Below are 140,798 nucleotides of genomic sequence, written 5' to 3' on the forward strand. Positions count from 1 at the left end.
CAGAGCAGGGCTGCTCTGATCCAGTTTGGATCATTTTGCGTGGCTGGGCAGCAGCTCTGTGGAAATGGCCCTGCGGCTCCTTGAGTTTTATCAGGCCAAACAAGAGCCAGCAGCAAAGGCCGCCAACAGCATCTGAGGCTGTATGAGCAGGAGCACAGCCAGAAGTGATTGTCCTGCTCTGCTCAGCACCTTTTACACCACACCCTGCCCAGTGACAGTGAGACAATGGCAAACAGGAGCCAGCTCACTGGGGGGCCACTAAGGTGGTAGCCCTTCCATTGTCCTTCAAGTGTTTGTGTGATTTCCCTAACAACAGCAGCATATACCACAACAAAAAAACATTAAAGCAACAACATCATTGATCGGCCTAAATATAAATACCTGCCCTGGAGCAGTCTACATCTGTGGTAGCCCCTCTGGGCAATGACAATGGAATCAAAGAATCAGCATCGCAGAACAGTAGGGGTTGGAAGGTTTGAAGAGGTAAGGTCTGTTCAGAGGATGTTTAGACTTCTGTGACACTGACTGTGAAAACATTCATGAGAGGCCTTTACCCTATTTACAACCACTAACCTGAAGCCCTACCACCACCTCTAAGTGAAGGTAGTAGGGTAGCAAACACCGAGGGAAATGGGCAAGACAAATTGTAGCAGGGCTGAGTAGAGAGGAAGGACCACCTCCACCGACCTGCTGGCAGTGCTCTTCCTAGTGCAGCCCAGAAAGCCATTGGCCACCTTTGCTGCAGAGGTGCAAAGCCTGGAGAAGAGAAGGCTTTGGGGAGACCTAATATCAGCCTTTCCACATCTTCTTGGCTAGCATCAAGAAAATGCATCCAGGCTCTTCACTGTTGTGCATGATGGGAGGATGAGGGCCAATGGCATCAGCTGAAACAAATGAGCAAAACATCCTCCGTGTCAAGACAGGCAAACACTGGAGGAGATTTCCCAGAGAGCTTGTGTCATCTCCATCCTTGGAGCTTTGCAAGCCCAGAGCTTTTCAAGCCCAAAATGAAGGAAGCCCTGAGCAACCTGGTCTGACCCCATAGCTGACCCTGCTGTGAGCAGGAGGGTGGCCTAGAGATCTCCTCAGCTTCCTTCCAGCATGAACGATTCTGCATTTCACTCCACTATGGATCTTTCCTTCATGAGGGGAGGGAAATCAGTCAGGTTCCTGGTGACCTCGGAAGTCAACCAGAAAGTCTGGTCAGACTTTCTTCTCCCACTCTGGGCATAGTTGCTCAGATGCAGGGCTGCTTGGCAGGTCTCCCCAGACAGCCCTGATCTTTTCCATTGCTTCACCATTTCTTTTTCCCTCTTTTCCCACTCCCAGGTTCCTCCCTTTGACCATCCCTGTACCCTCCCATGGGCAAATAGACCATCTCTATTTCCTCTTTCCTCCATGGTCCTAGTTTGGCTTCCTTTGTACTTTCATTTCATGTTTCCGAGCTTCTCACCATGGGAATGTGTACCTTGGTGAACAATGGCATTGATCAAGTGCCTCCTTTGATTATCTGTAGTGTCCTGCGATTCCTCATGCTGTTATCTTGTCAGAGGCAGCACATGTCAGGGAGAGCCATCTGCAGGCACACATGAACGACTGGCCCAATGGAGCTTCATTCCTGGGGGACCCTGATAAACTCTGGGATTCAGCAAATGGAAAACTCACACAGTTTTACAAGGAGAAGTGGTCAGACCTTTCCTGGGGGCAGGATCACCCCACAGGTGAGGGCATGCTGTGGCCTGACTGGCCGAGGACTGACCCTGAGGAGAAGGGCCTGGGCATTACGAGGGATGCAACTTTAGCCAGTGGTACATGCGGACCGTGAACTGGACTAGCTGCACACAGGGCTGCATGAGGGGGCACGTGGCCACCAAGACAAGGCATTTATCTGGTCTGAGGGCAATAAAGAAAGATTTCAGGGCCTTGGGATGGCTTGTCAAGGGTTCAGGAGTACAAATTGCGTTCTCCTCTGCCCTTCCAGTTTTGTGGAGTGATGAATGTGTAAACAAGAAAATCAGACAGATCAACACCTGGCTCCAAAACTGGTGCTACGAGTAAGATTTTGGGTTCAGTGATCATAGTTTAACCTACAGGACACCGGGCTTGCTTGCTAAGAATGGGAAAACCCTGTCCCAAAAGGGGCAAAGGGGACTAGGCCAAGAGTTAGCAAGGCTCATGGACAGGGCTTTAAACTCGTATCGAGGGGGGAAGGGGATAATACCAGCCCCACTAGTAATGAGCCTAGGGATAAAGGGCCAAGGATAGGGGTGAAATTGGTAGTCCAGCGGAAGTGCATCTACACGAATGCACGCAGCATGGGCAACAAACGGGATGAGCTAAGCCATTGTGCAGCAGGACAGCTCTGATGTAGTCGCCATCACGGAAACGTGGTGGGATGACTGTCACGACTGGAATGCTGCAATGAATGGCTATAAGCTCTTCATAAGGGATTGGCAAGGAAGGAGAGGCAGGGGTGTGGCTCTGTACACCAGGGAATGTTTTGATTGTATAGAGCTAGATTCCAGTGATGGTAAAGTCGAGTGTTTATGGGTAAGGATGAAGGGGAAGGCAAATAAGGGAGATCTTGTGCTGGGAGTATGCTATAGACCACCCAACCAGGATGAGGAGACGGATGAGGTATTCTATAAGCGGCTGGCTGATGTCCCGCAATCGCCAGCTCTTGTTCTGGTCGGGGACTTCAACCTGCCAGGTATCTGCTGGAAATATAACACAGCAGAGAGCAGGCAGGCTAGGAGGTTCCTCGAGTGCGTGGAAGAGAACTTCCTGACACAACTGGTAGGTGATTGGGTTTGGGGTTTTTACCCCTGGGTGGGCGTGTCAGGCAGCCATTGTGACATGAGGGCGGCAGGGCCAGCGCTGAGTGTCTGGCGGTGGTGGCATGGCAACCGCTGATGTGCTGCCCGCAGTGGTGGGGCTGCCATCGGCAGGGACATCTTCAAGCAGATCAGGTTCCTCCAACCCCATCCAAGCTGGCCTTGACCCCAGGGATTTTGGGTGGGTTGGGTTGGATTTTGGGGTGGATTTTGTTTTGTTGGGTTGGATTTTGGACTGGATTTTGGATTTTTTTGGGTTGGATATTTTGGGCTTGGATTTTTTGGGGTGGATTTGGTTTTTTTTTTTCAGTTAGATTTTGGGTTGGATTTGGCGTTTTTTGGGTTGGATTTTTTGGGTTAAAAATTTCGAGTTGGTTGGGTTGAATCCTGCCCAGCCCCATCCTTGGCTATTGAGCCATGAAGGAAGATGGAAAAGGGTCAGCAAGCGTGAACATCGTACGGCTGGGGCTGCTCGGCACTATGACCAGCCCGGCCAGTGCAGGGTCACGCCATGGCCACAGGGCACCGCAGCCCCCTCCCTCTACAGAGCAGCACCGCCAGCTCGGGGCCCTGCAGGGCGCATGCGGAGGGAACCATGAACGGCCAGCCAGGCCAGCAGAGACACACTCACCTGGGGAAAGGCTCTCTGGGGAGAAGGGGTGTCTCTGGAGAAGAGCAAGGGAGCATTTGTTTGCCTGCAGGGAGGAATCCGTGAGAAAGAGAAACTCTTTCTGCAGGCACACGCCTGGGGCAGGCTGCTCTGTCGCTGGGCCAGGGTGCTTGATCTGGCCTGGGGAGAGGGGCTGGAACTGGCGGAGCTCAGGCAGCCTGTGGTGGGGATCTCCTGGACTTGAGACCAGGGGTCACGAAGTTTCACTAACCTCCTTTTCCTCCTGCTGTGTTCAGCCTCCAGCCCAGGGGCTCATGGGGAAGCAGAGACCCCTCTCTGCCCCCCAGCAGCTGCTGAGCCCTGTAGAGGGGCTGTGGGGTGAGCTCCCCAAGTGTTGCTTCACCCTGTGGTGGGCTCTGCCATGGGGACAGCCCAGAATGGGCTGCTCTGCTGGTCTGGGTTCAGCTGGGTGAGGGCGAGGGAGGTGAGGAGAGCTGGCCTGGACTGCAAAGTGACCAGGAGAGAAAAAAACCAAAGAGCATTAGCTGGGCGGTGTGACCATGCAGGGTGAGGACACGCTCCCGTGGGTGTGCAGTGCAGAGCCAGGTGTCCATGAAGGGAGCAGAGACACGTAGGTGCAGGAGAAAGGAGGCTGCTGTGTGCCCTTGGTGGCATGAACAGACCAGGAAGGTGTCCGGGACATTCATCACCCCAGCATGTCCCATAGGCCATTGCCAGCACCTGCCACTCACCCCAGGTAATGGGTGAGGTTTGCTGGTCTCAGCGCCTTTGTCGGGGGAACACCCCACCGTGCCCAGCCTCTCTACTTGCCCAGACCTTGGTTGACCCCACAGCAGGACTGTCTGCGACCCTCCGTGTGGGACACGGCTGGGGCTGGGAAGCGGTCAGGCACTGAGGGTGCTGTCAGTGCAGGAGGGCAGACATGGACTGAGCACTGAGGGCTCTCAGGGCATTTTGCCCTGGTGATCTCTCCCCACCCCTGAACCGATGCATCCCACGGGGCTCCTGCACAGTGGGACCGAGCGTGGGGCTGGGGCTGTGTATGGAGAGGGCACTGGTGTGGGCCACAAAGCAGGTGTCCAGGAGGTGAAAGTAAGGACAGGTTACAGAAAAGTACTTGGCATTTATTGTCTGTGTTGCACAAGAATGTTTTTAGGAAAGGCAAAGCTCACCTGGAGCTGACGGTTGCAAGGCAGTCTTGATGCCCTCCCCTCTGCCCCTAATTTTGCTCTGGTCACCCCCAGAGTAGAGAGTACTGGCCACTCTTCTTCTTCAGCAGTCTCTAGGGCCAGTTGGATGGCTTTCACTTCTGCAAACTGCCTTGACACCCTTTCTCCTTCCGTGGCTTCAGCAACTTTTCATGTGGGACTCCACACCACAGCTTCCGATGGTTTCCTACAACACAACAGGATCTTCAGTGAACAGAGCATAACACCTTTCATCAGTAGATGACAACTCATCATATGAGGGTGCCACCTGGGCATGAGCCACCTCCTCATGAGATGCTCCAAAATCTATGCCCTCTGGACAGTCCATAATCTCTTCAAGGATTCCTGGAGGTTTGGTTTCCCTGGTCGAGCTCACTGTGTGATCAGCACTACCCGCTTAGTCCATGTAGCGTCAGTCGCGTGATGTGTGGAGAGGATATCCAGTGTAGCACAGGCAACTGCTGTGCCAGGAGGAGCCGTGCTTGCCCATCAACAACTTCTGAAGTGGCTCAAACCCCCTCATACACTGTCAGGATCTCTTTTTCGGTTGGGGTGTTGAGGGCTTCAATCCTCAATACCCTCATCTCCAAAGCCTAGAGGTTGACCTCAGGTTTCTCCCGATGATTTCTGCCAGAGGCTCCAGGTGAGACCACGTGCCCCAGCTGCACTGTAGAGACCATTACGCACGGCTGGTCCTGTCTGGACAGACCCAAGAGCTACCACACGAGCTATCTCCTGTTTGATCTGCTCAAAGGGTTGCTGTTGCTCAAGGCCGCACTCAGAATAGATCTTCTTTCAGGTTACTCCATAGAGAGGGCTCACAAGCTGATTACAATCTGGAATATGCATTCTCCAGCATCCCACAAGGCCTAAGAAAGCTTGTGCTTCCATCTTCTTAGCTGGTGGAGACATAGTTGCAATCTTGTTGACCGCATCCCTAGGGACATGATGGCATCCATCCTGCCATTTTATTCTCAAGAACTGAATCTTCTCTGCAAGTCCCTTGACCTTGCTTCTTTTATGGCAAAACCAGCTTTCAGAAGAATCTCAATTGCTCTTTTTCCCTTCTCAAACACTTCTGCTTTGTTGCCCCACATGATGAGATCATGGATGTATTGTAGGTGTTCAGGGGTATCAGGCTGTTCCAGTGCAGTTTGGATTAGTCCATGGCAAACTGTAGGACAGTCGATTACAGAATCACAGAATGGTAGGGGTTGGAAGGGACCTCTGGAGATCACGTAGTTCAACCCCCCTGCCAGAGCAGGTTCATCTAGAGCACGTTGCACAGGAATGCGTCCAGGCGGGTTTTGAATGTCTCCAGAGAAGGAGAGTCCACCACGTCTCTGGGCAGCCTGTTCCAGTGCTCTGCCACCCTCAAAGTCAAGAAGTTCCTCCTCATGTTTAGATGGAACTTCTTATGTTCAAGTACCTCTTGTCCTGTCCCTGGGGGCATTCCAGGTGCATTGGACACCACGTGAAAGCAAACTGTGGCCTGCACCCTGCTGCCAAAGGGATTGAAAAAGAAGAATGCATTGGCAATGTCAGATGTAGCACACCACTTGGCTGCCTTTGGCACCAGTTCATATTGGAACTTCCACCAGAAGGTTCAAGCAAGTCGGGGGGCTAAGGCATCTCCTGTGCGAGGGGAACATTATCAGGGCTTTGGAAGAAGGTGGGTGAACTGTTGGAATCTCACAGGCTCTGGCAAATCCCCAAGGGACAGGGGACAGGGCGTGGCTGTCCCCATTGATGAAATGCATCAAAGGTTTTCAGAGCCACCTCCACATTTGATTTTCCACCTATAACCAGTGCTTCTCACTTTCTGCTTCACCGGTCCCCAGGGACAGGAATCTTGTCCGGTCATTCCCTCCATGGTGTCTCCAGTGATGGGCACCAGCGGGGCCTGGTAACACCCTCACCATCTTGGGGTTTTGCTGCTGAGTTTTACTTCTCTAGAGGCTTGCCCAGTGTTTGAGGGTCTACAGGATCTTGGCCGGAGAGGACTCATTTCCATACCAAATGCCATAACCAGCCAAGTCTCTGTGCATAGTCTTCCTGGATTCCTCAGTTCTTCTGTGCTTAATTAGAGAGTTCTCAGATGAATACATTTCAATACTAAACAACCATAAGAAAGAATTGCTTCCTTCTTATTTTTTTCTTTATTTTTTCTTCTCACACAATAAATGATGCCAGCAATATTCAGTTCATATTGATCCTGAATTTCTGCTAATGGAGCCTCAAGACCCTTTAAGGCAAGACCCTTTATTGCAAACACTCCATGGACAGGCTTTGTCCCAATCTCACCATGTCTCTCATCTGGCAACCAGGACTTACAGCAGCCTGTTCAAACCTGAGCTTTCTCCACTCCAGTCCGTAGCTGCGTGTTTCCACTCCTTGGCACCGGTTCCCACCCGCTTTACCTTGAAAACGAGCTGACACAGAACGGTGTTTCCTAATGGCCAACAAAGGAGATCAAAGGCAGGCAGAGTTCAATACAGAGAAGACATGTCTCAGCTGTATGTCACGTCCCCATTCCCTGCCCTGAAGTTCACTTTCCATTCTGGATGGCCTTAGACCAATAGAAAACACATTTTCCTGTCAGGCACAGATCCCAGACTGTGTTCCGAGGACATGTTTATTTTAATATATTTCACATCTGTATCTCCTATCTAAAAGAGGCTGGGCGCAATGAAGGTTGGATACGTTGGGTAGATCCTGCCTTTATCTCTTTGCAGTCAAGCAATGGTCCCACCTGCCAGCACTTCCCTCCTACCGTCCCTTTTTTTGAGGTGGCCAAATCTTTATGGGGCGTACAATGGCATAACACCATGGCCCTCCAAGTGCCAAACCGTAACCGGTGTACCTGTTCCCTGAGTTCATCCAGGCACCGTCTCCTTCAGGCACCCAGAAATGCAGTGCGAGAGAACATGCTTTGGGACATGTTCCTCATCTCAAGGGAAGCTAAGCAGCCTTTAGCTCCCCACCTCCTTCTCTGGACCCTTTTGAAAGATGCATGCAGCATTTACTTTTTGCCAGATGTCAGGGAGTCCCGCCAGTCTCCAGGACCTTTCCAAGATGAGGGAGAGTGGCCTCACTGTGACATTCTCTTACTTTCCAGCACCTCTGGATGTACCCCGTCCATTCCCATGTACTGGTAGTGGTTGAGTTTGCTCCAGTAGATCCTGATTTCATTCCTATCCGCCATTGGCTGTTCTTGTCCAGAGTCTTGCCTCGAGGCACAAAGCCCTGAGAGACCCTGCTGGGGAAGTCTGAGGCAAAAAAGACATGGAGTATCTCGGAACTCTCTCTCCCTACTCTAACTCAATACAGCAGTGTCCAACTAATATCTTTGTTGTCTTCTGTAAGAATTCCTGAAGTTGGAAATCTCGTTATGATTCCCCTGAATTTACTTTCAGGTTTCAAACTGAGTTTTGATACAGACCAATGTTCTTCTTGGAGGATGCTGTCCTTGAAGACCAGCTGTACAGAGCTTTGCGCCACCTTCAGTGCTCCTGACCATTGGATCCCCACGAAAACTCCTCAGCGTAGGCCAAAGGCAAAAGGACCTCTGAGGTCCAGCGTCTGCAGTCTTCTGTTCTGCTTCCTCACTCCCCTGGAGTGCTGGGACCCCACTACTTCAGGGTCACGACAGCCAATCTTCACGTCTCTGACCAGCTCTTCCTGCATTGCAAGTATCACATCAAGGTTGGCATTATTTTTGTTGGCCCATCTGGCAGCTGTGCTAAGACGTTGTCCTAAGACACTCCAGAAACCACCTGGACTGTACATGCTGCTGTGCTCCTCTTTCAGAAGCTGCCAGTATCATGGCAGTCCCCAGCGAGACCCAGGCTCGTACAGCCAGACGCTTCCTTGGGATCCTTCAGAAAGACTATGCCCTCTTCCTCATCCTGACTGTGGGTTCCTTATCTCCCACCATGACAGGACACTTCTACTGGCCTCTCCTCTCACCCTCCCCCACAAAGGCTCACCAAACTCTTCACCTGCCCCAAGGAGTTGAGCCATACATCCAGTTAACGGCTTCACTTTCAGGAAACCCCACTCCTGATCCTTCCAGCCTGTCTCTCCTGAAAAGCCTGTAGCCATCCATTGCAGCACCCCAAGCTGTGTGCCTTGTCCCACCACGCCTTGGCAGTTCCTCTGTCAAAGTCAAAAAGCACAGGCTCTCTCTCAACTTGTCTCTTCCCCTGGCTGAGAGTTTTGGTGCACATCTGGGCTGTGGCACCTCAGGTGTAGCTCCAGGCCAAGCTCGGACGTCTCTTAAAGGAAACCTGGTGCCAAGCATTGAAGACCTTCTGTGTGCAAAGGCTTTGCTTCACGGCAGACACACGGTCAAGTGGACGACACCTGGAAGCTTAAAGCTGAAATTGGATGTTGATGGTGAGCAAATCCTGCTGTCTGCAAGAACAGAGAGAAACAGGGCTGGGAAGAGCGACCCTGGCAAAAAAGAGGGGTTTTGTCAGTGGTGTCTCTGCAGCCCTCAAGGGCCTTTGACAAAGGTGAAGGTGATCTCCATGAATGACAAGGTGCTGCTGACAGGTCCCCCACGAGATTTTTTGGCCTGTTCCTTGACTGTATTATGAAGAGGGCGAGTAAATGTTGGGCAAGAGAAAAAACAGCAGTTTGAGAGTGCAACACATGAGTGGAGACCCTGGTGTGATGTGTAAAACTGCACAAAGTAGCTATATCTCTTGCAGCTCCATCAGCCATCAGCCTTCTCACTCCTTGTCTATTGATCCAGACATCCCCGGAGTTGGTCTATTGCTAATTACTTGTCTGTGATGCTGGACACTGGGAGAGTTTCAAAGGTCTGTAAGAGGGACGAGGATACTGGCATTATCTCGGTTCTCCAGGGGTATCTTTTATCCTTCATGGACAGCTGATTGATTCTGAGAAGTCCTTATTTTGAGGGCAGGGCTGTTCTTCTGGTCCTTGTGATGAGCTCACCTCCTTTAACTCACTTACCCAAGCATGATAAATCAGTACACAATGGGAGCTAGCTAGATATATATCTTAAGAAAGTCAATTCATTTTCATACGATAAAGACTGATGGGCATAAGAGTTAGGGAGGTAGAGTTTGATAACCTTGGATCAGAGGATGTCTGTGGCCAGGTGGGTCCTGCAGAGAGCTTTTTGGTGGTCAAGGATCACCTCTTCGTCATCCAGAACGGTCCATGCCAACATGCAGGAAGTCATGCCAAGGTGGCAGGAGGCTGGCATGCATGAGAAAGGAGCTCTGAGTAACATCAAGCCTGAAGAGGAAGCACAGAGAAGGTGGAAGCTGGCTGCCTTCCAGCCTCCAGGGTTCCGTGGTTCTGTGCTGGAGAGGGCCATTTGTTTGTGTGTGTGTGTGCTTGTCTGTGCATGGGGGAACTGGAGGGATGAGGGAATCCTGAGGCCAGCTTCTAGAGAGATGGAGGGTCTGAGACCAGCTCCTGGCGGGATCCGTGCTGTCTGTGTATCTATAGAGGTATACATCTAACACTAACGCTAACTAGCATGCAAACAGCCCCATCCTCATTGCCCTTTCTCCACAGACTGTGGATTGTCTTGGTCTGGAGTCTTCCCAAGGTCCCTTCCAGAATGAGAGACTGTGCATTTCTTTCCGCCGTGGGTCTTCCCTTCATGATGAGGGGGAGAGCGCTCACGTTGCCCATGACCACAGAAGTAAGCAGACATAACTTTGGTCCACTCCGCTGTGGGTTTTTTGTCCCACTCAAGGCATTGACTCAATGCTGCTCATCGGGTATCTCCAAACCGCTTTCATCATATCCTGAGTTGAACTTTTGCTTTTCCTTTTTCCTCTTTCCCCTTCCCAAGTTCTTTTCTTTAACCATTGCCGTAGACTCCTCTACAAGCATCCCAGCTTCTCTTTCCCCACAGGCCCTACATTTGCTTGCTTTGTGCCCTCTCTACGGGGCACAAAGATGTTTCTAACATAGCTGTCCTGACAATTCCTCTGTTGGACAGTACAAAATTAGGAATGTCTTTAATTCCCTGTAGTGCCCTGCAACTCCTCGTGCTGTTATCTTGTGCTGATGTATCACCACAACCATGGTGAGCTGCCTGCACGCAAACATGAAGAACGAACAAAATGGGATCTTCAGTCCAGGAGGACCTTGGGAAATTCTGGGAGTCAGCCAGAAGAAACTGCTTAAGTTTTACAAAGAGAAGTGGCCAGTCCTGCATCAGGGGGAAGAAAAACACCGTATTACAGTGCCAGGTGGGACGTGACAGGATGAGCAGTGACCCTGAGGAGAAGGGCCCACGCATTATGAGGGACACCACATGAGCCAGTGGCGCAGGCTGACCATGAACAAGGCCAGCTGCACACAGGGTGGATTAGGAGGAGAGGGCTACCCAGACAGCTTGACTTTTCATGCCCTTTCAGTGAGCCGTGGTGTGGCCACACCTGGACGTGTCTGTCCCTCTGTGGGAATTCCTGCTGTAGACAGGTGGGGAGGAACGGGAGAGTGCCCAGAGGAGGTCTGCACATGGCCTCTGCTTGAGGCCCCACACCCCATCCTTCTGACCTCTGCCATCCCAGCACAACCCCAGGAACATGCTGTCCCTGGAGAAACACCAGCCTCTCCAGACAGCTCCAGATCCCCCTCCCACAGGATGGGTGGCCTTTATGTCATCTGTGTGAAGGGCTGGGGTACGTCCCTCAGTTAAACCCACGATCTTACCTCTCACCAGACACCGACTGGTGACTCCTAAATCCAGTCCAATATCTCTAAAATGTTACAAACGGACAGTCAGCTTTTTAGTCCTGGACACATGGAGGAAGAAGAACTTCAGGGGTGAATTTCCTCAGGCATGTTTGGAGAAAGACCCCAGCATTAAAGCACTGCACCAGGGAGATCTTGCTTTGTTAACAGAGACTCTGTGAAAGAGGCCAGCTCTGAGCCACTGTGAAATACATTTTTAGAAGGGAACCAGGTGAAACTAAGACGTAAATGTCTCAGGTGTAGTGACACAAGTGAAACCTTTGTGTAGGAGCATAAAAACCATAAATGACAATATCAACAGCAATGATGAGAAATGTAATCATTAAAAACACAAAACCAATAACAAAACACACAAAAAAGCAGATGGAATCAAATAGTGCGGGAGTCATTTGTGGAGAGAGGTGGAACATTTCTCCCTCTTGAAAAAAATCCATGAAATCAGATACCTAATGGCCTCCTTGAGCTCCTGGTTCCTCATGCTGTAGATGAGGGGGTTCAGTGCTGGAGGCAACACTGAGTACAGCACAGCCACCACCAGGTCGAGAACTGGGGAGGAGATGGAGGGGGGCTTCAGGTAGGCAAATGCGGCAGTGCTGACAAACAGGGAGACCACGGCCAGGTGAGGGAGGCACGTGGAAAAGGCTTTGTGCCGTCCCTGCTCAGAGGGGATCCTCAGCACGGCCCTGAAGATCTGCACATAGGACAGCACGATGAAAACAAAGCACCCGAAGATTAAACAGGCACTGACCACAAGAAGCCCAACTTCCCTGAGGTAGGAGTGTGAGCAGGAGAGCTTGAGGATCTGGGGGATTTCACAGAAGAACTGGTCCAGGGCATTGCCCTGGCAGAGGGGTAGGGAAAATGTATTGGCCGTGTGCAGGAGAGCATAGAGAAACCCACTGCCCCAGGCAGCTGCTGCCATGTGGACACAAGCTCTGCTGCCCAGGAGTGTCCCGTAGTGCAGGGGTTTGCAGATGGCAACGTAGCAGTCATAGGCCATGACAGTGAGAAGAAAATATTCTAATGACATCAAAAAGAGAAAAAAAAAAAACAACTGGGCAGCACACCTCGGGTAGGAGATGGCCCTGGTGTCCCACAGGGAATTCACCATGGCTTTGGGAACAGTGGTGGAGATGGAGCCCAGGTCAAGAACAGAGAGGTTGAGGAGGAAGAAGTACATGGGGGTGTGGAGGCGGTGGTCACAGGCGATGGCGGTGATGATGAGGCCATTGGCCAGGAGGGCAGCCAGGTAGATGCCCAGGAAGAGCCCGAAGTGCAAGAGCTGCAGCTCCCGTGTGTCTGCGAATGCCAGGAGGAGGAACTGGGTGATGGAGCTGCTGTTTCCCTATGTCAGAAAGTCCTAAGAAGCAGGTGAGATAGATGCCGAGATCACAGAAATGATGATGCTTTCTGTAGAGAAAGGAATGGGTAAAGGCACTTTTTCAGGTTCCTCACAGACCCACCGGTTTCCCGTTGTAACGCTGTAGGAGTTGCAGTCTCTTGTGCAAGCATCACAGCTCCATTGCTGTGATTGCAAACACCACAGCTCCCCAAGTACAGGTCCTCCTTTCTATCCTTTTTAAAAATGGGTGCAATGTTTGCCTTTTTCCAGTCCCTGGGGACTTCACCTGACTGCCATGGCTTTTCAGATATCATGGAGAGCAGCTTGGGAACTCCATCAGCCAGTTCCCTCAGGACTCTGGGATGCATCTTGTCAGCCGCCATAGACTCCTCAATGCTCAGGTTCCTCAGGTGGTCACAAACCTGATCCTTTGCCACACTGGGGGGGACTTGGCCCCTCAAGTCCCTACCTTGAGGTCCACCCACTCGAGAGGTGTGGGAAGAGAGGTTGGCAGGGAAGACTGAGGCAAAACTGTTGTTGAGTACCTCAGCCTTCTCCTCGACCATTGTTACCAGTTTGCCAGTCTTGCTCATCAGGAGGGGTACGCTTTCTTTGACCTTCCTTTTCTGGCTGATGTATCTATAGAAGCCCTTCTTATTATTCCTTGCCTCCCTTGCCAAGTTCATCTCCAGCTGTGCCTTGGCCTTCCTGCCCCATCCCTACGCTCTTCCCAGGATACCTGTCCCTGCTTCCACTGCCTGTGCATTTCCTTCTTGCCCTTTAGTTTGACCAGCAGGTCTCTGCTCAGCCATGCACATTGCTCAAGGCTTTATCCATGGGGATTGTCTCCACCCCAGCCACACCCAGTGCACTGAATCTCCCCTTCCATGTCATTCCTGGTCGCATCTCTGTCTCATTCCCTGTCCATTGCAGACCAACCATCTGCAATATAAATGTGGGCACCAGATGAACTCCTCCTGGGGCCTTTGACAAGCACTTGGACCTCAAAGAGCAGAGAGGTGCCTCTAGGAGGTCCCCCTCTTCCCAAGATATGCTTCCTCAACTGGTGTCTTTAGGATGCATGAGTGGTAAATGGAGAAACATGGTCATCCCCTGAGAGCTTCTTAACGTTTCAGTTAGTGTTAGGCAGTGATTGGTAGTGGGTAGGGATGCCAGAGAGGGCAGAGGAACCTGACAAACAAGTCTTATGAGGAGCGGCGGAGGGAACTGGGATTGTTTAGTCTGGAGAAAAGGAGGCTGAGGGGAGACCTTATCGCTCTCTCCAGCCACCTGAAAGGAGACTGTAGAGAGGTGGGGGTGGGTCTCTTCTCCCAAGTAACAGGCAAGAGGAAAAGAGGAAACAGCCTCAAGTTGCACCAGGGGGGGTTTAGACTGGATATTCTGAAAAAATTTTTACTCTGAAAGGGTTATTAAGCATTGGACGAGGCTGCCCAGGGAAGTGCAACCATCCCTGGAGGTATTCAGAAGACGGGTAGACATAGTGCTTAGAGATATGCTTTAGTGATGGGTTTTGTCAGAGTTAGGTTGGTGGTTGGACTCGATGATCTGAAAGGTCTCTTCCAACTTAGGCAAGGCTATGATTCTTTGCACCCCAGAATGCAGGTTGCCCTCTTGGCTGCCAGGGCACTCTCCTGACTCACATTAACCCAGCTGCCAACCAGCGCCCCCAGATCCCTTTCTGCAGGGCTGCTTTCCAGCCACTCCTCTTCCAGCCTATACTTGTGGCCACCATTATTTCATCCCAGGTGTAGAATGCACCATTTCTTCTTGTTAAACATGCTGAGAGTTGCCTTCTCTGGGTCACAGACACAGGTGCTAAACCGAACAGGGCCCAGGAGCCAGCATCCCTGTGCTGCCCCACAATGCCCCAGTATGCCCCAGCACGTACCCTCAGTAAGTCCATGCTGACTGCATTGGAAGACAATTTTTTCTTTTTGGTGCCAAGAAATGTCACCCAAGAGGACACTAACTGGTGGCACACTCCTCACCAACGTGAGCTTGTACAGCCAGGGAGTTGTTCCCTGAGTTGCATTTTTGGCCTCGTTCAGAGCTGGGTGCAACACTTGCTTGTCCTCTCTCACAAGAGACCTCTGCTAACCCAATGACTTTTCAAAAGGGATATCCCAAAGAAATGTCAATCTTGTTCTGTAACTTCACTACCACTATTTTGCCTGTAATCCTACGTACATAATTTCTCTAATCTTTCATACATTTTCACCTGTCCAGATACAATGACCATTTCTAAAGTCATCTTTCCAGGTGCAGACTGTCTAGACAGGGGCCTTTTCTATTATATTCCCCTTTTCTCCTTCCCTTACTCTTTGTTCTTTCAGGTTCCTGTCACCCATCCAGCTGCTGCTTTGAGCTTCACATGGTTAAAGGTTTCCCCGTCTTTCAGTAGTCTAATTATCTCCTGTAGCCAACTCTTTAACTATGTTTATATCAACCTTTCTGTACCTACCTATCTAAAGCATTTCTCATAAGATTACAACCTGGCTTCTGTTGTCAAGGACAACAAAAAAAGTTTCTATAAATATATTAGCAATAAGAAGAGGACTAAGGATTATCTCTGTCCTCTAGTAGATGGGGCCGGCAACATAGTGACCAAGGATGAGGAAAAGGCTGAGGTACTTAATGAAGTCTTTGCCTCAGTCTTCAGCAGTAGGACCAGTTGTTCCCTGAGTACCCAGAGCCCTGAGCTAGAAGACAGGGATGGGGAGCAGAATGAAGCCCCTGTAATCCAAAGGGAAACGGTGAGGGACCTGCTTCAGCACCTGGAGGTGCACAAATCTATGGGGCCGGATGGGATCCACCCAAGGGTATTGAAAGAGCTGGCAGAAGTGCTCGCCAGGCCACTTTGCATCATTTATGAGCAGTCCTGGACAACCGGGGAGGTCCCAGCTGACTGGAGGTTGGCAAATGTGACACCCATCCACAAGAAGGGCCGGAAGGAGGATCCGGGGAACTACAGGCCAGTCAGTCTGACCTCGGTGCCTGGGAAGGTCATGGAACAGATCCTCCTCAGTGCCATTACATGGCATGTGCAGGAGAACAGGGTGATCAGGCCCAGTCAGCATGGGTTTGTGAAGGGCAGGTCATGCCTATCAAACCTAATATCCTTCTATGATAAGGTGACCCACTTAGTGGATGAGGGAAAGGCTGTGGATGTTGTCTACTGGGATTTTTGCAAAGCTTTTGACACCGTTTCCCAGAGCATTCTCCTGAAGAAACTGGCTGCTCATGGCCTGGACAGGTGTACTCTTTGCTGGGTAAAAAACTGGCTGGATGGCCGTGCCCAGAGAGTGGTGGTAAATGGAGTTAAATCCAGTTGGTGTCTGGTCACAAGTGGTGTCCACCAGGGCTCGGTGCTGGGGCCGGTTCTCTTTAATATCTTTATCAATGATCTGGATGAAGGGGTCGAATGCACCCTCAGTAAGTTCACAGATGACACTAAACTGGGCGGGCGTGTTGATCTGCTGGAGGGAAGGTTGGCTCTGCAGAGGGATGTGGACAGGCTGGACCGATGGGCTGAGACCAATGGTATGAGGTTCAACAAGGCCAAGTGCTGGGTCCTGCACTTGGGTCACAACAACCCCATGCAGCGCTACAGGATTGGGGCAGAGTGGCTCAAAAGCAGCCCGGCAGAAAAGGACCTGGGGGTGTTGGTGGACAGCCGGCTGAATATGAGCCAGCAGTGTGCCCAGGTGGCCAAGAAGGCCAACAGCATCCTAGCCTGTATCAGGAATAGTGTGGTGAGCCGGACTAGGGAAGCGATCATCCCCCTGTACTCGGCACTGGTGAGGCCCCACCTCGAGTACTGCGTTCAGTTTTGGGCCCCTCGCTACAAGAGGGACATTGAGGTGTTGGAGCGTGTCCAGAGAAGGGCTACAAAGCTGGCGAGGGGTCTGGAGGACAAACCTTCTGAAGAACGACTGAGGGAGCTGGGGTTGTTTAGCCTGGAGAAGAGGAGGCTGAGGGGAGACCTTATCACCCTCTACAACTACCTGAAAGGAGGTTGTAGAGAGATGGGGGCTGACCTCTTCTCCCTGGTGACAAGTGATAGGACGAGAGGAAACGGGTTCAAGTTACGTCAGGGGAGGTTTAGATTGGATATTAGGAAACACTTTTTCACTGAAAGGGTTATTAAACATTGGAATAGGCTGCCCAGGGAGGTGGTGGATTCACCATCCCTGGAGGTGTTTAAAAAAAGGGTAGATGGGGCACTGAGGGACATGGTTTAGAAGTGGCTTTTGTCAGGGTAGGTTAAAGGTTGGACTTGATGATTTTAAAGGTCCCTTCCAACCTCAGCAATTCTATGATTCTATGATTCTATGATATTAGTTACTCCTGTCACACCTTCAACTGACTGGGTACCGAAATGGATCCTCACAATTCTACTATATCTCTCCTAAAGACCTTTTCAGTCATTCAAGCGTTGAAAATCCTCCTTTTCACACTGCTGCTGGTGGTTGATCTGCTCACTGTCATGGGGAATGCAGTCACCATTGCCATCATTTGGCTCCACCACCAATAACACGCCCCCAGGTATCCCATCCTCAGCACCTTGTCCTTTTTGCATAGTTGGTTCACTTTGGTCATCGCCCCTAACGTGTTTGGCAGTCCCATGTTGGAGGTTAAGGTGCTTCTGGGGCTGCTTAGAAGTCCTAGACCTTCTGCTCTGACTTCCTGGGCACAGATGAGTTTAACCTTTGTATTGTGATGCGTTTCATTTGCTGCAGGGTCATTTGTAACCCCTCATACTGCGCTGTCCTTATGAACTCCTGGTTGTGCTCCATCGTCATCTTTAGCTGCTGGGGAATGATAACTCTACTTGTGCTCAGCCCCACCATCTCGTATGCCATTAGACCCTCTGTGCCCAAAGTAGTGACTCCTTCTCCTGCGGCATCATCCTTGGCTGAGAGCAGCCTGCGTGGGCACCAGCTACTATGGAACAGGAGTGTTGCTCTCTCCTCCGCTGTGTTGTTGAGCTCATTCACCCTGACTACTGTGGTTTATGCCTACATCACATGCACCACCCTGAGGACAACCTGTGTGCCAAGCCACAATAAGCCCTTCTTCCCCTGGATACGCTTCACCTGCTTATCTTCTATTTCTTCACTCACTATCGCATACGCTAGCTGCAGGTTTGATGATGCAGGGCCTGAGGAGAAGCTGCTTTGCTCTAAGCTGTCTGCAAATTTGCAGGTTCCCCTAAGAAAGAGTTTTCAGAAGAACTAAGTCTTTATACCTATCTGTTTGTACCTATTTCTCATAAGATTATCCCTCGTAGAAAAGCAACCTCATTAGAGGCAGCTTGTACTTAGCATATGGCTGCAGAGGGTGTTTTAGTGTTTCTCAAACATGATTATTCTTTACTTTGCTTTGCTTGCAAAGGGGAAAAATCCTTCTGTGCCTGGGCGCAGCCAGGTCTCCAAGGAGCTCGGGTAGGAGCTGGTGCAATGGAGCTGTAACATCCAGCTGCAGAGATGAGTGGAGAAGTCTGATGGAAGGAAACTGATGTAAATCCCAGTTGGCCAATGACAGAGATGGGGGGGTTGTGGGGGTGAGGAGCAAGGATGTCCATACAATGTCACCTCAAGGGACTGCTTTTCCTAAACATCCAGACCTCCTGAGGAGACCCTCTGGACCAATATCAATTGCAGAAAACTACTATCACCTCTTCTGTAAACTGAAAGGTAAATTAAAAAAACCCCTTTAAAATAATAATAATAATAAGAAGAAGAAGAAATATTAGGTTCTCTTTGAAATCTTCCTTCTTAACTACACTATGAAAAAACTCCAATTCACTGTAGATGTCTTGAAGACTTGAAGGAAATTGAAGGAAGAGAAATAGCTTGTTAGGGCTTTCTGTACTTTAATGAGCCCCGTGGCGTATTTAGCTCTGTGTCCATGAACCTCAGATACTGAGAGAAGATTGAAAAAACTGTTCAAGAAGTCAGAAGAAAAACTCAAAGTACCTGGAAGCATTAATGGGCCCCACTGAGGGCCACCACTGACAAAGTCTCCCCATGGACTCGTTAGAGGAGATAGCTGGAGGCTGTGATAGCAGGAAGGCAAAGGCACAGTGCAGGTGGCTGTAATGTGGAGAAAACTGTTGCTTTGTTTGATGAAGCAGAAGGGCCAAACCTGACCCTCAGGCCCTGGGAAGGCAGATCCTGCCCCTCAGGTGTGGCTCAGGGCTCTTCCTGGGGGCAGTGGGGTGTGAGGGTGAGCAAGGACAAGGGTAGGGAGACTGTGCAACACCTCCCTCCTTCCCCATGCAACCGTGAAGCAGAAACCAAGCCCAGAGCCTCAAAATAAAGTTTCTTCTGGTGGGCCTTGGTGGCAGAGGCAACTGCCATAGCCAAGGGGACAAAGACCTTGGTGCTGTTGGGCTTTTTAGCCTGGCCAGAGCCCTACACCATCTCCGCTGCAGGCTGACCATCACTGTCCCATGCCTGTGCCTCTTTCCTTGTAGGCTGCAGGCACCCGTCGTGCTTTCCCACATCGCTCTCGACCCGGCATTTCCATATCTTTTCTGATATCTCTCCACTCTCACCGGCTGTTCCTTGAAACACAAAGCCATGGGCTGATCAAGACTCCCTCTGGGTGACCTCTTGCACCACAGTGCAACCCTTTGGGTGAGATTTCTTTTTCTTCACATGCGGTCCAAACCTTCCAAGCTGCAGTTTCTTGAGGTTTCCTTCTCTTCCTACTACCAAGAAAAGCTCCACCGCCTCTGAAGCCACCCTTCAAGCAGGTGCAGGCTACTCCTAGAGAGCCCTGGGCCTCCACTTCAAAAGGTACAGAAGCCCAGCTCCCTCAGCTTCTCCACAAAGGCCTCAAACGCCATCCTGGCCAATGTCCTTTGGAGCTTCTCCACTTCCTCCTCCTTCCTTCAGAACAGAGAGCCCCACACACAGACACACTAGACCAGATGTGGCCACAACAGTGCTGGGCCAAGGGGGATGATAAGTGCCTTGTCTGGGTCGCCGTGTGCCCCCTAATGCAGCCCTGTGTGCAGCTAGTCCAGTTCACGGTCCGCATGTACCACTGGCTAAAGTTGCATCCCTCGTAATGCCCAGGCCCTTCTCCTCGGGGTCAGTCCTTGGCCAGTCAGGCCACAGCATGCGCTCATCTCTGGGGTGATCCTGCCCCCAGTCAAGGCCTGGCCACTTCTCCTTGTAAAACTGTGTGAGTTTTCCATTTGCTGAGTCCCAGAGTTTATCAGGGTCCCCCAGGAATGAAGCTCCATTGGGCCAGTCGTTCATGTGTGCCTGCAGATGGCTCTCCCTGACATGTGCTGCCTCTGACAAGATAACAGCATGAGGAATCGCAGGACACTACAGATAATCAAAGGAGGCACTTGATCAATGCCATTGTTCACCAAGGTACACATTCCCATGGTGAGAAGCTCGGAAACATGAAATGAAAGTACAAAGGAAGCCAAACTAGGACCATGGAGGAAAGGGTAAATAGAGGTGGGCTATTTGCATGAGAGGGTACAGGGATGGTCAAGGGGAAAAACTTTTGAGTGGGAAAAGAGGGAAAAAGAAACGGTGAAACAATGGAAAGGATCAGGGCTGTTTGTGGGGACCTGCCAAGCAGCCCTGCATCTGAGCAACCATGCCTGGAGTGCGACAAGAAAGTCCCTGGTCGTCTGACCACACTTTCTGGTTGACTTCCACGGTCACCAGGAACCTGACTGATTTCCCTCCCCTCATGAAGGAAAGATGGTGGATTGAAACACAGAATCATTCATGCTGGAAGGAAGCTGAGGAGATCTCTAGACCACCCTCCTGCCCACAGCAGGGTCAGCTATGGGGTCAGACCAGGTTGCTCAGGGCTTCCTTCATTTTGGGCTTGAAAAGCTCCAAGGATGGAGATGACACAAGCTCTCTGGGAAATCTTCTCCAGTGTTTGACTGTCTTGACAGGGAGGAAGTTTTGCTCATTTGTTTCAGCTGATGCCATTGGCCCTCATGCTCCCATCACGCACAACAGTGAAGCTCCTTTTTCATGGTGACAGCCAAGAAGATGTGGGAAGGCTGATATTAGGTCTCCCCAAAGCCTTCTCTTCTCCAGGCTTTGCACCTCTGCAGCAAAGGTGGCCAATGGCTTTCTGGGCTGCACTAGGAAGAGCACTGCCAGCAGGTCGGTGGAGGTGATCCTTCCTCTCTACTCAGCCCTGCTACAATTTGTCTTGCCCATTTCCCTCGGTGTTTGCTACCCTACTACCTTCACTTAGAGGTGGTGGTAGGGCTTCAGGTTAGTGGCTGTAAATAGGTAAAGGCCTCTCATGAATGTTTTCACAGTCAGTGTCACAGAAGTCTAAACATCCTCTGAACAGACCTTACCTCTTCAAACCTTCCAACCCCTACTGTTCTGCGATGCTGATTCTTTGATTCCATTGTCATTGCCCAGAGGGGCTACCACAGATGTAGACTGCTCCAGGGCAGGTATTTATATTTAGGCCGATCAATGATGTTGTTGCTTTAATGTTTTTTTGTTGTGGTATATGCTGCTGTTGTTAGGGAAATCACACAAACACTTGAAGGACAATGGAAGGGCTACCACCTTAGTGGCCCTCCAGTGAGCTGGCTCCTGTTTGCCATTGGCTCACTGTCACTGGTCAGGGTGTGGTGTAAAAGGTGCTGAGCAGAGCAGGACAATCACTTCTCCTGGCTGTGCTCCTGCTCATACAGCCTCAGATGCTGTTGGCCGCCTTTGCTGCTGGCTCTTGTTTGGCCTGATAAAACTCAAGGAGCCCCTGGGCCATTTCCACAGAGCTGCTGCCCAGCCACGCAAAATGATCCAAAACGGATCACCCCCAGCTCTTCTTATAACAGCTCTGCTTGTTGTCCTGACAATGGGTATGACCGCACTCTCGCACTTGAAAGATGCTGTCCTTGCAGACCACTGTACTGCAGACCCTCTGCTGCCCTTCTGTGCTGCTCACATGGGCTCCCCCGCAAAAAAGTCAGAAGACTAGGCCAAAGTCTGCTCCTCTGAGGTCTGTCATCTGCATTCTATTCTCCTTCTCCTTGGGAGGTGAGACCCCACTATTTCATGGTCGCGACAGCCAAGGCTGGCACTGGTTTTCATAAAACTTGTGGATACCAGTGCTGATGGAGTGAAAGACGGAGCTACAGACTGCAGTGGAGAAAACTCGGACTTGAACAAGGCTGCTGTAGTCCCAGGTGGCTGAAGAGAGAAATGTGGGTTGGGACAAGGACTGCCCATAGAGTGTCTGACATTTGGGGTCTTTACTTGTCTGTATTTTCAGCCTCCATTGGAGATGTCGGCTTTCAATACCATTTGGAGATTGCCGCTATCACTTAATGTGTAAGAAAAGAAATGAAGAAAACTGGAGCAAAAGGAAAAACCTTTCTTATTGTTTTCTATTACTGAAATATTTTAACTTCTGAAATTTCTCTGATTAACCAGAAAAGAACTAAAGAGTTAAGAAAATCATGCCTACAGGCTTGGCTTGTGGGTGAGTTTTGCATGTTAATGAGCCCTCTGGTGCCAAGTTCCTGAACTGCAGATCCTGAAAGCCCAAGCCTCTGGAGAAGTAGAAGTCAGCAGCAAATCTCCAAGTTTCTGAGGGTGCTACTGGGCCCCAGCGAGGCTAATCAGTGGAGAGAGACCATGGAGGGAATGACCAGGAAAGGGAACCTCGCTGGGAAGGGAACCTGTGGCTGGTGACGCAGGAAGTCAGGGGCATTGGTTACAGGTTGAAAATCAAATCTGGAGGTTCTTGTGAAAGCCCCTGATGTGTTCCATCAAGCAGGATGTTCATCGCTGATGGCCATCCCCCAGCAATGGGGATCCTTTCCCTCATGGGATGCTCAGGGCTGCTCCTGGGGACAGGGAGACATGGGGGTGTGCGATGCCGAGTGCAGGACAGCGGTAGGAGTCCTCCTAGGCTCTAGGCAGTGAGTGGGTGGGTGAAGAGGCAAGAAAGCCCTGGAGCTGTAGCGACCTGGTGTCTTCTCAGGCACCTCAATTGAAGATAAGTTACCCACAGTAAAATACACAAGGATCTGGGCAATCCCAGCCCCCACAAAGGGCCCCCCAAAGCCCCACCCCCCGAAAGGAGAGTGGGATCCCACCAGAGGCTGCCCTACACTGTCCTATGCCGGTGACTATTCCCCTGTACCCTTAAACTCCTTTGCAAGTGTTCTAGCTCTGTGTGAGCTCTGGCTTTCCTAAATCCAACTCTATTTCTGAATTCCTCCCTTTTTTTGGTGTTGTGTTGTGTTGGTTTTGGTTTTTTTAAATCCTTGCTTCCACGTCTTGCATGTTTCCTTTCTTCTATGGAGCTTCCCCGTGACTTTCCTGTTTCCCCAAGCTTCTCTCCTGATAGCTCTGCCTGTTGCCCTGATGATGGTTCTGCACACTCTCATACTTGAAGAACTGCTGTACCAGGCTCTGCTGCCCTTCTGTGCTGCTCACACGGGCTCCCCCCTAAAAAGTCGCAAGACTAGGCCAAAGTCTGATCCTGTGAGGTCTGGCACCTGGCAGGAGAATAAACTTTCTCCTTCCCTTTGGGAGGTGACCTAACAAGGTCATGATCACAAGAGCTAGGGCTGGTTGCTGATGGTTTTCACATCCATGTCCAGCTCTTAGAATGATAGAATCATAGAATCTGTTAGGTTGGAAGGGACCTTGAAAGGTTATCCAGTCCAACCCCCTTGCAGTAAGCAGGGATATCTTCAACCAGAGCAGGTTGCTTAGAGCCTCATCAAGCCTAGGCCTTGAATGTCTCCAGGGATGGGGCCTCCACCCCGTCTCTGGGCAACCTGGGCCAGTGTCTCACCACCCTCAGTGGAAAGAACTTCTTCCTAATGTCTAATCTAAACCTACCCTGCTCTAGCTTAAAACCATTGTCCCTCATCCTATCGCTACATACCCTTGCAAACAGCATTGCAACAGCTTTCTGATAGGCCTCCTTCAGGTTCTGGAAAGCTGCTATAAGGTCTCCCTGGAGCCTTCTCTTCTCCAGGCTGAACAACCCCAACTCTCTCAGCCTCTCTTCGTAGGAGAGGTGCTCCAGCCCTCGGATCATCTTCGTGGCCTTTCTCTGGACCCGCTCCAAGAAGTCCATGTCCCTCTTGTGCTGGGGGCTACACAGCTGGACACGATACTCCAGGTGGGGTCTCATGAGAGCAGAGTAGAGGGGGAGAATCCCCTCTCTGGATCTGCTGGCCACGGTTCTTTCGATGCAGCCCAGGATGCGATTGGCCGTCTGGGCTGCAAGCACACATTGTTGGCTCATGTCCAGCTTTTCATCCACCAGGACCCCCAAGTCCTTTTCCACAGGGCTGCTCTCTATCAAGTCATCCCCCAGCCTGTATTGATAATGAGGGTTGTCCCGACCCAAATGCAGGACTTTGCACTTGGCGTTGTTGAACTTCGTAAGTTTGCTCAGGCCCACCACTCTAGCTCGCCAGGTCCCTCTGGATGATATCCTGTCCCCCTGGCATGCCAACCGCACCACTCAGCTTGGTGTCATCAGCAAACCTGCTGAGGATGCACTTGATCCCACTGTCTATGCCATTGATGAAGATGTTGAACAGCACCGGTCCCAGTACGGATCCCTGAGGGACACTGCTTGCCACCCCTCTCCATCTGGACATCGAGCCATTGACCACTCTACCCTCTGGATGCGACCATCCAGCCAGTTCCTTATCCACTGAACAGTCCACCCATCAAATCCATATCTCTCCAACTTAGAGAGAAGGATGTTGTGTGGGACCGTGTCAAAGGCCTTGCAGAAGTCCAGAGAGATGATATCCATAGCTCCCCCCTTGTCCACTCATGCGGTCACGCCGTTGTAGAAAGCCACTAGGTTGGTCAGGCAGGACATGAGCCTGGTGAAGCCATACTGGCTCTCTCGAATCACCTCCATGTCTTCCATGTGCCTTAGCATAGCTTCTAGGAGGATCTGTTCCATGATCTTCCCAGACTTTTCATTCTGAAGACTGAGTCAGCCTCATGTCCATGGTACAAGACACAAAGACAAGAGGCAATGGGATGACAAAGAGAGGGTCAGGGCAGATACAGGGAGAAACTTTTCCAGCATAAGGATAGTCAAGTGCTGGAAGCTGTTTCCCAGGGAGCGTGCACTGGATCTCTTCACGCAAGTGACCAGGATGTGTTTGGAGAAAGCCCTCGGTAATCTCATCTGGCCCTGCAGGAGGCTGCTCGAGACACCTCCCAACGTCCCTTCCAGCCTAAATATGACTGTCCTTTCTTCCCCTTCATTTCTTCAAATTAGGGAACGCTCTTAGGTTGTCTCTGACCACAGAAGTAATTCACATCAGGTGCCAGGGTGCTTCAGAGGTGCCCCCAAACAGTCCTGACCTTTTCATTCCTTGAAACGACAATTGCTTCTCTTTTTTTATCCAACTACCCTCCAAAATGAACGGTTTCCCTGTCCATCCATTCCCCCTTGGCCATGCTTTTCATTTTGTTACAACCTTGGGGTATATCTGAGATGGTTGGTGTGCTGATTTTCAAACTTGGGTGGCAAATCCATAAAGCAAATCATTCTCTTTCATGACCTGTAGCATCCTGCAATTCCCCATATGCTTATCTGGTTTGAGGCACTGCCCATCAAACCTTAAATGCTGATGATTTGGCCTTTCAGTCCAGAGGGACCTTGACGCACTTGGGGACTTGGCCAAATGAAACCTCCTGAAGTGAAGTTTCATAAGGCAAAGGGGGCAAGGTGTGCACTGGGGGCAGAACAAAGCCCGTGCACTGGGACAGGCTGTGACCCGACTGGCTGAGGAGTGTCCTGGGGAGAAGGGTGTGGGAGTTTTGGTGGATGCCATATATGGATCCCATTGGGAAAGGAGGATGGAGAAACTGGAGAAAGTCCAGAGGAAGTCTGTGAGGATGGGGTTAGGGGCCTGAAGCACATGAGCTGTGTGGAGAGGCTGAGACAACTGGGCCTCTTCAGTCTGCTGAAGGGGAGGCACAGGGCAGTCTAAGAGCAGGTGACATCTTCCTGGAGAGATGAAGGTGGAGACAATCCACCTCCAGGATGTTTGGCAGAGACAACAGCGGCAAGCATCCTCCATGGAGATTTATACTGAGCATTAGGAAACACGGACTAGGCGGACGTTGCCCTGCAGCAGGACACCCATCGACTCTCTGTTATCTCCATCTTTGGAGGTTTTCAGCTCCCCAGAATGTCACCCAACCTGACCCGGGGATTGACAACCCTACCTTTTGGTGAGAGGCTGGACCAGAGGCTTCCCCATCAACCCCTTTCCCAAAAACCCTTCCATGAGCCTGTGCCTTGCAGTGTTCCTTGGGAGAGGAGAGTCAGCTACAGGTGAGGGTTTCTTCAGCTCCTGGGACAATTCAGGGTGGCATTGTCCTGTGCTCTGTAGGTGTCTCATCCTACCTTTGATTATTTACATTTCCTGGCCAGTCTCCTTACCGATGCGGTGCGGTGCTTTAGGCTGTGAAGAAGCTCAAAACCAACTCTTTGACTCGGTTACTTTCATTTGACGTGCTGAAACGCAGGGCAGACGAAGGCAGTTCAGAGCTTCTAGGATCTCTGCTGCACAGTTCGGACTCAGCAGACTGGAAATGCAGGTCACGGTGTTGTGTCAGGGTACTCCAGGGGTCAGGAGAAGTGGGTACCGGTCACACCACCACATGAAAAATTTGCCTGCCTTTGTGCCTTTCCAGAAATCTGGGATCTGTACCTTGGCCTGGACCAACTTCCCTATTCCCACCCTCCACCTCTTACTGGAACCAGGGAGAAAATACACGAAGCGGGCATGAATTCAGGGCAATTCTGTCTACGAGGTGTCATCTTTAAATGGTGACAAAGAGATAGCAGCGAGAGCAAAACCACTGTTCTAGGAACTTCGTGCCAGAGGCTAATTACTGAAAATTACAGCTACCTTGACAAGTAATAGTAAGTGTTGGGAAGGAAATAAAAGAGCTTTAGTGCATCATCATGAAGAATAAGAGTTGCCTTGCAGCAATGTCCTCTCTGTTGTTAGTGACAGTACCACGAATTCCAAAACATTCTTGAGAGTTTCTCTCTTTTCCCTTGTCTCTGAAACTCAGCCTCTCAGACCTGGACAGGACTACTTCAAATCTCTGCAACCCAAATCTCTCCCGTTGTTTCTCACGCTTTTACCCCAAGACCTTTCTTCCCATCACTTCCGCACACTGTGGAGTCTCTTGTTTATCTGGTCCTCTCTCACACAGCCTTGCTGAAAAATTTTCTCTAAGTCGTGATCCCACTTGTATCACCTCATGTTATGTACAGCTCCAGCCCCCTTCTGCAGAGCTCTATGGACTGGGCAGGTTTCCTTTTTTTCCTGCTTATTCACCTTCACTCTCTATTTCTGCTGTATTCATACCAGTTGTTGTCTGAAGCAACACATTTATCTCCTCACAACTTCACCTATTTCCAGTTGCAGGCTGAGACATTTCCCTCATCCATCATGAGATATCAGGCATGACTCATCTATGTCTTTAAAAAGCGGAGAAACTGAAAAATGAGATTTAGCTGCTCAAAGGGAAACTGCTAAACTCATGGAAGGGGAATAAAAAACAAACCCCAAAAAACCCAGGGAAGCAGAAAAGAAACCTGTTCAATCTGGGTTTACCTCAACGGCGCAGCAACAGAAAAGGCTTCTCCGCACCTCCACCTCTCTGCGTTCAAACCTGGGCCTGTGCCCCACGTTATCCCCATGTTAGACAAAGTTTGCCCCGAGAGGCTGAGCTCACACTGTTTCTGCTGTCTGCATGACGGTTCACATCCAGAAGGGGCCTGGAGACAAAGCTTGTATTTGAGCTGCGTGCATGAGAAGGAAAAAAGGACGGGGTCACGTCACTACACTGCAAATCTCTGTATTTGTGCAGATTCATTTCACCCCAATGCCTAAAACCTGGTTGAGTGATTCTTACCCCAGCTGCCTTGGGTGGCTGTGTGGCCAATAGCACAAATAACCCCTTCCAGCGGGAAGTATCTCCTGCCCTTGCGTGAGGTTAATGCACTCCCTGATTTCTCTGAAGCCCTACATGTAACCCAACAGCCTCCAGTCTCTCCTTTTGGGTTCAGGATTAAGACAATAATATCATCTCCCACCAGGACGGAAAGACCAAAGTCAGAAAGGCTGTGAGGAATCAGTGCTATGGCTTGGAGTAGCCATGGCCAGGGCCAGGCGCTGCAGGGTGATTTCCTCCTCTCAAAGCTGTAGAATGGCAAATATGGAGAGAGGTCAGTAGAGCTACTCCAAGCGGTCACTGCATGAGAAATATGCCGTCCACAGCCTGGATATCTGGGTAACTCGGCTCTTGTCAGAGTCGATGGAGAAATAATGAGTATATTCCATGAGAACTGAAAAAAGGTTCATGTGACCCAAGGGTCTGACTTGGGTGACACACAGTAGTGCCTCCAGATGATGAGGAAGCAGAAGGCAGCTGCTCAGTCCCTGAGGGTGATATCAGTGTGCTAGTCTGTCCATCCCAGTTGTGCTCCCACGATGTTCAAATTTGTGTTGTTTTTTTTTTTCTGTTTTGTTTTGATTGGATTTTTTTTTTTCTGATGCTGTTACCATGAGATCCATTTTTAAAAAGGGTAGAAAGGAGGACCCTGGGAACTACGGCCCTGTCAGCCTCACCTCTGTGCCTGGCAAGATCATGGAACAGATCCTCCTAGAGGCTATGCTAAGGCACATGGAGGACAGCAAGGTGATTCGAGACAGCCAGCATGGCGTCACCAAGGGCAAGTCCTGCCTGACCAATCTAGTGGCCTTCTACAATGGAGTGACCACATCAGTCGACAGCGGAAGAGCTACAGATGTTGTATATCGGGGCTTCGTAGGGCCTTTGAAACGGTCCCCCACAACATCCTTCTCTCTAAATTGGAGAGATATGGATTGAATGGATGGACTGTTCAGTGGATGTGGAATTGGTTGGATGATGGCATCCAGAGGGTAGTGGTCAATGGCTCGACATTTGCAAGGGCATGTAGCCTTAGGACGAGGGACAATGGTTTTAAGCTAGCGCAGGGTAGGTTTAGATTAGACACTAGGAAGAAGTTCTTTCCACTGAGGGTGGTGAGGCACTGGCCCAGGTTGCCCAGAGAGGTAGTAGAGACCCCATCCCTGGAGACATTCAAGGCCAGGCTTGATGAGGCTCTGAGCAACCTGATCTAGTTGAAGATGTCCCTGCTCACTGCAGGGGGCTTGGACTAGATAACCTTTCAAGGTCCCTTCCAACCCAATACATTCTATCATTCTATGAGTCTGTGATTCTATGAGTCCATACCCACACATCACCCTCCTTGTGGCCCAGTCCCTGAGCAGTTAAAAAGGGTGCTTCTTTCATCAAATTTATCTCGCAGATTTCCTACCAATATTTTGAGGAGAGAAATGTTCCTCAGAGGAACTTCTATATTTAGAATGGTGCATTTTGCATCTCTACTTCTGCCGCTCTCTTTCTTCTTCTTCCTCTCTCTATTCTGTCTTCAAAGAGCTCTCCAAGGAGAGATCCATTGAACCCTGGAATGGTTCAGGTTGGAAGAGACCCCTGAACACCCTTGTACCGGGTCTGGCTGGGATGGAGTTAACTTTCCCCATAGCAGCCATACCCTGCTGTGCTTCCTACTCGTGCCTAGAATGGTGTTGATCCCGCACCAGTGTTTTGGCTATCGCTGAGCAGTGCTCGCACTGCATGAAGGCTGTCTCTCCAACCTCCTCTAAAGGCAGTACACTCGGGGTGGGCAAGTGGTTGGGATGGGCCATAGATGGGACAGCTTTACTGAATTGACCAATGGGATATTCTGCTGCGATTGAGAGAATGTTTTGGCTATCGCTGAGCAGTGCTCGCACTGCATGAAGGCCTGCAGCAGACTCCATGGCCTCCTGTTGCCACTCCCAGAGGCCGGCAGCACCTCAGCCCCGCGCTGTGTCTCCCTGCTCGGCACCTCTCTGAGATGCCCCACGGCGTGAGGAATGGACACAGGGACCTGGGCTCAAGGAAGCCCATCCCAGTGCTGCATTCAGGGGGTTTCCCAGGGGACGTTACTCTCCAAGTGAAGTGACCTCCAGACACTGTCTGCCCCACAGGCCTTCATTGAACCCCTGGGAATAGCTGATGGTGTTTGGGCTTACTCGGGTTCATCTCACCCCACGCACACGACGTGCATGCTTGCATCTGGTTCCTACAATACAAACATGGACTTCTTCAGAAGACCAACCAACCTCCCCAGGCTGGGACGAGAGGCCAGTGGTGGTTGTTAGGGGATAAGTTGTAAGCATTACCCTAGGGCATCTTACCCCTAGTGTCCATCACAGCCAGGGACAGAGAAGAACCTGCTCTGCTGGTCCTTCATGCCTTTCCCAGGAGCCCTGGCTGGGCGAGGGACCTGCTGCTTGTCCCAGCCTGCACACTCACACAGTTAAGCTGCACACAGGTGTTTTCGATTGCGGGGCACTTTCCTGGGCATTTCCTTGAGAGCAACTTTGGAAGAAGGCCTGAGCCTTCAGGCACCGCCCTGCGGCAATGCCACGGTGTGACGGTGACGGAGGAGCTGTTGCGGAGGCCAGCTCTGCCAGAGAAGCGCCCAGTGCCTGTCCCTGCCTGTGGGGACAGGACAGCACACAGCAGGAGTATGAGCTGCCAGAGCACTCGGTCCTTACAGCAACACCTGCGCTCAGCAGGAGAGTGTGGAAACAGAAAGAGAATAAGTCTGAAAAGAGCACGGCTGGTGCTCCCTGACAGTGCTGCTGTGCTGAGACCCTTTCCCCTCCACCTCTGCTCACAGGCACAGCCCTGCAGCTCCAGAGCAGGTCCCAAAGGAAGGATCTGGGGCAAACAAGTCGCTAGAAGATTCTTTCTTTTGTTTAAAGAGACAGAGAGCACTGGTCCTCTTTTACAATGTCTGTGGGATTCACAAATTAAGGTAGATGCATAATTACAAACAGCAAAAGCGATGACACTTCTTTGTGGACAGCATTATACAAAGAAAACCAATGCCAAAATCACAAACTCAAACCAAAACTAACAAAAGCTACAGAAGATGGGCTTGCCCTGTAACAAGTTACATTCTGAGTGGTTTCCAAAAAAAGACCGAAGAGGTTTATTGCTTCTGAAAATCATCTGGTCATCAGTTTCCACAGGGCATCCTTGAGCTCCTGGTTCCTCATGCTGTAGATGAGGGGGTTCACTGCTGGAGGCACCACTGAGTACAGCACAGCCACCACCAGGTCGAGAACTGGGGAGGAGATGGAGGGGGGCTTCAGGTAGGCAAACACGCCAGTGCTGACAAACAGGGAGACCACGGCCAGGTGAGGGAGGCACGTGGAAAAGGCTTTGTGCCGTCCCTGCTCAGAGGGGATCCTCAGCACGGCCCTGAAGATCTGCACATAGGACAGCACGATGAACACAAAACAACCAAATGCTAAACAGACACTAACAACAAGAAGCCCAACTTCCCTGAGGGAGTCGGAGTGTGAGCAGGAGAGCTTGAGGATCTGGGGGATTTCACAGAAGAACTGGTCCAGGGCATTGCCCTGGCAGAGGGGTAGGGAAAATGTATTGGTCGTGTGCAGGAGAGCATGGAGAAACCCACTGCCCCAGGCAGCTGCTGCCATGTGGACACAAGCTCTGCTGCCCAGGAGGGTCCCGTAGTGCAGGGGTTTGCAGATGGCAACGTAGCGGTCATAGGACATGACAGTGAGAAGGGAAAACTCTGCTGCAGCACTGAATAAGAAAGAAAAAACCTGTGGAGCACATCCTGCATAGGAGATGTCCCTGGTGTCCCACAGGGAATTGGCCATGGATTTGGGAACAGTGGTGGAGATGGAGCCCAGGTCCAGAACAGAGAGGTTGAGGAGGAAGAAGTACATGGGGGTGTGGAGGCAGTGGTCACAGGCGATGGCGGTGATGATGAGGCCGTTGGCCAGGAGGGCAGCCAGGTAGATGCCCAGGAAGGTCCAGAAGTGCAAGAGCTGCAGCTCCCGCGTGTCTGCGAATGCCAGGAGGAGGAACTGGGTGATGGAGCTGCTGTTGGACATCTGCTCTTTCTTGGCATGGGGGCCTTGTCCAAAGGAGGGAAAAAAGAGAAAAAAAATTAGGACAGACGCCTTATAGCAAAGACAGTTTCCTTTTCTGTGTGTTTTTGATTTTCTACCATCACGTCTGGTAACTGTTCTTTTTAGGGGAAGAAATCCTCATTTTTATGACTGAAAATGTGGAAAAGGTGGAGTCTTAAGACAGGACAGGACACAGGGCTCTAATCTCTGTGGTTTAGTGCAAAGCCAGGAGAGCTGCAGTGTCCATCAGTCTTTTTTCCCATCTGCCCTGTGCTTCTGCTTGTGCTGCCTTGAAGATGACTTCACACACAAATTCCTCTTAAAAAACAAACCCAAACAAATAACTGAACTCATATGGGAACAGCGGAGCACTGTTTGAACGGACAAATATACAAATTCTTCTCTTTCCCAAACCACAGTTAGAGCTGTGATGGAGAGAGCAGGACACAACCCCTCACAGAGACAATCAAAGGACTCTGCGAGGACAGTGCCCGACCCCCAGGGAAAGGCTCAGCCCTCCCTAGGATCCCACAGGAGAGCTCTGCCTTTCTGGGGGCAGCTGGCAAGCCCAGCAGGACAGGCAAAGCAGAGAGTCTGGGGTCCAAGAAATGAGATGTTCTGAGGAGAGAGTCAGCTCATTGCCCACCAAAGAACACCCAGAAGACATCTCCAGTGAAGGACCAGCAGAGAGATGCCTGAACGCCCCCTCCCCAGTGCGTGTTGGCAGTTTCCCCCAGCCCTTGCCCATGTCTCTGCTGCCTGGAGCTGCCCCTGCCAGGAGCTGCTGCTCTGTGCCCACGTCTCCTCCCTGTCCCTGCTCCCACAGCCCATCCCACCCGCTGGGGGCTCAGCTCTGCCCTGCAGACCCCTCCTGGCAGCAGGGCACTGCCCAGGGCCATCTCCCTCTTTGTGGCTCCTCAGGAGGAGAGGAGAGAAAGCCTGATGCTGGAAGCAAAGGTGCTGCTGGTGCTGTGTGTAGGGAGAGGAGGGGCTGAAGGCACTTTGTGAGCTTTCTGGCAGATCTGCTGATCCCTCAGTGGACCAGTGACAGCTCCTTTCCCTCAGGAGACAGCTGAGAGCACAGACCCTGCAATGTCTTCATCTTCCAGGCAGCCCCTGCCTTGTCTTTCCTCTGTAAATGCTGCCTCTGCCAGTGCTCTGGGGGAGATCTGCAGCTGTGGGCAGCCCTGACCCACACAGCACACGCTCGAAAAAGAGCCAAAGCACCCTGCCCTGAGGGGAGTCTCTCCTTTTCCCCACAGCTTCTCCCCACAGACGCTCGGGGGGGAACTCCTTGGGCAGGCTGAGAGCTGACCCTGGCAAGCAGCAGAGTCCCTGCCCCGGCACACAGAGCCCTGGGCTGCAGGGACCCTGCTCTCAAGGACAGCCCTGGGCACCCCTGCCTGCACACCCACCTGTCTTCAAAACCCTGCCACAGTCCCTCGCAGAAGGCAGCCCTCCTTCCTTGTCGCTGCCATGGTGCAGCAGGGCATCCCTGCTCGGAAGCACGGCCTCCTTCTCCACACCAGAGAAGCCAGGAGAGCCATCCTGACAGCTCCTCTCAGCCAGCCCTAGAACATCCCTCCAGGAGACCCCCCTGCATTGCCCCACAGCCAGAGACTGACTGTGTCAACAGGCGTGAAGATTTCCCCGAGAACGAGCTCAGAACTCTCCTCCCACTCCCAGCTGCCTTTATCCTCTCTGTGCCTGGCTCCTCTCGGGTGCCTGCAGGCAGTGCCCTCAGCCCTGCTGCGCTTGGCAGAGGAGCTGCTCCTGGGCAGAGCTGTCTCTCTGCAGCGCTGCCCGCTTGCCATCAGCTCCCTCCATGCCAGGAGCCCAGCCCAGCTCAGCAGCAGAGGACCAGCCCAAGGCAGCCCTTTCTCTGCCCCCTCGGGGCTCCCTCCAGCTGTCCCTGGGGCTCCAGGGGAACCTGCTGGGAAACAGGATGAAGTCACCACTCATGTTCCCTCCCTCAGCTGGGCAGAGACACTTCTTTCCTGCAGTTGCATTTCTCAATTAGACAGATAGAAGTCCAAGAATACCTTTTTTGTTTCATTCTTTAATAGGACACCCAGACAGTGCTGGGGAAGAATCTGCTTTAACTGTTCTGAGAAAAGCGATTCAGCCAAGTCAATGGAGGGTCCTCATCCTGGGCTTGGAGGCCTCTGGGCTAAAAGAGGAGCACGCCACAAACCCAGTGGAGGTGGGATTCCTCTTGTCTCACTTCAGATGTGCCCCAAATAGGCTCCTGTATGTGAGCTCCTTGTCTCAGCTCCCTTGCTAAGGAATGGAGATGGAGGGCAGGAGTCAGATGTGCTGACACAGACACCTGGGGACACATTTGGTGCCAGAGGTGACCAAGATGCATGCTGGTCACCGCAAGCTCTAATGCAACAGTTCATAGAGACAGGGCAGTATCTGGGGGCATCTTCTTGGAGGCTGGTCAGAAAATATTTTGGCCAGCTTCGATGAGAGGAGACGACCACACATAGGACAAGTGAACCTGTAACTCTTCCTTATGTCCAGGGCAGCCCATGGAGGGATTCAGCTGACCAAATGGAGTCATGTGGCACAGGGAAAGACAAGTCTCTCTCATTGTGGTAATTGTCTTATGTGCCTAACTTTATTCAGGGCAGCTGAATCTTACTTAATTGACACATTCAGGCCTGTGGTGCTGTGGGAGGTGCCAGGGCTCTCCAGCACAACTGCACGCAGCTGACATGGACAGCACAGGTCCTGTACAGGAGCCCCGTCCCCATCCAGACTAGCTGTGGGACAGGCATCCCCCAGGGCATCTCAGAGAGAGACGCTGCCTTTGGGCCACTGACTGAATCCCACCACTGCAGTGACGCAAGGGCTGTCCCTTCTCTTTAGGGTAGATGCCGGGCAGGGCATGAATACCAAGCACATCACACCAGGGTCTCCACACGTGTTCCTTCACTCTCACACTCTGCTGGTTCTTCTCTCCTCCAGAGTTTAACCATCCCCTTGATGATACAGTCATGGATCAGGCCAATGATTTTCACCGTGGACCTCAATCACAGGATTTCCACACTCAAGGACATTGTCAACATCATCTCTTCCTTCCTGAGATCAGCTTCCCCCCCAGCACAGGCCCTCAGGGCTGCAGAGACACAACAGACAGCAAAGCCCTCTCCTGCTCAGACTGACTGCTGAGCTCTGTTTCTCTCTGGCCCGTCGGAAAGCAGGGTTTGTTCTCTTTGAGAGAACCTCATTTCTTCTTCACACGACTATCTCCCATCCACTCCAGCATGTCTCTGCTCTGAAGCAAAGCCTTTGCACAACTGAGGTCTTGAGGTCTTGGAAGCAGGTTTCCCTTTGGCAAATCTACTCTCACCCCAAATGTGCCACAGCTGAGGTGCTGCAGCCCAGCCATGCCCCTGATGCCTTCAGCCTGGGGCACAGAGAGGAGGAGCTGGAGCTGTGTGTGCAACCTCTTCCTTCCACTTGGAGGGAAGAACAGCTGAGGGGTGTTGGGACAGCTCACATGCCTGGGCTGCTGTGATGGGTGGGCTCAGGAGATCAGGAGGCCAGGAAGGTCAGGAGGGGTTTGCCCTCAGTGTGAAGGATCTGCTGAGATGTGTGGAGCTCCTCTATGGAATGAATGAGTTGGGTGAGCCCCTGTGGGTGAGTGTCAGAGGAGAGACTAATAAGGGTGACATTGTGGTGGGAGACAAAGAACCTATTGAAGTCCCCTTGTAGACTTTAATTGTCCTGGCTTTCAGTGGAGGGGGACCACAGCAGCATGCAAACAGTCCTGGATGTTTCTGGAAGGTCTTGGTCAAGGCACAGCTTGGGACACAACTCTTTATAGCACAGCTGCCAGTGTGGTCTACAATGGTGACACCCATCTGCAGCTGTTCCTCTCAAAGAAGGAAGAGCTGGACATGGATGTGAAAACCAGTGTCAGCCTTGTTTTTCATGACCATGAACTCGTGGGGTCTCACCTGGGAAATAGTGGCGTCTCCCCATGGGGAAGCTCCACAGGAAAAGGAAGCATATGAGAGGTCGATGAAGAATTAAAGGAGGAATTGAGAAATAAGGGAGGTTTTAGAAAAGCCAGAGCTCCCCTGGACTTCAAGGGCACAAGGATGGGGAGTTACAGAACAGTTAATGAAGTTGAGGAACAGTTAAGGAAGTAAATGAAAATTATTGACCACCACAGAAGTGCGTCACCAGTGTTGAGTAGAGAGGAAGGATCTCTTCCCGCGACCTGCTGGCACCGCTCTCCCTAACGCACCCAGGAGGCTGTCGGCCTGCTTTGCTGCAAGGGCACACTGCTGGCTCTCGGTCAGCTGCTTGTCTATCAGAACACAAAGGTCCTTCTATGCCAAAGTGTTGAGAAGCTCTCAGTCACTCAGCCCCCAACCTGTACTGGTGCAGGGGACTATCTCTCCCTGGGTCCAGGGCTTGCTTTTCCCTTTGCTGAACTTCGTGAGGACCTTCTCTGTCCAGTTTTGGGCATGCCAATAATTATCACAGTCTGCCTGAATCAAAGGATGTGACACGGACATTTTCAACTAATGGAAATGTTTTTTCATATGAAAACCAGTGCCAGCCTTGGCTGTTGTGACCATGAAATACTGGGGTCTCACCTCCCAAGGAGAAGGAGAATAGAAGAATGCAGATGACAGACCTCAGAGGAGCAGACTTTGGCCTAGTCTTCTGACTTTTTTGGGCGGAGCCCATGTGAGCAGCACAGAAGGGCAGCAGAGGGTCTGCAGTACAGTGGTCTGCAAGGACAGCGTCTTTCAAGTACGAGTGTGTGGTCATACCCATAGTGAGGACAACAAGCAGAGCTACCAGAAGAAGAGCTGGGGGAAACCAGACACTCATGGGGAAGCCCCACAGAAAAAAAGGAAGCATGAAGAGGTGGATACAAGGATGAAAACAAAGGAGGAATTGAGGAATATGGTTGGTTTTAGAAAAGCCAAAGCTCCCGTAGAGTTGACACTTGCAAGGGTTTTGAAGGGCACAACAATGAGCAGTTACTCCTTCAGGAACACCTAAAGAATAAACAAAGATAATGTGTGGTCACGGCTGAATGTGCAGAGAGTAGGTGTAGATAGGTACGAGGTACTCTTGGCCTGCGTCTTCACCAGCAAGGTCTCCCAGTTCCGTGTGCCTAAGAGGCAGAACCCCATGCGAAATCCAGCAGTGGAGGCAGATCAAGTCAGGGGCTACATAGGTAAGGTCAACCTTTGGTCGTCCATTGGACCAGACAGGATGAATCCAAGGATGTTGAGAGACCAGGCTGATGTCAGAGCAGGGCTGCTCTGATCCATTTTGGATCACTTTGCGTGGCTGGGCAGCAGCTCTGTGGAAATGGCCCTGTGGCTCCTTGTGTTTTATCAGGCCAAACAAGAGCCAGCAGCAAAGGCGGCCAACAGCATCTGAGGCTGTATGAGCAGGAGCACAGCCAGGAGAAGTGATTGTCCTGCTCTGCTCAGCACCTTTTACACCACACCCTGCCCAGTGACAGTGAGACAATGGCAAACAGGAGCCAGCTCACTGGAGGGCCACTAAGGTGGTAGCCCTTCCATTGTCCTTCAAGTGTTTGTGTGATTTCCCTAACAACAGCAGCATATACCACAACAAAAAAACATTAAAGCAACAACATCATTGATCGGCCTAAATATAAATACCTGCCCTGGAGCAGTCTACATCTGTGGTAGCCCCTCTGGGCAATGACAGTGGAATCAAAGAATCAGCATCGCAGAACAGTAGGGGTTGGAAGGTTTGAAGAGGTAAGGTCTGTTCAGAGGATGTTTAGACTTCTGTGACACTGACTGTGAAAACATTCATGAGAGGCCTTTACCCTATTTACAACCACTAACCTGAAGCCCTACCACCACCTCTAAGTGAAGGTGTAGGGTAGCAAACACCGAGGGAAATGGGCAAGACAAATTGTAGCAGGGCTGAGTAGAGAGGAAGGATCACCTCCACCGACCTGCTGGCAGTGCTCTTCCCAGGGCAGCCCAGAAAGCCATTGGCCACCTTTGCTGCAGAGGTGCAAAGCCTGGAGAAGAGAAGGCTTTGGGGAGACCTAATATCAGCCTTTCCACATCTTCTTGGCTGTCACCATGACAAAGGCTCTTCACTGTTTTGTGTGATGGGAGGATGAGGGCCAATGGCATCAGCTGAAACAAATGAGCAAAACTTCCTCCCTGCCAAGACAGGCAAACACTGGAGGAGATTTCCCAGAGAGCTTGTGTCATCTCCATCCTTGGAGCTTTGCAAGCCCAGAGCTTTTCAAGCCCAAAATGAAGGAAGCCCTGAGCAACCTGGGCTGACCCCATAGCTTACCCTACTGTGAGCAGGAGGGTGGTCTAGAGATCTCCTCTGCTTCCTTCCAGCATGAACGATTCTGCATTTCACTCCACCATGGAGCTTTCCTTCATGAGGGGAGGGAAACCAGTCAGGTTCCTGGTGACCTCGGAAGTCAACCAGAAAGTCTGGTCAGACTTTCTTCTCCCACTCTGGGCATAGTTGCTCAGATGCAGGGCTGCTTGGCAGGTCCCCCCAGACAGACCTGATCTTTTCCATTGCTTCACCATTTCTTTTTCCCTCTTTTCCCACTCACAGGTTCCTCCCTTTGACCATCCCTGTACCCTCCCATGGGCAAATAGACCATCTCTATTTACCCTTTCCTCCATGGTCCTAGTTTGGCTTCCTTTGTACTTTCATTTCATGTTTCTGAGCTTCTCACCATGGGAATGTGTACCTTGGTGAACAATGGCATTGATCAAGTGCCTCCTTTGATTATCTGTAGTGTCCTGCGATTCCTCATGCTGTTATCTTGTCAGAGGCAGCACATGTCAGGGAGAGCCATCTGCAGGCACACATGAACGACTGGCCCAATGGAGCTTCATTCCTGGGGGACCCTGATAAACTCTGGGATTCAGCAAATGGAAAACTCACACAGTTTTACAAGGAGAAGTGGTCAGACCTTTCCTGGGGGCAGGATCACCCCACAGGTGAGGGCGTGCTGTGGCCTGACTGGCCAAGGACTGACCCCGAGGAGAAGGGCCTGGGCATTACGAGGGATGCAACTTTAGCCAGTGGTACATGCGGACCGTGAACTGGACTAGCTGCACACAGGGCTGCATTAGGGGGCACACGGCCACCCAGACAAGGCATTTATCTGGTCAGAGGGCAATAAAGAAAGATTGCAGGGCCTTGGGATGGCTTGTCAAGGGTTCAGGAGTACAAATTGCGTTCTCCTCTGCCCTTCCAGTTTTGGGGACTGGTGAATGCGTAAACAAGAAAATCAGACAGATCAACACCTGGCTCCAAAACTGGTGCTACGAGTAAGGTTTTGGGTTCAGTGATCATAGTTTAATCTACAGGACACCGGGCTTGCTTGCTAAGAATGGGAAAACCCTGTCCCAAAAGGGGCAAAGGGGACGAGGCCAAGAGTTAGCAAGGCTCATGGACAGGGCTTTAAACTCGTATCGAAGGGGGAAGGGGATAATACCAGGCCCACTAGTAATGAGCCTAGGGATAAAGGGCCAAGGATAGGGGTGAAATTGGTAGTCCAGCGGAAGTGCATCTACACGAATGCACGCAGCATGGGCAACAAACGGGATGAGCTAAGCCATTGTGCAGCAGGACAGCTCTGATGTAGTCGCCATCACGGAAACGTGGTGGGATGACTGTCACGACTGGAATGCTGCAATGAATGGCTATAAGCTCTTCATAAGGGATTGGCAAGGAAGGAGAGGCAGGGGTGTGGCTCTGTACACCAGGGAATGTTTTGATTGTATAGAGCTAGATTCCAGTGATGGTAAAGTCGAGTGTTTATGGGTAAGGATGAAGGGGAAGGCAAATAAGGGAGATCTTGTGCTGGGAGTATGCTATAGACCACCCAACCAGGATGAGGAGACGGATGAGGTATTCTATAAGCGGCTGGCTGATGTCCCGCAATCGCCAGCTCTTGTTCTGGTCGGGGACTTCAACCTGCCAGGTATCTGCTGGAAATATAACACAGCAGAGAGCAGGCAGGCTAGGAGGTTCCTCGAGTGCGTGGAAGAGAACTTCCTGACACAACTGGTAGGTGATTGGGTTTGGGGTTTTTACCCCTGGGTGGGCGTGTCAGGCAGCCATTGTGACATGAGGGCGGCAGGGCCAGCGCTGAGTGTCTGGCGGTGGTGGCATGGCAACCGCTGATGTGCTGCCCGCAGTGGTGGGGCTGCCATCGGCAGGGACATCTTCAAGCAGATCAGGTTCCTCCAACCCCATCCAAGCTGGCCTTGACCCCAGGGATTTTGGGTGGGTTGGGTTGGATTTTGGGGTGGATTTTGTTTTGTTGGGTTGGATTTTGGACTGGATTTTGGATTTTTTTGGGTTGGATATTTTGGGCTTGGATTTTTTGGGGTGGATTTGGTTTTTTTTTTTCAGTTAGATTTTGGGTTGGATTTGGCGTTTTTTGGGTTGGATTTTTTGGGTTAAAAATTTCGAGTTGGTTGGGTTGAATCCTGCCCAGCCCCATCCTTGGCTATTGAGCCATGAAGGAAGATGGAAAAGGGTCAGCAAGCGTGAACATCGTACGGCTGGGGCTGCTCGGCACTATGACCAGCCCGGCCAGTGCAGGGTCACGCCATGGCCACAGGGCACCGCAGCCCCCTCCCTCTACAGAGCAGCACCGCCAGCTCGGGGCCCTGCAGGGCGCATGCGGAGGGAACCATGAACGGCCAGCCAGGCCAGCAGAGACACACTCACCTGGGGAAAGGCTCTCTGGGGAGAAGGGGTGTCTCTGGAGAAGAGCAAGGGAGCATTTGTTTGCCTGCAGGGAGGAATCCGTGAGAAAGAGAAACTCTTTCTGCAGGCACACGCCTGGGGCAGGCTGCTCTGTCGCTGGGCCAGGGTGCTTGATCTGGCCTGGGGAGAGGGGCTGGAACTGGCGGAGCTCAGGCAGCCTGTGGTGGGGATCTCCTGGACTTGAGACCAGGGGTCACGAAGTTTCACTAACCTCCTTTTCCTCCTGCTGTGTTCAGCCTCCAGCCCAGGGGCTCATGGGGAAGCAGAGACCCCTCTCTGCCCCCCAGCAGCTGCTGAGCCCTGTAGAGGGGCTGTGGGGTGAGCTCCCCAAGTGTTGCTTCACCCTGTGGTGGGCTCTGCCATGGGGACAGCCCAGAATGGGCTGCTCTGCTGGTCTGGGTTCAGCTGGGTGAGGGCAAGGGAGGTGAGGAGAGCTGGCCTGGACTGCAAAGTGACCAGGAGAGAAAAAAACCAAAGAGCATTAGCTGGGCGGTGTGACCATGCAGGGTGAGGACACGCTCCCGTGGGTGTGCAGTGCAGAGCCAGGTGTCCATGAAGGGAGCAGAGACACGTAGGTGCAGGAGAAAGGAGGCTGCTGTGTGCCCTTGGTGGCATGAACAGACCAGGAAGGTGTCCGGGACATTCATCACCCCAGCATGTCCCATAGGCCATTGCCAGCACCTGCCACTCACCCCAGGTAATGGGTGAGGTTTGCTGGTCTCAGCGCCTTTGTCGGGGGAACACCCCACCGTGCCCAGCCTCTCTACTTGCCCAGACCTTGGTTGACCCCACAGCAGGACTGTCTGCGACCCTCCGTGTGGGACACGGCTGGGGCTGGGAAGCGGTCAGGCACTGAGGGTGCTGTCAGTGCAGGAGGGCAGACATGGACTGAGCACTGAGGGCTCTCAGGGCATTTTGCCCTGGTGATCTCTCCCCACCCCTGAACCGATGCATCCCACGGGGCTCCTGCACAGTGGGACCGAGCGTGGGGCTGGGGCTGTGTATGGAGAGGGCACTGGTGTGGGCCACAAAGCAGGTGTCCAGGAGGTGAAAGTAAGGACAGGTTACAGAAAAGTACTTGGCATTTATTGTCTGTGTTGCACAAGAATGTTTTTAGGAAAGGCAAAGCTCACCTGGAGCTGACGGTTGCAAGGCAGTCTTGATGCCCTCCCCTCTGCCCCTAATTTTGCTCTGGTCACCCCCAGAGTAGAGAGTACTGGCCACTCTTCTTCTTCAGCAGTCTCTAGGGCCAGTTGGATGGCTTTCACTTCTGCAAACTGCCTTGACACCCTTTCTCCTTCCGTGGCTTCAGCAACTTTTCATGTGGGACTCCACACCACAGCTTCCGATGGTTTCCTACAACACAACAGGATCTTCAGTGAACAGAGCATAACACCTTTCATCAGTAGATGACAACTCATCATATGAGGGTGCCACCTGGGCATGAGCCACCTCCTCATGAGATGCTCCAAAATCTATGCCCTCTGGACAGTCCATAATCTCTTCAAGGATTCCTGGAGGTTTGGTTTCCCTGGTCGAGCTCACTGTGTGATCAGCACTACCCGCTTAGTCCATGTAGCGTCAGTCGCGTGATGTGTGGAGAGGATATCCAGTGTAGCACAGGCAACTGCTGTGCCAGGAGGAGCCGTGCTTGCCCATCAACAACTTCTGAAGTGGCTCAAACCCCCTCATACACTGTCAGGATCTCTTTTTCGGTTGGGGTGTTGAGGGCTTCAATCCTCAATACCCTCATCTCCAAAGCCTAGAGGTTGACCTCAGGTTTCTCCCGATGATTTCTGCCAGAGGCTCCAGGTGAGACCACGTGCCCCAGCTGCACTGTAGAGACCATTACGCACGGCTGGTCCTGTCTGGACAGACCCAAGAGCTACCACACGAGCTATCTCCACACGCACTCAGAATAGATCTTCTTTCAGGTTACTCCATAGAGAGGGCTCACAAGCTGATTACAATCTGGAATATGCATTCTCCAGCATCCCACAAGGCCTAAGAAAGCTTGTGCTTCCATCTTCTTAGCTGGTGGAGACATAGTTGCTCTCTTGTTGACCGCATCCCTAGGGACATGATGGCATCCATCCTGCCATTTTATTCTCAAGAACTGAATCTTCTCTGCAAGTCCCTTGACCTTGCTTCTTTTATGGCAAAAACAGCTTTCAGAAGAATCTCAATTGCTCTTTTTCCCTTCTCAAACACTTCTGCTTTGTTGCCCCACATGATGAGATCATGGATGTATTGTAGATGTTCAGGGGTATCAGGCTGTTCCAGTGCAGTTTGGATTAGTCCATGGCAAACTGTAGGATAGTCGATTACAGAATCACAGAATGGTAGGGGTTGGAAGGGACCTCTGGAGATCACGTAGTTCAACCCCCCTGCCAGAGCAGGTTCATCTAGAGCACGTTGCACAGGAATGCGTCCAGGCGGGTTTTGAATGTCTCCAGAGAAGGAGAGTCCACCACGTCTCTGGGCAGCCTGTTCCAGTGCTCTGCCACCCTCAAAGTCAAGAAGTTCCTCCTCATGTTTAGATGGAACTTCTTATGTTCAAGTACCTCTTGTCCTGTCCCTGGGGGCATTCCAGGTGCATTGGACACCACGTGAAAGCAAACTGTGGCCTGCACCCTGCTGCCAAAGGGATTGAAAAAGAAGAATGCATTGGCAATGTCAGATGTAGCACACCACTTGGCTGCCTTTGGCACCAGTTCATATTGGAACTTCCACCAGAAGGTTCAAGCAAGTCGGGGGGCTAAGGCATCTCCTGTGCGAGGGGAACATTATCAGGGCTTTGGAAGAAGGTGGGTGAACTGTTGGAATCTCACAGGCTCTGGCAAATCCCCAAGGGACAGGGGACAGGGCGTGGCTGTCCCCATTGATGAAATGCATCAAAGGTTTTCAGAGCCACCTCCACATTTGATTTTCCACCTATAACCAGTGCTTCTGACTTTCTGCTTCACCGGTCCCCGGGGACAGGAATCTTGTCCGGTCATTCCCTCCATGGTGTCTCCAGTGATGGGCACCAGCGGGGCCTGGTAACACCCTCACCATCTTGGGGTTTTGCTGCTGAGTTTTACTTCTCTAGAGGCTTGCCCAGTGTTTGAGGGTCTACAGGATCTTGGCCGGAGAGGACTCATTTCCATACCAAATGCCATAACCAGCCAAGTGTCTGTGCATAGTCTTCCTGGATTCCTCAGTTCTTCTGTGCTTAATTAGAGAGTTCTCAGATGAATACATTTCAATACTAAACAACCATAAGGAAGGATTGCTTCCTTCTTATTTTTTTCTTTATTTTTTCTTCTCACACAATAAATGATGCCAGCAATCTCCAGTTCATATTGATCCTGAATTTCTGCTAATGGAGCCTCAAGACCCTTTAAGGCAAGACCCTTTATTGCAAACACTCCATGGACAGGCTTTGTCTCAATCTCACCATGTCTCTCATCTGGCAACCAGGACTTACAGCAGCCTGTTCAAACCTGAGCTTTCTCCACTCCAGTCCGTAGCTGCGTGTTTCCACTCCTTGGCACCGGTTCCCACCCGCTTTACCTTGAAAACGAGCTGACACAGAACGGTGTTTCCTAATGGCCAACAAAGGAGATCAAAGGCAGGCAGAGTTCAATACAGAGAAGACATGTCTCAGCTGTATGTCACGTCCCCATTCCCTGCCCTGAAGTTCACTTTCCATTCTGGATGGCCTTAGACCAATAGAAAACACATTTTCCTGTCAGGCACAGATCCCAGACTGTGTTCCGAGGACATGTTTATTTTAATACATTTCACATCTATATCTCCTATCTAAAAGAGGCTGGGCGCAATGAAGGTTGGATACGTTGGATAGATCCTGCCTTTATCTCTTTGCAGTCAAGCAATGGTCCCACCTGCTAGCACTTCCCTCCTATCGTCCCTTTTTTTGAGATGGCCAAATCTTTATGGGGCGTACAATGGCATAACACCATGGCCCTCCAAGTGCCAAACCGTAACCGGTGTACATGTTCCCTGAGTTCATCCAGGCACCGTCTCCTTCAGGCACCCAGAAATGCAGTGCGAGAGAACATGCTTTGGGACATGTTCCTCATCTCAAGGGAAGCTAAGCAGCCTTTAGCTCCCCACCTCCTTCTCTGGACCCTTTTGAAAGATGCATGCAGCATTTACTTTTTGCCAGATGTCAGGGAGTCCCGCCAGTCTCCAGGACCTTTCCAAGATGAGGGAGAGTGGCCTCACTGTGACATTCTCTTACTTTCCAGCACCTCTGGATGTACCCCGTCCATTCCCATGTACTGGTAGTGGTTGAGTTTGCTCCAGTAGATCCTGATTTCATTCCTATCCGCCATTGGCTGTTCTTGTCCAGAGTCTTGCCTCGAGGCACAAAGCCCTGAGAGACCTTGCTGGGGAAGTCTGAGGCAAAAAAGACATAGAGTATCTCGGAACTCTCTCTCCCTACTCTAACTCAATACAGCAGTGTCCAACTAATATCTTTGTTTTCTTCTGGAAGAATTCCTGAAGTTGGAAATCTCGTTATGATTCCCCTGAATTTACTTTCAGGTTTCAAACTGAGTTTTGATACAGACCAATGTTCTTCTTGGAGGATGCTGTCCTTGAAGACCAGCTGTACAGAGCTTTGCGCCACCTTCAGTGCTCCTGACCATTGGATCCCCACGAAAACTCCTCAGCGTAGGCCAAAGGCAAAAGGACCTCTGAGGTCCAGCGTCTGCAGTCTTCTGTTCTGCTTCCTCACTCCCCTGGAGTGCTGGGACCCCACTACTTCAGGGTCACGACAGCCAATCTTCACGTCTCTGACCAGCTCTTCCTGCATTGCAAGTATCACATCAAGGTTGGCATTATTTTTGTTGGCCCATCTGGCAGCTGTGCTAAGACGTTGTCCTAAGACACTCCAGAAACCACCTGGACTGTACATGCTGCTGTGCTCCTCTTTCAGAAGCTGCCAGTATCATGGCAGTCCCCAGCGAGACCCAGGCTTGTACAGCCAGACGCTTCCTTGGGATCCTTCAGAAAGACTATGCCCTCTTCCTCATCCTGACTGTGGGTTCCTTATCTCCCACCATGACAGGACACTGCTACTGTCCTCTCCTCTCACCCTCCCCCACAAAGGCTCACCAAACTCTTCACCTGCCCCAAGGAGTTGCGCCATACATCCAGTTAACGGCTTCACTTTCAGGAAACCCCACTCCTGATCCTTCCAGCCTGTCTCTCCTGAAAAGCCTGTAGCCATCCATTGCAGCACCCCAAGCTGTGTGCCTTGTCCCACCACGCCTTGGCAGTTCCTCTGTCAAAGTCAAAAAGCACAGGCTCTCTCTCAACTTGTCTCTTCCCCTGGCTGAGAGTTTTGGTGCACGTCTGGGCTGTGGCACCTCAGGTGTAGCTCCAGGCCAAGCTCGGACGTCTCTTAAAGGAAACCTGGTACCAAGCATTGAAGACCTTCTGTGTGCAAAGGCTTTGCTTCACGGCAGACACACGGTCAGGTGGACGGCACCTGGAAGCTTAAAGCTGAAATTGGATGTTGATGGTGAGCAAATCCTGCTGTCTGCAAGAACAGAGAGAAACAGGGCTGGGAAGAGCGACCCTGGCAAAAAAGAGGGGTTTTGTCAGTGGTGTCTCTGCAGCCCTCAAGGGCCTTTGACAAAGGTGAAGGTGATCTCCATGAATGACAAGGTGCTGCTGACAGGTCCCCCATGAGATTTTTTGGCCTGTTCCTTGACTGTATTATGAAGAGGGCGAGTAAATGTTGGGCAAGAGAAAAAACAGCAGTTTGAGAGTGCAACACATGAGTGGAGACCCTGGTGTGGTGTGTCTTGTGTTCTAAACTGCCTCACATCTACTGCATGGAGAAGGGAGAGACCTTGCCCCACTGCAGTGGCAATCAGTCACTTGTGTTATGAAAATTTGCAAGTGGCCCGTGCTGACCGAGCAGAGAGGCTAGGACACAAAGTACAGAGGTGCACGCGTAAATATTTAGTCATGTGCATGAGGTGTCCGAGCTCAATTGGGGTACCTCAAATGTGGTTAAACACAGGGTTCTTATGCCATTCAAGCATTCAGGTACCTTATTATTTGACTAATGACTAACTAACACACACACATGGAGTACCAATTACTAATCACAGTAAAACTGCACAAAGTAGCTATATCTCTGCAGCTCCATCAGCCATCAGCCTTCTCGCGGCTTGTCTATTGATCCAGACGTCCCCGGCGTTGGTCTATTGCTCATTACTTGTCTGTGATGCTGGACACTGGGAGCGTTTCAAAGGTGTGTAAGAGGGACGAGGATACTGGCATTATCTCGGTTCTCCAGGGGTATCTTTTATCCTTCATGGACAGCTGACTGATTCTGAGAAGTCCTTATTTTGAGGGCAGGGCTGTTCTTCTGGTCCTTGTGATGAGCTGACCTCCTTTAACTCACTTACCCAAGCATGATAAATCAGTACACAATGGGAGCTAGCTAGATATATATCTTAAGAAAGTCAATTCATTTTCATACGATAAAGACTGATGGGCATAAGAGTTAGGGAGGTAGATTTTGATAACCTTGGATCAGAGGATGTCTGTGGCCAGGTGGGTCCTGCAGAGAGCTTTTTGGTGGTCAAGGATCACCTCTTCGTCATCCAGAACGGTCCATGCCAACATGCAGGAAGTCATGCCAAGGTGGCAGGAGGCTGGCATGCATGAGAAAGGAGCTCTGAGTAACATCAAGCCTGAAGAGGAAGCACAGAGAAGGTGGAAGCTGGCTGCCTTCCAGCCTCCAGGGTTCCGTGGTTCTGTGCTGGAGAGGGCCATTTGTTTGTGTGTGTGTGTGCTTGTCTGTGCATGGGGGAACTGGAGGGATGAGGGAATGCCGAGGCCAGCTTCTAGAGAGATGGAGGGTCTGAGACCAGCTCCTGGCGGGATCCGTGCTGTCTGTGTATCTATAGAGGTATACATCTAACACTAACGCTAACTAGCATGCAAACAGCCCCATCCTCATTGCCCTTTCTCCACAGACTGTGGATTGTCTTGGTCTGGAGTCTTCCCAAGGTCCCTTCCAGGATGAGAGACTGTGCATTTCTTTCCACCATGGGTCTTCCCTTCATGATGAGGGGGAGAGCGCTCACGTTGCCCATGACCACAGAAGTAAGCAGACATAACTTTGGTCCACTCCGCTGTGGGTTTTTTGTCCCACTCAAGGCATTGACTCAATGCTGCTCACCGGGTATCTCCAAACCGCTTTCATCATATCCTGAGTTGTACTTTCGGTTTTCCTTTTTCCTCTTTCCCCTTCCCAAGTTCTTTTCTTTAATCATTGCCGTAGATTCCTCTACATGCCGCCCAGCTTCTCTTTCCCCACAGGCCCTACATTTGCTTGCTTTGTGCCCTCTCTACGGGGCACAAAGATGTTTCTAACATAGCTGTCGTGACAATTCCTCTGTTGGACAGTACAAAATTAGGAATGTCTTTAATTCCCTGTAGTGCCCTGCAACTCCTCGTGCTGTTATCTTGTGCTGATGCATCACCACAACCATGGTGAGCTGCCTGCACGCAAACATGAAGAATGAACAAAATGGGTCTTCAGTCCAGGGGGACCTTGGGAAATTCTGGGAGTCAGCCAGAAGAAACTGCTTAAGTTTTACCAAGAGAAGTGGCCAGTCCTGCATCAGGGGGAAGAAAAACACCGTATTACAGTGCCAGGTGGGACGTGACAGGATGAGCAGTGACCCTGAGGAGACGGGCCCACGCATTATGAGGGACACCACATGAGCCAGTGGCGCAGGCTGACCATGAACAAGGCCAGCTGCACACAGGGTGGATTAGGAGGAGAGGGCTACCCAGACAGCTTGACTTTTCATGCCCTTTCAGTGAGCCGTGGTGTGGCCACACCTGGACGTGTCTGTCCCTCTGTGGGAATTCCTGCTGTAGACAGGTGGGGAGGAACGGGAGAGTGCCCAGAGGAGGCCTGCACATGGCCTCTGCTTGAGGCCCCACACCCCATCCTTCTGACCTCTGCCATCCCAGCACAACCCCAGGAACATGCTGTCCCTGGAGAAACACCAGCCTCTCCAGACAGCTCCAGATCCCCCTCCCACAGGATGGGTGGCCTTTATGTCATCTGTGTGAAGGGCTGGGGTACGTCCCTCAGTTAAACCCACGATCTTACCTCTCACCAGACACCGACTGGTGACTCCTAAATCCAGTCCAATATCTCTAAAATGTTACAAACGGACAGTCAGCTTTTTATTCCTGGACACATGGAGGAGGAAGAAGACCTTCAGGGGTGAATTTCCTCAGGCATGTTTGGAGAAAGACCCCAGCATTAAAGCACTGCACCAGGGAGATCTTGCTTTGTTAACAGAGACTCTGTGAAAGAGGCCAGCTCTGAGCCACTGCTAAATACATTTTTAGAAGGGAACCAGGTGAAACTAAGACGTAAATGTCTCAGGTGTAGTGACACAAGTGAAACCTTTGTGTAGGAGCATAAAAACCATAAATGACAATATCAACAGCAATGATGAGAAATGTAATAATTAAAAACACAAAACCAATAAAAAACCACACAAAAAAGCAGATGGAATCAAATACTGTGGGAGTCATTCGTGGAGAGAGGTGGAACATTTCTCCCTCTTGAAAAAAATCCATGAAATCAGATACCTAATGGCCTCCTTGAGCTCCCGGTTCCTCATGCTGTAGATGAGGGGGTTCACTGCTGGAGGCAACAATGAGTACAGCACAGCCACCACCAGGTCGAGAACTGGGGAGGAGATGGAGGGGGGCTTCAGGTAGGCAAATGCGGCAGTGCTGACAAACAGGGAGACCACGGCCAGGTGAGGGAGGCACGTGGAAAAGGCTTTGTGCCGTCCCTGCTCAGAGGGGATCCTCAGCACGGCCCTGAAGATCTGCACATAGGACAGCACGATGAAAACAAAGCACCCGAAGGTTAAACAGGCACTGACCACAAGAAGCCCAACTTCCCTGAGGTAGGAGTGTGAGCAGGAGAGCTTGAGGATCTGGGGGATTTCACAGAAGAACTGGTCCAGGGCATTGCCCTGGCAGAGGGGTAGGGAAAATGTATTGGCCGTGTGCAGGAGAGCATAGAGAAACCCACTGCCCCAGGCAGCTGCTGCCATGTGGACACAAGCTCTGCTGCCCAGGAGGGACCCGTAGTGCAGGGGTTTGCAGATGGCCACGTAGCGGTCATAGGCCATAATGGTGAGAAGACAGAACTCTGCTGCAAGAAAGAAGACGAAGAACAAGAGCTGTGCAGCACATCCTCCATAGGAAATGTCCCTGGTGTCCCAGAGGGAATTGGCCATGGCTTTGGGAAGAGTGGTGGAGATGGAGCCCAGGTCAAGGAGGGAGAGGTTGAGGAGGAAGAAGTACATGGGGGTGTGGAGGTGGTGGTCACAGGCGATGGTGGTGATGATGAGGCCGTTGGCCAGGAGGGCAGCCAGGTAGATGCCCAGGAAGGTCCAGAAGTGGAAGAGCTGCAGCTCCCGCATGTCTGTAAATGCCAGGAGGAGGAACTGGGTGATGGAGCTGCCATTCGACATTTTCTTCCCCTGGGCTTGGAGACCTGTTAATGGAAAGAAAAGCAGTGAGAAGTTAGGGAAGATTTCTCTCAAACTAAAGTATTCAACTGGTCTTAGAAACCCACCAAACTGGCTCTCCCCTGTCAGGAAGACCTTTTGCAGGTCCTTTTTGTACACTCTGGTTGGTGCTGGCTGATAGTCCACCAGAGAGCTGAGATCTCTGCAGGGTTCAGTCCTGCCCTACAGCCATGGGTAAAAAGGAACACGGGGTGATCTCAGATTAAATCCACTCCTGGCATCAAAGGGCTTTTCAGCATTGTCACCCGACTGCAGGGCAGAGCTCAGGGCACCTTGTTGTTGGTGTTGTTCTGTTGTAGTTTCCCCACCACACCTGAGGAGTGTTTTTAAGGCAGAAATCCCTGGCATTTCTGCTGTGCTGCAAGTGAAACCTTGTGGGTCCTACGAGCCAAGGGGACTGTCCCTCAGTGCAGAGCGAGGACAGCGAGTTTGTCCATCGGAATTGCTCTCAGCTGCCCTGTGCTGCTGCCTCTTTGAGCTGGAGGACGATCCCAAGCAGACATTCCCCTGAGAAGAACCTGGACACTGCTGAGAGCAGAGGAGTCCCATTTACAAGCGCAGTTCTCCCAGCCCCTCACCTGAGCTCATTGGACCCCAGGAGGATCTCAGCTCTCCCCTCCCAGCCAGGGACACAGGGGGCTCACTGCAGCTGCCTACGTTCAGCCCTCCAGCTGGATTTACACGGCCTTGGCACTGACATGTCTACTCCGTGGGGCTGCTAGACGACACAGGGATGCCACGGGAGAGCTGAGCCCTTCTGGAGGGCAGCGTGCAGCCAAGCAGGACACTCCTGGGAAAGAGCCAACTTGCCTAAAGATGGGGTGGCTTACTCTCGGCCCCACACACTGCAGTCCCCAGAGCCCAAAACATAAGTGGATTTGGATGCTTTTCCTCCCTGGATACACCGGCATGACTGGACATGCAGCATCAGTGTCTGAGCTGCACCCGAAACCTCACGCCCCACCACAGTGAAAAGAAGGGAAAGAAAAAGGGCAGAAGGGGCAAAAGGGGAACATGCCAAAGTTCTCCTGCCAAGAGAGTCAGGACAGGGAGACACAGTCAGACACTCAAGGATTTCTCCTCTTTGGTGGTTGGGCTGCTGGGAAGGACACTCAGGACTTCATACCCGGGATAGTCAGGGGTGGAGGACTCTACTGTGTGGGCAGAGGAGACCACGGAGTGTCTCCAGGGAAGGCACCTGCGCTGCAGGGGATGGCAGGGAGGGCCTGGAATCCCCTCTCCCATGACCTTTCCTGCAGTAGCTCCCTTTCACTCTCTGCCCATGTCTCTGCCACCCGGAGCTGTCTCTGCCTGGGGCTGTGTCATTGTCCCCAGGTCTCCTCCCTTTCAGTGCTCAGAGAACCCACCACACCTGCTGTGTGCTCAGCTCTGCCCTCAGGGCAAGTGCCTGCAAGCGCTAACAAGCAGCTTAGAAAAGTTCCTGCTAGAACCAGGGTATCATTGCCTTCTCCAGAACGGAGAAGTAAAATCCTATCTCTCACAACCCATCCAGCAAAGAAGGAGTGGAAAACTCCAAGCAGGGACCCTGTTTCTTTCAGGTAAATGCTGCCTTGAAGTCCTTCTCCAAAAGGACCCTCTGCAAATGTCCTGGGGGTGATCTGGAGCTGGGAGGAAACACGACCCACGCAGCACCCTCACGACTGCAGAAGGACCCTGCCGTGACACGACTGGGGTCACTCCTTCCACCCACAGCTTCTCCCCGCAGCGCCATGGGGAGCTCCCCGGGCAGGCTGAGAGCTGACCCTGGCAGGCAGCAGAGTCCCTGGCCCAGCACACAGTTCCCTGGGACACGGGGACCCTGCTCTGAAGGACAGCCCTGAGCACCCCTGCACGCACACCCACCTTCACAGCCCGGCAGCCGTCCCTGGGAGAAGGCAGCCGACATGCCCTGTGCCTTTGGTGATGTGGTAGGGGTGCCCTGCTCTCGAGCACATCCTTCTCAACACCGACGGAGCCTTGAGAGCCTTCCTGACAGGTCACATTAGCCATGGGCTATGCCAGCTTTAGGAGACTGCTCCAGGGAGCCTCTCTGCATTATACTGCAGCAGAGACACAGCATGCCCTGTCCCTCTGACGGTGCAGCAGGGAAGCCCTGCTCCACACGTTGTCCTTCTCCTCGAAACTAGAGAAACTGTGAGAGTGGTACTTGCAGATCCCGTAGGCTGGGGGTTGTTCCAGCTTCTGGAGATCCCTCCAGCAGCTGCAGATTCAATGCCCTGCAGCCAGAGACTGTGCAAAGGCTGTGAGGATTTCTCCCAGTGAGCTCTCAGCACCCTCCCACCCCAGGCTGCCTTTAAGATCCGCTGGCCTCACACGTCTCCCCTCGTTACCTGCAGGCAGTGCCCTCAGCCCTGCTGCCCTTTGCAGAGGAGCTGCTCCTGGGCAGAGCCGTCTCTCTGCAGCGCTGCCCGCTTGCCACGAGCTCCCTCCATGCCAGGAGCCCAGCCCAGCTCAGACGCAGAGGACCAGCCCGAGACGTCACTTTCTCTGCCTCCTCGGGGCTCCCTGGAGGTGTCCCTGTGCCTCCAGGGGAACCTGCTGGGAAAGAGACTGAAGTAATACTGCGTGGTCTCTCTTGCACCTCTGGAGAGACGCTTCTTTCCAGCCGGGTAATTTCTGCTATCAGAGAGAGCTGCGCACGAGAAAGGTCTTGTTCCTTCTGGTATGAGACAGGAAACCTGGACAGTGCCAGATCTCCTTTGCCCCCGCTGAGCGAAGGCAGTCGGCTTCGTCAATTGAGGCATCTCCTCCTTGGTTTGTAGTCCTGGGTGTGAAGTGGACTCAGCTCTCACTTAGGGCTGCCACAATCCCACAGGAGGGGGGATTCCTCTTGCCTCTCTTCAGGTGGGCACAAAATAGGCACCTGCTGCATGGGAGCTGCTGGTCTCAGCTCCCAGCGTCATTCCTGGAGATGGAGGCCAGCAGTGAGCTCTTCAGACTCAAACACCTACTGACATTTCAGGTCTCAGACGTGGTCCAAGATACGTGCCGGTAACTGCAAGATCTAACGGAGCAGTTCATAGAGACAGGGCAGTATCTGCTGCCACCATCTTTGAGATTCACGAGGAATTCCTTTGGCCACCAGCACGTGCCCACATTTCGGACAACTGAACTTTTCCCTACTCTTTCAACCCAGGGCAGCCTTCTGAGGTAGTCAGGGGACCAGATGGACTCATTGCCATTGACCTCATCCATCTTCTCCATCAGCCGTGTATACCAGATCCCCACTGACTGTAACGGCAGATGTCTCATGGACATCCCCACATCACCTAACCTAATTCAGGGCAGCTACTCAATGGCCATGGACAGGCCTGTTGTGCTACAGGAGGTGCCAGGGCTCTCCAGCACAACTGCAGGTGGCCGGCAGGGACTGCACAGGACCTACGGGAAAGGCATCGCCTTCAGAGTGGGTGCGAGACACACACTCCAGATGCCATGTCTCATAGATTCAGTTTCTGTTGGCCGGCAACTGAATCCCACGAGGGCAATGAGGCAGGGTCTGACCCACCTCCATCCAGTCGATGCAGAGCAGTTCAGGAACAGGAAGCACATCACACTGGGATCTCCACTCATTTGCCTATTTAAGCAACACAAGGAAGTCTCCAGAATAATGACCCCAGGTCTTATTGGAGACATTAATGACCCTGACACCACTGGAAGGGGAACACAGCAGCATGCATACTGTCCAGCAGGTTTCTGGGTCTCTTGGGACAACATCTTTGCACAGGCGCAAGGTAGGCCAAAAAAGGTGTTGCCGAGTCCAGTCAATTCAGAGGGAATTCTGATCAGGGGTGTGAAAATGTCAGCCTGGGCTGTAGCGACCATGAAATAGTGGGGTCTCAGCTCCCAGGGGGAGTGAGAAAAGACGGAAGCCAGACTACAGATGCTGGGTCTCTAGAGGAGAAATGGGGATGGCTTTAGGTAAGCTAGAGCTTCCCAAGTGTAGACCCTTGCAAGGCAAGCGTTCGAGGGCACCAAGAGGAGAGGCTGCTGCTTCAGGAACAGTTGAAGAAGAAACAAAGAGAATGAGTGGCCACTGCTATAATTTAGTAACAGCGGGTGTAGATGAATCTGAGATTCCCTGTGTCCTTCTTGCCTTGGTCTCCTCCAGCAAGCTCTCCCAGGCCTTTGTGCCTTGAGGCAGGACTCTGGAGGGAAAAAAAAACGTGGTGAATTTGGAGAGAGTCAGGAGTTACTTGAGCAAACACAATCCTTAGCAGTCTATGGGACTGGAGGGGTGGCATCCGAGGGAGCTGAGAGGGCAGGACGATGCCACAGTAAAGCCACTCTCCATCATCATTGAAAGCATCTGGAGTTTGCGGGAACTCCCTAACAACTGGCAGCACCCAAATGCTGCAGGCACTTTCTGCTGTGACCCTGCTTTGCGTAGAATGTTGGTCTATAGAAATCTTGCAAGGTCACTTCCAGCCTGAACGGAAAGTTCCCAGAACAGGCCAATGTCTGCCACCCTGAGACCTGGAATCTGCACTCTGCTCTTCGTCCTCGCTCCCTCGGGAGCTGAGACTCCACTCTTTCTTTGCTACTAGAGCCAAGGCTGACAAGGATGACACAGGTTTTCTGATCCAGGTGAGCATCGCCTTGCTTGGCCCATCTGGCAGCTGTGCTAAAAAGCTGAGGCAAAGAGCCTCCAGACACCTAAAGGAGCATTTGCACCGTGCTCTCCTGGGAATGTCAGGGGGTGCTGGGCTGACTTTTGGCTGCCAGGTGCCCACCCAGCTTCACTCCCGCTCCCCCTCCTTCTCCACTCGCCTTGCTGTCTGCAGGGCTGTTTCTCTCCATGTGTCTCACTCCTCTCTCTTACGGTGACTGCACGCTGCTGTTTAGCCTTGCTTCAATATGCTATCACAGAGGTGCCACGAGAATTGCTTACTGGCTCAGCTTTGGGCAGTGGCATGTCCCGTTTGGAGCCAGCTGAAAGTGGCTCTCTCTCACATGGAGTCACCTCTTGATCCCTTTTCTCCTAAGCCACCTCTGCAGCCCCCTCACCGCTACCAAAACCTAGCCATGTCAACGCAATACACAGGGTCATTGATGTCCCCGGTAACAAGTTAAGTCACTGATGAGCCCAAGACTTCCTCAGGTTGGTTAAATAAGAGTTGGTCCCCTTCCTCTCCTTCATTATAGGTTCTTTGTGTCAGAGCAGAGATGTGCTGGACCTCAGTCGTGGCACCAGGGCCAAGCTCAGGCGTGCAACAAAGCCAGCTGTTACCAAGTGCCCAAGTACCGTGCAGGCAAAAGGTTTGCGTCAGAGCATGCTGGGGGGGATGGCAGATGGCAATGTAAAGGGGAAAGGAGGAGATCAATCCCTCCTCTCCTCAGGACGAGAGAGAAGCAGGGCTGGACTCTGCAGCCCCAGCAGGAGAGGGCTTTGCTGTCTGCGGGGTCTCTGCAGCCCCAGAGGGCCTGTGGTGCAGGTGAAGCTGATCTCCAGGCAGGACAAGGGGCTTTTGCAAGTGTCCTTGGCTATGGGTATCCTGAGATCCAGGAACACTGTGCAAATCATTGCTCTGTTCCTTGACTGCATCATCAAAGGGATGACTGAGGGATGTGGGAGAAGCACTCCCTGCATCTACTGGATTGAGATGGGACAGCACTTGCCTCACTGCAGTTGCTTGAAGGAAAGCACTGAACGCCTCAGAAGGTCTCTTGGGGTCTCTTACACGGCTGCTCTGAATGGGGATGATGTTCGCGCAAGTCCTGTGCTGTCCCTGCCGGCTGCACGCAGTTGTGCTGGAGAGCCCTGGCACCTCAGGCAGCTCCACAGGATGGAGTTAACCTTGAAATTGGGCAGCTGCCCTGAATTAGGTTGGGCATTGTAGGGGTGCCAGTGAGAACCCAGCCCTAACTGCCAATGGAGATCTGGTAAAGACAGCTGGTGGAGAAGAGAGAGAGACGTAGCTCTTCAGATGGCAATGACTCCATTTGCTCAGAGGAATAGCTCTATAGGCTGCCCTGTACATAGTGAGCAGGAACAGCCTTCATTGTCCTAAAGGTGGCCATCTGCTGTCACTTCAGCTGCCCAAAGCAATGCCCCAAGAGCCTCCAAAATGATGGCCCCAGACGCTGCCCTGTCCCTCTGAACTGCTCCATCAAAGTTTAGAGATACCTGCACATGCCTTGGGCCACCTCTGGCACTTCAAATGTGCACTGTGGTTTGCAGGGGTACAGGAGATTCCTCCCTTTCATTGTCTGGGTGTCCTGTCTCATAGGTGGAAAAGAAGAGGTCGTTCTGGGACCTAACTCTGCCTCTGATAGGGGAAATGATACTGCCGGAAAGGAATGTCCCCCCCAACAGCTGAGGGAGGAAACATCAGTCATGACTTCAGCTTGTTTCACAGCAGGTTCCCCTGGAGCCTCAGGGACATCTTTGATGGAGCCACAGCGAGCCGAGAAAGTGCCACCTGATGAGGTCAGAAGTCCTTGATTGCGTTGCATGGAGGAGACTCAAGCATGCACATCATGTGCATGTGGGGAGAGGAACCCGAGTTGAGCACAAGTGCCACCAGCTATTCCCAGAGCGTCCACGAAGGCCTGTGGGACACACTCTGTCTTCGAGTAACTTGACTTTGAGAGGAACATCCTCTGGGAAACCACCTGGATGCCGCACTGGGATGTGCTTCCGTGAACCAGGGTCCCTATGTCCATACCTCATGCCATGAGGCATCTCAGATGGGCACCACACCACAGGGCTGAGGTGCCTCCCAGCATCTGGGAGTGGCAGCAGGAGGCCAGAGAGTCCCTACGCCTCTGCACGTGGAAGGGAAGGGCTCGCGGCTTTGAACACCCCTGTCAGAGCCCTGACAATTCTGCGTGTGACTTCAGGAACAACCCCACCGGCCCAATGAGATTTCTCTCACCTGCCTTTTCCGGTTCATCGCAAGTGCCTCTGTGTGCTGCCTCACCCTCCCCTGTCCTTATGGCCCATCCCTTGTTTCACACAGTCTGAAAGCAGCATGTCCACAGAGCATTTCGCCCGCGCATTCCAAAAGAGTCCTGCAAGCAGGAGTGTCGCTGCCCTCCAGAAGATGGCTTTTCTCACCCTTCACACAGAACAGAGCACGTCTAGGGACTATGATGCACTCAGAAGCACAGACACCTCCGTGTTTCACCTCTCTGAACTTCCTTCCCAATGTCCTTAGGCACCTAACAGAGAAACAAATGTTGTCACTCGAAGGCGTACCCACAAGGAGAGAGGGGACAGGAAGACCTAAAATTTTCCATGGCAAAAGGGGATTAGGACAATTTGTCATCATCAATGGTGTTTCCCCTAATGGGAATGGGGAACGTCCCCAACCTTAGGAAAAATCTCTTCCTCCTCCCTCCCATGACCTGCCCCATAATTGCAGTTGGGAACAGCCTCAGCATGGGGCTGCTGGTGGAAAACCTGGAAACCTGCTACAGCTCCGCCACCCGGACTGTCCTCCCACTGGGCACAGCACCATCTCTGCTCACAGCGCTCTTAGGGCTATTTCCTGCACCTTTGGCAGGTACAGAGTGGCTCCTGCTGGTGGCCACATGCTATGACCAGTACTTGGCTCTGTGCCACCCCCTGCTCTCTGCAAGACTCCGGAACTGGAAGGGTTGTCGCTAGAAGACAGCTGCACCTTGGCCGGGGGGATTTCTGTCATCTGCAGTAATCATTTCCTTCTTGTCCCAGACACATTTGCTGGCCCTGATGTACTAGACCACTTTTGTGATTTTGCCCCAGGGCTGGAGCTCTCCTGCAGTGAAACCATGACGCTCATGCTCTCAGCTTTGGAAACGTGCTGTTTAGATCCAGTCTTCCCCTTCCTGGTCACACCGGCATCTTGTGTGTGCATCAGAGCTTCCATGGCCACCGAATTAATTCGCATCAGGTGCAGGGATGCTTTACATGTGCCCTTATACAGCCCTGACCATATCAAGAATCCTTCAATACTCCTTCAGGAGTTTGTTTGATTTCCCAAGGAGTATCAGTACCTATTAAATAAAATATAAGTATACACATGTCCAATGCAGCAGTCTGCATCTCTGTTAGAAGCCTTGAAGCAGTGTCCGGGGGAGCAGGGCTTGAGGTGTGAGCATCCCGTGAGTTGACGGATCCCCTTTCCCAGCAGGTGGGGTCAGGGCTTGGCTGTCCTGCTTGGTGACACACATCAAGGGCTTTCACAACCACATTCCACGTTTGATTTTCCACCTCGAAGCAGCACCTCTGACTTCCTGCTTCACCAGCCTCCAAGGACTCTCGGAAACTCTTGGAGGTTTGCTGCTGACTTTTACTTGTCTTGAGGCTTGTTCAGTCTTTCAGGATCTGCAGTTCAGGCACTTGGCACCAGAGGGCTCATTAACATGCAAAACGCCCTAACAAGTCAACTCTCTCTGGGCATAGTTTTCCTTAAAGTCTTCAATTCTCATGTGCTGAATTAGAGAAGTTTCAGGAATGTAATCAAAGTGAAATAATATGATTACTAAACAACAAGAAGAAAGGGTTTCTTTTTTCTTTTTCCTACTTTATTTTTCTGCTTATACATGAATGGAAATCAGCAGTCTCTACATGATACTGATCCTGAGCGTCTGCTAATGCAGTCTGAACAGATATGAAAATCAAGACCCTTTGTGTTCCACAACCTATGGCCAGTCTTCATCCTGCCCCCAACCCAGCACTTCTCTCATCAGCCCCCGGGGACTTACAGCAGCCCTGTTCAAATCTGAGCTTCCTCCACTGAAGCTGCGCGGTTCAGCCCATTGGCACCGGTTCCCACCTGGGTTACTTGGAGAACGAGCAGCACACGGACACAGAAGGGTGTTTGTCACTTGGCAACAAATGGAAACAAAGGAATGCATAGTTCAGTAAAAAAATGAGACATTCCTCAGCTACGTGTAAAGTCCACATTACCCCCACCGAAATCTGCTTCCTACAGTGGCTAACCTTAGACCAACAGAAAACATAATTTTTGTTAAATCACAGATCCCAAGACTTCCCAAAAGATTCCCTGTCCTGGACTTTCTTTCTTTGTCCATAATTGTTCTTTGCACGCAGTGAGGCTTACACTCACGTCACGAGCTCCCTCGATTCGCAGAGAGAAGCAAAGAGACAAAGTAAATCAAATGGTCTTTTGAATACACAAATCTGCCTAAAGGGGGCCCTGAGCAGCAACAAGCTTTTGGACAAATCATGGAATAAGAGAATGATGGAATGTGTGGGGTGGGAAGGGACCTTGAAAGGTCATCTAGTCCAACCCCCCTGCAGTAAGCAGGGACACCGACAACTAGATCAGGTTGCTCAGAGGCTCATCCAGCCTGGCCTTGAATGTCTCCAGGGATGGGGCCTCCACCCCGTCTCTGGGCAACCTGTGCCACTGTCTCACCACCCTCAGTGGAAAGAACTTCTTCCTAAACTCTAATCTAAACCTGCCCTGCTCTAGTTTAAAACCATTGTCCCTCGTCCTAAGGCTACATGCCCTTGCAAACAGCCTTGCAACAGCTTTCTGACAGGGCCCCTTCAGGTACGGGAAGGCCGCTATAAGGTCTCCCCGGAGCCTTCTCTTCTCCAGGCTGAACAAACCCAACCTCTCTCAGCCTGTCTTCTCAGGAGAGGTGCTCCAGCCCTTTGATCATCTTCGTGGCCCTCCTCTGGACCCGCTCCAGCAGGTCCATGTCCTTCTTGTGCTGAGGGCTCCACAGCTGGACACAGTACTCCAGGTGGGGTCTCACGAGAGCAGAGTAGAGGGGGAGAATCCCCTCTCTGGGTCTGCTGGCCATGCTTCTTTTGATGCAGCCCAGGACACGATTGGCCTTCTGGGCTGCAAGCACACATTGTTGGCTCATGTCCAGCTTTTCATCCACCAGGACCCCCAAGTCCTTTTCCACAGGGCTGCTCTCTATCAAGTCATCCCCCAGCCTGTATTGGTAACGAGGGTTGTCCCGACCCAAGTGTAGGACCTTGCACTTGGCCCACCCTGATTGCCGTGTCCAGTTTTGCACCCCCCACCACAAAAAAGACACTGAGGGGCTGGAGCAGGTCCAGAGAAGAGCAATGAAGCTGGTGAGGAGTCTGGAGAACAAGTCTGATGAGGAGCAGCTGAGGGAGCTGGGGCTGTTTAGCCTGGAGAAAAGGAGGCTGAGGGGAGACCTTCTCGCTCTCTGCAACTCCCTGAAAGGAGGGTGTACAGAGGTGGGGGTCGGTCTCTTCTCCCAAGAAACAAGGAACAGGAGAAGAGGAAACGGCCGCAAGTTGCCCCAGCAGAGGTTTAGACTGGATATTAGGAACAATCTTTCCCCTGAAAGGTTTTTCAGGCATTGGAACAGGCTGCACAGGGAAGTGGCTGAGGCACCATCCCTGGAGGTAATTAAAAGACGGGTAGACAGAGCGATGGCACCTCTCGCTCCAGAGGCACCCAGCTGCGGCCACCACAGCCAGTCTCCCAGCAAGCGGCTCTAGAGAGCAGACGCATATTGTTGCATCGTCACGTTGCCGCGACACCGCGCTGCACATCGTCATGTTGCCACGCCGTTGCCCGGCTGCTGCCCAGCCACCCCGGGGCCCACCTGGAGGCCCATCTGGACACGCGTGTGGGCCACTCGCTCTCGCTTTGGACAGTCAAGATGTGGCTTGGACTCTAAAAATGACTGGCTGGATCCTAAAAATGCTTGTTTAGAGCTTGACAATGGGTCTTTGAATCTTAAAATGGGTGTTGGAACTTGTAAATGAGGGTTTGTACCTAAAAATGAAGCTTTGGGTTCAAATGCATGATGATTTGGTCCGTAAAAGAGGGATTTAAACCATGAAAATTAAGGTTTTGACATCCAAGATGCATCTTGGACCCTAAAACTGACTGGCTTAATCTTAAAAATGCCTTTTTGGAGCCTGAAATAGAAGCTTTGGAAAGAAAAAATGTGGTTTTGTGCTCTTGAAAGGAGACTTTACAAAACACAACTGAGCCTGGGGGCCCCTCTCCAGCCCCCAGTGGGATCGCTAGTGTCCCCTGGTGTCACTGTGACACGGAGGTGGACAAAACTGATGCTGCCATGGAACCAGCCCAGCAGGCGGCCGCTGTCCCCACAGCCCTGGGCATAGGGCACCTGTGGGGACAGGGAGGGGGACGAGAGACCTGGAGGGACAGAGACAGGGCTGGGGACAGTGGTGTGGCCAGGACACCTGTGGGGACAGCGATGGGGACATGGCACCTACAGGGATGACACTGGGGTCAGGGATAGGGTCAGCTGCAGGTTGTACACCTGCCCCTCCTCTGCGCTCCCACACGGGGAAGTCAGGGGGCTGAGTCTGGCACGTGTGTCCCCCTCCCCGCAGTGTCCCCACAGCCCAAGGTGCTCTCCCCATCTCCTCAGTGTCCCCCCCAAACCTGTGAGCAGCAGAAGGCTCCACGTCACCTCCGTGCTGGTGACGACCGCCTGTCTGACGTGGATGGAGGAGGGGAAGCTGATGCAGAAGATGTGCTGGACGTCGGCTGGGTCGAACACCTCCAGGGTGTCGCTCTGCTTCTGCTCCGTCAGCATGCAGGCGTGGGGGGGCTCCCCACGGGGATCCACTGTCACTGTGGGGAGGAGGGGACGGCCACCCAGCATGGCGGTGGCAGGGGGGGAAGGGGGAGTGAGGGGTCGGCATACATCCCTGACGCCGTGGGAGAGGGCCTGGCAGGAGCAGGCGTGACGGCCAGAGTCACGGAGCAAGAGGTGGGTCCTGCTGTAACCCAGGAGGAAGAGGTGCTGCTGGGCAAGCGCCAGCTTGTGGTAGCCATGAGAGGGGGGAGACAGGATGGAGGCCATCAGTGCTCGCTGCCAGCCGCGGCCCAGGCTCTGCAGGTACGGCCCCTTGGCGTCTGGAGGGGGGGATGCCGTGACATTGTCACTGGTTGTGGGACAAAGTGCCACCACCCCCACGCCCCCGTGGCAATGGCCGACTCCCAGTTGAGGATGGCGGCCCTCTTGCAGGGCCAGGCACTGGCGGGGGAGAGGAGTGCGGAGGGGAGGCAGCGGCACGTCGGGTCCAGGCTCAGCAGGTCGGGCAGCGTCAGGAAGGAGATGATGTGCAGCAGCTGTGGGGAGAGAGGGGCGGAGAGCATCAACCCTGGGCACCCCCGGCTTTGAGGGGGAGGCCCCAGCACCCCCATCTCCCCCTGCTCAACGCACCGTCTCGGGGATGTGTCCTCCCCCTCCTCACAAGCCTTCAGGCTGCTGCGGCGTCGCTTGGGCTGGCGGGAGGGGAGTGGGTGAGGTGATGGTGGGCGGCCCCACAGCCAGCATCCCCCTCCTCCTCCTGGGTGCTCAGGCTGCACAGCAGCAGCACCCGCCCTTCCCCTGAGGTGATGCTGCCTCCGATTGGTCCCCTCGGCTGTCACTCTGCCCTGGGTTGGGGCCTGCCCTTTCTGGAGGCGGCTGCTGATTGGCTCCCAGGTGGTCAGGCTGCCCAGGCGCAGGTCACCTGAGGTGATGCCCTCTCTGATTGGCTGCCTGGGCTGTCACACTAATAAGGATGTTTCCTCTCATTGGCTGCCTGGCATTTCCCCCTTGCTCCTCCCATCAACTGATGGGTCAGACGCTTATCAATCATCTGTGTGCTGCTCGAACTCCAGCTGTGATTGGTGGAGCCCACATGCCCCGCCCCCACATGGTGCCAAGTGTTGTTTTTGACTCCTGCCACCTTCCCTGCAGGTCTTGAAGCTTGATTGGTTGGGTACACATCAATCGTGTACCTTGCCCCCGCCTCCTCAAAGCCGATTGGCTGTTCAAGGCCCATAGGCGGGACAGAGAGGGGAGGGCGGACGTTGCCAGGCGACAAGCTGCGCCTTTGGGTTCAGACCCTCAGGTTGGAACTGTGGGCCCTGAAGAAATGTTCTGCGTCGGAAAAGATGGCTTTGAGTCCCAAAACTGAGGATTTCAGCCTTAAACATGGGGCGTTGGAAATGAAGTGGAAGCTTTGAACCCTGAAATCAGGTTTTGTGCCCTCAAATGACACATTGGTACCAAAACCTGAGGCTTTACACCCTAAAAGTGGGGCTTGGGAGGCCCAAAATGAGGTTTTCGGCTTTCCACATTGTGGACTGAATCCTAAAAAGGGGGCTTTCCTCCCTGAAAATGAGGTATTGGAAGCTAAAAATGAGGATTTGGTCCTGGAAGTGAAATTTGGATTCTGAAAATGAGGCTTTGGCCCTCCAAAATCAGACTTTGAGCCTTAAAAATGGTGCTCTCGGCCCTTCAGATGAGTCATCGGACCTAAAAGTGGGGTTTAGAACGTATAATGAGGTCTTGGACCCTAAAAGTGAGGGTTTGGACCCAAACAAGGAGCTTTTCAGCCCTAGAATGAAGGTGTTGGACTCTGAAAATGACGCTTTAGGGGCTAAAAAATGTGGCTTTGATCTTTAAGGAAGGGGTTTGGCCCATAAAGATGAGGGTTTAGACACTTACAGTGCAACTTGGACCCTAAAAACGACTGGCTGGATCGTCAAGACCATGCTTTGGAGCCTGAAAATGAGGCTTTGGACACTTAAGATGCAGCTTTGGACTCTGAAAAGGAGCTTTTGCAAACTGAAACGGAGCCTTTGGACCATGAAAATGGTGCTTTAGAGCCTACCATGAGGCTTTGGAAGCCCAAACGAAGGCTTTAGAAGCCCAAACTAAGACTTTGGAAAATAAAAATGAGGCTTTGGACACTGTAAGTGTAGCTTTGGAGCCTAAACCCTCTCCCCTGCTCCTTTTGCTCTGGCAGGGCTCCAGCCAGGCTGGAGGGGACAAGAGGATAAAAGGAGTTCCCCGGGCATAGAGAAAGGCAGCGGGAGGGCTCTGGGTGGCACCCAAGGGCACACGGAGGGCCGTGGTGGGTACCCAGAGGCACGCCAAGGGCTCGGGGTGGGCATCGAGAGGCAGCCAGAGGGCTCTGGGCTGCGGCAAAGGGCACATCTAGAGCCCAGGGCCGCACCAAGGGGCAAGCAGAGGGCCTTAGGAAGCACACAAAGAGAAATGGAGGTCCTTGGGAGGCAGCCAAAGGCCATTTGGTGGCCCCTCAGCTGCCCCAAAAGGCCCACACACTGGTCCCGGGGGGACAGGGGAAGGCAAACAGGCCTTGAGAAGACAAGAGGAGGGGTCCCGTGGCAAAGACAACAAGCTGAAGCCCATCCATTGGCAGGACACCAAAAGGCCCAGCGAGGGCCCTGGGTGGGAACCCAAAGGCCCATCAGGGCTCTTGAGGGGACCAGAGGAGAAAGGCACAGAAGAAGGCGCAGCCTTCAGCAGCACCTGCAGATGGGACTCGCCTACGGCATGAGTAGAGCTTTGCAGGGCTGGACCAGCCCCTCAGAGAGCCCAGCCGCAAAGCTTCCTACACAAGGCTAAAACCTTGGCTGCTTTTCTCTTCCCTACTTCACATTCCCTGTAAAACTGGGTCTTAGCCTGACCAGGGCTGTAGGAGGGAGGAAGACGAGGGAAAACATTGCAGGGAAAATGCCCAGACACGGTGTGGCCTGGCGTGACTCCTGTAGGTACAAGCAAGCCCTTGGGAGCGTCCTGGTTTGAGGTGAAGCAGAACCAATTTTGTGTTCAGTAATTTTACTCTGCAGCCAAGCCTCTTCTAACCAACTGAACTCTCTGACATTAACAGCGTATTGTCCAGACGCTGTTCGCTCCCAGAGTGATAAGACCTGGTTGTTTCTAGTTTATGCCAAGGAACGGTGTGCAGAGAGGCTCCTGCTCATCCTTATTGCTGTCACAGCCAAGCTCAGCTCACTGTGTTATTTGCCCCGTTGGAGGGGGGGAAGCGGAGAAGCGTAGAGGGGCGGCACCTGCGGGGAGGAGGGGACAGGACGGGGGATCCCAAACTGACCCACGGGGTATTCCATCCCACCTGCCCCACGCTCAGTATAAAAGCTGAGGGATCACATGGGGCAGTCTCTTCTTTCGACGGCCGACGTCCCAGGAGGACTCTGTCAGTTCACCTGACTTTAATCCTGAACCGTGCATTCCCAAACCCAGATCGGGAATCCAGCTCCCGTCCATCGCTGAGTCCAGTCTGGGACTTTCCCAGTGCCTGCCGGTGACGTGATCGTCATCCTGGGAGTCTGGTACAGTTTTGTGCATATCGTATAGATTTCAATACTTTCTTTTTATTTTATTATTCATATTTTATTAAAGTAGGTAGTTGCTTCTGTGACTCCAGAGGTGTAATGCCGGGACTGCTGAAGGCCTTCTGTTGGCCGGCGAGCATCTCGCTCAGCGCCTCAGGGGAGGGCTGGGAGGAGAGTCCGTGAGCTCTCCTCTTTGATTTCTCCTGCTTCCTCTGAAGGTGGGACGGTTGCAGGGAGGCTGAGAGGTGGCAAGACCTTCCTTGGTTGAAGCTTCTCTCATTTCTGCTCTGACATCCTTTCTTCCTCTGACTTCCTCTTCAAGGTTTCCACAACTTCAGGGTCAATGGTTTTGGCATACCCGACCGATTCTGCACGCAGTTGCTGAATTCTGGAGATGGCTTTTTGCGTGCTCTCCTTGGCAGTCTGGCGACTCACTCGAGAGACATCAGCAGCCTTTTGCAGCGGCTGCAAGATGAGCAACTTTGCCCTCTTGCTTGCTTCTGGGATCTGCCATTCCGATGCTCTGGGTGATCCTGGTCCTTCCACCATGCCCCGAAGCTTCAGGGTCTCAGGAAACTGCCAGACAAAGTCCTGCTGAAACTGAGAAGCTACAAAGGATGACAAGGTGGAGCTAACGCTTCCAACAGCCTCTTTGGTCGCTTTGTCAATAGAAGAGTGCGAAGAAGCTCTGTTGGAAGCTGCTTGTTGCGCCTCCCTCCATCTCTCTTCTCCAGATCTTCCTGCTTGGGTGGCTCTGCCGGCAACGAGCTCTGACAGCTTCTGCCTGGCTGCTGGCCCTGGCTCAGCTGCACCAGACGTGCTGGATACCGACTGCTCCCCAAAGCTCTCCAACACACTGGCCACAATCTCTCGAGCCACCAGTCTAATTTCACCTCGGCAATCTGTAGAAGTGTCCAAAGGATCTGCCCCTCTGGCACTGGCAACCGAGCTTCTGCTGACCTCATCGGGAGCCCTCCTTAAGACGTGGACGGACTGGTCCAGCGCCTTCACCTGTTCCAGCACTTCCTCGACCATGGTCTCGGCCTTCTCTTTAGCCTCCTGGTCTTCGGCCAGCGTAGCCTGCAGCAGCGTAGGCTGGATGCTTTTAGGCGCTTCTTCTTCTTTGGCACACTTTGGAGACTAGAATGAGGAGCAGATGATGAGGGACTGTGTTCCTTCACCTCGGTTTGCCTTCCTCTTCCTCCTCACAAGACCCCTGCCCAGAGGAGTCCCTAGCAGTCCAGCTTGAAATCCTCTGGTTTCTCTGTAGGCTAGCGGGCACAGGGAGGTTTCTGGCTTCCTGTGGCCACGAGCCAAGTGTTGTGGGCACTTCTTGGCATCCAGCAGGTGCCACGTTGCTTAGAGCAAAGGGCACTGTACCTGCCCTGGACCTCAGCACGGTGAACCAGGTGCCACGGGCCGGCCCTCCACTGCAAGCTAGTGGCTGCCTGAGTACCGCAGATCGTGTCTGGAGGACAGGCCCCAGGGCACAGCGAGCCCCCGCACGGGCTGGTACTTCCAGCGGGCTCATTGGCTCCAGCCGCGGGAGGCGCTGGGCAGCGTTGCAGAGCGGAGGGAAAGTGGTGGAAGGTACTGGACCAGGCTCCTTGCTCCAGTCTCTTCTGCCACAGGTCCCAGCCGCTCACGGGGCACTGCTGCCCTGTATCAGGGGACCAGTTTGCCCCTTTTCAAGGCCCAATGCCAAGAAGAGTTTTTTTGAGAGCAGAAAAGGAAACAATCCCTTTTCTTTTGGCACCTGGCTGTTGTCTGACAGCCCAAGGAAATGTCCTTGGGACAGGAGGCAGTCTGAAAGTCCAGAAAGTCCAAAAAACCCTATGTTTTTGGGTTGCATTTTAGGGGGTTTTTTTTTGATTTATTTTTTGGCCTTGTTTTTTCCCTTTGCGTGGGCGTGTCAGGCAGCCATTGTGACATGAGGGCGGCAGGGCCAGCGCTGAGTGTCTGGCGGTGGTGGCATGGCAACCGCTGATGTGCTGCCCACAGTGGTGGGTCTGCCATCGGGAGGGACATGTTCAAGCAGGTCAGGTTCCTCCAATGCCGTCCAACTGGGCCTTGAGCCCTTGGATTTTGGGTCGGTTGGGTTGGATTTGGGTTGGTTTTAGTTGCTTTTTTAGGGTTGGATTTTTTGGGTTTGGATTTTTTGGTTGAATTTTTCGGTTGTGTTTTTGGGCTTTGTGGGGTTGTATTTCTGGGATTGGATTGTTTGGATTGGATTTTTTGTAGGTGTTTTTTTTTGGTTTTGGTTGGATTTTGGATCAGATTTTGGGGTTTTCGCATTGGATTTATAAAGTTAGATGTTTTGTGTTGATTGGGTTGAATTTTGGGTTGGGTTTTTTGAGGTTGGGTTTGTTGGGGTTGGGTGTTTCAGTTTGGTTGGGTTGAATTTTGGGTCGGGTTTTTTGGGATTGGGTTTTTTGGAGTTGGCTTTTGGATTTTTTTGGGTTCAGTTTTTGGGGTTGGATTTTGGGGTGGTTTTTTTGGATTTAGTTTTTGGCCCTGATTTTTGCCTTTGCGTGGGCGTGTCAGGCAGCCATTGTGACATTGCGGCGGCAGGGCCAGCGCTGAGTGTCTGGCGGTGGTGGCATGGCAACCGCTGATGTGCTGCCCGCAGTGGTGGGGCTGCCATCGGCAGGGACATGTTCAAGCAGGTCAGGTTCCTCCAACGCCATCCAAGCTGGCCTTGAGCCCTGGGATTTTGGGTCATTTAGGTTGGATTTGGGGTTTTTTGTGGTTTTTTTTAGGGTTGGATTTTTTGTGTTGGATTTTTTGGTTGAGTTTTCCATTGAGTTTTTGGGGTTTTGGGGGTTGGATTTTTTAGATTGGATTTTTTATGTTTTTTTTTTTGTTGTTGTTGTTGTATTTTGGGTTGTATTTGGGGTTTTTCGGGTTGGATTTTTAAGGTTGGATTTTTTCTATTAACCGAGCTGAATTTCGGGTTAGATTTTGGGTTGGGTTTTTCATTTCCTTCGGGTTGGATTTTTCAGGTTAGAAATTTTGGGTTGGATTTTTAAGGTTGGATTTTTTGGGGTGGATTGTTGGTTTTTTCCAGTTAGATGTTGGCTCATATTTTGGGTTTTTTGGGTTTGATTTTTTGGGTTAGAAATTTCAAGTGGGTTGGGTTGAATTTAGTGTTGGGTTTTTTGGGGTTGGATTTTTCTGGGTTCAGGGTTTGGATTTTTTTGGGTTTGAATTTTTGTGTTGGATTTTGGGTTGGATTTTTGATTGTATTTCTTGGGTTGGATTTTTGGGGTTAGATTTTCACCCCTGCACGGGCGTGTCAGGCAGCCATTGTGACATGAGGGTGGCAGGGCCAGCGCTGAGTGTCTGGCGGTGGTGGCATGGCAACCGCTGATGTGCTGCCCGCAGTGGTGGGGCTGCCATCGGCAGGGACATCTTCAAGCAGGTCAGGTTCCTCCAACGCCATCCAAGCTGGCCTTGAGCCCTGGGATTTTGGGTCGGTTGCGTTGGATGTTGGGGTGGATTTTGTTTTGATGGGTTGGATTTTGGATTGGATTTTGGATTTTTTTGGGTTGGATGTTTGGGCGTGGGTTTTTTGGGCTTGGATATTTTGGGGTGGATTTGGGTTTTTTTCAGTTAGATTTTGGGTTGGATTTTGGTTTTTTGGGTTGGATTTTTGGGGTTAGATTTTTGCAGTTGTTTGGGTTGAATTTTGGGTTGGGTTTTTTGGGGATTGGGTTGTTTGGAGTTGGGTTTTGGACTTTTTTGGGTTCAAATTTTTGGGTTGGATTTTGGATTGGATTATTGGGTTTGGATTTTCACCCCTGTGCGGGCGTGTCAGGCAGCCATTGTGACATGAGGGCGGCAGGGCCAGCGCTGAGTGTCTGGCGGTGGTGGCATGGCAACCGCTGATGTGCTGCCCGCAGTGGTGGGGCTGCCATCGGCAGGGACATGTTCAAGCAGGTCAGGTTCCTCCAACGCCGTCCAAGCTGGCCTTGACCCCTGGGATTTTGGGTGGGTTGGGTTTGAAGTTGGAGTGGGGTTTTTTTTAATGGTTGGATTTTGGCTTGGATTTTGGAATTTTGGGGCTTTACTTTTTTTGGCTTGGATTTTTTGGGCTTGGATGTTTTGGGGTGGATTTTATGTTTTTTGAGTGATATTTTGGGTTGGATTTTGGGTTTTTCAGGTTGGATTTTTGGGGTTTGATTTTTGGGGTTTGATTTTTTGGGTTGGATTTTTCGGGTTGGATTTTTCGGGTTGTTTGGGTTGAATTTTGCGTTGGGTTTTTTTGTTTGGGTTTTTTGGGATTGGGGTTTTTGGGGGTTCGGTTTATGGTTTTTTGATTAGATTTTGGGTTTTGGGGACTCGATTTTTCGGGTTGGGTTTTTGAACCCTGGGATTTCTAGTTGTTTGGAGTGAATTTTGGGGTGGTTTTGGTTGGGTTTTTTTTGTGTTGGGGGGGTTTGGGTTGGGTTTTTCTTTTTGGGCTAGATTTGTTGGGGTTGGATTTTTGGACTGGGCTGTCCCCAGGGCCCTCCATCCCCCATGCGTTTAAACTTGGCTGTCTGATACCAACCAAGTCCCTTTGATTTGACTGAAAATAAAAGTATTCCAGTGCTTGACAAACCTTTCAGTGAAGAAATGTTTTTCCTACTATCCAATCTAAACCTTCCCTGGCACAACTCCTGGCCATTTCCTCTTGTCATGTAACTCGTTACGTGGGAGAAGACACCAACAGCCACCTCGCCACTTCCAAGCCTGTAGTGCTGCATTGGGTTTTCGTGACCCAAGTGTAGGACCCGGCACTTGGCTGTGTTGAACCTCAGACCACTGGCCTCTGCCCATCGATCCAGCCTGTCCAGATCCCTCTGCAAAGCCTTTCTTCCCTCAAGCAGGTCGACACTGCCAACCAACTTGGTGTCGACTGCAAACTTATTGAGGGTTCACTCGATCCCCTCATCCAGATCATTGATAAAGACATTAAAAGGAACTGGCCCATATTGTAGGCCCTGGGGAAAACCACTTGTGACCAGCTGCCACCTGCATTAAACTTTGTTCACCACCACTTTGGCCACTCTTTGGCTCAGCCATCCAGCCAGCTTTTCACCTGGCATAGAGTACTCCCGTCCAAGCCACGGGCAGCCAGTTTCTCAGGGAGAATGCTTTGGGAAATGCTGTCAAAGGCGTTTCTAAAGTCCAGGTAAAGAACATCCACAGCCTTTCCCTCATCCACTAAGTGGGTCACCTTCTCATAGAAGGAGATCGGGTTTGTCAAGCAGGACCTGACTTTCATGAACCCATGCTGACTGGGCCTGATCACCTGGTTGTCCTCATGTGCCACATGATGGCACTCAGGATGATCTGTTCCATGACCTTCCCCACACCGAGGTCAGACTGACAGGGCGGTAGTTCCCAGGATCCTCCTTCTAGCCGTTTTATGTTGATGGGCGTCACCTTTACTAACCTCCACTTAACTGGCACCTCCCCGCTTTGCCAGGACTGCTGAAAAATGATGGAAAGCGGCTTGGTGAGCATCTCCGACAGCTCCCTCAGTACCTGTGGGTGGAACCCATCTGGCCCCATAGATTTGTGTATGTCTAAGTGCTGTAGCAGGTCCCTCACTATTCCCTTTGGATTATGGGGGCTTCATGCTGCTCCCCATCCCTGTCTTCCCGCTCAGGGGCTGAGTACCCAGAGAACTGCTGGTCTTACTAGTAAAGACGGAGGCAAAGAAGGTATTAAGTACCTCAGCCTTTTCCTCATCCTTTGTCACTATGTTTTCCGCCATATCCAATAAAGGATGGGGATTCTCCTTAGCTCTCTTTGTGTTTCTAATGTAATCATAGAAACATGTTTTAGTGTCTGTTATGACATTAGCCAGACAAAGACCTAGTTGGGCATTGGCCTGTCTAATTTTTTCCCTGCATAACCTCACAACATCCTTGTAGTTCTCCTGAGTTGCCTCCCCCTTCTTCAAAATGTCATAATCTCCTTTTTTCCCCTGAGTTTGAAACAAAGCTCTCTGTTCGGCCAGGCCAGTCTTCTTTGTCAGCTTGGTTTTAGGCACATGGGGATGGCCTGATCCTGCGCCTTTAAAAGTTCCTTCTTGAAAGATGTCCTGCCTTCCTGGACTTCTTTTGCCCTTCAGGACTGCCTCCCAGGGGACTCTGTCAACCAGGCCTCTCAAAAGGGCAAACTAAGATAACCAGGTCCAAAGCCCAGAGAGTTATTGCCATTAGGCACCTCCAGATGGTGGAGGGAGGGTGCAAACCAGGGATGAGAACAGCTGTTTCCAGCTTGTGTGCATGCCTCAGCCTGGCAAATGGGGAATGCCCACGGCTTGGGGTAGCCGTGCCCAAGGAGCTGACCTTGCTTGCCCAGGGAGAGAGCAGTGTAGGGGCAGCAGTGAGGGACTTAAAGGCAGAAAGAAGAAAGGAAATATCAGGGGGTGTCATGCAACAGTGAGCTAAGTTGAGTTTTGATCCTGAGGCAGAAGAAGAAGGGGGATGTGCTGTTTGGTGCTGGGATGTGGAGCTACATACGGGATTCCAGGAACTCTGGGGCTTGGAAATCTTGCGCAATAAGTGAGCATTAGCAAGGCTTTGGAAGAAACGGGATGGGTTGTGGGGAGCTCACAGGCACTGGCAAATCCTCAGAAACCCACAGCTTGGTGTTGGAAGCAAGGGAGCAGACCCAGGCACAGGAGAGTGTAGCTGTGTTTTGGGGATGGCCAAGGGCCTTGGTGGGGCTTTGACACCCCAAGAGAACGGAGACCCTTGTCTGCTCAGCTGTGGCTTCTGTCTCATCCACTGAGCTCAATGAGAGGACACCAAGTCCTTACAGCTCCAGCGCCTTGTTGCCTCCTCACCCACCCTCCCCAGAGCCTGGGAGGTTCCTACTGCTGACCTGCACCTGGCACCTCATCACTGCCACATCACCCAAACAGAGCCCAGAGCATCTCAAGAGGCAACGGACATCCCTCCCCAGGGGATGGGCGTCCAGGCTTGGCCGTCCTGTTTGGTGAAGCACATCAAGGCCTTTCACAGTGATTTCCACATTTAAATTTCTTCCCGGCCCATGTGTCTCCGACTTCCTGCTTCACCACACCACAGGGACAGGAACTTTGTCTGCTCCTTCCCTCCATGGTCTCTGCAGTGAGGGACTTCAGCAGGGTCTGATAACACCCTCAGAAACCTGGAGGTTAGCTGCTTTTACTTCTCGAGAGGACTAGTCAATCTTTCAGGATCTGCACTTCAGGAACTCGGCACCAGAGCGCTCATTACCACAAAAAACACACGAAGGCGCCAAGTCTGGGCATAAGTTTCCTTTAGTCTTCAGCTCTTCTCTGGCTCATTAGAGAGATTTCAGGAGTGCAGTCAAAATGAAAAGATGTCCAAGCAAAGAGGCCAAGTCAATTTAACGCTTGATTTTGAAGAGCCAGTTCTGCATCAATCCCAACACATTTGGGTAACAGAAATGTCTTCGGGAAGAGTCTGCCCCATCTAGACCCATGTGGATGGACTGGCACAGCCACCCCCAGCAGGCGGAATCCCCATCTCCTAGGCTGAGGCACGCAGTCAACATGCAAACCTCTGCAGTGCCCACTTGTTACAGGCCTCCAGGCAGAGTGTGACTCATTCCACATGACCCTCTGAGCCTCTGTCAGCTCATTGTGCTTCCTCTCCGCATCCCTGCAACTCTCAAGCCTCTGGGAGCTTTGGCTTTGGCATCCTCCCGACATCCTGGGGCCAGGTTTCTAAATGCCTCCTCTGCAGCTTCCCCTCTTCCACCTCCTGTGTGCTGCCTTTTTGCCCTGCAGCCCAGTCCGTTCATACCAGCAGCCTCCTGAGATGAGTGTTTCTCTTCATGGTATTCCAAGACATCATTCCTGTGCTTGGAGGAGGCCGTCCTGTAATGCCTATATGATTTCCCGAGCTCCTTCACCCTTCAAAGCTGCTTGCCATGGCACCGCTTGTATCAGTCCCCCGAGTACACCAAAGTCTTCTCCTCTGGAGCCACCCACGTGTGTTCCTCTGCTGGCCTTCCTCACTCCTCTTTGGCCTCTGGGACCCCGCTATTTCCTGGTCACTCCAGCAAGGCTGACACTAATTGTCACATCCCTGACCAGCTCTTCCTTGTTGGCCAGGACCAGGTCTAGGTGAGCATCGCCCTTCCTGGCCCACCAGGCAGCTCTGCTAAGAAGTCGTCTCATGATGCTCCAGGCTGCTGGCACCTTGTTTCTCTGCCTGGCCAGTGAGTGCCTGGGCAATGACTGTTCCCCACAGGAATCTCCTCATTTACCTGGAGACTTCTTCGCGTTCCTGTTTAAGACTTGTTCTGCCTACTGTGCCTGATCAAGTAGTTTATAACTGCCAAGACAGGGTCACCCTTACTGGCTTCTCCTCCCATCCTCACTCACACAAGCTACTCACCCTATTGCCCATCTCATAGAGGAGCTCCATAGATCTGAGCTGCTCCTTCACACAGGCGGCATCCCCCCATCCTCATCCTCCCTGCCGCTTATTCCAGCAGAGCCCGTGTCCTTCCATTGCAGCACCACAGCTCAGCAAGCTGTGCCACCACATCTCATTGAATCCAAAATCATCACAGGGCTGGGACAAGACACGGGGATCCTCCTGGAAGGGCACAATTGGGCGGCAGCAGCTCAGCTGTGGCACCAGGGTGGAGCGCAGACTCCTCACAGGGAAACCTGAGCACCGATCCTGACCAGAACAACCATTGTCCACCGAGCAGTTTGTGCTGGGCTGGGCTGTGCTGCACGTACAGCGTGGCCTTCACACCCGTGCTGTGCTGCACAGGTCCCTTGGCTGCAGGACAACCTCAGCAGCATGTTGTCACGCAAGAGCCCGCAGACAGGTCCCACTCTCTGCCGGACATTACGCCTCCTGCGAGGCCTTGCCTGTATGCGACCCTGCAGCAGGAGGTTCTCATGGAAACTTCCTTTCTGTTTGAGTGTAGAGATGGTGAATAGTGTTGTTCCCTGTAAGAAAATCCTACAGTAGCTTGAAAGAGAAAAACAGGAGACTGTCTTCTGTGGATGGGGTCTGCATGGTGTGCTGTGTTCAGTTCAAAGGCCCATTTAATGCACACATCCTGGAGTTCCCACCATCTAAAAAGACATAGGATTGCCCCTGGGATACTCTCCTTACAGTGCTAGACCACATGAACAGCGTTTCAAAACATACATTATGAAGTGGGAGTGCCTTTCTTACTGGGATCATAACAGACCAACACTTCCTAGTGAAAAATCACTCTCTCAGCACCCCTGGATGCAAACCTCTGGACCCGTGGACTGGTAAGGGTGTAGTTTGCTCCAGTAACCCTTGGCTTGATCCCCATCCACTGCTGGTTGTTCTTCTCCAGAGTCCTGCCTCAAAGCACCAAGGCCTGGGAGACCTCGCTGCTGGTAACTGAGGCAAAGAGGACATTGAATATCTCAGATCTAGTCCTACTCCTACTAAATTTGACAGTGGTCCTACATTATTCCCTTTTCTTCGTTTAACTGTTCCTGAATTACCTAAAGCTCATCTCGGTGCCCTGGAATTCCTATTTGAGTTTCAGTTGAGTTTTGATATGGACCACTGCTGGATCTGGAGGATGCTGCCCTTGAGGACAAGATGTATGCAGGCACACTGTGAAATCTATTGGTCTTTTCATTGATTGTATCATCAGGGCAGTGAGTAAAGACCCCCGTGTGACGTCCTCCATGTCCATGCAATGCCTGCAGCTGTTGTGTGGAGAAGGGACAGCCCTCGCCTCTCTGATGACTGGTGACTGAATGCATCAGTCAACGGCACAAAAGCAGCAAATAGAACGCTCTAGCATGCCATGTGGGGCATCTGTGATGCATCCGCACTGAAAGGGAATTGGTTTCCTGTAGGTCCTGTGTGGTCCATGCCAGCCCTGACACCTCATGTAGCTCTGTGGGCCTGGATTTGAACATTATATTGAGTTGCTGCCCTGAATTCTGTTAGGCAAAGTGGGGCTGAACATGGCACAAATGCCATTAGAGTCACTGGAGATCTGGAAAATTGAGCTGATGGAGAAGAGAGAGACCAAGCTCTCCCTGTGTCCCAGGACTGCGGTTGTTCATATGAATACCCCTAAAGACTGCCATGAACATACAAGTAGGAGAAGATTCTTTTGGCCTTTATTTGGGCCTCAGCTGTCATTTCACTTGGCCAAAGGAATTTCCCACAAGGCTCATTCGGGGTCCCTGAGACATTGCCCTGTCTCTATGAACAGCTCCAGCACAGCTTGCAGTTATCAGCACACACCTTTGACCACCCCTGACACCTTCAATGTCACCAGGCATTGCGTCCTGCTCTCCATCTCCTTTGATGAGCACAGGAGCTGGACAAGGAGCTCACGTGCATGTGTGTATTTTATGCACACCTGAACACCTACGGCAAGAGGAATCCCACCTCCTGTGGGTTGTGGCAGGCATGGAAGGCAGTTGTGTCTCCTTCAAATGCCAGGAATTGAAACGCAGGATGAGATGAAGCACAGATTCAGCTGAATCCCTTCCCTCAGCAGGGGTAAGGGAGATGACTGCCTGTCACTGTCTGGGAACACTTTCTAATAATAAGAGCAAAAAAGGTGATATTTTGATGTAACTTTGAGAGGAGAAGTAAAAGTTCTGGAAAGAAGTGTCTCTGCCCAGCTGAGGGAGGGAACATGAGTGGTGACTTCATCCTGTTTCCCAGCAGGTTCCCCTGGAGCCCCAGGGACACCTGGAGGGAGCCCCGAGGGGGCAGAGAAAGGGCTGCCTTGGGCTGGTCCTCTGCTGCTGAGCTGGGCTGGGCTCCTGGCATGGAGGGAGCTGATGGCAAGCGGGCAGCGCTGCAGAGAGACAGCTCTGCCCAGGAGCAGCTCCTCTGCCAAGCGCAGCAGGGCTGAGGGCACTGCCTGCAGGCACCCGAGAGGAGCCAGGCACAGAGAGGATAAAGGCAGCTGGGAGTGGGAGGAGAGTTCTGAGCTCGTTCTCTCCTGGCTTCTCTGGTGTGGAGAAGGAGGCCGTGCTTCCGAGCAGGGATGCCCTGCTGCACCATGGCAGCGACAAGGAAGGAGGGCTGCCTTCTGCGAGGGACTGTGGCAGGGTTTTGAAGACAGGTGGGTGTGCAGGCAGGGGTGCCCAGGGCTGTCCTTGAGAGCAGGGTCCCTGCAGCCCAGGGCTCTGTGTGCCGGGGCAGGGACTCTGCTGCTTGCCAGGGTCAGCTCTCAGCCTGCCCAAGGAGTTCCCCCCCGAGCGTCTGTGGGGAGAAGCTGTGGGGAAAAGGAGAGACTCCCCTCAGGGCAGGGTCCTTTGGCTCTTTTTCGAGTGTGTGCTGTGTGGGTCAGGGCTGCCCACAGCTGCAGATCTCCCCCAGAGCACTGGCAGAGGCAGCATTTACAGAGGAAAGACAAGGCAGGGGCTGCCTGGAAGATGAAGACATTGCAGGGTCTGTGCTCTCAGCTGTCTCCTGAGGGAAAGGAGCTGTCACTGGTCTACTGAGGGATCAGCAGATCTGCCAGAAAGCTCACAAAGTGCCTTCAGCCCCTCCTCTCCCTACACACAGCACCAGCAGCACCTTTGCTTCCAGCATCAGGCTTTCTCTCCTCTCCTCCTGAGGAGCCACAAAGAGGGAGATGGCCCTGGGCAGTGCCCTGCTGCCAGGAGGGGTCTGCAGGGCAGAGCTGAGCCCCCAGTGGGTGGGATGGGCTGTGGGAGCAGGGACAGGGAGGAGACGTGGGCACAGAGCAGCAGCTCCTGGCAGGGGCAGCTCCAGGCAGCAGAGACATGGGCAAGGGCTGGGGGAAACTGCCAACACGCACTGGGGAGGGGGCGTTCAGGCATCTCTCTGATGGTCCTTCACTGGAGACGTCTTCTGGGCATTCTCTGCTGGGCAATGAGCTGACTCTCCCCTCAGAACACCTCGTCTCCGGGACCCCAGACTCTCTGCTTTGCCTGTCCTGCTGGGCTTGCCAGCTGCCCCCAGAAAGGCAGAGCTCTCCTGTGGGATCCTAGGGAGGGCTGAGCCTTTCCCTGGGGGTCGGGCACTGTCCTCGCAGAGTCCTTTGATTGTCTCTGTGAGGGGTTGTGTCCTGCTCTCTCCATCACAGCTCTAACTGTGGTTTGGGAAAGAGAAGAATTTGTATATTTGTCCTTTCAAACAGTGCTCCGCTGTTCCCATATGAGTTCAGTTATTTGTTTGGGTTTGTTTTTTAAGAGGAATTTGTGTGTGAAGTCATCTTCAAGGCAGCACAAGCAGAAGCACGGGGCAGATGGAAAAAAGACTGATGGACACTGCAGCTCTCCTGGCTTTGCACTAAACCACAGAGAACGGAGCCTTGTGTCCTGTCCCGTCTCAAGACTCCACATTTTCAGTCATAAACATGAGGATTTCTACCCCTCAATACAACAATCGCCAGATGTGATAGTAGAAAATTAAAACCACAATCTCTGAAAAGCAGACTGTCTTTGCTATAAGGCGTCTGTCCTAATTTTTTTGCCGTTTTTTTCCTCCTTTGGACAGAGCCCCCATGCCAAGAAACAGCAGATGTCCAACAGCAGCTCCATCACCCAGTTCCTCCTCCTGGCGTTCGCAGACACACGGGAGCTGCAGCTCTTGCACTTCGGGCTCTTCCTGGGCATCTACCTGGCTGCCCTCCTGGCCAACGGCCTCATCATCACCACCATCGCCTGTGACCACCACCTCCACACCCCCATGTACTTCTTCCTCCTCAACCTCTCCCTCCTCGACCTGGGCTCCATCTCTACTACTCTTCCCAAATCCATGGCCAATTCCCTCTTGGGTACCAGGGCCATTTCCTACACAGGATGAGTTGCACAGGTGTTTTTTTTCTTTTTATGTGCTGTAGCAGAGTTTTATCTTCTCACCGTCATGGCCTATGACCGCTACGTTGCCATCTGCAAACCCCTGCACTACGGGACCCTCCTGGGCAGCAGAGCTTGTGTCCACATGGCAGCAGCTGCCTGGGGCAGTGGGTTTCTCTATGCTCTCCTGCACACGGCCAATACATTTTCCCTGCCCCTCTGCCAGGGCAATGCCCTGGACCAGTTCTTCTGTGAAATCCCCCAGATCCTCAAGCTCTCCTGCTCACACTCAGACTCCCTCAGGGAAGTTGGACTTCTAGTCGTTAGTGTCTGTTTAGCTTTTGTTTGCTTTGTTTTCATCGTGCTGTCCTATGTGCAGATCTTCAGGGCCGTGCTGAGGATCCCCTCTGAGCAGGGACGGCACAAAGCCTTTTCCACGTGCCTCCCTCACCTGGCCGTGGTCTCCCTGTTTGTCAGCACTGCCATGTTTGCCTACCTGAAGCCCCCCTCCATCTCCTCCCCCATTCTAGACCTAGTGCTGGAAGTGCTGTACTCCGTGGTGTCTCCAGCCGTGAACCCCCTCATCTACAGCATGAGGAACCAGGAGCTCAAGGATGCCCTGTGGAAACTGATGACCAGATGATTTTCAGAAGCAATAAACTGTCATTTCTGCAAATCTCTCATCATGTAATTCATTGTAACGTTGGGTTTTGGTTTGGGTTTGGGTTTTGGTTGTTTTGTTATACTTTGTATATTTTTTTTGTTTGCTTTGTATAATGTTGCCTACAAAGAAATATTCTCATTTGTGCTGCTTCTAATTATGCATCTTTCCAAATTTTGTGAGTCCCACAGTCTCCGTAAATGAGGTCCCGCGCTCTCTGTGTATTGAAAAAAGAAAGAACGAACCTTCCTTCCTTTGAAGGCCTCTCTGGAGCTGCAGGGCATGCCTGTGTGCAGAGGTGGAGGGGAAAGGACAGGACAGAGGAGAGGGAAGAAGAGGAGGGAGAACCAGCCTTGGTCTTCTCACAGCTGCTCTCTTCCCATTTCCACATTCTCCATTCTGATCCCTTGCGCTGTTGGAAGGCCTGATTGCTCTGGCAGCTCTCTCCTACTGCTGTGGTGTGGCAGCGCTGTGAGCACAGGCAGGGGCAGGGACGGGTCAGTTCTCTGACAGAGCTGGCCTCCCTAACAGCACCTCCATCACAGCAGGGAATGTCCTCAGGCAGTGCCTGAAGGCCTTCAGGCAAAAACACCTTTGGAAGGTCGTCTCCCAATGTTGCTGTCAAGAACATGCCCAGGAAAGTTCCCCACAAATGGCACCTCCAGCGTAGAACTTAATTGTGTAAAGTGTGCAGGGGGGGACAAGCAGCAGCTCCCTCGCCCAGCCAGGGCTCCTGGGAAAGGCATGAAGGACCAGCAGAGCAGGTTCTTGTCAGGTCCTGTGTGTGCAGGACACCCCAGGGAAGCTGCCACAGGGCAGTGGTCACACACCTGGGCGGTAACAACCACAGGCCTGAGCATAATGTGTGTGTGGTGAGATTAACCTGAGTGAGCACAAAACTCATCAGCTATTCCTGGTGATGCCATAAAGTCCCTTGGTACAGACAGTGTCTGGAGGTCACTTCACTTGGAGAGGAACGTCCCCTGGGAAACCCCCTGAATGCAGCACTGGGATGGGCTTCCTTGACCCCAGGTCCCTGTGTCCATTCCTCACGCCGTGGGGCATCTCAGAGAGGTGCCGAGCAGGGAGACACAGCGCGGGGCTGAGGTGCTGCCGGCCTCTGGGAGTGGCAACAGGAGGCCATGGAGTCTGCTGCAGGGCCTCTGCCCGTGCCAGGGAAGGACTCGTGTCTCTGAACAGCCCTGCCAGCGCCCTGACAGTGCCGTGTGTGTCTCCAGGAACACCTGTGTGCTACCTCACCCTCCCCTCTCTTCATGGCCTGTCCCTTTGATGACACGGTGTGACAGAAGCACCTCTGTGGAGCATCTCCCCTGTGCAGTCCGAAAGGGTTCTGCAGGCGTGAGCGGCATTGCCCTCTAGAAGATGGCATTTCTCACCTCTCACAGAGCACAGAGCACGTCTAGGGAGTAGGAATGCAGTGAGAGGCACACACTCTCCGTGTTTCACCTCTCTGAATGTCCATTACGATTTTTTCAAGCAGCTAACAGAGAAGCAAGTGCCCTCAGTAATAGGTGTCCTCAACCTTCAGCAAAAGTCTCTTCCTCCTCTCTTCCTCATGACCTGCCCCGTGACTGTGGTATTAGAACATCCTCCTCATTGTGGGGATTCTGCTGAAAAACTGTGAAACCTGCTCCAGCTCCACCACCGTGACTGTCCCCTGACTGGGGACAGCACAATGTCTGCTCACAGCAATGGTTACTGCTCTTTCCTGCACCTTTGGCATGTACGGAGTGTTTCCTGCTGGTGGCCCCACCCTACGATGTGTGCTGGGCTGTATGCCACCCCCTGCTCTCTGCAAGGCTCGGGAACTGGAAGGGTTGTCTCCAGAAGAAGGCTGCACCTTGGCTGGGGGGACTTCTGTCATCTACAGCAATCATTTCCTTCTTGTCCCAGTTGTCCTGGAAAGATGTCTGGACCAGATCTGGTCCAGATGTCCTGGACCACTTCTTTGTGGGGGGTGAAACACTGGAACAGGTCACCCAGAGAGGTTGTATGTACCCAGTCTCTGGAAACATTCAAAGTCGGGTTGGACACGGCCCTGAGCAACCTGTCTAATTGGAGATGTCCCTGCTCCCTGCAGGGGGTTGGACTAGATGGTCTTTAATGGTCCCTTAAAACCCAACCCTGTTTATGATTCTGTGATTCTGTGGGTTTACACCAATGCTGAAACTCTCCTGATGTGAAACCATTACATTCATCATGGACTTTGTTTTCATAACCTGCTTTTTAGACCCATTCTTCCTCTGCCTGCACTTGGGCACAGCTCTCCTGCCCAGCATGGGCAGGCAGAAGGCCTTCTCCACCGGCTCCTCTGCCCTCCCTGGAGCCACTCCTTTCTGCGGCACCCCCACCACTGTCAGTGGGATGCCCAGAACAGCCCTCCTGAGAGAGTTTAACAAAGCCCTGTTTCAACACGCACCTCACCCCTGCTCGATCCTCTCATCTACAGCCTGAGGAGAAGGAAGGATGGGGGTTGGGAGGAACTGACAGAAACAGCTGAGGAAAGCTGTCGGCTGCCGAGAGATCCCGTTGGAGTCGTGGGCTTGTAGGAAGAAATCACTTCTGGTTTTCTTCTGAAGCAGCCCTCAAGGATCTGGACAGCGAGTATTGTGTCCTGGGCACTCCTCTGGCAGCGTGTCATAGTGAGAAGGCTTTTGGTGTCATGGAGATGGAGAAGGCTGGTCAATGCCATTGTGAGACCTCTCTCCAACACCTTGGAAAGGCCAGAGCCATCTGAGAACCTTGGAAAAAGCAGAAATGAAACCAGTTTTCAAAAAAGCAGGAAGGAGGATTGGGACAATGAGAGACTGGCCAGCTTCACCAGGGAAGGGGATATGACAAGTCCTCCTGCAGCCATCTGCAGGCGTTTGAAGGACAAGAAAGGGATGGCAGAAGACATGTGGGAGGGAAAAGAAGGGGACGTTGTGTACCCGGACTTTAGCAAGGCCTTTGACTACAGGTCTCCTGTAGTCTCCGTATAGCCAGGTTGTTGACAGCCGGGCTGAAGAAGTGGACGATGTGGTTGGTGGAAAGCTGTCTGAGTAATGACGGAGGGCCATCATCTGTGGTACAAAGTCCTTCTGGAACCCACTTACTAGTGGCATCCATCAAAGACCAGCCCTTGACAACTACTATGGAACATTATTATCTCTCCGTACGACGGCAGACAATGCACTTTCACCTCCTTTGTAGATGATGCCAAGCTGGGGGAGCCCTTGAGGAATCCCACCCTGTTAGCACTGTTGGTGGCAGGAGAGTTGGGAAGGATGACTGTGGTGGGTTAAACATGGCAGGGCACGGAGGGTCGGAAGGGAGAAGCGTAGAGGGATGGCACCTTTGGGGAGGAGCGCACAGGAGAGGTGACCCAAAGCTGACTAACAGAGTACTCCATCCCACCGGCACCTTGCTCAGTATAAAAGCTGAGGGATCACAGGGCTCGGGCTCTTTTTCCAAAGTCAGATGCCAGCTAGAGGAGCGGTGCTAGAGGAGGCTGGGAAGCAAAAGCGTGGTTGTGATGTGACAATTCAGGGCAGCACTTGGCCAGGGGCTGGTCCCAGGCAAATGGCGCTGGAGCCCCGGTGGTCCTGCTGTGGCCGGGACATTAATGGCCTCTGCGAGCGGGGCGGGGGCAGGGGCAGAAGGAGATGCCCTGAGCCGGAGAGGGAAAAAACTAAATGGCCCAAGTGGGGCAGGAGCAAACGAGTCACCCCGATGTCAGCAGAGGCACAAAGAGCCACCTTGAGCAGGGCAGGAGTAAATCCAGGCACCTGGTGTAGGGCAGGGGCAAATGGAGCCTCCCCAGGCAAGAGAGGGGAAAAACCAGCTGTCCTGAGGGGGACACGATGAAAAGAAGCCACCCAAGCAAGGCTGAGGCCACACTGGATGCCCCAAGGGAAGGATATAAAGAAGAAAATCTCCCCAAGTGGAGCAGGAGGAAAACTCCCTGCCCTGAGCTGAGCAGGAGGAACTCAGTGCCCCGAGCAAGAGTGGGGAAAACTGGAGGACGCAGGAGGTGCAGGGGCCCAACTGGTGAGCTCAAGGAGGGCAGGAATAGCAACCAGCTGCCTTCTTGGGGCAGAGGCAACACTCATTGCCCTCCAGGCAGGTTGTGGGGTTAAACCAGATGCTAAAAAGCCACCCACAAATGTTTTTTGGAGCTGCAGGGTGGGAGAGCAGCTGGGTGGGGGCCTGGCAGCCACCCAAGGTGCACCCAGTGCAGTTGCTCAAGGTGGTTCTTTTGTAGCGCTCCTTCAGTCAGCCTGTGGCTGGATCTTCTGGGGTAGATAAAATCACAGAATCGGGGAATGATAGGGGTTGTAAGGGACCTCTGGAAATCATCTAGTCCACCTCCCCTGCCAGAGCAGGTTGAGCTAGAGCAGGTTGCACAGGAATGCGTCCAGGTGGGGTTTGAATATCTCCAGATACAGACGCTACAGCACCTCTCTGGGCAGCCTGTCCCCGTGCTCTGCCACCCTTGAAGTCAAGAATTTCTGAACCTGTCAGACACCAAGTGCTTTGCTGCAGGAGTCTCACAGACGCAGTCCTGTACCTGGGAAGAGTGGAAAAGAAGCCCTCAGCCCCCCGACTGTGCCAGCCAAAGCTGTGAAGGGGCTCGCTGACAGCCCTGGGCAGGTTTTTATTCCTGGGGATGGTGCGGCTCCAGGCAGAGGCGGGAGCTCTGTGGGCAGATGAGCAGCCCTTGGCCAGCAGTGCCTGGGGCAGCCCAACAGCTGCCGGCTGGTGGCTGCAGGAGGTGCCCCAGCTGTGGTGGCTGAGGGGCCGCAGTGCGTCCCTGTGCGTCTGGGGGTGGCCCCTGTCACAAAGGGGCAGTGATGCGGCACCACCCACTGCTTGTGAGCTCACCTGGCCAGGGCTTGGCATCCTCAAGAGCGGGCCAGCCAAAGCTCCTTGGGCTGAGCTGGCCTTGGGACAACTCGGCTGCTTCCTTTGCCACTTGCTTGGCTGCTTTTTCCCAACCATTCATCGTTTACTGCCCTCTTCTCCTCACCTTCCATCCTCTTCTGAAGGTAATGATGATTTGACCTTCAGGACAGATCATACAGGAGGTAGATGTGGGATCAAAGTATCATCTGGTCTATGCCTTCGGAGCTTTAGGATGAGCTGTTACAGCTTTATAGTCTGGCCAGATACGCACTGTGGGTAGAGTTCCTATTTGCTAATTGTTATTTCTTCAACACATCCTAGGGTGGGTAAGTAGGGGTGGCAGTGTACTCTGAGGCTTTGGGCTCCGTCTGGAATGAGAAGAAGACCATCCTGACGGATGCGGTAGGAAGGGAGACAGAAAAGGAGCACAGCAAAGGCAGCTGTTAAGGCAGCGGCTGAAAGCCGGTCCCTCCTGTGTCCAAGGGGGCAAAGTGTGGGCTGGAGAACCAGAGGGCTCTGCTGCTAATGGCAGCCAGAGGGAAGCAGCAGGTCCTCTTCAGAGAAGGTGACACCCAGCACAGTCTTCCCAAAGGGCCTTGGTAACTGCTGTCAGTTGGATTCCTGCGACAGGGACAGCAGGGCCATCAGCTGCAGCTCTGCAGCGGTTGGAACTACCACTGAAACGGTGCTGGTGGCGGATGCTGTTCTCTGGGTTTAGTTTGGGATTTTTTGTAATTTATTTTGTTGAGGTGCAACTATTTCCTTGCACTCAGGTGTCAGGATTAGCACTGATCTTCTCTTTCTGGAGCATGTCCTGGCATCCTTCGTCACCCAGAGCTTTCCCTGCTGTTCCTGAAGAGGAACGATGGCCTCAGTGGGGCCACCCATCGCTCCTGTGAGTGACGACTTCACCATCAGGCTTGGACTTTGTGAATCCCCAAAGGCAAGGGATGTGGCTGGTGCTCCGTCCCTGAATGTTGATGTACCGGCAATCGAGAGGGAATTCTGGGGTGAGTCAGTTGTGACTTATGAGCCAGTTTTGACATCTCATGTCATGACTTCTCATCATGATGAGACATGAGGGGTGCCCCCATCCATCCCCCAAGTCCGTTCAGCACCCAAGCACATCATCAAGGCCTTTCAGCCTTCAGTTCCCTGAGTGTGTTCTGCACTCCAGTTTGGGAAGAAAAGGCCTATTTTCACCCATGGCACTGAGGAAACTCCCTTTTATTGCAGAGATACCACAAAGGAGGCCAGCATTACCATGGTTCCATCCCATCTCCTGAGGGTTCCATCCCATCTCCCATGCTCAGTGTAAAAGCTGAGGGATCAAAAGGTCGGCTCTTTTCTTCAATGGCTCTCTGAAAGACCAACTGTACTGAGCTCTGCTGCCTTTGAATACTGCTGCCCATGGGCCTACCACTGAAAGTCCCCTGAAGAGGCTAAAATCTTCTCCCGGTATTTCATGGTCCCTACAGCCAAAGCTGACACTGGTTTTCGCATCCCTGATCAGCACTTCCTCTTTTGCAAGGACTGGATTGGAGTGAGCATCACCTTTGTTGGTCTGCGCCTGTGCAAAGAAGTTGTCCAAAGAGAGCCCAACACCAGCTGGACAGTATGCATCCTGCCATGCTCACCTGCCAGTGAGGGTCATTAAAGTCTCCAATAGCACTTGGGGTCATGGATCTGAGGACTTCCATGGCTTGCTTAAGCAAACCTTTCTCCACTTCCTTACCCTGATTGCAGGTGCTTTGTCTCCCACGAGGGTGTCACACTAACAGGCCTCTCCTTTGACCCTCACTCACAAGGGCTCACGCAACCTGCTGCACATCCCATAGAGGAGCTCCACACATAGAACAAGCTCCTGCACATGGAGGGCATCTCCCTCCTCATCTTCCTGGCCCGTCTCTCCTGAAAAGCCCCTATGCACCATGGCAGCACCACTGTGTGCTGTCCCACCACCCCTTGCCACTTATTCCACCAACGTACAAACTCTAGGATGGCACATGGGACTCCAGCTCCTCCGGTCTGTGCCCCAGGCTGAGGGCACTGGTGCACATTTGGTCTGCAGCACCTGAGCTGGAGCACTGGGGCCAAGCTTGGACTTGTCCCAGGCAAACCCAGTACCAAGTGCGCAAGACCCCACACCTGCTAATGCTGTGCTCGAGACCAGAGACATACTGGATGCGACGGCAGGCGGCAATGTGAAGGCACTAAACGAGGAAACGCTGCTCCCTACAACACCAGAAAAGCCAGGCTGGGCTCTGTAGCCCTGGAAGAAGCAGGCTTTGTTGTCTGTAGTGTTGCTGAAGACCTGTGCTGGAGGTGAAGCTGATCTCCAGGATGACAAGGTGCTGCTCAAAATGTCCTTGCGTGTGGATAAGCTGTGATCCAGGAACACTGTGAAAATCATTCACCTGTGTCGACTGTCTCATCAAGGGCCTCAGGAAAGGATTGTTGAAAGAAGAACTGGGAGAGTTTGGGAGCGGCCAAATCATTTGAGACCCCAGTGTGATAGGCTTCCTGTTCATGACCTGCTCTGCATCAGCTGAATGGAGATGGGTGAGACCGTGCCTCACTGCAGTGGTGGGTTTCAGTCGCTGATCCACGGAAACTGAACGTGCCTGAGATGCCACATAGGCTTGCACAAAGGAACCAAATCGGCCTGCAGTGCCCTCTGAGGTGTCCCTCAGGCATCTGCTCTGAACACCAATGGCTTTCCCATAGGTCCTGTGCGGTCCCTGCCAGCCTGTGCTGGAGAGCACTGGCATCTCACTTAGCACCACAGGCCTGTGTTTCGCCATTGAGAAGCGTCCTGAATTGGGTTAAGCCACGTAGGGATGTCCGTGAAACAGCTGCCATTACAGTCAGTGGAGAGCTAGGAACTACAGCTGATGGAGAAGAGAAAGAGAGGGACTTAGGTCCATTTGCTCAGCTGATGACCTCTGTAGGCTGCTGTAGATATAAGGAAAAGGAAAGGTTTTAGTTGTCGTAAATGTAAACACCTGCTGTCATTTCCATCTGCCAAAGGAATTCCTCACAAGGCTCCAGGATGGTGCCCCCCGATGCTGCCTTGTCTCTCAGCATTGCTGCATTAGAGCTTGCAGTCACCTGCAAATGTCTTGGACAAGCTCTGGTGTCACCTCCAATGTCACCAGGTGTTTCCACCTGAACAACACCCTCAATCTCCATGAAGTAGCCTGAGAGCTGAGACAAGGAGCTCCCATACAGCTGCCTGTATTTGTGCACACCTGAACTGAGGCAAGAAGAATCCCACCTCCTGTGGGTTTGTGGAAGGAACAAGAGGGAGTCCTCTCCTAGGCCAGGACTTCAAACCCAGGATGAGATGCCTCAAATGATTCGGCTGCATCACTGCACTCACCAGGGGTAAAGAGCTGTCTGGGTGTCCTGTCTAATGGTGAGACAAGGAAAGGCTATTCTCATGCCTAACTCTGTCTCTGGTAATAGAAACGACACAGCTGGAAAGAAGTGTCTCTGCCCAGCTGAGGAAGGGAACCTCAGTGCTGACTTCAGCCTGTTTCCCAGCAGGTTCTCCTGAAGCCCTAGGGACACCTGAAGGGAGGCCAAAGTGGGCAGAGCAAGGGCTGCCTTGGGCTGCTCCTCTGCTGCTGAGCTGGGCTGGGCTCCTGGGACAGAGGGAGCTCATGGCAAGCGGGCAGCACTCCTTCCACAGCACTGCAGAGAGACAGCTCTGCCCGAAGCGCAGCAGGGCTGAGGGCACTGCCTGCAGGTGCCAAGGGGAGAGGAGCAAGGCAGAGATGTTAAAGGCACTCTAGGAGTGGGGGCATAGCTGAGCTCTCACTGCGGGAGGAATCTTCACAGCCCTCTATATGGTAAGTCTCTGGCTGCAGGGTACTGAGTTTGGTGTTCTCTGGAGGACATCCTAGACCTGGTTCATCCCGCAGCCTGCAGGACCTGGCAGGAGGATTCTCACAGATTCCCAAGCAGAGGAGGAGGACGTGCTCTGGAGCAGGGCTTCCCTGCTGCACTTCAGCAGGTCGGGGCACGGTGGTTTCCTTGTCTTTGGGATGACTGCAGGGGTACCAAACTGGGTGTGCAGCCAGAGGAGCCCAGGGCTGTCCTTCCGCAGACGGTCCCTGCACCCCGGGGGATCACTGCCAGGGCATTTCCAAGGAAACTTTTCAAGAGGCTGGTCAAAGTGGGGATTACCTGAAAGGGAAGGAGTCTGTGCTTTGAGACGAGTCACCTTGTTTGGCTGGGTGGACAGTGGGAGATGGGACTTTATTTTTCCACTCTTGCGAAGGCACGGGGTCGCCCACTCCCTTTGAGTTCTCTGAGCCGCCCCTTTGCCCCTGTGCAGGCAGAGATGCCCTGGAGCAGTTCCCTGCTGCCGGGAGGTGTTTGCAGGGCAGAGCTGAGCACATCGCAGGTGGGATGGAGTTCTCTTTCTGTGAGCACTGCAAAGGAGGAGACCTGGGCACAGAGAAGTGGTTCCCAGCAGAGACAGCTCCAGGCAGCAGAAACCTTGTCAGAGAGGGAGAGGGAGGAGATCCCAGAAACGTGAGGGGAGGGGGGATTCGGGCACCCCCCTGCCATCCGCTGCAGTGCAAGCACCTTTCCTGCAGCAGCTCCCAGGTCTCCTCTCCCACACAGTGCAGCCCCCCACTCTCAGCATCACAAACACTCGGCCATCACTTTCCTTCCCAACAGCTCAACCAACACAGAGGGAGATGCCACGGGATGGCTGTAGGTCGGCAGCTGCAATGAGGCCTCTGTGTCCCTGGCTGGGAGGGGAGAGATGAGATTCCTCTGCTCTCAGCAGTGTCCTGGCCTTTTGGGGGGAACACCTGGGTGTTACTGTCCTCAAGTTCAAAAAGGTGCCTGCCCAGGGCATCTGGGAGCAGGGCTGAGGGACAGGTCAGCTCTCCACACTCTTCACTGAGGGACAGTCCCTTTGCCTGCCAGCACCCACAGGATTTCACTTGGAGTGCAGCAGGAATGCTCCAAAACTCCTCAGCTCTTGTGTGACAACTGGAACAAAGTCCACAAAGCAAATTCCCCTCAACTTTGCTCTGCCGTCGGGTGAATTAGGAGTGACAATGCTGAAAATCTCTTTGATATCAAAAGTGGATATAGGCTAAGATCACCCCGTCTTCCTATCGACCTGCTGTAGGCAGGACTGAATCCTGCAGAGCCCCCTGCTCCCAGCGGCACCCTCAGCCAGCACCAACCACAGCTCATGAAAGGGATCTGCCAAAGGTCTACTTGAAAGGCGAGAGGAACTTTCAGAGGTTTTTCTGAGAAACTGAATAGACTTTGGTCTCTTCTTTGAATAGGTCCCCATGTCCAGAGGACAAATATCCAATGGCAGCTCCATCACCCAGTTCCTCCTCCTGGCATTCGCAGACACACGGGAGCTGCAGCTCTTGCACTTCGGGCTCTTCCTGGGCATCTACCTGGCTGCCCTCCTGGCCAATGGCCTCATCATCACCGCCATCGCCTGTGACCACCACCTCCACACCCCCATGTACTTCTTCCTCCTCAATCTTTCCCTCCTTGACCTGGGCTTCATCTCCACCACTCTTCCCAAAGCCATGGCCAATTCCCTCTGGGACACCAGGGCCATCTCCTATGGAGGATGTGTTGCCCAGGTCTTTCTGTTTGTCTTTTTCATTTCAGCTGAGTATTTTCTTCTCACTGTCATGTCCTATGACCGCTACGTTGCCATCTGCAAACCCCTGCACTACGGGACCCTCCTGGGCAGCAGAGCTTGTGTCCACATGGCAGCAGCTGCCTGGGGCAGTGGGTTTCTCAATGCTCTCCTGCACACGGCCAATACATTTTCCCTACCCCTCTGCCAGGGCAATGCCCTGGATCAGTTCTTCTGTGAAATCCCCCAGATCCTCAAGCTCTCCTGCACAGACTACTACTTCAGGGAAGCTGGGCTTCTTGTGGTTAGTGTCTGTTTAGGCTTTGGATGTTTTATTTTCATTGTGCTGTCCTATGTGCAGACCTTCAGGGCTGTGCTGAGGATCCCCTCTGAGCAGGGACGGCACAAAGCCTTTTCCACGTGCCTCCCTCATCTGTCTGTCATCTCCCTGTTTCTCAGCAGTGTCATGTTTGCCTACCTCAAGCCCCCCTCCATCTCCTCCCCAGCTCTAGACCTGGTGGTGGCAGTCCTGTACTCAGTGGTGCCTCCAGCCGTGAACCCCCTCATCTACAGCATGAGGAACCAGGAGCTCAAGGATGCCCTATGGAAACTGGCTCAATGGACGTTGTTTCACCATTAATAAATTGTCTCCCCTTCTCCGCACGTTTTCTAGACTTTCTCTTAGGCAATAAGCCTGCTTTTTTCTCTTGCAGTCATCCTGCTTCTGTATAATTTTCTGGGCTTGTACCACTTGTCTTGAGGTTTGTTCCAGTTGTGTCTGACCCTTGCACAACACTGTGTCAAAGGTGACCTGCCTAATAGCAGCTCTTCAAGAAAAAGGCATCTCCCAGGTGCAGTGCCTGGATGCTAGGTGCTTCCTCCAAAGGTGCTGCCAATAAAATGTCCAACGAACTGGTCTTTCAAAGAGTCTCTTCTCCCTGTGTTCTCCCTGTGTTTGGGGTTAAGCTCACTGTACTATTGGGTTCCGTGGACCAAATGTTCTGGTTCGAAAGGCTCTCTTCTTGTCTCCAGTGGTAGTGGAGATGGTGCATGAGCTCCCGATTACCTCCTCAGGCTGCTTCACATGTGTCAGGACTTATGGCATACAGCAGACTCTATGGAAATGAATTTGGACGTGTGAGGAGAGGATGGGGACTCACCACGTGCCCTGAGCTGGGAGTGAATGAAGACACAGGAGATGAAACATCCACAGAGGTGAAGTCCCCCACAAGCAAAACACTAAACTGAGGTATGCACAAACAAGGACTCTGCAATGCCCAGAAAGTCAGTGTGGATCCGGTAGGCGTGGGAGAGGGAGGCTGGAGAGGTGTGGGAGCTGCCGTAGGACCCTCAGGGCCAAGGAATGTCGTGCTGTCCTGGGGAGCGGGGCTGATGTGAGCAGAGGAGGGGGCAAATTCACTCAGGGTTGGGGATCACCTCAAAAGGCTATCAGGAGAGGCAGAGAGTGACTAGCCTGTTTTCCTCATTGCCTTGAGGCCAGCACTAGCCTGGGGCTGATGGGGAGGCTGAGCTCCTTGTCTGCCCCCCAGGGGCTGTGTGCCCTTCAGAGGAGCTGGGGCTGTGGAGTGAGTGCCGAGAGCTCTGCAGCGACTGTGGTGGGCACTGCTGTGGGACCAGCCCAGACTGGGCAGCTGTGCTTGGCTGGGCAGAGGAGAGGGCAAGGGCTCTGGAGAGAGATAAGGAACAGCTGGGATGGGCTGGTAAAAGCCTGGGAGAGGAAAATGTCAGTGTAGAGCTAAGTTGTGGGAGTGTGCAGGGTGTGGGCACTCCAGGTGTGGCCTCACCAGTGCCAAGGAGAGGGGAAGGGTCACCTCCCTCCACCTGCCAGCAATGCTTTTCCTGCTGCAGCCCAGGAGGCTGTTGGCCTTTGTCATGGTGGTGCATTGCTGGCTCATGCTCAGCTGTTTGTCCTCCAGGACCCCAAGGTCCTTCTCTGCAGAGCCACTATCTAGCCAGTCAGCCCCCAGCATGGTGTCACAGTGTGGCTAGATCACAAGCTGTCCTCCCCCAGGGACCTTCTCAGCAGCAGCTTGTCCTTCTTGCAGATCAGCTCCACCTCTGTCATAGGTCCCACAGTGCTTCAGAGTAACCTGGGACAGCAAACCCCTCTCCTGCCAGGGCTGCGCAGCCAAGGCCTCTTTCTCTCTGGCCCTGGGGACTGCAGCTTTTACTCTCGTTGTGGGAATCTCATCCATCGTTTTGTGTCCACCTGCCATCCACTCCAGCATGCCTCTGCAGGGTTTCTGGCAGGAAGTGTGGCCTGTGGGGGACCCACACCGGAGCAGGCTGCGAGTGCACATTGCTGGCTCACGTTGAGCTTCTCATCCACCAGCACACCCAAGTCCCTCTCCTCAGGGCTGCTCTCAAGCCATTCTCCACCCAGCCTGTATTTGTGCCTGGGATTGCCCCGACCCACGTGCAGGACCTTGCACCTGCCCTGGTTGAACTTCATGAGGTCCACACAGGTCCATCGCTCAAGCCTGTCCAGGTCCTTCTGGATTGCATCCCATCCCTCCAGCTTGTCAACTGCTTCACACAGCTTGGTGTTGAAACAAAGAACTCTACACAACAGCACTTGGATACTGTGAAGTCCGTGTTCTTTATTCAGCTTTCTTGTTGCCCTTGATGCCTCTGGCCAGATTTGACTCTCTCTGGGCTTTAGCTCTCCTAACATGATCCATGGCTGCTTGGACAATTTCTCTGTATTCCTCCCAGGCTACCTGTCCTTGCTTCCACCTTCTGTAGGCTTCCTTTTGCTTTGATTTACCCATGGTAAGTCCATGCTGATGGTTCTTAGCACAGCTGCCAAATGGGCCACACTGATGCACAAGTGGAGCTGGTACTGCCAAGAGGCAGAGCTGGTCAGAGATGTGAAGACCAGTCTCAGCCTTGGCTGTAGTGACCATCAAATGGTGGTCTCCCAGATCTCCAGGGGAACAGGGAAGGAGAGGAGCAGAGCACAGACCCTGGACAGTAGGGAAGGAGGCCTACTGAGGGCACTGGCAGGTGGGCTCCCATGGAAAGCATGTCAGGGCCCTGAAAACATCCACAGGCCTTCATGGCCCTGAGCAGCTTCACCTGGGGCCTCCTCCCACCCCTCTGTCCATCAGCTCAGGATCCCCTTTAAGCCCAGGCCTGAGGTTCAGCCCCAGCTTGATCTACGCTGTAGGTGTAAAGGTTCTCCAGACACAGCCTTGCCTGTCCATGGACCTTGCTGGTTTGCTCTTGCAGGCTGACTTCCCAGCTTGATTCTTTATCGGGTGGACCACGAAAAAACTGCCATTCACTGAGCGGCCCTCCAAGTGCCAGACCCCAGCTGATTCACAGGGGCCTAGGGCCTTTCTGCGTTCTTTCTTCATGTCACTTGGTCAGGTTTGGGGAGGAGAGGAAGAAAAGCATGTGAGGTTTCTGGGTGCCAATGACTGAAAGTGGGAAGCAGAAGCATCCCATGTGAAGTGATGTAAAGGCTGGGCTAGTTCAACACTCTTATTTTCAACTCCTTTCTTGGAGGCCTTCAACCTTCCACAGGAATCTGGAAGCTCTGAGATTCCTCCATCTCACTCTCTTTTAGCAATTAAGTTGATAGTAACCAAGCCAGAGGCTTTGTTTCCATTCTCTTTACAGCCTAAATCACCACTTGGTCTGCAGATGTGGAGAAGTTTGTAGAAGAACAAGAAAGACAAGAAAGTGGCTGCTCCCAGGAATCTCAGGAGGCATGGCATACTGATAGCTTTGTTCAGGAAGCTGGTCAAATGCCTCAAGGCATGACCAATGCTGGTCAAATGTTGCTCAAGGCTTTATCCCGTAGGAGATGGAAAACATCCAAGGACAGAGATGGCACAATGTCACTGGGAAACCTCCTGCAATGCTTGGATGCCCTCACAGAGAAAAAGATTTTCATTTTCTTTGTCCTGAACCTTCCTTATTTCAACATCTGACCATTGTCTATTAACCTCCTGCCAAGCACCACTGTCACAAGCCTGGCCCCATGGCCCTGAAAATGTCCCCATAGGGACACACAGGCTGCTATGAGCTTCCCAAGACCTTCCCTTCTCCAGGCTAAAGAAGGCCCTTCCCCTTCAGCCCCTAAGCATCTTGGTGGCCAACCGCTGAACTCGCTCCCAGCTATCACAATCTTCCTTGCTGTGATGTGTTGACCATGGCCAATAGCCAATAGCCCAGCAGCCACATAGTCGCTCACACTTTCTTCCCCCTTCACAAGTGGGACAAGGAAGAAATAAAGTGTGAAAAGTTTTGGGTCAACATAACAATTTAACTGGTGAAGAGAAGAGATGAAAAAAAACCTCAACAAGTGAAACGGAGACCATCACTCAACACCTCCCACAAGCAGACTAATGCCCAGCCAGTCTCCAAGCAGCAGACTCCTTAAACAATAAAAAACCCCACCATCTTCCTCCTGTGCCTCAAGCTTTTATTCCTGAGCATGAGGTCATATGGTATGGAATATGCCTCTGGTCAGTTTGGATCAGCGGTCCTGGCTGGGTCCCCTCTCAACTTCTTTCTCACCTCCCACCTACTCGCTGGAGGGAGCAGAACGAAGAAACAGAGAAGGCCTTGACACCATGCAAACTCTGTTCAGCAATACCCAAAACACTGGAGTCTTCTGAGTTTTCTCAAGTCCCACGGGCATAGGAAACAGCCATCCTCCGGGACTTCTTGTGGTCTGGTCCAGAAGAGAAGCCGTGCTGGGCTGGCCTTTTTCCTTTAGGAGCGTTAGACCAGCAGCCCATGGAGGACCCCGGTGGAGCAGGCTCCTGGCAGGACATGCTGCCCAAGGAGAGGAGCCCATGCTGGAGCAGGTTTTGCAGCAGGACCTGTGGCCTGTGGGGGACCCACACTGCAGCAGTCCACGCCTGAAGGACTGTACCCTGTGGAAAGCATCCACGCTGGAGCCGTTTGTGGAGAACTGCAGTCAGTGGGAAGGACCCACAGTTGGGCAAGGTCAGAAACAAAGTGTTATGAACTGACGGCAACTCCCATTCCACAACCCCCCTGTGCCACTCGGGGGAAAGGTAGAAGAGTTAGGAATGAAGTTGAGCCTGGGAAGAAGGGAGGGAGGGAGGGGGGAAGGTGTTTTGAATTGTGTTTTATTTCTCACTGTCCTATTCTGTTACAATCAATTGGAAATACATTTAATGAATTTTCCCAAGTTGGGTCTGTTTTGCCCATGGCAGTCATTGGTAAATTAATTGGTAAACAAATGATCCTCCGAGTTTATTGCTATTGACAAACATGGCGAGAGTTGCCCTCATGCACAAATGCAGCTACTTCATGGTGCAGGCAGTCACGTTGGCGAGGCATGATTGACCCTTGGTAAGTCCGTGCTTATGGGTTTTGGACACGTTCTGCTGTTGATGCCCACAAATGTCACCCAAGAGGACTCCAACTGATGGCCCGCTCCTCACCGATGTGAGCTTGTGCAGCCTCTGGTTCCCTGCGGTGCAGTGTTGGATTCTTCCAAAGACGGGTGCACCATTTGCTTGTCCTCTCTCACAAGAGACCTCTGCCAATCCCATGACCTCTCAGAAAGGATATTCCAAAGAAATATTGATCTTCCCTGTGACGCCATTACAACTATTCTCCCTGTTACACAGTGCAGTTAGTTTCTCTAATTTTTTGTCTACTTGTCCTGATACAGTGACCATTTCTAAAGTCACCTTGTCAGACCCAGACTGTCTCGGCAAAGGCCCTTTCCATAATTCTTCAGCTTTCTTCTCCATTTACTCTTTGTTCATTCAGGTACCTCTCGCCCACACTGCTGCTTTCACCTTCAGGGACTGAACAGCCTGACTGTCTCTCAACAGTCTAATTGCCTCCTTAGCCAGCTCTTCAATTATGTTTATATCTATTGTTTTTTATCTAACTGCCTAAGTTTATCCCTTGTAGAAATCAACCTCATTAGTGGTAGCTTGTACTTAGCATATGATTGCAGAATATCATTTATTGTTTATGAAAACTGATTGTGCTTTACTTTTCTTTTCTGAAGAATGGGGAAAATTCTCCTGTGCCTGGGTGCAGCCAGGTCTCTAAGGGGCTCAGGTGGGAGATGGTGCAATGGAGCTGTAACCTGCAGCTGCAGAGAGCAGTGGAGAAGTCTGATGCAAGGAGCAGTGATGCAAGTCCCAGGTGGGCAATGTCAGAAATGGTGAGGTTGGGGAGGTGAGGAGCAAGGCTGTCCATCCAGCCATGGACATCAAGGGACTGCTTTCCCTAGGTGTCCAGACTTCCTGAGGAAACACTCTGCACCAATATCAATCAGAGAATGCTTCTATCACCTCTTCTGTAAAGTGAAAAGTAACAAAATATATCCTTTAACAGAAAAGATCATTTTTATCAGATGCATTTTGAAATCTTCCTACTTCATTACACTATGAAACCTCTCCAATTAGCTGTACAAGTCTTGAAGAAAATTACCAAAAGAGAAGCTTGTTAAGGCTTTCTGTCTTTTAATGAGCCCCATGGGGTATTTGCTGCTGAGTCCACAGACCTCAGATCCTGAGAGAAGGTTGAACAGAGTGCTCAAGAAATCAGAAGTCAAACTCCAAGTACCTGGAAGCATTAATGAGCCCCACTGAGGGCCATTCCTGACAAAGCCTCCCCAGGGACTCGTTAGAGCAGATAATTGCAGGCTGTGATTGCAGGTGGGCAAAGGCAGAGTGCAGGTGGCCGTAATGCTGAAGAAACCCTTGCTTTGTTTGATGCAGCAGAAAGGCCAAGCCCTCAGCCCCAGGCCCTGGCAAGGCAGATCCTGTCCCTCGCTTGTGGCCCAGGGCTCTTCCTGGGGCAGAGGGATGTGAGGGGGAGCAATGCCAAGTGTAGGAAAATTCTGTGACACCTCCTGGCCTCCCAGAGAAGGGGCGAGGATGAAACAGAGTCCTGAGGCTCAAAACAATCACAGACTCATGGAATCATCTATGTTGGAAAGGATCTTTAACATCATTGTGTCCAACTGTAAACCCAGCCCTGCCAGGTCCACCACTAAACCACATCCCTGTGTGCCGCATCTTGTGGCGCTGTGCTCTCCCGCTTCTGCCCCTCCCCAGCTCCTGCTCAAGCCATAACCATCAGTGGGAGGTGTGATGAGTGTCACCTGGACTTTGGGGGATGGCTGGCAACACAGCCAACACACTGTCTGGAGTGGGGGCCTAGATATTTTGTTCCCATGCGAATATGACTGTAGGTCAATTCTCTTACTCTATAAATAGTGGACAGCCCAAGAGTGCTTGGAGCTCTCCTGCACGGCGGTGGGCTGCACGCCAGGATCTCCCCTTGAGCAGGGATGCTCGCTTAAGGTTCTACTCCTAGACGTCGAGAGATTCCTTGCCACAACAGATTCTCGGTAGGTGATTAATAGAACGTTAAACTGTGAAATCTTAGCTAAGTGATAGAAAGGACTGATTGCACATATATAATCCTTTAGACATAAACCGTTAACCAAGACTGGGACTAGCATTGGATCCAGCCTCAGGCTGACTCCTCTCCGAGAAGGAGTTTAGAAAGCAAGTTGAGCCTCATGACTCAACGGGAGGGTCTCCCTGACAGCTTGTCCGACCCTGTCCTCTATGCAATAAAGAATCAAGTGTACCTTGTCATCACATCCCATAAAACACTGTCGCGTTCACTACTAATTTTGTTAAATCACATAAAGACTCTCCAGATACTAAGGGGGAACCTCCACCAGCTCAGCCTTTGCTTCCCCCTCCGCTACCTCTGCGACGCGCTAAGTCTCCCGGACCCTTAAAGGTCTGTGCCGCAGGCTACCCTCCTGAGGAAGATCCGCTTGACCCAGGGCCCGTTGATCCCGATAAAGAGCCTGACTTGTATCCCCCTGACCCTCATGATACATGGGCGAATATTAGACGTCAAGCTTTAAAAGAAGGTGACTTGGAAATAGCGCGAACGATAGTCGCCCCTGTTATTTATCAAGGCCGGGGAGTGCAGTGGGAGGCTTTGTCCTTCCCGGTGATTAAAGAGCTGCGCCGTACCGTCACAGAACACGGGCTCTCTTCCCCATATTTTGCGAGCCTGCTGTCTTCTGTCTTTGATACGTATGTTATGACTCCCCATGATTTAAAATCGCTAGCGCAATTGTTATTAACCCCTACCCAGTATTCCCTCTGGGAGTCGCGTTGGAGAGGGGGCCTTCAAACTCTCCTCACCAGCTACGTAGGTCATAATAATGCTGCTCTTGCCGCACTGACCGTGGAGCAACTTATGGGTACGGGTCAGCACTCTGATCCAGCGGCACAGGCTCGAGATTGTCCACGAGAGGCCCTGGAAGTGATCCGCGAAGAAGCAAAAAAGGCTTTACTCAAAATACCCGATTCCTGTAAACCTCAAAAGGCATTCACCTCTATTACGCAGGAACCTCGGGAGCCGTACATGCAATTTATTGATAGACTTAAGCAAGCTTTAGAGCGCCAAATAGATAATACCGAAGCTCGAGAGATTTTGCTATTAAAATTAGCAGTTGAAAATGCTAACGCCGACTGTAAAAAATTACTTAAATCTCTCCCTAACCCAGCTCCGACCTTGGTCGAAATGGTGGAGGCTTGTAATCGTATTGGTACTGTGGACCATAAATTTGAAGCGATGGCAGCTGCTTTTGCAGCTATGAGAGGCATGTCTGGAGGAGGAAATTGCTACGGTTGTGGTAAACCAGGCCATATCAAACGAAATTGTCCCGCTTCTAATGGGGGGGCTAAAGCCCAAGCCCCTGGGATCTGTCCCCGATGCAGGAAGGGGCGTCATTATGCTAATCAATGTCGTTCTAAGTATAATTTTCAAGGGCAGCCGATACAGGGAAACCGCTTGCGGAGCGCGGGGCAGCGACGCGCACAGACACAAGTATCGTCGCCGGTGAATCGAGCCATGCAGATGGGTGTGACCTCGCCACAAGTCTTCGCCCAGCAACAGCCGGTAGCGCCGGATTGGACCTGGCAACCTCACACGCAGTAACGTTGCTTGATTCCTCTGTTCATTTATTAGCAACTAATGTTTCAGGTCCTTTACCCCGGAAAACACAAGGGCTACTATTAGGGAGATCATCGGTTACCTTAGCCGGACTTTTTGTATTGCCTGGAGTAATTGATGCGGATACCGTTGGGGAAATTAAAATCATGGCCTGGACCCCATTTCCCCCTTGCACAGTACCCAAAGGAAGCCGCATTGCACAATTACTATTGATCCTGCAGAACGCAAGCTCTCTTTCGCCTCACCCACCTCCGCAGCAAAGACAAGGAGGTTTTGGTTCTACTGGGGATCCACAGATTCTCTGGGTACAGTCCATTTCCCAGAAGCGACCACTTTGTCAATGTACTCTTATTCACGGCACTCAGCAAGTAATCCTGGTAGGTGATTAATAGAACGTTAAACTGTGAAATCTTAGCTAAGTGATAGAAAGGATTGATTGCACATATATAATCCTTTAGACATAAACCGTTAACCAAGGCTGGGACTCGCATTGGATCCAGCCTCAGGCAGACTCCTCTCCGAGAAGGAGTTTAGAAAGCAAGTTGAGCCTCATGACTCAACGGGAGGGTCTCCTTGACAGCTTGTCCGACCCTGTCCTCTATGCAATAAAGAATCACGTGTACCTTGTCATCACATCCCATAAAACACTGTCGCGTTCACTACTAATTTTGTTAAATCACTGTTTGCATATTATTAAATATTTCACTCTTCACGCCCAGGCATCTTAGCTTTGTTGGACGCCCTACCAGTGAGCCCAGAAACCTCAACCCATGGAAGAGAAATCCCAAGACATTTCACTGCTCAGAAAGTAAACGCTGGAAGAAGCCTTGGGACCATTAGTGTGGATGTCCCACCACCTATGTTAGAGTCCAGAAAGTTTCCAAGATGAAGAGACCACACAGGCTCCAAACACAGCCACAAGCCTCATTTTGGCCTACAAAGGTATTCAGAAGGAAATGACTTCACAAACACAGACCCCAGTCATGAGCCTGCTGCTGGATAATCATGTGCCCAAGCAGCAGCGATCCCACAAGCAACCTCTAGCTGCTGGTGTGTTCCATACATGCTGGCGTGTCCCATACTGTGTGTTGCATTCATACGCATGCTGCTGGCATGTCCCATACTTGGGGCCTCACAAGAACCAAGCCTGGTCTTCAACCTGCTGGCCTAAGGGGTGCTCTGGAACACAGGGCTTCAAACACCCACGAGCTTGCTCATGGTCTCTCAGGTCCTCAGGCAGCAGCAGCCTCACAACTGCCATTCAGGCCATTTGCCTGCTGCGGGGCTATCAAGGACTCAGGCAGAAGTGACCTCCAAATCAATATCTGCCTGCTTCTGGCCTATCAGAGACTGTGGCAGCACTGACCTCATAACCAACATCCACACCCCGTGCCTGCTGCTGGCCTGTCAGGTACTCATGGAGAAATGACCTCGTAGGCACCGAACCCAGCCTTGAGCCTGGGGTTGGCCTGCCACCAGGTTCCTGCCGTTATAGCAGCAGTGACCTCACAATCAACACGCCAGACCTTGGCCTGCTGCTGGCCTGTTGGGTTCTCAGGCAGAAGGGACCTCACAAGCATCTACCCTAGATGTTGCTGGACTGCCATGTCCTCCCAGAATCATGTAGATTGAAAGGGATCTTTGGAGATCGTCTAGTTCATTCCTGCTGCCCTAGAGGGAGTCAGCCAGAGCAGGTCACTTAAGAAGATGTCCAGGCTGGTTTTTAGTGTCTCCACAACAGGACACTCCACAGCCTCTCAGGGCAGCCCGTGCCAGGGTTGTGTGTTCTTGATGCCAAAACCTGTTTTCTTGAGTTCAGTTGGAATTTCTTGTTTTTGAGGATTGGGGCCCAAAGCATGTGCCCTGTGTGGGAACGGTGAGAGACATGGGCTTCTTCAACCTGGTGAACCTCCTCCAGCGAGGGTCACCATCCAAAAGGAATAACCTCACTCCAAGTATGGGAGAGAGATGGATGGGATATGACAGATATAAACACATGGAAGGATTTGGCTGAAGAGATTATCAGCCTGCTGAAAGACCAGGGCATTCTTCCAACTGCCTGAAGCTCAAAGCAGCACCTGGGGAGTTTAGAGGGATGTGGCTGAGCGAGGAGTAAGGGGATGGGAAACTGGAGAGCAATGGGAAGGCGGGCCCTGCTGCCCCATTAATGGTCCAGTGGCCCCACCGTGCTGGAACCGCATGGGACAGGTGTGTTCAAGGGTGGGGAGACATCTCCCTGGCAAAGTACCCCAGCAGCCCTCAGGGCTCTGTCCCCCTCAGCCCTCCTGTTTTGGTGGCCTCCCCCAGGGCCTGGGCCACAGATGGTCTGTGTCCCCTCAGTGCCAGCCCCTCTCCCCAGGCCAGCACAAGAGTCCTGCTCCAGGCACAGAGCAGCCTGCCCAGAGTCAGGGCCTGCAGAAAGAGGTTTCTTCTTCTCATGGATTCCTCCCTGCAGGCACAGAAATGCTCCCTTGCTCTTCTCCCTGGTCACCCTTTCTCCCCAGAAAGCCTTTCCCCAGGTGAGTGTGTCCAGGCTGGCCTGGCTGGACATTCCTGGTTCCCACCCCATGCTTCCTGCAGGGACCTGAGCTGGCGATGCTGCTCTGCAGAGGGAGGGGGCTGTGGTGCCCTGGGGCCACGGGGTGACCCTGCACTCGCCATGCTGGTCAAGGTGGGGAGCAGCCCCAGCCAGAAAGGGATCACTGCTGCTGAGTCCCCTTCCATCTTCACTGATTGCTCAGTAGACAAGGACAGGGCTTGGCAGGACAATGGGGTGTCTTTAGTGTCACAAAGGGCAGGGAAGGGCTGCCCTAGATCGGTCCCACAGGGTTTCTAGGACAGTGGGCTGAACAATTGTCTAGTCTTTTGTCCCTTTGGCCTGCTGGCTCCTGGCATTGCAGGGGCCTTGTTAGCCCATGGGCTCTTTAGGTTCACCTTTCCTTCAAGGACACTCCACCTTGGATGGTCACTCATTTGATGAGGTGCCACTCACTGCTCACCCAGACTCACATACTTTTCCGGGAGATCCCATGAGCTCTCCTGGCAACTCCAAGTTCCTCTCCAGGATAGCAGTGGCCATCGGCCATACCACAAGAGGGACAGTACCAGGAAGAACAATCGAAGACCATTTGCACTCTGCTTGGACATGTGCCACCAAGAAGGGAGCTCTCTTCGTCCAGCCCTTGGTCCCTAAGAGATCCCCCTGCAACTCTGACCCTGTCCCCCTGAGTCTGTGGAGAACCCCAGAACACCATGAGGACTTTTCATGGAACAGTTCCTTGGGTGTGCTCCTGATACCAGCTTTGGGAGAGGCATCCAGCCTTCTGGCCCTGCCTTTCACACCTTTCATCAGTAGATGACAACTCATCGTATGAGGGTGCCACCTGGGCATGAGCCACCTCCTCATGAGATGCTCCAAAATCTATGCCCTCTGGACAGTCCGTAATCTCTTCAAGGATTGCTGGAGGTTTGGTTTCCCTGGTCGAGCTCACTGTGTGATCAGCACTACCCGCTTAGTCCATGTAGCGTCAGTCGCGTGATGTGTGGAGGGGATATCCAGTGTAGCACAGGCAACTGCTGTGCCAGGAGGAGCCGTGCTTGCCTATCAACAACTTCTGAAGTGTCTCAAACCCCCTCATATGCTGTCAGGATCTCTTTTTCGGTTGGGGTGTTGAGGGCTTCCGATCCTCAATACCCTCATCTCCAAAGCCTAGAGGTTGACCTCAGGTTTCTCCCGATGATTTCTGCCAGAGGCTCCAGGTGAGACCACGTGCCCCAGCTGCACTGTAGAGACCGTTACGCACGGCTGGTCCTGTCTGGACAGACCCAAGAGCTACCACACGAGCTATCTCCTGTTTGATCTGCTCAAAGGGTTGCTGTTGCTCAAGGCCGCACTCAGAATAGATCTTCTTTCAGGTTACTCCATAGAGAGGGCTCACAAGCTGATTATAACCTGGAATATGCATTCTCCAGCATCCCACAAGGCCTAAGAAAGCTTGTGCTTCCTTCTTCTTAGCTGGTGGAGACATAGTTGCAATCTTGTTGACCGCATCCATAGGGACATGATGGCATCCATCCTGCCATTTTATTCTCAAGAACTGAATCTTCTCTGCAAGTCCCTTGACCTTGCTTCTTTTATGGCAAAACCAGCTTTCAGAAGAATCTCAATTGCTCTTTTTCCCTTCTCAAACACTTCTGCTTTGTTGCCCCACATGATGAGATCATGGATGTATTGTAGATGTTCAGGGGTATCAGGCTGTTCCAGTGCAGTTTGGATTAGTCCATGGCAAACCGTAGGATAGTCGATTACAGAATCACAGAATGGTAGGGGTTGGAAGGGACCTCTGGAGATCACGTAGTTCAACCCCCCTGCCAGAGCAGGTTCATCTAGAGCACGTTGCACAGGAATGCGTCTAGGCGGGTTTTGAATGTCTCCAGAGAAGGAGAGTCCACCACGTCTCTGGGCAGCCTGTTCCAGTGCTCTGCCACCCTCAAAGTCAAGAAGTTCCTCCTCATGTTTAGATGGAACTTCTTATGTTCAAGTACCTCTTGTCCTGTCCCTGGGGGCATTCCAGGTGCATTGGACACCACGTGAAAGCAAACTGTGGCCTGCACCCTGCTGCCAAAGGGATTGAAAAAGAAGAATGCATTGGCAATGTCAGATGTAGCACACCACTTGGCTGCCTTTGGCACCAGTTCATATTGGAACTTCCACCAGAAGGTTCAAGCAAGTTGGGGGGCTAAGGCATCTTCTGTGCGAGGGGAACATTATCAGGGCTTTGGAAGAAGGCGGGTGAACTGTTGGAATCTCACAGGCTCTGGCAAATCCCCAAGGGACAGGGGACAGGGCGTGTCTGTCCCCATTGATGAAATGAATCAAAGGTTTTCAGAGCCACCTCCACATTTGATTTTCCCCCTATAACCAGTGCTTCTGACTTTCTGCTTCACCGGTCCCCAGGGACAGGAATCTTGTCCGGTCATTCCCTCCATGGTGTCTCCAGTGATGGGCACCAGCGGGGCCTGGTAACACCCTCACCATCTTGGGGTTTTGCTGCTGAGTTTTACTTCTCTAGAGGCTTGCCCAGTGTTTGAGGGTCTACAGGATCTTGGCTGGAGAGGACTCATTTCCATACCAAATGCCATAACCAGCCAAGTGTCTGTGCATATTCTTCCTCGATTCCTCAGTTCTTCTGTGCTTAATTAGAGAGTTCTCAGATGAATACATTTCAATACTAAACAACCATAAGAAAGGATTGCTTCCTTCTTATTTTGTTCTTTATTTTTCTTCTTACACATGAAATGATGCCAGCAATCTCCAGTTCATGTTGATCCTGAATTTCTGCTAATGGAGCCTCAAGACCCTTTAAGGCAAGACCCTTTATTGCAAACACTCCATGGACAGGCTTTGTCTCAATCTCCCCATGTCTCTCATCTGGCAACCAGGACTTACAGCAGCCTGTTCAAACCTGAGCTTTCTCCACTCCAGTCCGTAGCTGCGTGTTTCCACTCCTTGGCACCGGTTCCCACCCGCTTTACCTTGAAAACGAGCTGACACAGAACGGTGTTTCCTAATGGCCAACAAAGGAGATCAAAGGCAGGCAGAGTTCAATACAGAGAAGACATGCCTCAGCTGTATGTCACGTTCCCATTCCCTGCCCTGAAGTTCACTTTCCATTCTGGATGGCCTTAGACCAATAGAAAACACATTTTCCTGTCAAGCACAGATCCCAGACTGTGTTCCGAGGACATGTTTATTTTAATATATTTCACATCTATATCTCCTATCTAAAAGAGGCTGGGCGCAATGAAGGTTGGATACGTTGGATAGATCCTGCCTCTATCTCTTTGCAGTCAAGCAATGGTCCCACCTGCTAGCACTTCCCTCCTATCGTCCCTTTTATTGAGATGGCCAAATCTTTATGGGGCGTACAATGGCATAACACCATGGCCCTCCAAGTGCCAAACCGTAACCGGTGTACATGTTCCCTGAGTTCATCCAGGCACCGTCTCCTTCAGGCACCCAGAAATGCAGTGCGAGAGAACATGCTTTGGGACATGTTCCTCATCTCAAGGGAAGCTAAGCAGCCTTTAGCTCCCCACCTCCTTCTCTGGACCCTTTTGAAAGATGCATGCAGCATTTACTTTTTGCCAGATGTCAGGGAGTCCCGCCAGTCTCCAGGACCTTTCCAAGATGATGGAGAGTGGCCTCACTGTGACATTCTCTTACTTTCCAGCACCTCTGGATGTAACCCGTCCATTCGCATGTACTGCTAGTGGTTGACTTTGCTCCAGTAGATCCTGATTTCATTCCTATCCGCCATTGGCTGTTCTTGTCCAGATTCTTGCCTCGAGGCACAAAGCCCTGAGAGACCTTGCTGGGGAAGTCTGAGGCAAAAAAGGCATAGAGTATCTCGGAACTCTCTCTCCCTACTCTAACTCAATACAGCAGTGTCCAACTAATATCTTTGTTTTCTTCTGGAAGAATTCCTGAAGTTGGAAATCTCGTTATGATTCCCTTGAATTTACTTCCAGGTTTCAAACTGAGTTTTGATACAGGCCAGTGTTCTCCTTGGAGGATGCTGTCCTTGAAGACCAGCTGTACGGAGCTTTGCGCCACCTTCAGTACTCCTGACCATTGGATCCCCACGAAAACTCCCCAGCGTAGGCCAAAGGCAAAAGGACCTCTGAGGTCCAGCGTCTGCAGTCTTCTGTTCTGCTTCCTCACTCCCCTGGAGTGCAGGGACCCCACTACTTCAGGGTCACGACAGCCAATCTTCACGTCTCTGACCAGCTCTTCCTGCATTGCAGGTATCACATCAAGGTTGGCATTATTTTTGTTGGCCCATCTGGCAGCTGTGTGAAGACGTTGTCCTAAGACACCCCAGAAACCACCTGGACTGGACATGCTGCTGTGCTCCTCTTTCAGAAGCTGCCAGTATCATGGCAGTCCCCAGCGAGACCCAGGCTCGTACAGCCAGACGCTTCCCTGGGATCCTTCAGAAAGACTATACCCTCTTCCTCATCCTGACTGTGGGTTCCTTATCTCCCACCATGACAGGACACTGCTACTGGCCTCTCCTCTCACCCTCCCCCACAAAGGCTCACCAAACTCTTCACCTGCCCCAAGGAGTTGCGCCATACATCCAGTTAACGGCTTCACTTTCAGGAAACCCCACTCCTGATCCTTCCAGCCCGTCTCTCCTGAAAAGCCTGTAGCCATCCATTGCAGCACCCCAAGCTGTGTGCCTTGGCCCACCACGCCTTGGCAGTTCCTCTGTCAAAGTCAAAAAGCACAGGCTCTCTCTCAACTTGTCTCTTCCCCTGGCTGAGAGTTTTGGTGCACGTCTGGGCTGTGGCACCTCAGGTGTAGCTCCAGGCCAAGCTCGGACGTCTCTTAAAGGAAACCTGGTACCAAGCATTGAAGACCTTCTGTGTGCAAAGGCTTTGCTTCACGGCAGAGACACGGTCAAGTGGACGGCACCTGGAAGCTTAAAGCTGAAATTGGATGTTGATGGTGAGCAAAGCCTGCTGTCTGCAAGAACAGAGAGAAACAGGGCTGGGAAGGGCGGCCCTAGCACGAAAGAGGGTTTTTGTCAGTGGTGTCTCTGCAGCCCTCAAGGTCCTTTGACAAAGGTGAAGGTGATCTCCATGAATGACAAGGTGCTGCTGACAGGTCCCCCATGAGATTTTTTGGCCTGTTCCTTGACTGTATTATGAAGAGGGCGAGTAAATGTTGGGCAAGAGAAAAAACAGCAGTTTGAGAGTGCAACACATGAGTGGAGACCCTGGTGTGGTGTGTCTTGTGTTCTAAACTGCCTCACATCTACTGCATGGAGAAGGGAGAGACCTTGCCCCACTGCAGTGGCAATCAGTCACTTGTGTTATGAAAATTTGCAAGTGGCCCGTGCTGACCGAGCAGAGAGGCTAGGACACAAAGTACAGAGGTGCACGCGTAAATATTTAGTCATGTGCATGAGGTGTCCGAGCTCAATTGGGGTACCTCAAATGTGGTTAAACACAGGGTTCTTATGCCATTCAAGCATTCAGGTACCTTATTATTTGACTAATGACTAACTAACACACACACATGGAGTACCAATTACTAATCACAGTAAAACTGCACAAAGTAGCTATATCTCTGCAGCTCCATCAGCCATCAGCCTTCTCGCGGCTTGTCTATTGATCCAGACGTCCCCGGCGTTGGTCTATTGCTCATTACTTGTCTGTGATGCTGGACACTGGGAGAGTTTCAAAGGTGTGTAAGAGGGACGGGGATACTGGCATTATCTCGGTTCTCCAGGGGTATCTTTTATCCTTCATGGACAGCTGACTGATTCTGAGAAGTCCTTATTTTGAGGGCAGGGCTGTTCTTCTGGTCCTTGTGATGAGCTCACCTCCTTTAACTCACTTAGCCAAGCATGATAAATCAGTACACAATGGGAGCTAGCTAGATATATATCTTAAGAAAGTCAATTCATTTTCATACGATAAAGACTGATGGGCATAAGAGTTAGGAGGTAAATTTTGATAACCTTGGATCAGAGGATGTCTGTGGCCAGGTGGGTCCTGCAGAGAGCTTTTTGGTGGTCAAGGATCACCTCTTCGTCATCCAGAATGGTCCATGCCAACATGCAGGAAGTCATGCCAAGGTGGCAGGAGGCTGGCATGCATGAGAAAGGAGCTCTGAGTAACATCAAGCCTGAAGAGGAAGCGCAGAGAAGGTGGAAGCTGGCTGCCTTCCAGCCTCCAGGGTTCCGTGGTTCTGTGCTGGAGAGGGCCATTTGTTTGTGTGTGTGTGTGCTTGTCTGTGCATGGGGGAACTGGAGGGATGAGGGAATGCCGAGGCCAGCTTCTAGAGAGATGGAGGGTCTGAGACCAGCTCCTGGCGGGATCCGTGCTGTCTGTGTATCTATAGAGGTATACATCTAACACTAACGCTAACTAGCATGCAAACAGCCCCATCCCCATTGCCCTTTCTCCACAGACTGTGGATTGTCTTGGTCTGGAGTCTTCCCAAGGCCCCTTCCAGGATGAGAGACTGTGCATTTCTTTCCGCCATGGGTCTTCCCTTCATGATGAGGGGGAGAGCGCTCACGTTGCCCATGACCACAGAAGTAAGCAAACATAACTTTGGTCCACTCCGCTGTGGGTTTTTTGTCCCACTCAAGGCATTGACTCAATGCTGCTCATCGGGTATCTCCAAACCACTTTCATCATATCCTGAGTTGAACTTTTGGTTTTCCTTTTTCCTCTTTCCCCTTCCCAAGTTCTTTTCTTTAACCATTGTCGTAGATTCCTCTACAAACGGCCCAGCTTCTCTTTCCCCACAGGCCCTACATTTGCTTGCTTTGTGCCCTCTCTACGGGGCACAAAGATGTTTCTAACATAGCTGTTGTGACAATTCCTCTGCTGGACAGTACAAAATTAGGAATGTCTTTAATTCCCTGTAGTGCCCTGCAACTCCTCGTGCTGTTATCTTGTGCTGATGCATCACCACAACCATGGTGAGCTGCCTGCACGCAAACATGAAGAACGAACAAAATGGATCTTCAGTCCAGGGGGACCTTGGGAAATTCTGGGAGTCAGCCAGAAGAAACTGCTTAAGTTTTACAAAGAGAAGTGGCCAGTCCTGCATCAGGGGGAAGAAAAACACCGTATTACAGTGCCAGGTGGGACGTGACAGGATGAGCAGTGACCCTGAGGAGAAGGGCCCACGCATTATGAGGGACACCACATGAGCCAGTGGCGCAGGCTGACCATGAACAAGGCCAGCTGCACACAGGGATGGGTTAGGAGGAGAGGGCTACCCAGACAGCTTGACTTTTCATGCCCTTTCAGTGAGCCGTGGTGTGGCCACACCTGGACGTGTCTGTCCCTCTGTGGGAATTCCTGCTGTAGACAGGTGGGGAGGAACGGGAGAGTGCCCAGAGGAGGTCTGCACATGGCCTCTGCTTGAGGCCCCACACCCCATCCTTCTGACCTCTGCCATCCCAGCACAACCCCAGGAACATGCTGTCCCTGGAGAAACACCAGCCTCTCCAGACAGCTCCAGATCCCCCTCCCACAGGATGGGTGGCCTTTATGTCATCTGTGTGAAGGGCTGGGGTACGTCCCTCAGTTAAACCCACGATCTTACCTGTCACCAGACACCGACTGGTGACTCCTAAATCCAGTCCAATATCTCTAAAATGTTACAAAGGGACAGTCAGCTTTTTATTCCTGGACACATGGAGGATGAAGAAGAACTTCAGGGGTGAATTTCCTCAGGCATGTTTGGTGAAAGACCCCAGCATTAAAGCACTGCACCAGGGAGATCTTGCTTTGTTAACAGAGACTCTGTGAAAGAGGCCAGCTCTGAGCCACTGTGAAATACATTTTTAGAAGGGAACCAGGTGAAACTAAGACGTAAATGTCTCAGGTGTAGTGACACAAGTGAAACCTTTGTGTAGGAGCATAAAAACCATAAATGACAATATCAACAGCAATGATGAGAAATGTAATCATTAAAAACACAAAGCCAATAACAAAACACACAAAAAAGCAGATGGAATCAAATAGTGCGGGAGTCATTTGTGGAGAGAGGTGGAACATTTCTCCCTTTTGAAAAAAATCCATGAAATCAGATACCTAATGGCCTCCTTGAGCTCCTGGTTCCTCATGCTGTAGATGAGGGGGTTCAGTGCTGGAGGCAACACTGAGTACAGCACAGCCACCACCAGGTCGAGAACTGGGGAGGAGATGGAGGGGGGCTTGAGGTAGGCAAACACGGCAGTGCTGAGAAACAGGGAGACCACGGCCAGGTGAGGGAGGCACGTGGAAAAGGCTTTGTGCCGTCCCTGCTCAGAGGGGATCCTCAGCACGGCCCTGAAGATCTGCACATAGGACAGCACGATGAAAACAAAGCACCCGAAGATTAAACAGGCACTGACCACAAGAAGCCCAACTTCCCTGAGGTAGGAGTGTGAGCAGGAGAGCTTGAGGATCTGGGGGATTTCACAGAAGAACTGGTCCAGGGCATTGCCCTGGCAGAGGGGCAGGGAAAATGTATTGGCCGTGTGCAGGAGAGCATAGAGAAACCCACTGCCCCAGGCAGCTGCTGCCATGTGGACACAAGCTCTGCTGCCCAGGAGGGTCCCGTAGTGCAGGGGTTTGCAGATGGCAACGTAGCGGTCATAGGCCATAATGGTGAGAAGACAGAACTCTGCTGTGAGAAAGAAGACGAAGAACAAGAGCTGTGCAGCACATCCTCCATAGGAAATGTCCCTGGTGTCCCAGAGGGAATTGGCCATGGCTTTGGGAAGAGTGGTGGAGATGGAGCCCAGGTCAAGGAGGGAGAGGTTGAGGAGGAAGAAGTACATGGGGGTGTGGAGGCGGTGGTCACAGGTGATGGCGGTTATGATGAGGCCGTTGGCCAGGAGGGCAGCCAGGTAGATGCCCAGGAAGGTCCAGAAGTGGAAGAGCTGCAGCTCCCGCGTGTCTGCGAATGCCAGGAGGAGGAACTGGGTGATGGAGCTGCCATTCGACATTTTCTTCCCCTGGGCTTGGAGACCTGTTAATGGAAAGAAAAGCAGTGAGAAGTTAGGGAAGATTTCTCTCAAACTAAAGTATTCAATTGGTCTTAGAAACCCACCAAACTGGCTCTCGCCTTTCAGGAAGACCTTTTGCAGGTCCTTTTTGTACACTCTGGTTGGTGCTGGCTGATAGTCCACCAGAGAGCTGAGATCTCTGCAGGATTCAGTCCTGCCCTACAGCCATGGGTAAAAAGGAACACGGGGTGATCTCAGATTCAATCCACTCCTGGCATCAAAGGGCTTTTCAGCATTGTCACCCGACTGCAGGGCAGAGCTCAGGGCACCTTGTTGTTGGTGTTGTTCTCTTGTAGTTTCCCCACCACACCTCAGGAGTGTTTTTAAGGCAGAAATCCCTGGCATTTCTGCTGTGCTGCAAGTGAAACCTTGTGGGTCCTACGAGCCAAGGGGACTGTCCCTCAGTGCAGAGCGAGGACAGCGAGTTTGTCCATCGGAATTGCTCTCAGCTGCCCTGTGCTGCTGCCTCTTTGAGCTGGAGGATGATCCCAAGCAGACATTCCCCTGAGAAGAACCTGGACACTGCTGAGAGCAGAGGAGTCCCATTTACAAGCGCAGTTCTCCCAGCCCCACACCTGAGCTCATTGGACCCCAGGAGGATCTCAGCTCTCCCCTCCCAGCCAGGGACACAGGGGGCTCACTGCAGCTGCCTACATTCAGCCCTCCAGCTGGATTTACACGGCCTTGGCACTGACATGTCTACTCCGTGGGGCTGCTAGACGACACAGGGATGCCACGGGAGAGCTGAGCCCTTCTGGAGGGCAGCGTGCAGCCAAGCAGGACACTCCTGGGAAAGAGCCAACTAGCCTAAAGATGGGGTGGCTTACTCTCGGCCCCACACACTGCAGTCCCCAGAGCCCAAAATATTAAAGGCATTTGGATGCTTTCCTCCCTGGATACACCTGCATGACAGGACGTGCAGCATCAGTGTCTGCGCTGCACCTGAATCCTCACCCCCCACCACAGTGGAAGAAGGGAAGGAACAAGGACAGCAGGGGCGAGAGGGGAACAGGTGAAAATTCTTCTTCAAAAAGAGTCAGGACAGGGAGACACTTGAACATTTCTCCTCTAGGGTGTGGGAGAGGAGACCAGGGAGTGTCTCCAGGGAATATATGTGTGGTGGTGGGGAGGTGCCATCCTAAATGGAAAAGGAAATTCCCTTCTCCCACTCCCCATGCATCCCACTAAAGGTGGAAAATTCAAAATATGGGCTCCATTTCTTTCAGGTAAATGCTGCCTTGAAGTCCTTCTCCAAAAGGATCCTCTGCAAATGTCCTGGGGGTGATCTGGAGCTGGGAGGAAACACGACCCATGCAGCACCCTCACGACTGCAGAAGGACCCTGCCGTGACACGACTGGGGTCACTCCTTCCACCCACAGCTTCTCCCCGCAGCGCCGTGGGGAGCTCCCCGGGCAGGCTGAGAGCTGACCCTGGCAGGCAGCAGAGTCCCTGGCCCAGCACACAGTTCCCTGGGACACGGGGACCCTGCTCTGAAGGACAGCCCTGAGCACCCCTGCACGCACACCCACCTTCACAGCCCGGCAGCCGTCCCTGGGAGAAGGCAGCCGACATGCCCTGTGCCTTTGGTGATGTGGTAGGGGTGCCCTGCTCTCGAGCACATCCTTCTCAACACCGACGGAGCCTTGAGAGCCTTCCTGACAGATCACATTAGCCATGGGCTATGCCAGCTTTAGGAGACTGCTCCAGGGAGCCTCTCTGCATTATACTGCAGCAGAGACACATCATGCCCTGTCCCTCTGACGGTGCAGCAGGGAAGCCCTGCTCCACACGTTGTCCTTCTCCTCGAAACTAGAGAAACTGTGAGAGTTGTACTTGCAGATCCCGTGGGCTGGGGGTTGTTCCAGCTTCTAGAGATCCCTCCAGCAGCTGCAGATTCAATGCCCTGCAGCCAGAGACTGTGCAAAGCCTGTGAGGATTTCTCCCAGTGAGCTCTCAGCACTCTCCCACCCCAGGCTGCCTTTAAGCTCCGCTGGCCTCACACGTCTCCCCTCGTTACCTGCAGGCAGAGCCCTCAGCCCTGCTGCCCTTTGCAGAGGAGCTGCTCCTGGGCAGAGCCGTCTCTCTGCAGCGCTGCCCGCTTGCCACGAGCTCCCTCCATGCCAGGAGCCCAGCCCAGCTCAGACGCAGAGGACCAGCCCGAGACGTCACTTTCTCTGCCTCCTCGGGGCTCCCTGGAGGTGTCCCTGTGCCTCCAGGGGAACCTGCTGGGAAAGAGACTGAAGTAATACTGCGTGGTCTCTCTTGCACCTCTGGAGAGACGCTTCTTTCCAGACGGGTAATTTCTGCTATCAGAGAGAGCTGCGCACGAGAAAGGTCTTGTTCCTTCTGGTATGAGACAGGAAACCTGGACAGTGCCAGATCTCCTTTGCCCCCGCTGAGCGAAGGCAGTCGGCTTCGTCAATTGAGGCATCTCCTCCTTGGTTTGTAGTCCTGGGTGTGAAGTGGACTCAGCTCTCACTTAGGGCTGCCACAATCCCACAGGAGGGGGGATTCCTCTTGCCTCTCTTCAGGTGGGCACAAAATAGGCACCTGCTGCATGGGAGCTGCTGGTCTCAGCTCCCAGCGTCATTCCTGGAGATGGAGGCCAGCAGTGAGCTCTTCAGACTCAAACACCTACTGACATTTCAGGTCTCAGACGTGGTCCAAGATACGTGCCGGTAACTGCAAGATCTAACGGAGCAGTTCATAGAGATAGGGCAGCATCTGGTGCCGTCATCTTTGAGATTCATGAGGAATTCCTTTGGCCACCAGCACGTGCCCACATTTCGGACAACTGAACTTTTCCCTACTCTTTCAACCCAGGGCAGCCTTCTGAGGTAGTCAGGGGACCAGATGTACTCATTGCCATTGACCTCATCCATCTTCTCCATCAGCCGTGTATACTAGATCCCCACTGACTGTAACGGCAGATGTCTCATGGACATCCCCACATCACCCAACCTAATTCAGGGCAGCTACTCAATGGCCATGGACAGGCCTGTTGTGCTACAGGAGGTGCCAGGGCTCTCCAGCACAGCTGCAGGTGGCCGGCAGGGACTGCACAGGACCTACGGGAAAGGCATCGCCTTCAGAGTGGGTGCGAGACACACACTCCAGATGCCATGTCTCATAGATTCAGTTTCTGTTGGCCGGCAACTGAATCCCACGAGGGCAATGAGGCAGGGTCTGACCCACCTCCATCCAGTCGATGCAGAGCAGTTCAGGAACAGGAAGCACATCACACTGGGATCTCCACTCATTTGCCTATTTAAGCAACACAAGGAAGTCTCCAGAATCATGACCCCAGGTCTTATTGGAGACATTAATGACCCTGACACCACTGGAAGGGGAACACAGCAGCATGCATACTGTCCAGCAGGTTTCTGGGTCTCTTGGGACAACATCTTTGCACAGGCGCAAGGTAGGCCAACAAAGGTGTTGCTGAGTCCAGTCAATTCAGAGGGAATTCTGATCAGGGGTGTGAAAATGTCAGCCTGGGCTGTAGCGACCATGAAATAGTGGGGTCTCAGCTCCCAAGGGGAGTGAGAAAAGACGGAAGCCAGACTACAGATGCTGGGTCTCTAGAGGAGAAATGGGGATGGCTTTAGGTAAGCTAGAGCTTCCCAAGTGTAGACCCTTGCAAGGCAAGGGATCAAGGGCACCAAGAGGAGAGGCTGCTGCTTCAGGAACAGTTAAAGAAGAAACAAAGAGAATGAGTGGCCACTGCTGGAATTTAGTAACAGCGGGTGTAGATGAATCTGAGATTCTCTGTGTCCTTCTTGCCTTGGTCTCCTCCAGCAAGCTCTCCCAGGCCTTTGTGCCTTGAGGCAGGACTCTGGAGGGAGAAAAAACTGTGGTGAATTTGGATAGAGTGAGGAGTTACTTGAGCAAACACAATCCTTAGCAGTCTATGGGACTGGAGGGGTGGCATCCGAGGGAGCTGAGAGGGCAGGACGATGCCACAGTAAAGCCACTCTCCATCATCATTGAAAGCATCTGGAGTTTGCGGGAACTCCCTAACAACTGGCAGCACCCAAATGCTGCAGGCACTTTCTGCTGTGACCCTGCTTTGCGTAGAATGTTGGTCTATAGAAATCTTGCAAGGTCACTTCCAGCCTGAACGGAAAGTTCCCAGAACAGGCCAATGTCTGCCACCCTGAGACCTGGAATCTGCACTCTGCTCTTCGTCCTCACTCCCTCGGGAGCTGAGACTCCACTCTTTCTTTGCTACTAGAGCCAAGGCTGACAAGGATGACACAGGTTTTCTGATCCAGGTGAGCATCGCCTTGCTTGGCCCATCTGGCAGCTGTGCTAAAAAGCTGAGGCAAAGAGCCTCCAGACGCCTAAAGGAGCATTTGCACCGTGCTCTCCTGGGAATGTCAGGGGGTGCTGGGCTGACTTTTGGCTGCCAGGTGCCCACCCAGCTTCACTCCCGCTCCCCCTCCTTCTCCACTCGCCTTGCTGTCTGCAGGGCTGTTTCTCTCCATGTGTCTCACTCCTCTCTCTTACAGTGACTGCACGCTGCTGTTTAGCCTTGCTTCAATATGCTATCACAGAGATGCCACGAGAATTGCTAACTGGCTCAGCTTTGGGCAGTGGCATGTCCCCTTTGGAGCCAGCTGAAAGTGGCTCTCTCTCACATGGAGTCACCTCTTGATCCCTTTTCTCCTAAGCCACCTCTGCAGCCCCCTCACCCCTACCAAAACCTAGACATGCCAACGCAATACACAGGGTCATTGATGTCCCCGGTAAGACGTTAAGTCCTTGGTGAGCCCAAGACTTCCTCAGGTTGGTTAAATAAGAGTTGGTCCCCTTCCTCTCCTTCATTATAGGTTCTTTGTGTCAGAGCAGAGATGTGCTGGACCTCAGTCGTGGCACCAGGGCCAAGCTCAGGCGTGCAACAAAGCCAGCTGTTACCAAGTGCTCCCCACCAAGTGGGAGAAGCACTCCCTGCATCTACTGGATTGAGATGGGACAGCACTTGCCTCACTGCAGTTGCTTGAAGGAAAGCACTGAACGCCTCAGAAGGTCTCTTGGGGTCTCTTACACGGCTGCTCTGAATGGGGATGATGTTCGCGCAAGTCCTGTGCTGTCCCTGCCGGCTGCACGCAGTTGTGCTGGAGAGCCCTGGCACCTCAGGCAGCTCCACAGGATGGAGTTAACCTTGAAATTGGGCAGCTGCCCTGAATTGGGTTGGGCATTGTAGGGGTGCCAGTGAGAACCCAGCCCTAACTGCCAATGGAGATCTGGTAAAGACAGCTGGTGGAGAAGAGAGAGAGACGTAGCTCTTCAGATGGCAATGACTCCATTTGCTCAGAGGAATAGCTCTATAGGCTGCCCTGTACATAGTGAGCAGGAACAGCCTTCATTGTCCTAAACGTGGCCATCTGCTGTCACTTCAGCTGCCCAAAGCAATGCCCCAAGAGCCTCCAAAATGATGGCCCCAGACGCTGCCCTGTCCCTCTGAACTGCTCCATCAAAGTTTAGAGATACCTGCACATGTCTTGGGCCACCTCTGGCACTTCAAATGTGCACTGTGGTTTGCAGGGGTACAGGAGATTCCTCCCTTTCATTGTCTGGGTGTCCTGTCTCATAGGTGGAAAAGAAGAGGTCGTTCTGGGACCTAACTCTGCCTCTGATAGGGGAAATGATACTGCCGGAAAGGAATGTCCCCCCCAACAGCTGAGGGAGGAAACATCAGTCATGACTTCAGCTTGTTTCACAGCAGGTTCCCCTGGAGCCTCAGGGACATCTTTGATGGAGCCACAGCGAGCCGAGAAAGTGCCACCTGATTAGGTCAGAAGTCCTTGAGTGCATTGCATGGAGGAGACTCAAGCATGCACATCATGTGCATGTGGGGAGAGGAACCCGAGTTGAGCACAAGTGCCACCAGCTATTCCCAGAGCGTCCACGAAGGCCTGTGGGACACACTCTGTCTTCGGGTAACTTGACTTTGAGAGGAACGTCCTCTGGGAAACCACCTGGATGTCACGCACTGGGATATATGCTACTGTGAACCTTTTCCGGTTCATCGCAAGTGCCTCTGTGTGCTGCCTCACCCTCCCCTGTCCTTATGGCCCATCCCTTGTTTCACACAGTCTGAAAGCAGCATGTCCACAGAGCATTTCGCCCGCGCATTCCAAAAGAGTCCTGCAAGCAGGAGTGTCGCTGCCCTCCAGAAGATGGCTTTTCTCACCCTTCACACAGAACAGAGCACGTCTAGGGACTATGATGCACTCAGAAGCACAGACACCTCCGTGTTTCACCTCTCCGAACTTCCTTCCCAATGTCCTTAGGCACCTAACAGAGAAACAAATGTTGTCACTCGAAGGCGTACCCACAAGGAGAGAGGGGACAGGAAGACCTAAAATTTTCCATGGCAAAAGGGGAAAGGGGATTAAGACAATTTGTCATCATCAATGGCGTTTCCCCTAATGGGAATGGGCAACGTCCCCAACCTTAGGAAAAATCTCTTCCTCCTCCCTCCCATGACCTGCCCCATAATTGCAGTTGGGAACAGCCTCAGCATGGGGCTGCTGGTGGAAAACATGGAAACCTGCTACAGCTCCACCACCCTGACTGTCCTCCCACTGGGCACAGCACCATCTCTGCTCACAGCGCTCTTAGGGCTATTTCCTGCACCTTTGGCAGGTACAGAGTGGCTCCTGCTGGTGGCCACATGCTATGACCAGTACTTGGCTCTGTGCCACCCCCTGCTCTCTGCAAGACTCCGGAACTGGAAGGGTTGTCGCTAGAAGACAGCTGCACCTTGGCTGGGGGGATTTCTGTCATCTGCAGTAATCATTTCCTTCTTGTCCCAGACACATTTGCTGGCCCTGATGTACTAGACCACTTTTGTGATTTTGCCCCAAGGCTGGAGCTCTCCTGCAGTGAAACCATGACGCTCATGCTCTCAGCTTTGGAAACGTGCTGTTTAGATCCAGTCTTCCCCTTCCTGGTCACACCGGCATCTTGTGTGTGCATCAGAGCTTCCATGGCCACCGAATTAATTCGCATCAGGTGCAGGGATGCTTTACATGTGCCCTTATACAGCCCTGACCATATCAAGAATCCTTCAATACTCCTTCAGGAGTTTGTTTGATTTCCCAAGGAGTATCAGTACCTATTAAAAAAATATAAACATACATATGTCCAATGCAGCAGTCTGCATCTCTGTTAGAAGCCTTGAAGCAGTGTCCGGGGGAGCAGGGCTTGAGGTGTGAGCATCCCGTGAGTTGACGGATCCCCTTTCCCAGCAGGTGGGGTCAGGGCTTGGCTGTCCTGCTTGGTGACACACATCAAGGGCTTTCACAACCACATTCCACGTTTGATTTTCCACCTCGAAGCAGCACCTCTGACTTCCTGCTTCACCAGCCTCCAAGGACTCTCGGAAACTCTTGGAGGTTTGCTGCTGACTTTTACTTGTCTTGAGGCTTGTTCAGTCTTTCAGGATCTGCAGTTCAGGCACTTGGCACCAGAGGGCTCATTAACATGCAAAACGCCCTAACAAGTCAAGTCTCTGGGCATAGTTTTCCTTAAAGTCTTCAATTCTCATGTGCTGAATTAGAGAAGTTTCAGGAATGTAATCAAAGTGAAATAATATGATTACTAAACAACAAGAAGAAAGGGTTTCTTTTTTCTTTTTCCTACTTTATTTTTCTGCTTATACATGAATGGAAATCAGCAGTCTCTACGTGATACTGATCCTGAGCGTCTGCTAATGCAGCCTGACCAGATATGAAAACCAAGACCCTTTGTGTTCCACAACCTATGGCCAGTCTTCATCCTGCCCCCAACCCAGCATTTCTCTCATCAGCCCCCGGGGACTTACAGCAGCCCTGTTCAAATCTGAGCTTCCTCCACTGAAGCTGCGCGGTTCAGCCCATTGGCACCGGTTCCCACCTGGGTTACTTGGAGAACGAGCAGCACACGGGCACAGAAGGGTGTTTGTCACTTGCCAACAAATGGAAACAAAGGAATGCATAGTTCAGTAAAAAAAATGAGACATTCCTCAGCTATGTGTAAAGTCCACATTACCCCCACCGAAATCTGCTTCCTACAGTGGCTAACCTTAGACCAACAGAAAACATAATTTTTGTTAAATCACAGATCCCAAGACTTCCCAAAAGATTCCCTGTCCTGGACTTTCTTTCTTTGTCCATAATTGTTCTTTGCACGCAGTGAGGCTTACACTCACGTCACGAGCTCCCTCGATTCGCAGAGAGAAGCAAAGAGACAAAGTAAATCAAATGGTCTTTTGAACACACAAATCTGCCTAAAGGGGGCCCTGAGCAGCAACAAGCTTTTGGACAAATCATGGAATAACAGAATGATGGAATGTGTGGGGTTGGAAGGGACCTTGAAAGGTCATCTAGTCCAACCCCCTGCAGTAAGCAGGGACACCGACAACTAGATCAGGTTGCTCAGAGGCTCATCAAACCTGGCCTTGAATGTCTCCAGGGATGGGGCCTCCACCCCGTCTCTGGGCAACCTGTGCCACTGTCTCACCACCCTCAGTGGAAAGAACTTCTTCCTAAACTCTAATCTAAACCTGCCCTGCTCTAGTTTAAAACCATTGTCCCTCGTCCTAAGGCTACATGCCCTTGCAAACAGCCTTGCAACAGCTTTCTGACAGGGCCCCTTCAGGTACTGGAAGGCCACTATAAGGTCTCCCCGGAGCATTCTCTTCTTCAGGCTGAACAACCCCAACCTCTCTCAGCCTGTCTTCACAGGAGAGGTGCTCCAGCCCTCTGATCATCTTCGTGGCCCTCCTCTGGACCCGCTCCAGCAGGTCCATGTCCTTCTTGTGCTGAGGGCTCCAGAGCTGGACACAGTAGTCCAGGTGGGGTCTCACGAGAGCAGAGTAGAGGGGGAGAATCCCCTCTCTGGATCTGCTGGCCATGCTTCTTTTGATGCAGCCCAGGACACAATTGGCCTTCTGGGCTGCAGGCGCACATTGTTAGCTCATGTCCAGCTTTTCATCCACCAGGACCCCCAAGTCCTTTTCCACAGGGCTGCTCTCTATCAAGTCATCCCCCAGCCTGTATTGGTAACGAGGGTTGTCCTGACCCAAGTGTAGGACCTTGCACTTGGCCCACCTTGATTGCCGTGTCCAGTTTTGCAACCCTCACCACAAAAAAGACATTGAGGGGCTGGAGCAGGTCCAGAGAAGGGCAATGAAGAGGTGAGGAGTCTGGAGAACAAGTCTGATGAGGAGCAGCTGAGGGAGCTGGGGCTGTTTAGCCTGGAGGAAAGGAGGCTGAGGGGAGACCTTCTCGCTCTCTACAACTCCCTGAAAGGAGGGTGTACAGAGGTGGGGGTCGGTCTCTTCTCCCAAGAAACAAGCAATAGGAGAAGAGGAAATGGCCATGAGTTGCCCCAGCAGAGGTTTAGACTGGATATTAGGAACAATCTTTCCCCTGAAATGTTTTTCAGGCATTGGAACAGGCTGCACAGGGAAGTGGCTGAGGCACCATCCCTGGAGGTAATTAAAAGACGGGTAGACAGAGCGATGGCACCTCTCGCTCCAGAGGCACCCAGCTGCGGCCACCACAGCCAGTCTCCCAGCAAGCGGCTCGAGAGAGCAGACGCACATTGTTGCATCGTCACGTTGCCGCGACACCGCACTGCACATCGTCATGTTGCCACGCCGTTGCCCGGCTGCTGCCCAGCCACCCCGGGGCCCACCTGGAGGCCCGTCTGGACACGCGTGTGGGCCACTCGCTCTCGCTTTGGACAGTCAAGATGTGGCTTGGTCTCTAAAAAGGACTGGCTGGATCCTAAAAATGCTGTTTGAGAGCTTGACAATGGGTCTTTGAATCTTAAAATGGGCGTTGGAACTTGTAAATGAGGGTTTGTAGCTAAAAATGAGGCTTTGGGTTCAAAAGCATGATGATTTGGTCCCTAAAAGAGGGGTTTGGACCATAAAAATGAGGGTTTTGACATCCAAGATGCATCTTGGACCCTAAAACTGCCTTAATCTTAAAAATGCCTTTTTGGAGCCTGAAATAGAAGCTTTGGAAACAAAAGATGCGTTTTGGTACTCTTGAAAGGAGACTTTACACACCACAACTGAGCCTGGGGGCCCCTCTCCAGCCCCCAGTGGGGTCGACAGTGTCCCCTGGTCTCACTGTGACACGGAGGTGGACAAAACTGATGCTGCCATGGAACCAGCCCAGCAGGCGGCCACTGTCCCCACAGCCCTGGGCATAGGGCACCTGTGGGGACAGGGAGGGGGACAAGAGACCTGGAGGGACAGAGACAGGGCTGGGGACAGTGGTGTGGCCAGGACACCTGTGGGGACAGCGATGGGGACATGGCACCTACAGGGATGACACTGGGGTCAGGGATAGGGTCAGCTGCAGGTTGTACACCTGCCTCTCCTCTGCGCTCCCACACGGGGAAGTCAGGGGCTGAATCTGGCACGTGTGTCCCCCTCCCCGCAGTGTCCCCACACCCCAAGGTGCTCTCCCCATCTCCTCAGTGTCCCCCCCAAACCTGTGAGCAGCAGAAGGGTCCACGTCACCTCCGTGCTGGTGACGACCGCCTGTCTGACACGGATGGAGGAGGGGAAGCTGATGCAGAAGATGTGCTGGACGTCGGCTGGGTCGAACACCTCCAGGGTGTCGCTCTGCTTCTGCTCCGTCAGCATGCAGGCGTGGGGGGGCTCCCCACGGGGATCCACTGTCACTGTGGGGAGGAGGGGACGGCCACCCAGCATGGCGGTGGCAGGGGGGGAAGGGTGAGTGAGGGGTCGGCATACATCCCTGACGCCGTGGGAGAGGGCCTGGCAGGAGCAGGCGTGACGGCCAGAGTCACGGAGCAAGAGGTGGGTCCTGCTGTAACCCAGGAGGAAGAGGTGCTGCTGGGCAAGCGCCAGCTTGTGGTAGCCATGAGAGGGGGGAGACAGGATGGAGGCCATCAGTGCTCGCTGCCAGCCGTGGCCCAGGCTCTGCAGGTACAGCCCCTTGGCGTCTGGAGGGGGAAACGCTGGGACATTGTCGCTGGCTGTGGGACAAAGTGCCACCACCCCCACGCCCCCGTGGCAATGGCCGACTCCCAGTTGAGGATGGCGGCCATCTTGCAGGGCCAGGCACTGGCGGGGGAGAGGAGTGCGGAGGGGAGGCAGCGGCACGTCGGGTCCAGGCTCAGCAGGTCGGGCAGCGTCAGGAAGGAGATGATGTGCAGCAGCTGTGGGGAGAGAGGGGCGGAAAGCATCAACCCTGGGCACCCCCGGCTTTGAGGGGGAGGCCCCAGCACCCCCATCTCCCCCTGCTCAACGCACCGTCTCGGGGGCACGTCCTCCCCCTCCTCACAAGCCTTCAGGCTGCTGCGGCGTCGCTTGGGCTGGCGGGAGGGGAGTGGGTGAGGTGATGGCGGGCGGCCCCACAGCCAGCATCCCCCTCCTCCTCCTGGGTGCTCAGGCTGCACAGCAGCAGCACCCGCCCTTCCCCTGAGGTGATGCTGCCTCCGATTGGTCCCCTCGGCTGTCACTCTGCCCTGGGTTGGGGCCTGCCCTGCCTGGAGGCGGCTGCTGATTGGCTCCCAGGTGGTCAGGCTGCCCAGGCGCAGGTCACCTGAGGTGATGCCATCTCTGATTGGCTGTCTGGGCTGTCACTCTGCCCAGGATGTTTCCTCTCATTGGCTGCCTGGCATTTCTCCCTTGCTCCTCCCATCAACTGATGGGTCAGACGCTTATCAATCATCTGTGTGCTGCTCGAACTCCAGCTGTGATTGGTGGAGCCCACATGCCCCGCCCCCACAGGGTGCCAAGATTTTTTTTGACTTCCGCCACCTTCCCTGCAGGCCTCGAAGCTTGATTGGTTGGTTACACATCAATCGTGTGCCTTGCCCCCGCCTCCTCAAAGCCGATTGGCTGTTCAGGGCCCATAGGCGGGACAGAGAGGGGAGGGCAGACGTTGCCAGGCGACAAGCTGCGCCTTTGGGTTCAGACCCTCAGGTTGGAACTGTGGGCCCTGAAGAAATGCTCTGGGTCGGAAAAGATGGCTTTGAGTCCCAAAACTGAGGATTTCAGCCTTAAACATGGGGCGTTGGAAATGAAGTGGAAGCTTTGAACCCTGAAATCAGGTCTTGTGCCCTCAAATGACACTTTGGTACTAAAACCTGAGGCTTTACACCCTAAAAATGGGGCTTGGGAGGCTCAAAATGAGGTTTTCGGCCTTCCAAATTGTGGACTGAATCCTAAAAAGGGAGATTTCCTTCCTGAAAATGAGATAGTGGAAGCTAAAAATGAGGATTTGGTCCTGGAAATGAAATTTGTATTCTGAAAATGAGGCTTTGGCCCTCCAAAATCAGACTTTGAGCCTTAAAAATGGTGCTCTCAGCCCTTCACATGAGTCATCGGACCTAAAAGTGGGGCTTGGAAAGTATGAATGATGTCTTGGACCCTAAAAGGGAGGGTTTGGACCCAAAAAAGGAGCCTTTGAGCCCTAGAATGAAGGTGTTGGACTCTAAAAATGACGCTTTAGGGGCTAAAAAATGTGGCTTTGATCTTTAAAGGAGGGTTTTGGCCCATAAAGATGAGGGTTTAGACGCTTACAGTGCAACTTGGACACTAAAAACGACTGGCTGGATCGTCAAGACCATGCTTTGGAGCCTGAAAATGAGGCTTTGGACACTTAAGATGCAGCTTTGGACTCTGAAAAGGAGCTTTCGCAAACTGAAACGGAGCCTTTGGACCATGAAAATGGTGCTTTAGAGCCTACAATGAGGCTTTGGAAGCCCAAACAAAGGCTTTGGAAGCCCAAACGAAGACTTTGGAAAACAAAAATGAGGCTTTGGACACTGTAAGTGTAGCTTTGGAGCCTAAACCCTCTCCCCTGCTCCTTTTGCTCTGGCAGGGCTCCAGCCAGGCTGGAGGGGACAAGAGGATAAAAGGAGTTCCCCGGGCATAGAGAAAGGCAGCGGGAGGGCTCTGGGTGGCACCCAAGGGCACACGGAGGGCCGTGGTGGGTACCCAGAGGCACGCCAAGGGCTCGGGGTGGGCATCGAGAGGCAGCCAGAGGGCTCTGGGCTGCGGCAAAGGGCACATCTAGAGCCCAGGGCCGCACCAAGGGGCAAGCAGAGGGCCTTAGGAAGCACGCAAAGAGAAATGGAGGTCCTTGGGAGGCAGCCAAAGGCCATTTGGTGGCCCCTCAGCTGCCCCGAAAGGCCCACACACTGGTCCCGGGGGGACGGGGGAAGGCAAACAGGCCTTGAGAAGACAAGAGGAGGGGTCCCGTGGCAAAGACAACAAGCTGAAGCCCATCCATTGGCAGGACACCAAAAGGCCCAGCGAGGGCCCTGGGTGGGAACCCAAAGGCCCATCAGGGCTCTTGAGGGGACCAGAGGAGAAAGGCACAGAAGAAGGCGCAGCCTTCAGCAGCACCTGCAGATGGGACTCGCCTACGGCATGAGTAGAGCTTTGCAGGGCTGGACCAGCCCCTCAGAGAGCCCAGCCGCAAAGCTTCCTACACAAGGCTAAAACCTTGGCTGCTTTTCTCTTCCCTACTTCACATTCCCTGTAAAACGGGGTCTTAGCCTGACCAGGGCTGTAGGAGGGAGGAAGACGAGGGAAAACGTTGCAGGGAAAATGCCCAGACACGGTGTGGCCTGGCGTGACTCCTGTAGGTACAAGCAAGCCCGTGGGAGCGTCCTGGTTTGAGGTGAAGCAGAACCAATTTTGTGTTCAGTAATTTTACTCTGCAGCCAAGCCTTTTCTAACCAACTGAACTCTCTGACATTAACAGCGTATTGTCCAGACGCTGTTCGCTCCCAGAGTGATAAGACCTGGTTGTTTCTAGTTTATGCCAAGGACCGGTGTGCAGAGAGGCTCCTGCTCATCCTTATTGCTGTCACAGCCAAGCTCAGCTCACTGTGTTATTTGCCCCGTTGGAGGGGGGGAAGCGGAGAAGCGTAGAGGGGCGGCACCTGCGGGGAGGAGGGGACAGGACGGGGGATCCCAAACTGACCCACGGGGTATTCCATCCCACCTGCCCCACGCTCAGTATAAAAGCTGAGGGATCACATGGGGCAGTCTCTTCTTTCGACGGCCGACGTCCCAGGAGGACTCTGTCAGTTCACCTGACTTTAATCCTGAACCGTGCATTCCCAAACCCAGATCGGGAATCCAGCTCCCGTCCATCACTGAGTCCAGTCTGGGACTTTCCCAGTGCATGCCGGTGACGTGATCGTCATGCTGGGAGTCTGATACAGTTTTGTGCATATCGTATAGATTTCAATAATTTCTTTTTATTTTATTATTCATATTTTATTAAAGTAGTTAGTTGCTTCTGTGACTCCAGAGGTGTAATGCCGGGACTGCTGAAGGCCTTCTGTTGGCTGGCGAGCATCTCGCTTGGCACCTCAGGGGAGGGCTGGGAGGAGAGTCCGTGAGCTCTCCTCTTTGATTTCTCCTGCTTCCTCTGAAGGTGGGGCTGTTGCAGGGAGGCTGAGAGGTGGCAAGACCTTCCTTGGTTGAAGCTTCTCTGAATTCTGCTCTGACATCCTTTCTTCTTCTGACTTCTTCTTCAAGGTTTCCACAACTTCAGGGTCAATGGTTTTGGCATACCCGACCGATTCTGCACGCAGCTGCTGAATTCTGGAGATGGCTTTTTGCGTGCTCTCCTTGGCAGTCTGGCGTCTCACTCGAGAGACATCAGCAGCCTTTTGCAGTGGCTGCAAGATGAGCAGCTTTGCCCAAGAAGAAGAAGTGTCCAAAGGATCTGCCCCTCTGGCACTGGGAACCGAGCTTCCGCTGACCTCATCGGGAGCCCTCCTTAAGACGTGGACGGACTGGTCCAGCGCCTTCACCTGCTCCAACACTTCCTCGACCATGGTCTCGGCCTTCTCCTTAACCTCCTGGTCTTCGGCCAGCGTAGCCTGCAGCAGCGTAGGCTGGATGCTTTTAGGCGCTTCTTCTTCTTTGGCACACTTTGGAGACTAGAATGAGGAGCAGATGATGAGGGACTGTGTTCCTTCACCTCGGTTTGCCTTCCTCTTCCTCCTCACAAGACCCCTGCCCAGAGGAGTCCCTAGCAGTCCAGCTTGAAAAGCTCTGGTTTCTCTGTAGGCTAGCGGGCACAGGGAGGTTTCTGGTTTCCTCTGGCCACGAGCCAAGTGTTGTGGGCACTTCTTGGCATCCAGCAGGTGCCATGTTGCTTAGAGCAAAGGGCACTGTACCTGCCCTGGACCTCAGCACGGTGAACCAGGTGCCACGGGCCGGCCCTCCACTGCAAGCTAGTGGCTGCCTGAGTACCGCAGATCGTGTCTGGAGGACAGGCCCCAGGGCACAGCGAGCCCCCGCACGGGCTGGTACTTCCAGCGGGCTCATTGGCTCCAGCCGCGGGAGGCGCTGGGCAGCGTTGCAGAGCGGAGGGAAAGTGGTGGAAGGTACTGGACCAGGCTCCTTGCTCCAGTCTCTTCTGCCACAGGTCCCAGCCGCTCACGGGGCACTGCTGCCCTGTATCAGGGGACCAGTTTGCCCCTTTTCAAGGCCCAATGCCAAGAAGAGTTTTTTTGAGAGCAGAAAAGGAAACAATCCTTTTTCTTTTGGCACCTGGCTGTTGTCTGACAGCCCAAGGAAATGTCCTTGGGACAGGAGGCAGTCTGAAAGTCCAGAAAGTCCAAAAAACCCTATGTTTTTGGGTTGCATTTTAGGGGGTTCTTTTTGGATTTATTTTTTGGCCTTGTTTTTTCCCTTTGCGTGGGCGTGTCAGGCAGCCATTGTGACATGAGGGCGGCAGGGCCAGCGCTGAGTGTCTGGCGGTGGTGGCATGGCAACCGCTGATGTGCTGCCCGCAGTGGTGGGTCTGCCATTGGGAGGGACATGTTCAAGCAGGTCAGGTTCCTCCAATGCCGTCCAACTGGGCCTTGAGCCCTGGGATTTTGGGTCGGTTGGGTTGGATTTGGGTTGGTTTTAGTTGCTTTTTTAGGGTTGGATCTTTCGGGTTTGGATTTTTTGGTTGAGTTTTTCGGTTGTGTTTTTGGGCTTTTTGGGGTTGTATTTCTGGGATTGGATTGTTTGGATTGGATTTTTTGTAGGTGTTTTTTTTTGGTTTTGGTTGGATTTTGGATCAGATTTTGGGTTTTTCGCATTGGATTTATAAAGTTAGATGTTTTGTGTTGATTGGGTTGAATTTTGGGTTGGGTTTTTTGAGGTTGGGTTTGTTGGGGTTGGGTGTTTCGGTTTGGTTGGGTTGAATTTTGGGTCGGATTTTTTGGGATTGGGTTTTTTGGAGTTGGCTTTTGGATTTTTTTGGGTTCAGTTTTTGGGGTTGGATTTTGGGGTGGTTTTTTTGGATTTAGTTTTTGGCCCTGATTTTTGCCTTTGCGTGGGCGTGTCAGTCAGCCATTGTGACATGAGGGTGGCAGGGCCAGCGCTGAGTGTCTGGCGGTGGTGGCATGGCAACCGCTGATGTGCTGCCCGCAGTGGTGGGGCTGCCATCGGCAGGGACATGTTCAAGCAGGTCAGGTTCCTCCAACGCCGTCCAAGCTGGCCTTGAGCCCTGGCATTTTGGGTGGGTTGGGTTGGATGTTGGGGTGGATTTTGTTTTGATGGGTTGGATTTTGGATTGGATTTTGGATTTTTTGGGGTTGGATGTTTGGGCGTGGGTTTTTTGGGCTTGGATTTTTTGGGGTGGATTTGGGTTTTTTTCAGTTAGATTTCTGGTTGGATTTTGGTTTTTTGGGTTGGATTTTTGGGGTTAGATTTTTGCAGTTGTTTGGGTTGAATTTTCGGTTGGGTTTTTTGGGGATTGGGTTGTTTGGAGTTGGGTTTTGGAATTTTTGGGTTCAAATTTTTGGGTTGGATTTTGGATTGGATTATTGGGTTTGGATTTTCACCCCTGTGCGGGCGTGTCAGGCAGCCATTGTGACATGAGGGCGGCAGGGCCAGCGCTGAGTGTCTGGCGGTGGTGGCATGGCAACCGCTGATGTGCTGCCCGCAGTGGTGGGGCTGCCATCGGCAGGGACATGTTCAAGCAGGTCAGGTTCCTCCAACGCTGTCCAAGCTGGCCTTGACCCCTGGGATTTTGGGTGGGTTGGATTTGAAGTTGGAGTGGGGTTTTTTTTAATGGTTGGATTTTGGCTTAGATTTTGGAATTTTGGGGCTTTACTTTTTTTGGCTTGGATTTTTTGGGCTTGGATGTTTTGGGGTGGATTTTATGTTTTTTGAGTGATATTTTGGGTTGGATTTTGGGTTTTTCAGGTTGGATTTTTGGGGTTTGATTTTTGGGGTTTGATTTTTTGGGTTGGATTTTTCGGGTTGTTTGGGTTGAATTTTGGGTTGGGTTTTTTTGTTTGGGTTTTTTGGGATTGGGGTTTTTGGGGGTTCGGTTTATGTTTTTTTGATTAGATTTTGGGTTTTGGGGACTCGATTTTTGGGGTTGGTCTTTTTGAACCCTGGGATTTCTAGTTGTTTGGAGTGAATTTTGGGGTGGTTTTGGTTGGGTTTTTTTGGGTTGGGGGTGTTTGGGTTCGGTTTTTCTTTTTGGGCTAGATGTTTTGGGGTTGGATTTTTGGACTGGGCTGTCCCCAGGGCCCTCCATCCCCCATGCGTTTAAACTTGGCTTTCTGATACCAACCAAGTCCCTTTGATTTGACTGAAAATAAAAGTATTCCAGTGCTTGACAAACCTTTCAGTGAAGAAATGTTTTTCCTACAATCCAGTCTAAACCTTCCCTGGCACAACTCCTGGCCATTTCCTCTTGTCATGTAACTCGTTACTTGGGAGCAGACACCAACAGCCACCTTGCCACTTCCAAGCCTATAGTGCTGCATTGGGTTTTCGTGACCCAAGTGTAGGACCTGGCACTTGGCTTTGTTGAACCTCAGACCACTGGCCTCTGCCCATCGATCCAGCCTGTCCGGATCCCTCTGCAAAGCCTTTCTACCCTCAAGCAGGTCGACACTGCCAACCAACTTGGTGTCGTCTGCAAACTTATTGAGGGTGCACTCGATCCCCTCATCCAGATCATTGATAAAGACATTAAAAGGAACTGGCCCCAATTGTAGGCCCTGGGGAAAACCACTTGTGACCAGCTGCCACCTGCATTAAACTTTGTTCACCACCACTTTGGCCACTCTTTGGCTCAGCCATCCAGCCAGGTTTTCACCTGGCATAGAGTACTCCCGTCCAAGCCACGGGCAGCCAGTTTCTCAGGGAGAATGCTTTGGGAAATGCTGTCAAAGGCGTTTCTAAAGTCCAGGTAAAGAACATCCACAGCCTTTCCCCCATCCACTAAGTGGGTCACCTTCTCATAGAAGGAGATCAGGTTTGTCAAGCAGGACCTGACTTTCATGAACCCATGCTGACTGGGCCTGATCACCTGGTTGTCCTCATGTGCCACATGATGGCACTCAGGATGATCTGTTCCATGATCTTCCCCAGCACCGAGGTCAGACTGACAGGGCGGTAGTTCCCAGGATCCTCCTTCTGGCCGTTTATGTTGATGGGTGTCACCTTTACTAACCTCCACTTAACTGGCACCTCCCCGCTTTGCCAGGACTGCTGATAAATGATGGAAAGCGGCTTGGTGAGCATCTCCGACAGCTCCCTCAGTACCTGTGGGTGGAACCCATCTGGCCCCATAGATTTGTGTATGTCTAAGTGCTGTAGCAGGTCCCTCACTATTCCCTTTGGATTATGGGGGCTTCATGCTGCTCCCCATCCCTGTCTTCCCGCTCAGGGGCTGAGTACCCAGAGAACTGCTGGTCTTACTAGTAAAGACGGAGGCAAAGAAGGTATTAAGTACCTCAGCCTTTTCCTCATCCTTTGTCACTATGTTTTCCGCCATATCCAATAAAGGATGGGGATTCTCCTTAGCTCTCTTTGTGTTTCTAATGTAATCATAGAAACATGTTTTAGTGTCTGTTATGACATTAGCCAGACAAAGACCTAGTTGGGCATTGGCCTGTCTAATTTTTTCCCTGCATAACCTCACAACATCCTTGTACTCCTCCTGAGTTGCCTCCCCCTTCTTCAAAATGTCATAATCTCCTTTTTTCCCCTGAGTTTGAGACAAAGCTCTCTGTTCGGCCAGGCCAGTCTTCTTTGTCAGCTTGGTTTTAGGCACATGGGGATGGCCTGATCCTGCGCCTTTAAAAGTTCCTTCTTGAAAGACGTCCTGCCTTCCTGGACTTCTTTTGCCCTTCAGGACTGCCTCCCAGGGGACTCTGTCAACCAGGCCTCTCAAAAGGGCAAACTAAGATAACCAGGTCCAAAGCCCAGAGAGTTATTGCCATTAGGCACCTCCAGATGGTGGAGGGAGGGTGCAAACCAGGGATGAGAACAGCTGTTTCCAGCTTGTGTGCATGCCTCAGCCTGGCAAATGGGGAGTGCCCACGGCTTGGGGTAGCCGTGCCCAAGGAGCTGACCTTGCTTGCCCAGGGAGAGAGCAGTGTAGGGGCAGCAGTGAGGGACTTAAAGGCAGAAAGAAGAAAGGAAATATCAGGGGGTGTCATGCAACAGTGAGCTAAGTTGAGTTTTGATCCTGAGGCAGAAGAAGAAGGGGGATGTGCTGTTTGGTGCTGGGATGTGGAGCTACATACGGGATTCCAGGAACTCTGGGGCTTGGAAATCTTGCGCAATAAGTGAGCATTAGCAAGGCTTTGGAAGAAACGGGATGGGTTGTGGGGAGCTCACAGGCACTGGCAAATCCTCAGAAACCCACAGCTTGGTGTTGGAAGCAAGGGAGTAGACCCAGGCACAGGAGAGTGTAGCTGTGTTTTGGGGATGGCCAAGGGCCTTGGTGGGGCTTTGACACCCCAAGAGAACGGAGACCCTTGTCTGCTCAGCTGTGGCTTCTGTCTCATCCACTGAGCTCAATGAGAGGACACCAAGTCCTTACAGCTCCAGCGCCTTGTTGCCACCTCTCCCACCCTCCCCAGAGCCTGGGAGGTTCCTACTGCTGACCTGCACCTGGCACCTCATGACTGCCACATCACCCAAACAGAGCCCAGAGCATCTCAAGAGGCAACGGACATCCCTCCCCAGGGGATGGGCATCCAGGCTTGGCCATCCTGTTTGGTGAAGCACATCAAGGCCTTTCACAGTGATTTCCACATTTAAATTTCTTCCCGGCCCATCTGTCTCCGACTTCCTGCTTCACCACACCACAGGGACAGGAACTTTGTCTGCTCCTTCCCTCCATGGTCTCTGCAGTGAGGGACTTCAGCAGGGTCTGATAACACCCTCAGAAACCTGGAGGTTTGCTGCTATTACTTCTCAAGAGGACTAGTCAATCTTTCAGGATCTGCACTTCAGGAACTCGGCACCAGAGCGCTCATTACCACAAAAAACACACGAAGGCGCCAAGTCTGGGCATAAGTTTCCTTTAGTCTTCAGCTCTTCTCTGGCTCATTAGAGAGATTTCAGGAGTGCAGTCAAAATGAAAAGATGTCCAAGCAAAGAGGCCAAGTCAATTTAACGCTTGATTTTGAAGAGCCAGTTCTGCATTAATCCCAACACATTTGGGTAACAGAAATGTCTTCGGGAAGAGTCTGCCCCATCTAGACCCATGTGGATGGACTGGCACAGCCACCCCCAGCAGGCGGAATCCCCATCTCCTAGGCTGAGGCACGCAGTCAACATGCAAACCTCTGCAGTGCCCACTTGTTACAGGCCTCCAGGCAGAGTGTGACTCATTCCACATGACCCTCTGAGCCTCTGTCAGCTCATTGTGCTTCCTCTCCGCATCCCTGCAACTCTCAAGCCTCTGGGAGCTTTGGCTTTGGCATCCTCCCGACATCCTGGGGCCAGGTTTCTAAATGCCTCCTCTGCAGCTTCCCTGCCTTCCACCTCCTGTGTGCTGCCTTTTTGCCCTGCAGCCCAGTCCGTTCATACCAGCAGCCTCCTGAGATGTTTCTCTTCATGGTATTCCAAGACATCATTCCTGTGCTTGGAGGAGGCCGTCCTGTAATGCCTATATGATTTCCCGAGCTCCTTCACCCTTCAAAGCTGCTCGCCATGGCACCGCTTGTATCAGTCCCCCGAGTACACCAAAGTCTTCTCCTCTGGAGCCACCCACGTGTGTTCCTCTGCTGGCCTTCCTCACTCCTCTTTGGCCTCTGGGACCCCGCTATTTCCTGGTCACTCCAGCAAGGCTGACACTAATTGTCACATCCCTGACCAGCGCTTCCTTGTTGGCCAGGACCAGGTCTAGGTGAGCATCGCCCTTCCTGGCCCACCAGGCAGCTCTGCTAAGAAGTCGTCTCATGATGCTCCAGGCTGCTGGCACCTTGTTTCTCTGCCTGGCCAGTGAATGCCTGGGCAATTACTGTTCCCCACAGGAATCTCCTCATTTACCTGGAGACTTCTTCGCGTTCCTATTTAAGACTTGTTCTGCCTACTGTGCCTGATCAAATAGTGTATAACTGCCAAGACAGGGTCACCCTTACTGGCTTCTCCTCCCATCCTCACTCACACAAGCTACTCACCCTATTGCCCATCTCATAGAGGAGCTCCATAGATCTGAGCTGCTCCTTCACACAGGCGGCATCCCCCCATCCTCATCCTCCCTGCCTCTCCCTCCAGCAGAGCCCGTGTCCTTCCATTGCAGCACCACAGCTCAGCAAGCGCTGCCACCACATCTCATTGAATCCAAAATCATCACAGGGCTGGGACAAGACACAGGGATTCTCCTGGAAGGGCACAATTGGGCGGCAGCAGCTCAGCTGTGGCACCAGGGTGGAGCGCAGACTCCTCACAGGGAAACCTGAGCACCGATCCTGACCAGAACAACCATTGTCCACCGAGCAGTTTGTGCTGGGCTGGGCTGTGCTGCACGTACAGCGTGGCCTTCACACCCGTGCTGTGCTGCACAGGTCCCTTGGCTGCAGGACAACCTCAGCAGCATGTTGTCACGCAAGAGCCCGCAGACAGGTCCCACTCTCTGCCGGACATTACGCCTCCTGCGAGGCCTTGCCTGTATGCGACCCTGCAGCAGGAGCTTCTCATGGAAACTTCCTTTCTGTTTGAGTGTAGAGATGGTGAATAGTGTTGTTCCCTGTAAGAAAATCCTACAGTAGCTTGAAAGAGAAAAACAGGAGACTGTCTTCTGTGGATGGGGTCTGCATGGTGTGCTGTGTTCAGTTCAAAGGCCCATTTAATGCACACATCCTGGAGTTCCCACCAGCTAAAAAGACATAGGATTGCCCCTGGGATACTCTCCGTACAGTGCTAGACCACATGAACAGCGTTTCAAAACATACATTATGAAGTGGGAGTGCCTTTCTTACTGGGATCATAACAGACCAACACTTCCTAGTGAAAAATCACTCTCTCAGCACCCCTGGATGCAAACCTCTGGACCCATGGACTGATAAGGCTGTAGTTTGCTCCAGTAACCCTTGGCTTGATCCCCATCCACTGCTGGTTGTTCTCCTCCAGAGTCCTGCCTCAAAGCACCAAGGCCTGGGAGACCTCGCTGCTGGTAACTGAGGCAAAGAGGACATTGAATATCTCAGATCTAGTCCTACTCCTACTAAATTCGACAGTGCTCCTACATTATTCCCTTTTCTTCGTTTAACTGTTCCTGAATTACCTAAAGCTCATCTCGGTGCCCTGGAATTCCTGTTTGAGTTTCAGTTGAGTCTTGATATGGACCACTGCTGCATCTGGAGGATGCTGCCCTGGAGGACAAGATGTATCCAGGCACACTGTGAAATCTATTGGTCTTTTCATTGATTGTATCATCAGGGCAGTGAGTGAAGATCCCCGTGTGACGTCCTCCATGTCCATGCAATGCCTGCAGCTGTTGTGTGGAGAAGGGACAGCCCTCGCCTCTCTGATGACACCTGATGACTGATGCCTCTGACTGAAGGCACCAGTGAAGGGAACAGACACCCAGCTGCACTCTCTGCGATGCCATTTGAGGCACTGGAGATCTGGTAAATTGAGCTGATGGAAAAGAGAGAGACCAAGCTCTCCCTATGGACCAGGACGGCAGTTGTACATAGGAATTCCTCTAAAAACTGACATGAACACAAAGAGGAGAAGATTCTTATGGCCCTTGTTTAGGCATCAGCTGTCATTTCACTTGGCCAAAGGGCTTTCCCACCAGGCTCATTCAGGATCCCTGAGACGATGCCCTGTCTCTATGAACGGCTCCAGCAGAGCTTGCGGTTATCTAATAATAAGACCAAAAAAGGTGATATTTCGATGTAACTTTGAGAGGAGAAGTAAAAGTTCTGGAAAGAAGTGTCTCTGCCCAGCTGAGGGAGGGAACATGAGTGGTGACTTCATCCTGTTTCCCAGCAGGTTCCCCTGGAGCCCCAGGGACAGCTGGAGGGAGCCCCGAGGGGGCAGAGAAAGGGCTGCCTTGGGCTGGTCCTCTGCTGCTGAGCTGGGCTGGGCTCCTGGCATGGAGGGAGCTGATGGCAAGCGGGCAGCGCTGCAGAGAGACAGCTCTGCCCAGGAGCAGCTCCTCTGCCAAGCGCAGCAGGGCTGAGGGCACTGCCTGCAGGCAGCGAGGGCAGAGGAGGGAGGCAGAGAGTGTAAAGGCAGTCTGGGGTGGGAGGAGAGAGGAGAGCTCACTTGGAGAAAGATCTTCACAGCCCTGAACAGGGTAAGTCTCTGGCTGCAGGGCAATGCAGCTGCGGTTCCTGGAATGATCTCCCAAAGCTGGCACATCCCACAGCCTCTGGGATCTATCAGGAGGTCTCTCACAGTTTCTCCAGCGTAGAGGAAAAGGACTTGCTTTGGAGCAGGGCTTCCCTGTGGCTCTGTCAAAGGGACAGGGCACATCAGCTGCCTTCACCCGGGGATGGCTGCAGTGTGAAGGTGGGTGTGCAGCCAGGGGTGCCCAGGGCTGTCCTTCAGAGCAGGGTCCCTTCACCCAAGGGTGCTTTGTGCCGTGGCAGGGACTTATCTCCTGTCAGGATCAGCTCTCCGTTTACCTGAGGAGCTCCCACCAGCAGTGTGGGGAGAAGCTGTGGGGGGAAGAGGCAACTCCTGGCAGGAGAGTGTCCTGCTGTCAAGGGGGTGCTGCGTGGGGCAGGGCTGCTCTCAGCTGCAGTTCACCCCCAGGACATTTCCCAAGGGATTGTTTGAGGGAAAGCTCAAGGCAGGAATTACGTTACAGATAAGGAGCTTTCATGCGTTTGTGTTTTTATTTTCCTAGTGAGAGGGTGGGGAGGTAGAACAAGGGATACGTGTATAGGGAGCTCTCAAGTGGGAAGAAGTCAGTGAGACTCCTGAGCTGTAGCTTTGAGTGGTCAGTAGGTCTGCCAGGAACCTCCTGGAGTGCCTTCAGCCACTCCTCTGCCCATGGGCAGCACCAGCATCAGCTCTGCTGGACCCATCGGGGTTGTTCTGACCTGCCCTTTTCCACCTGCAAACAGGAACATGAACCCGGCCAGTGCCCGGCAAACAGGCAGGTTTCTGTGGGGCCAAGGGGAGCGCACAGGGGTTGGGATGGGGTCTGTGAGAGCTGACAGGGAAAAGACATGGGACAGGGAAACACCTCCCAGGAGGAAAATCTCCCGGCAGCAGAGCTATGATCAGGGAATGAGAGGAAAGAGAAACCAGAAATGCTGTGGGAGGAAGGATTCAGAAAACTCTGTAGGATCCCCTCCAATGCAGACCCCTTCCCCTGAGCAAGTGTCTCCATGGGAATGAAGTGTCCAAGCTCTCCTCTAACCCGTGGGGCTGTGGGCAAAGTAGTCTATGTGGCTGGGGAATGAGCTGACTCTCCCCTTCTGAGATACCATCACTAGGACACTTGGGTGTCTCGTTGGGGTGTCCTTCCAAGCACTGCGCTGCCCTCCAGGATGCCAGTCTGTCCTGGAGCATCCTGGTGTTACCTGAATGCCCAGTGGAGAAGCGCAGAGACGCTACGACCAAGGAAAGGCTGCTGGGTTTGTGAAACGAGCCATGTGTGTCCTTGGCGAGAAGTGGGGTGCTGAGACCTTGAGAGAGGGTGAGACGCTGAGCTCTCGGCAGGGGGTTTCTCTGCTCTCAGCAGCGCCTGGTGTCTTTTCAGGTCTACATGTGAGTGCGATTCCCCTCTGTCTCAGAAAGGCACAAGCAGAGGGCAGCTGGGAACAAGACAGAGGGACAGACCAGCTCCCCTCGCTCTGCACTAACCCTCAGACAATCCCCTCGCCTGGCAGGACTCCCTTTGCTGTCCCTGAATGCAGCAGAAATGGTGAGGGTTTCTGAAATCCAAGAGAATCTCCTGCTGAGACAGGAGAGAGCTGTAAAGAACCTCTCTCCAACACTCTTGCAACTGTGGTTTCATGGCAATGGGAGTGCAGAGACTGACAAGCCCTTTTTTCATGAGGAGAGGTTTATCTGAGAAATTGGGACACCAGGACTGGCCACGCCATTCCCACGAATCTGCTGCTGCAGAGCAGGGCTGACTCCTGGGCATCCGGCGGGCAGAGGTCCCGCTCCTCCTGGCACACCTGGACAGAACCAACCAGAGCTCCAGCCACAGAGCTGAATGAAGATCTGACAGAAATGGAAAAGCAGTGCAGAGTGTGAGGTATGAGAACTGGTGTTGATTTTTCTCCGAAAACTCTCCCCTAAGTTGTCACTGTGCTTTCCTCCTTGTTCAGTGCTCCACACCCAGGGGCACCAAATGTCCAACAGCAGCTCCATCACCCAGTTCCTCCTCCTGGCGTTCGCAGACACACGGGAGCTGCAGCTCTTGCACTTCGGGCTCTTCCTGGGCATCTACCTGGCTGCCCTCCTGGCCAACGGCCTCATCATCACCGCCATCGCCTGTGACCACCGCCTCCACACCCCCATGTACTTCTTCCTCCTCAACCTCTCTGTTCTGGACCTGGGCTCCATCTCCACCACTGTTCCCAAATCCATGGCCAATTCCCTCTGGGACACCAGGGCCATTTCCTACACAGGATGTGTTACACAGGTCTTTTTTTTCTTTTTCTGTGCTGTAGCAGAGTTTTATCTTCTCACCATCATGTCCTATGACCGCTATGTGGCCATCTGCAAACCCCTGCACTACGGGACCCTCCTGGGCAGCAGAGCTTGTGTCCACATGGCAGCAGCTGCCTGGGGCAGTGGGTTTCTCCATGCTCTCCTGCACACGGCCAATACATTTTCCCTGCCCCTCTGCCAGGGCAATGCCCTGGACCAGTTCTTCTGTGAAATCCCCCAGATCCTCAAGCTCTCCTGCTCACACTCCGACTCCCTCAGGGAAGTTGGGCTTCTTGTATTAGCGTGTTTTTTAGCTTTTGTTTGCTTTGTGTTCATCGTGCTGTCCTATGTGCAGATCTTCAGGGCCGTGCTGAGGATCCCCTCTGAGCAGGGACGGCACAAAGCCTTTTCCACGTGCCTCCCTCACCTGGCCGTGGTCTCCCTGCTTGTCAGCACTGCCGTGTTTGCCTACCTCAAGCCCCCCTCTATCTCCTCCCCATCGCTGGATGTGGTGGTGGCTGTGCTGTACTCCGTGGTGCCTCCAGCCGTGAACCCCCTCATCTACAGCATGAGGAACCAGGAGCTCAAGGATGCCCTCTGGAAATTAATGACCAGGTTATTTTCTGCAGCCATAAACTGTCTCCTGCAAATCACTCATAATGTAATTCATTATACGCCAAGCCCGTCTTCTGTAGGTTTGGTTAGGGGTTAGGTAACTGTGTGTTAGGTTTGGTTGAGGGTTTTGGCTTTTTCTTGCCTTTTTTTTTTTTTTAAATTATATACTTTTGTCCTCAAATAAATGTCATTATTTGAGATTTTTTTTTTTTACTACCTATCTATCCAAATTTCTGAGACTCAGAGTCATGCCCAAAATCCTTCTTCTCAGGCCTTTTCTGGAGCTGCAGGGGTAGAGCCTGAGCGCCGAGGAGGAGGGGAAGGAATCCCAGTACTTGCAGAGCACCAGCACTTGTTCTTTCCGGGGCTGCTCTATTTTCACTTCCACACTCGCCTTCTGAGCCCCTGTGTTGATCTAAGGCCTGAGTGCTCTGGCAGCTTGGTCATGGTGCTGCTGTGTAGCAGCTCTGTGATCACAGGCAAGGAGAAGCAATGGGCACCTCTGAGAAAAAGCTCGTCTGCATAACAGAGTTTCAGCCATGAAAGGGGATCTGCTCAGGGCAGTGCAGGAAGGATCAGGTCTTCTTCCACAGTTGCTGTCAAGAGCGTTCCTTCAAACGTGCCCTGGTGAGGGATGCCCAGTAAAGAGTGTGCGTGTGCAGGGTGAGGGCACACACAACAGTGTCCTTGCACAGCCACACCTCCAGGGACAGAACTGAAGGACCAGCAGAGCGGGGTCTGGTCTGTGCCTTTGTTTGCTGGACACCCCGGGGAAGCTGTCCCAGGGCAATCGTCACAGAACAGACACCTGAAACCACCATTTGCAGAACTGGACGCCTACGCAAACCCAGAGAGGATGTTTGTCTGCCTGTGGAGAGACACCGAATAACGAGGTCAGAAGTCCCTGTTTGCATGGTTCAGAGGAGATTTCGGCATGCACACCGTGTGCATGTGGGGACATGAACCCGAGAGAGCACAAACACCAGCAGCTGTTCTTAGAAATGCCCGAAAGTGCTGTGGGACAGGCAGTGTCCCTTCATTGGAGAGTAACGTCCCCTGGGAAACCCCCTGAATGCAGCCCTGGGATGGGCTTCCTTGACCCCAGGTCCCTGTGTCCATTCCTCACGCCGTGGGGCATCTCAGAGAGGTGCCGAGCAGGGAGACACAGCGCGGGGCTGAGGTGCTGCCGGCCTCTGGGAGTGGCAACAGGAGGCCATGGAGTCTGCTGCAGGGCCTCTGCCCGTGCCAGGGAAGGACTCGTGTCTCTGAGCAGCCCTGCCAGCGCCCTGACAGTGCTGGGTGTGTCTCCAGGAACACCTGTGTGCTACCTCACCCTCCCATCTCTTCATGGCCTGTCCCTTTGATGACACGGTGTGACAGAAGCACCTCTGTGGAGCATCTCCCCTGTGCAGTCCGAAAGGGTTCTGCAGGCGTGAGCGGCATTGCCCTCTACAAGATGGCATTTCTCACCTCTCACAGAGCACAGAGCACGTCTAGGGAGTAGGAATGCAGTGAGAGGCACACACCCACCATGTTTCACCTCTCTGAACGTCCTTCACTATTTTTTTAAGCACCTGACAGAGAAGCAAATGTCTTCAGAAATAGGTGGGCTGGGTTGTTTGCACCAATGCTGAAACTCTCCTGATGTGAAACCATTACATTCATCATGGACTTTGTTTTCATAACCTCTTTTTAGACCCAACCTTCCCCTTCCTGTTCATGCTGGAATCCTGCGCGTGCATCAGAGCTGCACTTGGGGGCAGCTCTCCTGCCCAGCATGGGCAGGCAGAAGGCCTTCTCCACCGGCTCCTCTCCCCTCCCTGGAGCCACTCCTTTCTGCGGCACCCCCACCACTGTCAGTGGGATGCCCAGAACAGCCCTCCTGAGAGAGTTTAACAAAGCCCTGTTTCAACACGCACCTCACCCCTGCTCGATCCTCTCATCTACAGCCTGAGGAGAAGGAAGGATGGGGGTTGGGAGGAACTGACAGAAACAGCTGAGGAAAGCTGTCGGCTGCAGAGAGATCCCGTTGGAGTCGTGGGCTTGTAGGAAGAAATCACTTCTGGTTTTCTTCTGAAGCGGCCCCCAAGGATCTGGACAGCGAGTATTGTGTCCTGGGCACTCCTCTGGCAGCGTGTCATAGTGAGAAGACTTTTGGTGTCATGGAGATGGAGAAGGCTGGTCAATGCCATTGTGACATCTCTCTCCAACACCTTGGAAAGGCCAGAGCCATCTGAGCGCCTTGGAAAAAGCAGAAATGAAACCAGTTTTCAAAAAAGCAGGAAGGAGGATTGGGACAATGACAGACTGGCCAGCCTCACCAGGGAAGGGGATATGACAAGTCCTCCTGCAGCCATCTGCAGGCGTTTGAAGGACAAGAAAGGGATGGCAGAAGACATGTGGGAGGGAAAAGAAGGGGATGTTGTGTACCCGGACTTTAGCAAGGCCTTTGACATGGTCTTCTGTAGTCTCCGTATAGCCAGGTTGTTGACAGCCGGGCTGAAGAAGTGGACGATGTGCTTGGTGGAAAGCTGTCTGAGTAATGACGGAGGGACATCATCTGTGGTACAAAGTCCTCCTGGCAGCCACTTACTAGTGGCATCCATCAAAGACCAGCCCTTGACAACTACTATGGAACATTATTATCTCTCCGTATGATGGCAGACAATGCACTTTCACCTCCTTTGTAGATGATGCCAAGCTGGGGGAGCCCTTGAGGAATCCCACCCTGTTAGCACTGTTGGTGGCAGGAGAGTTGGGAAGGATGACTGTGGTGGGTTAAACATGGCAGGGCACGGAGGGTCGGAAGGGAGAAGCGTAGAGGGATGGCACCTTTGGGGAGGAGTGGACAGGAGAGGTGACCCAAAGCTGACTAACAGAGTACTCCATCCCACCGGCATCTTGCTCAGTATAAAAGCTGAGGGATCACAGGGCTCGGGCTCTTTTTCCAATGTCAGATGCCAGCTGGAGGAGCGGTGCTAGAGGAGGCTGGGAAGCAAAAGCGTGGTTGTGATGTGACAATTCAGGGCAGCACTTGGCCAATGCTGGTCCCAGGGAAATGGTGCTGGAGCCCCGGTGGTCTCGCTGTGGCCAGAACAATAATGGCCCCTCCGAGTGGGGTGGGGGCCTGGGCTGGGTCACAACGAGATGCCTTGAGCAGAACAGGGACAAAACTGAATGCCCCAAGTGGGGCAGGAGGCAAACTCCCTGCCCTGAGCTGAGCAGGAGGAACTCACTGCCCCGAGCAAGAGTGGGGAAAACTGGAGGACGCAGGCGGTGCAGGGGCCCAACTCGCGAGCTCAAGGGGGGCAGGAATAGCAACCAGCTGCCTTCTTGGGGCAGAAGCAACACTCAGTGCCCTCCGGGCGTGTCGTGGGGTAAAACGAGATGCTAAAAAGCCACCCACAAATGGCTATTGGATCTGCAGGGTGGGAGAGCAGCTGGGTGGGGGCCTGGCAGCCACCCGAGGTGCACCCAGTGCAGTTGCTCAAGGTGGTTCTTTGGTAGCACTAGTTCAGAGTCAGTCTGTGGCTGTATCTTGGGGGGTAAATAAAATTCATTGGAAACAAACTTGTAAGACACCAAGTGCTTTGCTGCAGGAGTCTCACAGACACAGTCCTGTACCCGGGAAGAGTGGAAAAGAAGTCCTCAGCCCCCCGACTGTGCCAGCCAAAGCTGTGAAGGGGCTCGCTGACAGCCCTGGGCAGGTTTTTATGCCTGGGGCTGGTGCGGCTCCAGGCAGAGGCGGGAGCTCTGTGGGCAGATGAGCAGCCCTTGGCCAGCAGTGCCTGGGGCAGCCCAACAGCTGCCGGCTGGTGGCTGCAGGAGGTGCCCCAGCTGTGGTGGCTGAGGGGCCGCAGTGCGTCCCCGTGCGTCTGGGGGTGGCCCCTGTCACAAAGGGGCAGTGATGTGACACCTGGCCACTGCTTGTGAGCTCACCTGGCCAGGGCTTGGCATCCTCAAGAGCGGGCCAGCCAAAGCTCCTTGGGCTGAGCTGGCCTTGGGACAACTCGGCTGCTTCCTTTGCCACTTCCTTGGCTGCTTTTTCCCAACCATTGATCATTTACTGCCCTCTTCTCCTCACCTTCCATCCTTTTCTAAAGGTAACGATGATTTGACCTTCAGGACAGATCATACAGGAGGTAGATATGGGATCAAAGTATCGTCTGGTCTATGCCTTCGGAGCTTTAGGATGAGCTGTTACAGCTTTATAGTCTGGCCAGATACGCACTGTGGGTAGAGTTCCTATTTGCTAATTGTTATTTCTTCAACACATCCCAGGGTGGGTAAGTAGGGGTGGCAGTGTACTCTGAGGCTTTGGGCTCCGTCTGGAATGAGAAGAA

At 52.5% G+C, this 140,798-nt stretch overlaps 6 protein-coding genes and 1 pseudogene across 6 annotated transcripts in view; 3 read left to right on the plus strand and 4 right to left on the minus strand.

The window, feature by feature from the left end:
* Nucleotides 1-11,904: 11,904 nt before the first annotated feature.
* LOC134527069 (olfactory receptor 14J1-like) lies at nt 11,905-12,423 on the minus strand (the record flags this gene model as incomplete). Its single annotated transcript, XM_063359408.1, has 1 exon — nt 11,905-12,423. A coding segment is annotated over exon 1 (519 nt), but the record flags the coding sequence as incomplete, so codon positions are not given.
* Nucleotides 12,424-30,955: 18,532 nt separating this feature from the next.
* On the minus strand, nt 30,956-31,846 carry LOC134507633 (olfactory receptor 14A16-like; the record flags this gene model as incomplete). The annotated part of the gene is made up of 1 exon (XM_063318427.1): nt 30,956-31,846. A coding segment is annotated over exon 1 (891 nt), but the record flags the coding sequence as incomplete, so codon positions are not given.
* Nucleotides 31,847-49,272: 17,426 nt separating this feature from the next.
* Nucleotides 49,273-63,025, minus strand: LOC134527009 (olfactory receptor 14C36-like; the record flags this gene model as incomplete). Its single annotated transcript, XM_063359356.1, has 4 exons — nt 62,882-63,025; nt 62,231-62,324; nt 61,660-62,108; nt 49,273-50,028 (listed from the first exon to the last, which is right to left on the minus strand). Coding segments are annotated over exons 1-4 (1,443 nt in total), but the record flags the coding sequence as incomplete, so codon positions are not given.
* Nucleotides 63,026-77,881: 14,856 nt separating this feature from the next.
* Nucleotides 77,882-78,802, plus strand: LOC134507646 (olfactory receptor 14J1-like; annotated as a pseudogene).
* Nucleotides 78,803-89,445: 10,643 nt separating this feature from the next.
* Nucleotides 89,446-107,499, plus strand: LOC134527010 (olfactory receptor 14C36-like; the record flags this gene model as incomplete). The annotated part of the gene is made up of 4 exons (XM_063359357.1): nt 89,446-89,907; nt 105,180-105,192; nt 105,298-105,401; nt 107,356-107,499. Coding segments are annotated over 4 exons (723 nt in total), but the record flags the coding sequence as incomplete, so codon positions are not given.
* Nucleotides 107,500-109,033: 1,534 nt separating this feature from the next.
* On the minus strand, nt 109,034-109,552 carry LOC134527068 (olfactory receptor 14J1-like; the record flags this gene model as incomplete). Its single annotated transcript, XM_063359407.1, has 1 exon — nt 109,034-109,552. A coding segment is annotated over exon 1 (519 nt), but the record flags the coding sequence as incomplete, so codon positions are not given.
* A 25,986-nt stretch (nt 109,553-135,538) lies between these two features.
* LOC134527011 (olfactory receptor 14J1-like) overlaps nt 135,539-140,798 on the plus strand; it is a 6,732-nt gene continuing 1,472 nt past the window's right edge. The window contains exon 1 of the mRNA XM_063359358.1: nt 135,539-136,455. Coding sequence (XP_063215428.1) covers nt 135,539-136,455 — 917 coding nt within the window. The remainder of the gene's footprint in view (nt 136,456-140,798) is intronic.

The sequence above is a fragment of the Chroicocephalus ridibundus genome, chromosome 25 (genome assembly GCF_963924245.1).
Source record: "Chroicocephalus ridibundus chromosome 25, bChrRid1.1, whole genome shotgun sequence".
In the NCBI taxonomy this organism is placed as follows: Eukaryota; Metazoa; Chordata; class Aves; order Charadriiformes; family Laridae; genus Chroicocephalus; species Chroicocephalus ridibundus.